General features: G+C 35.2%; 4 protein-coding genes and 1 pseudogene across 12 annotated transcripts; 3 read left to right on the top strand and 2 right to left on the bottom strand.

Moving 5' to 3' along the window:
* The first annotated feature begins 54,402 nt into the window (after positions 1–54,402).
* LOC120091268 (zinc finger CCCH domain-containing protein 48-like) lies at positions 54,403–61,872 on the top strand. 2 transcript variants are annotated; one of them, XM_039049224.2, is made up of 9 exons: positions 54,403–55,348; positions 55,479–55,574; positions 57,578–57,667; positions 57,862–57,963; positions 60,081–60,227; positions 60,319–60,438; positions 60,546–60,605; positions 61,148–61,245; positions 61,399–61,872. In XM_039049224.2, exons 1-9 carry the CDS (start codon positions 54,911–54,913, stop codon positions 61,544–61,546), a joined length of 1,299 nt encoding a protein of 432 aa, XP_038905152.1. In that variant the 5' UTR covers positions 54,403–54,910; the 3' UTR covers positions 61,547–61,872. The 2 variants fall into 2 exon arrangements, with proteins under 2 accessions (XP_038905152.1, XP_038905151.1); XM_039049223.2 differs by having other exon boundaries at positions 54,542–55,348; positions 60,036–60,227.
* Positions 61,873–63,369: 1,497 nt separating this feature from the next.
* LOC120091254 (syntaxin-132-like) lies at positions 63,370–97,523 on the top strand. Its single transcript, XM_039049203.2, has 13 exons — positions 63,370–63,623; positions 66,405–66,515; positions 66,647–66,703; positions 79,085–79,133; positions 81,884–81,972; positions 82,135–82,208; positions 95,369–95,411; positions 95,494–95,554; positions 95,644–95,669; positions 95,764–95,841; positions 96,047–96,127; positions 96,983–97,048; positions 97,165–97,523. Exons 1-13 carry the CDS (start codon positions 63,606–63,608, stop codon positions 97,336–97,338), a joined length of 927 nt encoding a protein of 308 aa, XP_038905131.1. The 5' UTR covers positions 63,370–63,605; the 3' UTR covers positions 97,339–97,523.
* Positions 73,507–75,803, bottom strand: LOC150032717 (uncharacterized; annotated as a pseudogene).
* An 8,477-nt stretch (positions 97,524–106,000) lies between the features above and the next one.
* On the top strand, positions 106,001–108,160 carry LOC120091844 (Mitochondrial transcription termination factor family protein). 5 transcript variants are annotated; one of them, XM_090307670.1, is made up of 3 exons: positions 106,027–106,151; positions 106,224–106,393; positions 106,547–108,160. In XM_090307670.1, the coding sequence occupies exon 3, from the start codon at positions 106,576–106,578 to the stop codon at positions 108,115–108,117; it is 1,542 nt and encodes a 513-aa protein (XP_090163796.1). In that variant the 5' UTR covers positions 106,027–106,151; positions 106,224–106,393; positions 106,547–106,575; the 3' UTR covers positions 108,118–108,160. The 5 variants fall into 5 exon arrangements, with proteins under 5 accessions (XP_038905920.1, XP_090163796.1, XP_038905921.1 ...); XM_039049992.2 differs by lacking the exon at positions 106,224–106,393 and having other exon boundaries at positions 106,001–106,151; XM_039049993.2 differs by having other exon boundaries at positions 106,048–106,393.
* Positions 108,161–110,087: 1,927 nt separating this feature from the next.
* Positions 110,088–124,773, bottom strand: EDA30 (O-fucosyltransferase family protein). 4 transcript variants are annotated; one of them, XM_039049392.2, is made up of 12 exons: positions 124,676–124,764; positions 124,476–124,556; positions 123,971–124,176; positions 123,799–123,883; positions 119,526–119,596; positions 119,359–119,447; positions 119,011–119,254; positions 117,363–117,475; positions 117,021–117,111; positions 116,778–116,906; positions 114,243–114,796; positions 110,088–110,806 (listed from the first exon to the last, which is right to left on the bottom strand). In XM_039049392.2, exons 3-12 carry the CDS (start codon positions 124,130–124,132, stop codon positions 110,371–110,373), a joined length of 1,974 nt encoding a protein of 657 aa, XP_038905320.1. In that variant the 5' UTR covers positions 124,133–124,176; positions 124,476–124,556; positions 124,676–124,764; the 3' UTR covers positions 110,088–110,370. The 4 variants fall into 4 exon arrangements, with proteins under 4 accessions (XP_038905320.1, XP_038905318.1, XP_038905321.1 ...); XM_039049390.2 differs by having other exon boundaries at positions 123,971–124,292; positions 124,676–124,740; XM_039049393.2 differs by lacking the exon at positions 124,476–124,556 and having other exon boundaries at positions 124,676–124,773.
* Positions 124,774–144,179: the final 19,406 nt, after the last annotated feature.

Here is a 144,179-nt window from a genome sequence, read left to right as displayed (position 1 = left end):
TAGCATAGGGGTTACAGCGTAGTGACACTGTCAAAATTCAGAGTATCGCAATGTCGCTACCTGCTTCTCTAGCATGTTGAAGCTACTATCCTTGAGCATAGCACTATGCTCGGTTGAGTGTTGCTACACTTCCTACAGGGGCATTTTCGTCATTTCAGTTTCTTTGAAGCCTAGATGCTCAATTTAGCTTCTAATTGCTCCAAATCAACCTAGAACTGTATGTAACGACCAATTCTACCTCTAAGATGCTCCATGCCTACAAAAACACTAAATAAACACATTAATCATAGTAACGACCTTAAATTAAGAAGAAGAAGATAGCACATTTTCAGTGCTATCACACTTTATCTACATTAAAGGTAATAGAATAATGTTGTTTAAGCAAACACTTTACAGAAATTAAGTTTCTCTTTAGACCAGAAACTACATAAACATTGTTCAATGACAAAAATGATTTCTATAAAATTAATCTAATGCCTTCCACTGCTATTGCTGAGACAACTTGCCCAGTTTGAACCCGCATCGTCATCTCACCAGTCCTGAGCTGTTGCTAAGAACTAATTTCCTAAAAAGAAAAACAAACATGGTTAGTGGCTCCTGAATCAATTAACCAGGTTGAAACATCATTATCCACTAAAAGGGTTTCCAAAACTAATAAAGCATGTTTACCTTGTTTGGCCTTCTTTTCTCTATCAGGTATTTGGGACAGTTCCGTTTCGAGTGTCCCTTCTGATTGTAATGGAACTTGGTTCCTTTGGCAACCTTGACCTTCCTGCCCCTCTAGGCTACAACAAGGTTAGCTTTATTCCCCTTACCTCCAACTTTCTTCTTTTACCTTTTGGTGCCATATGAAGAAGGCATACACTTAGATCTAGAGGTCGAACCTATGTAGAACTTCTTAGAGGAAGTGCCAACATTTACCTCTCCCTTCTGCTCTTTGATTTTCATCAAGGAATGATAAGCCTATAATTCATTAAGGAGGGTGGTCGGGTTGTAGTCAAGCTTGTTCATAACAATGTTGCTACGAAACTGAAGGAATCTCTCTAGCAAAGTCTCCAAAAAAAAAAAAAAAAAAACTTAAATGGTCTCATCATTGACGACCCCATTAATTTCAACCACATTAAAATGGACCATCATGTTGAGAATTTGTTCTCTAACAGATGTCCCTTCTTTCATATGGGCATTGAAAATGAATTTAAGAGTGTCATGTTTGAGATATGAGGATAGTTTTCCAAACATCTCTCGTAGTGATTCCATGATCCCGGAAAATTCCCAAGAGGTCACCCAACATAGGATTGCTCCAAGCTAAGCACACTTAACTTTGAAGTTCTTATGATTGAGCCAACGAAAAGGAAGATGCATCTTGTTGGTATAGGTAGTAACTTTCAATTCTTTTAAGCCTTTCTTACCATACTTTCATGTCCTCATGATCCCTCTCATTCAGATGTGATATCGGTTCATTCATGTCCTCTCCTAAACTCGGGTCGTTACACTTAAACCCCTAATCTAAGCAAATAAATTTGGTAACTCACCAAACCTACTTCTTATACTAACTAGTAGCATAAGTGGCAAGTCCGAGGTCTAATCTCAGCGAACCTAATGACTAATTATCTCAATTTAAGAATTCCTAGGATAAATGAGGGGTTTGTTGGTTTGTAAAGAAATTAAAAGAAAGAAATGTGCAGGATTTAATTATTGCAAGACAAACAAAATTGAGCATAAGATTAAATTTGAAATTCTCTATGTAAAATTTCTTGGGAAATAGGTTCATTAGGGTCAATTCTATCATTGAATTCAAAAAGATTATGAAAATTATATAATTTCACAACCTATTAGGCTAAAGACCTAATAGCTCAATTTGCTAACAAAAATTACAATCTTTATATGCCCTAAATTATTCAAAATCATTTCCTCAATAGCAATTTTCATGATTTATCCTAATTTGCATTAAGACCTAAGGTTTTCTTTATTGTAACATTCTTTAAGCTAGAAAGCCTAGACTTAAAGAACGATTTGTTGGATGAAACTAAATTAGATTATTCATGTAAGAATTTAGAAAAAGTCCTTATTCATTATAAGAAAACCTAATTTGTGCAACTTTATTTACCATTATGCAAAGTAGCCAAATATAATTTGCAAACAAGAAATCAATGTATTCCAGTTGTCAATTCATTTCTATCAATATCTATTAAGAATACATTCAAGAATCATCCAAGAACCATGAATTTCATAGGGAAATATTGAATTCTCAAGAAAAAAAACCCTAACTATCTATTTCCCAAGATAAGGCTTACCTTAGCCTTCTATGGTCTTGATTCTTTAATCAATAAAAGAGAGTTTACAAGAATTGAATGAAAGAATTGATAAATAGATGAAAGAATGGTGAAAATTTGACAGAGTTCTCTGAAAGTGCTCTGAAAATCTCCCTAATTTTGTCTCTCTCTCATGCAAACACTGGAAAAAATCATTTTATACTTAGGTTGCAGCGTTGCAATCTAATGATAGCATTGCAACGCTCTTTTCGCATTCAGAGCTCGAGTGTAAAGATAGGGTAGCAATGCTCTCATTAAATTGGCTTGCGATGAGGTGCCCGTACAAATTTCTTGAATTTTCGTCAATATATGTACAGTCGCAACGTTGGTATCAGCGTTGTGACGTTGTCCTGTGTTTCCAACGTTCTGCCTTCTAGCATAGCATGAGAGCATCGAGTGAAGGTCATAACACTGCTTGCATTGCCTCAAACCTTCATTTCTGCCTTAGATCATTGAGTTATGCTGCACATAGGGTTGCAACACTACTCTTGAGTGGTGTTTTCATAATTTTTGTCTTTTTCCTAATTGATGACTCTAAACTCCAATTTGATTCCTTTTTGGCTCGTTTTTTCTTCTAAATGACTCATTTTCCCTTTGGGGATGAAACTGCCTATATAATGAACATTTGATGCATAAGAATTACTAGAAAATGGTAGAATAGGGACATAAATACAACTCTTTGTTAGAGCTATTAAACACCCCCAACTTAACTTTTGAACGTCCCGGGCAAGGAAAAATAAAAGTATACATTCAAGCAAAAGGGTGTTTGTTCATTTGACCTTTTGATCAATTATCTCCACTCAATCATTTGGTTGTAATGTTGAGTCTTAACAGTCCCAGAAAGTAATGCAATCAATCACTTAGATAATAAAAAATTTGCAAACAATCAATTGAATTTTTTTTTTTTTGAAAAGGTTTTTTTTAAGTAAAATCATGGAAGAAAGAATGCAAAGCTCTTATTATTTAAGAGTATGAGACACGCCAGAATGGTTTTATCAAGCTCTCATTTTCTTTTCCCCCTACTCTGGCTCAGTCAACCCAAGACAAACCAACTTGCAAAAAAAAGAGGCAATACTAAGGCAAAGGTGCTTGAAACTCACAAACACAAAACATAAAAAGCATTTATTTTACCTAGAGGGCTAGTTTTCATACTCAATCGTAGTGAACCTATCCACTTTTTTCTTGTGGAGCCATAACTTGACACAGCGGAGGTAGCTCTTTTTACCTCTACCCATGCACACACGCACACTCTTTTTTATTGCTTTTTATTATACTTGCAAGCTTAACTTTTTTTTTTTTTTTTTTGTTATTTTAACTTATTTTTCTCGAGCAACTATTTTGCTTCTCCCTTTTTTATCACACACTAGTTTTGGTTTCCAGAAACGTGCAATAGAAGAAAACAGTGTTGGGAATGTCCTAGAACTCGCAGTTCATAAATTTTGTGTTAAACATTCTATTTATCAATAAAATATTATTGAGTATCTTATTCAATAAAGTTGTTGATTTTTCATTTTATTATGAAAATCCAATAAACATATCCATAGCTATAGTATGAATACTTTAACTTTATGGGGTAACATAAACAAGATTAAGTTAATAGTATACAGCCTAAATGGTTTATAAGTATATGGATGAAATTGGGTATCTCATCCTGGTAACATTATTGAATGCAGCCCATTTTCTATAGGTAATACAAGTGATGTGATCCACAGATCATTCATGTAGAGACATGTGAGTGAGGGCATCTTATGTAATGAGTTTGCATATAAACTGGACCACGAAATAGTCATTTTTCTTTATAACGACTGTTTATCGTTAAAACTAACTATTTCATATTATAGAAACCTAGGATAACTCGATCTTAATCCTGAGCTAGCTATGAACTTATGTTTATTCGGGATTATCCTTTGATCTACATGGGTGAGGGTAGTCCAACAGCACTGCTCAATAAGCCTTCCAATTTGGGGATAAGACCGAATGGATAGCTAAGGATAAAGCCCTACATGATGGAATTCACTCCTACCCATTTTTAAGGTTAGCAGATGGGTTGTACTCTTAAGTGTTGATTCCAGGTCTTGAACAATCGGGGCCCCATATTCTCATGATAGAAAGGGATATGATTCATAAGTGGTATTATGAGTCAAATTGTTCATTAGAGAGTCAGTGGAAAGTTAAGAAATAAGATGTATTGACAGGGGTAAAACGGTAATTTTGATCCAGTTGTAATTACGAACGACCTGTAAAGGATCAACTTACTGATTATGGTTTACATGGACAAAAATATATCTAGAGTGGGGAAAATGCAGCTATAGAGCTATAATGGTGTGTCTTGATAGTTAACGAATAATAATTAATTCGATTAAAGAGTTTAACGAATTAATTACAGATCGTTGGAGCTCATGATCAGTAGGTTCATTAGATCTCTCCACTAGCTCATAAATTGGAATAGCAAATTGAGTATTGGATAGGATGAATTTTTAATAAGGGTTATGAATTTGAAATGTTCAAATTCAATTATTAGGGTTTTCGATTTGTTGAATTTGATACAATTAGAACTGTTTAATTTAGTTAAAATTAAATGAAATTGGAGAACTAATTAATATTTAAATTATGATTTAAAAATGAAATTGAATCATATTGGTGGAATTGGTGTTTTATTAATTTAATATTAAGATATTAAATTAATTCCTTTTAATTAAAAGGTTTGATTAAAAACAAAATTAGTTTTAATTAAATTATAAAAACTAATTTTTAAATAAAATGGTTTTATTTAAAAACAATTTTAGTTTAAAATTGTATGTTCAAGTTAGTGGATTTTTCCACTAACCAAACCTATGGTGGTTTATCACCTAATTCCACCATCTTCTTCATCAATTCTCCAAGTAGGAGCTGCCCTCCATGCAACCTAGCTTTGCTGCATGATTTTAGTATTTATATACATGTTGCATGCAAAGAAATTGAAAGAGAATTTCTGGAATTCTAACAAAACTATTGAAAATTGAAAACCCTCTCAAAACCATAAAAAATAATCTAAAATTCAGCTTGATTTGAGTGTTTCCACCACACATTCCTTCTTAAGCTTTGTAGAGAAGATCTTAGTGGTGGTCTTGTTGAAGTTTCAAGCTCAATCTTGAAGTGATTCTACTGAATTCGTGGATTAAGTCTTCAAAGATAAGTTTTGCTTCAAACCCTCTTTGAACTTCTTTTGAATAGTATGTTTAAAACTCAAATTAAGAGTAGTTAGAGTGTTTATTGATTCTGATTTATTCTGTTGCATGTTAGATTACTCCTTCAAATAGGATTATTAAGCATTCTAGTTCCTTAATTTTGACATCAAAATAAGCATGTTCATAGATTCAATAACAAATTTATTGAGTCAAACTTCAATAATAACTTTATTGAATTTTAGAATAAGTTTATTGTTTACAAACTACGAGTTTTAGGACATAAAACCCAACAAACTCCCACTTAGACTAAAACTCCAGTGGATTACATATATATACAAATATGTATACAATATTGAGTAATGAGAGAATAAATACAATAAACTAGAGCATCAGATACCCAATACTTCTCCCATTTGCCCTAGTGCTATCTATTTTGCAGTCCTAATCCCATTAGGTGTCCCTCGAACACTTTAGTCGAGAGGCCATTTGTAAATGGATCAGCCAAGTTGTCTTTAGAGGCAATCTACAAGACAATCACGTCTCCTCGATGTACATACTCAGCTTCTATGGTGGAATCAATAATATAACTTTGCTTGATACTCCTCCACATTATAGCTCTTTTGTTCAGAGTGAATATTGACCCTGAAGTAGATTTTCTAGAATCTAAATCAGTCTAAAAGTCAGAATCAGTGTATTCAGTAAGGATTATATCCTTAGAATCATACACAAGCATATTGTCCCTCATTCTCTAAAGATACTTGAAGATGTTTTTAACGGCAGTCCAATGATCATATTTAGGATTGGACTGATATCTGGTGACAATTCTAATTGCAAAGCATATGTCGGGATGAGTAAACAATATGGCATACATTAATCTCCCTACTGCTGATGCGTATGAAATTCCTTTCATAACCTTACCTTCTTGAGGTATCTTAGGACTATGTTCCTTAGACAGATGAATTCCATGTCTAAAAGGCAACATTACTTTCTTGGAATTTTGCATTTTATATCTAGACAACATCTTGTCTATATAAGATGCCTGAGATAATGCTAAAACTTTGTTCTTTTGGTTCTGAACAATTTGGATCCCAAGAATATACTGCACTTCACCCAAATCTTTCATTTCTAATTGCGTAGCAAGCCATCTCTTGACATTAGCCATAAATTCTACTTCATTTCCTATTAGTAGAATATCATCAACATACAAAACCAGAAAAGCGACAGTTTTGTTAACGATTGTCTTGTAAACACAAGGTTCGTCAACATTTTGTTCAAAGCCATTAGATTTGATCGCAGTGTCAAATCTTATATTCTAGGATCGAGACGCCATTTTCAATCCATAAATGGATCGATTAAGCTTGAAAATCTTTTGCTCTTGACCCCGTTCAATAAACCCTTCTGGTTGAGACATATAGATACTCTCCTCAAGATAGCCATTTATGAAGGTTGTTTTGACATCCATTTGTCAGATTTCATAATCATAAAATGCAGTTATGGATAAGAGTATTCTAATAGACTTTATCATGGCAACTGGAAAGAAGGATTCTTCATAGTCCACCCCCTCTCTTTGGGTAAACCCTTTTGCCACAAGCCTAGCTTTGTAGATCTATACCTTTCCAACTTGGTCTTGTTTTCTCTTGTAGATCCACTTGCAACCAATGGGTTTTACCCTTTCTGGTTGATCTATAAGGTTCCAGACTAAATTGAAGTACATTGACTCCATTTCAAGGTCCATGGCTTTAATCCACTATTCTTTATCCAAATCTTCCATTGTTTGTTTGAAAGTTAATGGATCCTCTAAGCCATCATCTGATATGATGACTTAAGTTTCAATTAAACCATATACCGTTGAGGCTATTGTACAACCCTCCCACTACGTCGAGGAACTCTCAACTCTTAAGAAGGATGTGAAGTACCAGTTTCATCAACAACTCTTATTGATGGACCTGCGTGATTCACAACCTTTGTTGATTTCATCTATTACCAGCCTACTGCGAGGTTGATGATTTTAAATGTGATTTTCCTCCAGGAAAGTTATATTTGGCGATACAAATATCTTATCTTCCTGAGGATCATAAAAGAAACCACCTTTTGTCTCTATAGGTAACCTACAAATAGGCATACCTTTGAATGGCATTCCAACTTCTTAGGATTTTGCACCAACACATGTGTTGGGCATCCTAGATTTTGAAGTGACGTAAACTACCTTTACGTCCTCTCCATAGTTCGTAAGGTGTTTCAGAAAAACTTTTCGAGGGACCATGTTCAATATATATACCGCAATCTCAACTACATGTCCCCAAAAAGAATTTGGCAATTGGGCATAACTCATCATAGAATGAACCATGTCTAACAAGATTTTATTTCTCCTTTCTGACACACCATTTTGTTGAGGTGTGCCAAGTGCTGTGAATTATGACTGAATTTCATGTTCTATCAAATAGCCCTGAAATATCAAGTCCATATACTCACCACCTCGATCTGATCAAAATGTTTTGAGCTTTTTACCTAATTGGTTCTCAACCTCTACCTTATATTCCTTGAACTTTTCAAGTGTATTAGACTTATGTTGTATTAGATAAATATAGCCATAACTTGAATAATCATCAATGAATCAAATGAAATATTCATACCCTCCTCTAGCTTTAACATTCATCGAACCACAAAGGTCTGAATGTACCAGCTCCAAGGATTCTTTGGCTCTAAGATCTTTTCCAGAAAAAGATCTTTTAACCATTTGACCCTCAAGACAAGATTCACACAATGGTAATGAATTGTCTTCTAACTGATTCAGATGATCATTCTTCACCAATCTCTCAATTCTGTTGAGATTTATGTGCCCAAGTCTCAAGTGCAAAAGATAGGCATTTGGAGAAATTTTCCTTTTCTTATCTTAAGTCTTAGTTGTTTTAAACATCTATATGTTCAAACTACTTTTACCTTAGTCGGTTTTAACATGTACAAGTTATTTTCTAATTTTGAAAAAAAAATATTAATACCTTTCAAAGTAATGAACACTTCATTACTTTCAAAAGAAACTTTTTAATTTTATTCAAGCAAACATAAGACGAATATTAAATTCCTTTCCATAGAAAGAATATAATAAACATTTTCAAGTAAAATGTACCTATCTCCTATAAATAACTTCATATCTCCTACTACTTTAACTGAAACAACCTCCTTGGTCCCTACCTTGAAGGTCGCTTTGCCCTCTATAAGTTGTCTCCAAGAACTTGTTTCCTGAGAGAAAATACAGATATGATTAACGATATTCAGGTCTTTTTATCGTTTTCCACTAAGCATGTTTCGATGACTAGTAAATCGCATTTACTTTATTGTTTGAATTTTGCATTCTTATCTATATTGTTTGAATTTTGCATTCTTATCTATATTGTTTAAAACCTTAGACGAGTTGGGAGATAGAGGACAATCCTCTGTTAAAACTTGTTTTGAATCATCATTTGCTAGTAATTTGTATGTTGAATTGTTATTACCGTTAACTAAAGCAGAAGCGAGTATTTTAGAAGAATTTGACATGCTGAAATTTTAAACATGTTCTTATTAGTAAATTGTAACTAAATCCAAATCAAGTTTTAGCAAAAAGTAATAATGTACCCATAATCATTATTTATTTGCAATGATACCATAGTAAGTCAGAATAAGTGCTATCGAGGGGCAATCAAATACTCCTTCACTAAAGCAAGAAATTCTTGACTAAATAATATCTCCAGAATAACTCGTATTTCGATAGTCATTTAACTACCATTTTCGGTCAAGAACTTACTAACAATTAGTAACTCTTATAAGTATGACCCGCCATTTTCAAATATTATAGAACGGTATGAACATGCCCCGAATTGGAAGACAATGTCCAAGACGGAACTATAAGACCCTATTCATTTCTAAAGCTTGGGTTGTTCCAAATCCTATGCTACAACCCTCCAAAGGGATCGCCGCGGTTAACGACTAGCTATGCCGCCTAAAAATGAAATCAGATGCAACATAGGAATCTCACGATTCAAACAAATAGAGGAGACCGTAGGATATGTTGACACATTTCCTTTACCCACTTACTATGAATTACTTCCCTCATTCACCTTGTTATTGACCCATGTAAACACTTTTTGAATGGAGCAATCGTGGTAAAAGTGACACGAAGCCGAGCATGGATCTCACGGTGTAAACTCTTGGGGACGTGAGAGCTAAAATGATATATCGAATATATTGTTAATCTCCCACTGAAGTGTTCTAAATGTTTAGGTATTATTTTACTTAGGTTTATTCCGGCTAATTAAACAACCTAAGTCTAGGTGTTTATCCAAGTATAACGTTTATATTTGGATTTAGCCTACGATGTCTAGGTGATAAACTAGTTTTAAAACCTCACATCACTCACGTATTACTCCTCAAACTAGTTTACAACGCTCAATTATTCTGCCATAATCCCCAGGAAGGAGGTGTTCCGTAGACCATTAACTTAAATACCCTAGCCTTAGATGGGATTATTAATGGTTGAGTTTGTTACCCAAGCTTTATAAGAAAACGACCTATTTTAACTATTAAAACAAGTGGTTAATCTATATGAGCATGCAACTTATCTTTATTATGGATTTTAATGCCTAACCCAATTTTAAAACAACTTATAAAACTTTAGACATGCTTTTGCATCCATAACATACATCAGATATCTCATGATTTAATATAACACTTATATTAAAACAATTGAAACCCAAAACATGCATACTATATATTATAACATTTTACAACATATTTTCAATGCATGTAACATGCTTCATATGGTGGGATTTTAAATCTATATGGCATACTATATGCACATACAAGATTTATTTAATTATAACATACATCACATGCATAAATAATTGAATACAAACTGATATAGTTTAGTTTTGGCATTCTCAAGCAAACAAAGGTCTAATTATTACAATAATAACCAAAAATAGCTCCCAAAACACTTTTGAACTTCTCTGAAACGGTCCTGAACCTCTTGAACCGGACCTCTAGTGCTAAAAAATGGCTAAACCAGGCAAAAAACCATTGAGTACCATCTAACATGCCATCAAACATCGAGTATGCCATCGAGCATCGAGTTTGCCATCAATCACCGAGTATGCCATCGAGCATGAGCATTAAATATGCCATCAAGCATCGAGTATGCCATCGAGTATGAGCATCAAGTATGCCATCGAGCATTGAGTATGCCATCAAGTACTATCGAGCATCGAGTATTTACCAAAATACCATTGAATGCCATCAAGTATGGCATCATGCATCGAGTATGCCATCAAGCATGAGTATCAAGTATGCCCTCGAGCATCAAGTATGCCATCGAGTACTATCAAACATCGAGTATTTACCAAAATACCATTGAGTAAATGCCATAGAGTACCATCGAGTATGGCATCGTGCATCGAGTATTGGGCAGTGGCTAAAAATCCAGTTTCTGCTGCTTGACCTTCATAACTTCTTTCTTCAATTACAAACTAATTTCAACCCTAATGAATCCAATTGAATTACAGACACTTAATCACACAATAAGGCCCATCAATCAAGAGCCAATTACAAGAATTACAACATAATTAAAGAGAATTCAATGCCAAAACTTAGAAAAACCATATCAGTTCACCATTTTCATACAACTTATAAAAAACACCCACCAAGCCAAAATTAACTCGAACTGAATGCTTAAATGATGCTGTGATACCAATTGTTGGTTTATAGAAACATGCAGCGGAAGAAAACATGATCATTAAACATTCTAATTCTTTAATTTTAACATCAAAATAAGCATGTTCATAGATTCAATAACAACTTTACTAAATCAAAATTTAATAAGAACTTTATTGAATTTCATAATAAGTTTATTTTTTACAAACCACGAGTTTTAGGACATCAAACCCAATAACTAAGCCCTTTTTTTATCCACTTTGTCTAGTCTTACTTCTAAAACTAGCCAGTTACTCTAAAGGTTAAAAGTGGGTCTTCGAGGTGACAACAAAAATCAAGGGAGATAAAACTTTTCTAGAAGTCTAGGATTCAAACAAAGCATTCAATTTTTCATGAGATTGGCAAGAATTTTTATTTTAAAAAAAATGGGCTCAAAATCTTGTTTGAAAATTTTATTATATCTAAGGTCTTGAAAGTATACACCTAAAGGAGTGCATCATCAACTTTTTTATTGACAAGAAAGAAATGATTAAACAAAAACAAAATGAATTGTTATATATGTGTGTGTTCATACATTCAAATAATAAAACAATCATACACTTGAAGCAAAAATGTAAAGTTTAGAGTCACAAAATTCTCTTTCCTCATCATCAAAGTATAAAGAAGTATCAAGGATTAAAAAATTTCAAAGACACAAAATATATCACAAAAAATCAAAGCCACAAACCCAAGCTCAAATTCTTAACGATTCTAGATATGCATATATCATCATCATGAATAAAAAATATTCAGCATCATCTAAAAACATAGATAGAATTTCATGCAAAAAGAAAGTGAGAATGAATCGCACTTACCCCTAACTTTAAGAACAAATCTTGTCCTTAATGTTATAGAACAAAGAAAAGCACAAGGAAAAAATATAAAGGGGAACAGAAAAACTCCCATAATTTTTGGACGGGTTCTAGAGCTTTGAGCAAAATATTTGAGTTATCTTCAACGAGAATTTCCTGCAAATAATAAGAAATTCAAAAATTCTTTCAGTTATTTATTATTAGAAAATACTAAAAACTGAAAAATAAGAAATAAGAAATCAAAAAAGAAAAAAAATTGATGCTTTGGTGCCTCCAAGAAGCACAAATTTTTATCTTCAGTTGTTCGACGTTGGGTGATCTTGGGCTAGGTATAAGAGGAAATAGTCAAAGTAAAGCTCAAGTGAGCTTGATTGACTTGCCCTTCATAGAAAAGTTTAAACCTATGCCCATTCACCTTAAACTTCTATCCCGTTTCTAAACTTTTTATCTCAACTACACCTTATGGAAACAAATCAGCAATTTCAAAAGGTCCAAGTCATTTAGATTTTAGCTTACTAGGCATCAATTGTAATCGAGAATTGAACAGTATAACTTTTTTACCAATCTGAAAGTCCTTCATTACGAGACCCTTGTCATGAATGAGCTTAGTTTTCTCCTTGTAGATTCTAGAGTTCTCATAGGCTTCTAGTCTCAACTTCTCTAACTATTGAAGTTCAAGTAATCTTTCTTCACTGGATTTAGCTAAGCTCATGTTACATTGTTTTATAGCCTGATATGCTTTGTATTCAATCTCTACGGGAAGATGGCATGCCTTACAAAAAACGAGTCTATAAGGGATAGTTCCTATTGGTGTTTTAAATGCAGTCTGATACACCCATAAAGCATCATTGAAGTGAGTGCTCCAATCATTCCTCTTGGGGTTAATTGTTTTATCTAAAATGTTTTTCACTTCTCCATTGGATATTTGTAACGTAAAATTTGTCCATAAACTTGTAACACATAAAATTTATCTTCTTATGTCATACAACGCATGGATGATTATAATGCAAGATACAAATTGTAAGTGCTTAATGCGATGATAAAATGATATGCGGTACTACTTCTAGATGTATGCGTTATTAACGAAATGCTTGTAGTATGCTATGCATTGTCACAAGTTTCCTTGCATTGAAACTAAGTATAATTCCACTGCAAGTTTCTCGGAGTGATCCGAGGTCTAACAAAGGGATTGTTTTAGGTTAATTGTATTACGTTTGTGATATATATGACCGGGGGGTTTTCAATTTAATAAAAGTGAGGTTTGTACATGCAGTAAAGTGAAATATGCGGTAAAGTAAAATGCAATAAAATAAAGTTGCGATAATAAATTAAAATGCGATAAAAGTAAACCTAAGCTATGATGATACAAGATATAGGTTACATGATACATGATACCGAGTTTGAGACTGACTGTGAAGATCATACAAAGAATCGTGATATGCAGTGGCAAGGCTTTATGTACGAAGCATAAAGAGAAAAGATAATTAGTACAAACATCGCAAATTCATTAATTGCATTAAAGATATAACTACGGCTCCGCTTTCCCTTGACGTACACCTCTGGGTGATCAACCGTGATCCCACATCTCTGTGGTGAAAAAGGGATGAACGTAATGAATGCAATGTTGCTTCCATCTCTGGAAATACTTCTCGCTTTAGTTAACGCATTCTTCTAACCTTCTCTCGAGAGATCAGAATGGCATCTTCACTTCTCTCATAGGTGAAGATGTCGTCTAGCATGCTTTAGATAAGCATATTTATTTCTTTAGCACAAATTAATTTGCTTGTTAAATTTATTCTAATTACCAAGGGATTAAGAAAACATCGTGGAGAAAGCGATTAATGGAGGAACGGAAATAGACAGAAATATGGAGATGAAAATGATCATGACATTTAATTATAAAATCAAGCATCTGATACATGGTGTGAATGGTTTAGACTAACAATATGAGATACAATTGATGATAGAGATAGAAACAAATACAGAAGAGTGCCAACGTCTTAACACAGATCTGGATGGAGAAATCGCTTACCGGCGTATGGAGTGAATGGAAGGATGAGCGCCCCTCTCAGACTTTCTCAACCAGTACAGTTGATCTAGGTACAGAGCTTCATGGCGGGGATTTCGAATGATTCGCCCTGAGACTCACCTATCGGCCTTACCTCTTTTCTTCCCGGATCTTCTCCGATCAGCACTCAGATCAGCCTCTCTCTCAATATACAAATATCAAAATAGCCTCGTATCAAGTATATCCCACAGTGGATTCTCTAAGGGTATTTATAGATGAATGCTCTGACTCTCTGTCGTGTGATCCCCACTTTATTGTTATGAAAATTTCGAAAATGGTGGAATAAATATTCCTTTTGTTATGAAATCAACCCGTCGAAAATGCACAACGATTAGTTATACACGTGTTAAAATCCTCCGCGATTGTGTTGTTCAGTTGCATCTATCGATCGTGTCCCCGCATGCGATGTTGTTTTTTTTATTACCGCATACGGTTGAAGTTGCGTTGATCGCAAAGCTCTTGATCGATTGTCGCATGCGTCGTCATTGCGTTGATCGTCTATTCATTCCTGAATGATTTGCGCAATGCGACGTAGATGCAATAAACTTTTTTTCTTGAGCCATGAACACATACGGTGACTTGATATCTTGCAAAAAAGACTTGAAATATTCTTTTCTACCATCACAATGGTGTCAGTGGGTGTATTGACGACAATTTATAATTCTTGAATTTCTTAGCTAATTTCCATACAATTGACGCAACTTTCCTCTCTTTTAACCACAATATCTAAATACAGCAGTGTAAATAACTTGTATTTCTACAAGTTATCACACTCCCAAATTTAGATATATGCTTGTCCTCAAGCATATCTTCTACTAAGGCAACAATGCTCATGTCCTATCATAAATTTTGCATCGATTGGTTGCTCTGAATGCTCCACTTAGGCACATTACTTGACAACGCAATTTCTTTCTATCCTTGCTAATTCATATCAAAGCCCTACTTTATTCTTCTATACTACAAATTTTTGCTCAAAAATGATTTTCTAGTTTTAAAAAGAATGTTTACCTCTTCTTGTCAAAACAACTTGATGTGTCTGGATGCGGTGGTCAATCTTTGAGTCATTTATTAGAGACTGTTGGTCATGGTTACACTCTTCGTTTTGGCTTTTTCCCACGGGTGTCATGCGAACATCCAACTATGGTTGTGTGCTCACAAACGGGGGAAGTCCTTTTTATAGGTTGGGTCTTAGTGGGCCCAACGGTATTGTTGTGGTGGCAGGCCTCGAGAAACTCAAAAGGCCCCCCGTTTGAACTCCCCTCATTTATGAGGTTTCAGAGTAAACGTCCTTTCGTCTGGAAACTCATCATTTCTTTGGAATACGGAACAATTGGACTTCTCAATTTTGCAAAAAGAATTATCTTTAATGTTTTATTCGAATGGACGCAAGGTAAAGATTTAATGCAATGAATTCACTAAAGCAAATGCATCTTTGCAGAGGACGGGCAACAACGCATGCATCCTCGCAACACACCCCTTAACTAAATGCATTTCTGAAGGATCGGGCGCACGGTATTTCTACCAGCGCAACACTACCTCAACATAGTGCATTTTCACCAAGGACGGGCAAAGGACACACATGCACGCAACCCACCCCTCAGCGCAATGCATTAGGGTTGGGTGAACGCAAAGTGTATCTTGTTGGTTCAAGATGCGTCCATTATTGCCATGCATACTGAATGTGTTTTATTTAATTATATAAAAAAATTATTATTATTATTATTTTATTTATTTTTTCATCAACGCAAGTTTCTATGACTTGTAGGAATAAATTTCTTCTCATTACTCAATCATTCACCAGGTTAAAGAATAACGCATTAAATATAGAAAAGTTAAAGGAATTAAAGAAAACACAGAAATAAATGCAAGAGAGTTAATCGAAGAATGAATGCATAAAGTCATGAAACAAATTAAATGAAGTAGTAAAAAACAAAGTTCAGAAATCCATAAAGACAGAAATTAAAGAAAGCATTTAAACATAGATGTGAGATATGGATCGGAAGACGACTTTCTTTGAATGAGTGCAATCCACACCTCTGCAGGTGGTCCAGCTTGCCTGCCCAATGTCTTTAGGGATATTGCTCCTTTCCATGAGATCTGGGGACTTCAAAGTTGTTAGGCCATGTTCCAGGTGCTCTATTTCTAAGTTTAGAAGCCAGCTGCCCCACTTGAATCTCCAAATTTCGAATTGAAGACGCCTGCACCTGCATCACTATATCATTTTTATCCATGTACTGTTTGAGCAAGGCCTCCAATGAGCTTCCAGGGGTGTTTGAAGTTGAGGGTTGCTAATTGTGCGATTGCCTTTGTTGCCCTTGATTAGAATTATGGTGAAAGGGAGGAGGGTTTCCCCGATTCCCTGAATTGCCACCCTAATGGTTGCTTGGTCCTCCTTGGTTAGGATTCCCTCCCCAACCGAAGTTAGGATGGTTCCTCTAACTAGGATTATATGTGTTGCAGAAGGGGTTGTTCTGGATGGCGCATACTTTCTAGATATTTGATGGGCATATTTATGCTACATGAGCCCCTCCACAACTAACGCAACTAATTGCGGCCACTTAAGCCGATGTAGTGGGTTGCGCTGATTTTTGGGGGATGGCTCCTTAATTGATTGCCATTGATTGGAATATAGAGGTCACTGCCGCCATCTGTGCAGCCAAAGTCGTCATTGTCTCCGTAGGGACCATGGCAGATTCATTTTTTCTTCTTTCAAAGCCTCTGCCTCCATAACCATCATCGATCCAGTCATCCATGTTCCGCGAGATGCGGTCAAGGATGACCTTGGCCTTGGTATACGTATTATCCATAAAATCTCCTGTCGCGGAGGCGTCAACAACAACCTGCGTTGATCTATTCAGGCCATTATAGAATGTCTCCATCATGATGCAATCAGGTATCCTCCCGACAAAACGAGTCTTAGACATAAGGTCCCTTATAGATACATTTTGTACAAATTTAATCTTTTAATTAAGACAAATTTAATCCTATTAAACTGATTAAAAGACTAAACTTAATTTCTAATCTCATTATAAATATGAACTTAGGTCTATATGAATCATATTTTAAAACTATTTTAGAAAATGATTTTAACCTAAGATTTGCATGCAATACTGAATTATTGATTTTAATTTCTAATTTCATTTAATTATAACTTTTATAAAATAAATGAAATAAATTAAAATCATTCAATTGCATTCATTGATCCACTTAGTAAAAATATAACATTTATAAAATTACCTAAAGTAGTGTCATGCATCATGCAATTCCTTCTTCACCAGTCTCTTAAATCGCACCCAGGCAGTGCTCAGGGTCTCATTGTCCATTTGTTCAAAGTTCAGCACACCCTTCTGTCGCCTTGCGTTGATAGCTAGTGGGAAGAACTTCTTCATGAATCGCTTAACCAGCTAATCCCATAAAGTATTCTAGTTTGGCTCCAGTGAGTGAGCCCACCTCTTGGCTTCATCACTCAAGGTGTAAGGGAAGAGATATAATCTAATACCCTCAGAGGTAACGCCAAGTATTAAGAAGTTGCCACACATCTCGACAAAGCTGGTCAGGTGGGCATGTGGGTCTTCACCTTGCAGACCCCCAAATTACCCTACGTTCTGGATCATTTGGAGCATGACCAGCTTGATATTGAATCTTGCGTTCTCCCCGACCATCAACCTTGAAATCCCAGGCGAAAAATTGTACAGATTAGCCGCCGCGTAGTTCCTCATGGGAATGTTGCGGTCAACAGCAAGGAAAACTGGATCTTGCATTAGCCGTACTGCCCCTTGATTTCCTACGGGAGCCACATTATCATTATTATCTACCATATCAGCTGCTTTCTTTCGCTTTGCTCGATTTTGGTGTGCCCGTGCGCGAAATGTACCCTCGATCTCTAGGTCAACTACAAGTTATGGTTCGGTACCAGTACTCATAAACTTTCAGACTTCTCTCCATGTTGAACAGCTAGTGCAAAGAGATCTGTCCTGCAAAATACCACAAACATTCTCAAACAATAACTATTAACAAATCACCGATAATGGCGCCATAAACTTGTAACGTAAAATTTGTCCATAAACTTGTAACGCATAAAATTTATCTTCTTATGTCATACAACGCATGGATGATTATAATGCAAGATACAACGTATAAGCGCTTAATGTGATGATGTAATGATATGCGGTACTACTTCTAGATGTATGCATTATTAACGAAATGCTTGTAGTATGCTATGCGTTGTCACAAGTTTCCTTGCGTTGAAACCAAGTATATATTCCATCGCTAGTTTCTTGGAGTGATCCGAGGTCGAACACAGGGATTGTTTTAGGTTAATTATGTTACGTTTGTGATATATGCGATCGAGGGTTTTTCAATTTAATAAAAGTGAGGTTTGAAATATTCGTTTGTGATAGATGCATTAAACTTTTTCACTTGAGCCATGAATACATACGATGACTTGATATCCTGCAAAACAGACTTGAAATATTCTTTTCTACCATCACAATGGTGTCAGTGGGTGTATTGATGAAAATTTATAATTTTTGCATTTCTTAGCTAATTTCCATACAATTGAGGCAACTTTCCTCTCTTTTAACCGTAATATCTAAATACAGCAGTATAAATATCTTGTATTTCTATAAGTTATCATACCCCCAAATTTAGATATATGCTTGTCCTCAAGCATATCTTCTACTAAGGCAATAATGCTCAATTCCTATCATAAATTTTGTGTCGATTGGTTGCTCTGAATGCTCCACTTAAGCACATTACTTGACAACGCAATTTCCTTCTATCCTTGCTAATTCATATCAAAGCCCTACTTTATTCTTCTATACTACAATTTTTGCTAAAAAATGCTTTTCTAGTTTTAAAAAGAATGTTTACCTCTTCTTGTCAAAACAACTTGATGCGTCTGGATGCGGTGGTCAAACTTTGCGTCATTTATTAGAGACTGTTGGTAATGGTTACACTCTTCATTTTGGCTTGTTCCCACGGGTGTCATGCTAACATCCAACTACAGTTGTGTGCCAATTGCAACTTTAACTCATGAATTTCAGAAGAGTTGTCTTTTGCTCCTTTTATTTTTCTTTTGCATGTTTCTCTTTTCATATTGCGTTGTTCTTGGAAACCCACCTTCGTTTTGGCTTGCTCCCACGGGTGTCATGTGAACATCCAACTACAAGCAGACTTCTTTCACAACTTAACTCTTATTAGGTTGGGAATGTTTTTGGGGTTTCCCTTGCGCTGACATTGGAGTTTATATGAAAATAATTTTTTTTGTTTTTCTTTTTAGATGAAAAATGAACACATTTTTCTTAATGACCGCATATTCTTGATCTCATCTACTCAAACCTTCCCCACCCCAAAATTTAGAGATGCGCAAGGTCCTAATTGCATTGTTTGGACAGAATAGACAAACACTTAGACAAAATTTCAAAAAGAAAGTTTGAACAGAATTTTGAAGGATAAAAGGTAAAATACTACTAAGCTACGAATTAACTAAGTGTTAGTTAGAAATTACAAAGTATGGGAAATGTTTCTAAGTGAATTCATATTATACATCATGGCAGCGCAATGAATAATGAAAAAAGAAAGATTAAGAATATCGCATAGTTGACAAAGGATGATAAAGAAGAGGCACAGGCATATAGAAAGAATTGCTACTTAGTTATATTGAAAATTAACTAAGTACACAAATAATTACAAATAACGCAATACAAAAATTTTGGCCTATACAAAGAATCAAAGAATTTAGCTAAACAATGAATGAAATAAAGATAAAAGAATGGTCGCATAAAAAAATATATAAATAAATGTAAAGATTATTGTTGAGGAGCAGGAGGGTCTGGAGGAGGGTTCTGATGCGGTACGTGTGGAGTCTCTTCGAAAACCAGTCGCTGCCTGAGATGCAGAGGCACCATGGGACCATGAAGATATGCTGTTTAGAAAATTAAAGTACTCATGGTTGCGATCCGCAAACTGCCTTTGGTGGCGATAGATCGTATAAATGTTACACTGAATATTAATCAACGCCTCCCTTGACGTGGCAGCACTACTCTGTATATCGTCGACTTGCTCCATTACCACATCAAATCTCTGGTTGAAGAAGGCTTTTTGTTGAGCAAAAAGTTATTGTTGTTGGGAGAAAAGGGACTGCATTTCTGCTAACTCAGTAGGTAAAGAGGTGACAGTGGGTTGTGCCTGCGATGTCTCGCCAACAACGCTTTGGGGTTGGGCAGAGGTGCCTTCACCCAAATTGTGTGGGTCATCAACATGCAGCGGTGGAAGGGGAAGTTGCGGTGATGATGCGGAAGGTGGGGATGAGGCTACTGGATATGCGGTTGGAGAATCAGGAGGAGGGAGAAGATTGGTCAAGTGTTCGGGAAGGGAAGAAGAAGAAGGATGTGCGGGAAGGCTTGGAGGGCGAATTATTAAGGGCAAAGGATCCAACAATTTTGGTTCTTGCGTTATTTATTCTTGGATTTTCTCTTTTCTCTTATCATCTCTACGTTGTCTCTTCAGCTTGGGCTCTTGCGGCGCATTTAAATCATTGTTAGGCCTCTTCAAAGGGAGCTCAGGGCAGTGTGGGGAATTTTTTAGGAGCAACCTCAAAATCTTGACGTTTATTAGGCCGTGAACTTCTGTCATTGGCTCTTCATCAATGCCCACACCTAGTGATAGGTATAAACTTGAAACTGTCCATGGGAAGAAGTACTGCACCCTTATGTGCCCCACAAAACCTCGAATTTGACTTGCGATCAACCGGCCTACATCAATTGGAATGCCACACGCAATGCAATATGCGGCCATAACTCGATCCCTTGAAATTGTCTTGTCATGGGAAGTTGGGATCAACTGCCATTTGACCAAATAAACCCAAAGTCGTGCCTCCGGAAACAGAGTCTTGGACGTTAGAGTCTTGATGCCTTTTAAAGAAACTGACCACTTAGTGCCCAGTTACGTTAATATTTGCAACGCATCTTCCATCTGCTCTTTAGTGGGATCATCAATGATTCTGTTGCTCGGTGCATCTGGGTTATCCTTCATCTGGTATACTTCATTGATGTCCCTTGCGCTGAAAGACATCGTTTGCCCATTTATGGTCACCACATCTTTGGTGCCATGTAGCCGTCCATGATAGAAGACACGCACTACCTCTGGAATAACAATGGCTGGGCATTGGTAAAATGTGTCCCATCCATATTCTACGATCACACTTGTTATCAAATCTGGTAGTGGCGTTGGCGTAGGGAAAAATCCCATCTCCATCAACAAATCATCATTCTCTTTCTTTCTTTATGGACGCACCTTTGCCAACGCGGGCTTGCTACTCTCTGCGATTGATTTTCCCTTTCCCTTGGCCAACGCAAGGCAGGATTTTTGCCTTTGTTTTCTTTCCCGTTCCATGCGTTGTTCCTCCTTCTCTCCTTCCGCAAGTTCCTTGCCCTTCTTCTTACTTAACCGCTGCCAGTTGGCTTTGCGCTTCCTTTCCTTCTTTTCTCTCATTCTTCTTTCTTCTTCTGCCTTCTTTTTCTTTTCTTCTTCTTCCTCTTCTCTCTCTTCTTTTTCAAACTCTTCTACAAACTGCTTAGAGGCCAACAAAAGGCATTGTTCCTCTTCGAGCCACCTTATGTTTTTTCAGTCTTGAGATCTCATTATTGCAGCGAGCCTTCTCATCATGCAGTCTTCTTCCTCGATTACCTTCTGCGATGATGAGTTTCGCCCGCTCCATTTTTTCCTTCCTCTCTTCCTCTTCCTTTCTTCTTCTTTCCTCTTTTTCTAATGCGTTGATCAAAATTGAAGGGTCAATGGTAAACCCTTGCGGTGAATTCTTCTTGCGACGCTGCATCAGCGGGGGTATCTTCTCCTTCTTCGCCTTCGTTGGTCGCAACCAATTGCGTTGTTTCAGGTTGTGTCGGCTCCCTAAGTTGCGCTGGTTCCCCCCTGTCCTCCCTCACGGAGGTGGATTCACCATCCATCTCTGGGCTTGCAGCCCTCTTCTTCTTTTCTTCTTCCTTCTTCAGACGCCTTTCTTCATGCCTGCGCTTTTTCCTTTCTTCCTTCTCTTTCCTCTTCCTTAGCTTGGCCTCCTCATCTTCTTCATCCTCTTTCTTTTCTTTATTCTTTTTCTCTTTGCGATGATGGGATGGCTCACCTTCTCCAACCTTCTTTCCCTTGCTCTTCTTTTTCTTCTTTTTCTCCTCTTCCACCTCTAATTGCTTCTCTGCCGTGACTTCCTCCAACACGACTCTGATGAGTCCTTCATAGGATTCTACTTGCGTAGTTTCCCCAGGATCCCTTATGGCTAGAGTGCTTCTCCTTGTCTACTCTTCCACCACTTCCTCTGCCACCGCCACTTCCTCTGTCATCGCCACCGTCACCTCGTCCATCAGCAGTGGTTGATTTACAACCCCAGCCTCGGGCAGTCCTTCTCCTTTCTCCAGGTTACTCAGAATGTTTTTGAATACCTCCTTGTCATCTCGTCTCTTCTTTTCGCTTTCAGTGGAGACTGTTGGAGTTGGGAGTGGGGTGCTTTCAGTACTTTGCCCCCTCTTGAACTGAAGTGGTTTGATGGCTAATAGGTTTCGCTGGGGTCTTCCAGTGATTTCAACAATTCTAGGAACAGTGTGAGGTTGAGGAGCAAGACAGCGACTAGCAGCAAGGAATGCTGCCTCTCGCATGGAAAGTTAGTCTGTCGAAGGTGTTGAGGGTGAAGTGGAAGGTTAGGAAGTTTGCTTGGCCATGGATGCTAAGGTGAAAGAAAGCTGGAAAACGTTCAGGTTTCAGAGAAGAGGAAAGCTCGGTATGTAAAGGCGCTAGGGTTTCAGTTGCAAATGAGGCAAAGTGTGCTCACAGATGGGGGAAGTCCCTTTTATAGGTTGGGCCTTAGTGGGCCCAACGTTATTGTTGCGGTGGCAGGCCTCGAGACACTCAAAAGGCTCCCCATTTGAACTCCCCTCGTTTATGAGGTTTCAGAGTAAACGTCCTTTTGTCTGCAGACTCAACATTTCTTTGGAATACGGAACAATTGGACTTCTCAATTTTGCAAAAAGAATTATCTTTAATGTTTTATTCGAATGGATGCAAGGTAAAGATTTAACGCAATGAGTTCACCAACGCAAATGCATTTTTGCAGAGGACGGGCAACAACGCATGCATCCCCGCACACACCCCTTAACTAAACACATTGCTGGAGGATCGGGTGCACGGTATTGCTATCAGCACAACACTACCTCAACATAGTGCATTTTCACTAAGAACGGGCAAAGGACACACGCGCGCGCAACACACCCCTCAGCGTAATGCATTAGGGTTGGGTGAACGTAAAGTGTATCTTGTTGGTTCAAGATGTGTCCATTATCGCCATGCATACTGAATATGTTTTATTTAATTATATAAAAAAAAAATTATTTTTTTATTTTTTTATTTTTTTTTCATCAACGCAAGTTGCTATGACTTGTAGGAATAAATTTCTTCCCATTACTCAATCATTCACTAGGTTAAAGAATAACGCATTAAATATAGAAAAGTTAAAGGAATTAAAGAAAACACAGAAATAAATGCAAGAGAGTTAATGGAAGAATAAATGCATAAAGTCATGAAACAAATTAAATGAAGTAGTAAAAGACAAAGTTCAGAAATCCAAAAAGATGGAAATTAAAGAAAGCATTAAACATAGATGTGAGATATGGACCAGAAGACAACTTTCTTTGAATAAGTGCAATCCACACCTCTGCAGGTGGTCTAGCTTGCCTGCCCAATGTCTTCAGGGACATTGCTCCTTTCCATGAGATCCGGGGACTTCAAAGTTGTTGGGCCATGTTCCAGGTGCTCTATTTCTAAGTTTAGAAGCCAGCTGCCCCACTTGAATCTCCAAATTTCGAATTAAAGACGTCTGCGCCTGCATCACTGCGTCATTTTTATCCATGTACTATTTGAGCAGGGCCTCCAATGAGCTTTCAGAGGTGTTTGAAGTTGAGGGTTGCTGATTGTGCGATTACCTTTATTGCCCTTGATTAGAATTATGGTGAAAGGGAGGAGGGTTTCCCCGATTCCCTGAATTTCCACCCTAATGGTTGATTGGCCCTCCTTGGTTAGGATTCCCTCCCCAACCGAAGTTAGGATGGTTCCTCCAACCAGGATTATATGTCTTGTTGAAGGGGTTGTTCTGGATGGCGCATACTTGCTGGATATTCGATAGGCACATTTATGCTACATGAGCCCCTCCACAATTAACGCAATTGATTGCGGCCACTTGAGTCGGTGCAGTGGGTTGTGCTGATTGTTGGGGGATGGCTCCTTGATTGATTGCCATTGATTGGAATATAGAGGTCACTGCCACCATCTATGCGGCCAAAGTCGTCATTGTCTCCGCAGGGACAATGGCAGATTCAATCTTTCTTCTTTCGAAGCCTCTACCTTCATAACCATCATCGATCCAGTCATCCATGTTCCATGAGATGCGGTCAAGGATGACCTTGGCCTTGGTATACGTCTTATCCATAAAACCTCCTACCGCGGAGGCGTCAGCAACAGCCTACGTTGATTTGTTCAGGCCATTATAGAATGTCTCCATCAAGACGTAATCGGGTATCCCGATATGCAGGCAGTTCTTCACTAGTCTCCTAAATCGCACCCAGGTGGTGCTTAGGGTATCATTGTTCATTTGTTCAAAGTTCAGCACATCTTTTCATCGCCTTGCATTGATAACCGGTGGGAAGAACTTCTTCATAAACCGCTCAACCAGCTGATCCCATGAAGTAATCTAGTTTGGCTCCCGTGAGTGAGCCCACCTTTTGGCTTCATCCCTCAAGGTGTAAGGGAAGAGATATAATCTAATACCCTCAGGGGTAACGCCAGGTCTTGAGAAGTTTCCGCATATCTCGACAAAGCTGGTCAGGTGGGCATGTGGGTCTTCACCTTGCAGACCCCCAAATTGCCCTGCGTTCTAGATCATTTGGAACATGACCAGCTTGATCTCGAATCTTGCGTTCTCCTCGACCATCGACCTTGAAATCCCAGGCAAAAAATTATATAGATTGGGCACCGTGTAGTTCCTCATGGGAATGTTGCGGTCAGCAGCAAGGAAAACTGGATCTTGCGTTGGCTGTATTGCCCCTTGATTTCCTGCAGGAGCCATATTATCATTATTATCTGCCATATCAGTTGTTTTCTTTCGCCTTGCTCGGTTCTGGAGTGCCCGTGCGTGAAATGTACGCTCGATCTCTAGGTTAGTTACGAATTCTGGTTCGATACCAGTACTCATAAACTATCATACTGCTCTCCACGTTGAATAGCCAGTACAAAGAGATCTGTCCTGCAAAATACCACAAACATTCTCAAACAATAACCGTTAACCAATCCCCAGTAACGGCGCCATAAACTTGTAACGTAAAATTTGTTCATAAACTTGTAACGCATAAAATTTATCTTCTAATGTCATATAACGCATGGATGATTATAATGTGAGATACAACTTGCAAGCGCTTAATGCGATGATGCAATGATATGCGGTACTACTTCTAGATGTATGTGTTATTAATGAAATGCTTGTAGTATGCTATGTGTTGTCACAAGTTTCCTTGCGTTGAAACCAAGTATATATTCCACCGTAAGTTTCTCGGAGTGATCTGAGGTCGAACATAAGGATTCTTTTAGGTTAATTGTGTTACGTTTGTGATATATGCGACCGGGGGTTTTTCAATTTAATAAAAGTGAGATTTGTACATGGAATTCCACGGAAGAGCAAGCTCGTCCCCTGGAAGAAGGTGAAAGGCGGAGGCGCCCCTACTATCAATGAAATTAGTAAGGAAAATCAGAGGACAGATCCCTGTGTACTGATTTAGATCTACGCGTCTTCCCTTCTTCTAAAGTGGCGTAAAGAGATGATGGGAGTCTTTCTTCTTCTGATGACCCAATGCATGAGATGATAGGATAGATAAAAGGTCCGGGATTGCTTTCTTGCACGTATTTCGAAGACAGCCGAGACAGACTAGCCCTTTGATGCGTCCCATTGGTTATCAACCCTTAGAACTACAACTCGATCAAAGGCATAAATTGTCACTCGCTCACTTACGCTGTCCCCCCTCAGCTTACCCTAGCCCCGGGCCTTTTGCTCTTCTAACGTAAGCTCCAAGGCTTCACACCAAGTCTTCACTGACATAATATGCATGCTTAAGTAAAGTAAAATGCGATAAAATAAAGTTGCGATAATAGAGTAAAATGCGATAAAAGTAAACCTAAGCTATGATGATACAAGATATAGGTTACATGATACATGATACCGAGTTTGAGACTGACTGTGAAGATTATACAAAGAATCATGTTATGCAGTGGCAAGGCTTTATGTACGAAGCAGAAAGAGAAAAGATAATTAGTACAAACATCGCAAGTTCATTAATTACGTTAAAGATATAACTACCGCTCCACTTTCCCTTGATGTACACCTCTCGATGATCGGTCGTATTCCCACATCTCTGTGGTGAAACAGGGATGAACGTAATGAACGCAAGGTTGCTTCCATCTCTGGAATTACTTCTCGTTTTAGTTAATGCATTCTTCTAACCTTCTCGAGAGAGATCAGAATGGCATCTTCATTTCTGCTCTCATAGGTGAAGATATCGTCTAGCATGCTTTAGCTAAACATATTTATTTCTTTAGCACAAATTAATTTGCTTGTTAAATTTATTCTAATTACCAAGGGATTAAGAAAACATTGTGGAGAAAGCGATTAATGGAGGAACGGAAATAGACATAAATATGGAGATGAAAATGATCATGACATTTAATTATAGAATCAAGTGTCTGATACATGGTGTGAATGGTTTAGACTAAGAAGATGAGATACAATTGATGATAGAGATAGAAATAAATATAGAAGAGTGCCAACGTCTTGACACAAATCTGGATGGACAAATCGCTTGCTGGCATATGGAGTGAATGGAAGGATGAGCGTCCCTCCCAGGCTTGCTCAACTGGTAGAGTTGATCTAGGTACAGAGCTTCACGGTCGGGATTTGGAATGATTCGCCTTGAGACTCACCTCTCGGCCTTGCTTCTTTTCTTCCCAGATCTTCTCTGATCAGCACTCAGATCAACCTCTCTCTCAATATACAAATATCAAAATAGCCTCGTATCAAGTATATCCCTCAGTGAATTCTCTGAGGGTATTTATAGATGAATGCTCTGACTCTCTACCGTGTGGTCCCCGCTTTATTGTTATAGAAATTTCGAAAATGGTGGAATAAATATTCCTTCTGTTATGAAATCAATCCGTCGAAAATGCACAACGGTTAGTTGTACACGTGTCAAAATCCTTCGTGATTGCGTTGCTCATTTGCATCTTTCAATCGTGTCCCCGCATGCGGTGTTGTTTTTTTATTACCGCATGCGGTTGAAGTTGCGTTGATCGTAAAGCTCTTGATCGATTGTCGCATGCGCCGTCATTGCGTTGATCATCTATTCATTCCTGAATGATTGGCGCAATGCGACGTAGATGCGTTAAACTTTTTCTCTTGAGCCATTAACACATACGGTGACTTGATATCCTACAAAACAGACTTGAAATATTCTTTTCTACCATCGCAATGGTGTGAGTGGGTGTATTGACGACAATTTATAATTCTTGCATTTCTTAGCTAATTTTCATACAATTGACGCAACTTTCCTCTCTTTTAACCGCAATATCTAAATACAGCAGTATAAATAACTTCTATTTCTACAAGTTATCAATATCTATACTTGATCGTTCCTTTGAGGGTGGTACGGTGTAACCACACGATGATGAACTCTGTACTTTCTTAAAAGTGCTTCAATGGTCTGGTTGCAAAAGTGGGTTCCTTGTACACTTATTATGGCTTGAGGTATCCCAAATCTACAAAAAAAAAAAAAATGTTATTTTTAAGAAACTCTGAAACGGTAGCAGAATTATTAGATCTAGTAGGGATAGCTTCAACCCATTTTGTACATAGTCAACTGGTAATAAAATGTAAAGATATCCAACGGAAGAAGAAAAATGGCTCATAAAGTCCATGCCCTATATATTAAACATTTCACATACAAGAATTGAATTTAATGGCATTTTATTTTTGTTAGACAATGACCCTGACCTTTGACATTTTTCACACGACTTACAAAAGGCATATGCATCGGCAAACAAAGAATTCCAAAATAACCCACAATATAAGACTTTCCTATCTATTCTCTTTGAGCTAAAATGACCACCATATTCGTATTCATGGCAAAAAGTTAGCATATGTTCAAATTACTCTTCGAGGACACACCTCCTAGTGACTTGATCATAACAAAGTTTCCAAAGATGGGAGGGTCCCACACAAAGTATTTTGAATCACTCTTAAGCTTAGACTTCTTATATGAATGCATGTTAAAAGGAAACTTATCGGTCATATGGTAATTCACCATGTCAGCAAAACATGGAATGAAAGTGGAAACCTTGAATAAATGCTCATCAGGGAAGTCTTCTCTGATTGGAATTGGTTCTTCTTTTTGCACAATTCAGCTCAAGTGGTCGGCTATTGAGTTTTCTTATCCTTTCCTATCTTTGATTGTTAAGTTAAAGTCTTGCAGAAGAAAGATCCACATCACAAGCCTAGGCTTGAACTTTTTTTTGTCGTTATTAAACACCTATGGGCGGCATGATCAGTATAAACAATATTTGGAAAACAAAGAATATATGATCGAAATTTATCTAGCAAAAATAATAGAAAGAAACTCCTATTTCAGTTGTGGTGTAATTGATTTCAGTTGGATTGAGAGTCCTCAATGCAAAGCAAATGACATGGTTCTTTTTTTCTACTCTTTGCCCCAAAACCACTCCCACTACTAGATTACTAGCATCACACATAATCTCAAACGGTACGTCCCATCGTGGAGGTTGAAGAATTGGGGCAGAGGTCAACTTCTTCTTCAGAGTGTCAAAGGCTTTTTGGCATTCTTTGTCAAAATTGAATTGGGCATCTTTTTGAAGTAGAGAGGATAAGGGGAGTGCTATCTTCGAGAGATCTTTGATAAAATGCCTGTAAAACCCTGCATTTCCAAGAAAAGAGCGGAATTTCCCAATATTTGTAGGATATGGAAGGTTAGCAATAATATCAATTTTGGCTTTATCTACTTCTATGCCCCTAGAGGATACAAGATGTCCTAGGACTATGCCATGAGAAGCCATAAAATTAGACTCATCATAATTAAGAACAAAATTAGTTTCAATGCATCTTTTCATTATACGGCTAAGGGTGTTTAAACAATCTTCAAATGAATCCCCATAAAGAATAAAATCGTCCATAAAAACTTTTACGCATTTTACGATATAATCGGAAAAATACTTATAATACATCGTTGGAACGTACTTGGGGCATTGCATATCCCAAATGGCATCCTTTTGAAAGCATATGTCCCATGAGTGCAAATGAAGGTCATCTTCTCTTGGTCTTCTTGGGTAATTGGAATTTGATAGAAACTTGAAAAACCATCTAGAAAAAAGAAAAATGGCTTTCCGGCAAGCCGTTTTACCATTTGGTCAAGAAAAGGATTGGAAAGTGGTTTTTCTTTACCTCATTGAGTTTCCTAAAATCAATGCACATCCTCCAACCATTTTGAACTCTCATTGGTATAATTTCTCCTTTGTCATTTTCAACTATGGTCATACCGATCTTCTTTGACACAATATATATTGGACTTATCCGTTCGCTATCCGGAATGGGGTAAATGATACCGGCCTCATTAAAATTGATAATTTCCTTGAGAACTACCTCCTTCATAGTGGAGTTGAGTCTTCTTTGTGGTTGCACCATAGCCTTTACTTCATCTTCTAGAATTATCCTATGCATGAAAAGGGATGGGCTTATCCCTTTAATGTCTTCTAAGGTCCAACTGATTGCCTTTTTATACAACTTCAAAGTTTCAACCAAGGTGTTTTACTGAGAAGGTGTTAACTCTCTAAAAATGATCATAGAAAAGGTGGTTTCTTCCCCTAGGTACCATACTTGAGATGAGAAGGGAGAGCCTTAAGCTCGACCTCTTGTACTTGAGGATCAACTAAAACATCATTAGAAGGTTTATCATTTTCACAAAAGTCATTAGAAGAAAGTAGAGTCATTTGAAGAGTCATCTTTATCGAAGTCAATAGAAGGGGTCACCAAACCATCACACTTGTCCTCAACAATAGAATACAATTCACTAACAACATCAAAAATATCTATCCAACATAAAGATAAATACTCTTCTAGAAATTTCATGGCATCGTAGATGTTGAATGAAACTACATCACCATCAAATTCTACAGATAGAGAACCTTTATCAACATCTATTTTAGTCTTTGCAGTTTTCATAAAGGGACTACCAAGCAAAATAGTAGAAGACAATGTCGAACATACTTCATCCATTTTAAGAATGTAAAAGTCCACAAGAAAGATTAAGTCTTTAACTCTGAGCAAAATATCTTTAACAATGCCTAGGGATTGAATATATGATCTATCTGCTAATTGTATGCATACATTTGTTCTTTGCCAATCATTTAGCTTAAGGTCCTCGTAGACATGATAATGCATCACATTTATCGAGGCACCTAAGTCTAACATAGCTTGTGAGTTAATCCTATCCCCTATAATACATGGCAAAGTGAACATACCTAGATGCCTACACTTCTCTGGCATGTTCTTTTTCAATAAAGAAAAAACGTTTTGACTAACTGTCACCCTTTCTTTTTTCCTTACCCTTACTCTTCTTTGTGCACAAATCATTTAAAAATTTTGCATACCTCAAAACTTGTTGAATTGTGTTAAGTAGAGGAATATATATCTAGACTTTCTGAAATATTTTCATAAGCTCCTCGTTTTTATTCTCTTCCTTCAGTCTAGCTAAACTACTAAGAAAAGGTGCCTTAAGAATATAGGGCTCAATAATAAATGGAGTATAGATACATGCCTTGGGAAAAATAGGTGATTCTTTTTAGTCTTTTGCTTTACCTTTTTTTTCTTCCTTTACCTTTTCTTGTGTTTTCTTACGAGGTTGAATGAGAGGATCGACCGTGGTGAAGGGTGAGATGGGGATCTCCTTCCCACTCCTCAAAGTAATGGCACTTACATTAACATGGTCTGGTTGAGCTAGTAACCTGCCGGATGCTTTGCTTTCTAATCTACTCATTACTGTCATCAATTGGGTGATTTGAGTTCCCAAATTGGACAAGCTCGTTCTTGTTTATTGTTGAAGAGACTTTATTTCTTGTTGCAAAGACTTGGTTTCTTGTGAAAGTTGAATTGAATCCTTTTGTAATTGATGGATGTCCATTTGGAATTTAAGAGAGTGGTCAGCAAGAGTTTTAACTATATACTCTAGTGACATACTTGAGGATGAGGAAGATGATAATTGATTCCTATTATCAAATTGCCCTTATGTTCCCCACTTAAAATTAGGGTGATCCCACCATTCTTTGTTGTAAGTTTAACCATGAGGGTCATATTTTCTTTGAAAACCATCAACCGCATCGACTTGAGCTTGGGAATAAGCATCAGATGAGTGTCCAATCGCACTACAAGCTTCGCATGTCTTTATTTGAAGAACTCCACCTTGGGCAAGCTATGTAAAACGAAAGACGAGGTTAAAAACTTGAGATTGTAATTCACTTACTTCTTTAGAATTTGAAGATTTAGAGTCAAGAGTTCTAGATCCAAAGTTTTGGGAGTTTTCCGCCATGGTCGAAATCAACTAGCTTACCTCGGTGGGTGTTTTGTCGACCAATGCACCTCCCACTACTGCATCTATATTGCTTTTATCAAAAGGAAGCAAACCTAAGCAAAAGTATTAAATCAAATATTGATCACTAATTTGGTGATGCAAGAAAGAAGCACAAAGTTGTTTACAACGCTCTCAGTATTTGTATAAAGACTCATACAATTTGTTTAATCTCATAAATTTCTTTCATAATATTATGAGCTCTAGAAGCCGAAAAAAAATTCTCTAGAAACTTTTTCTTCAAACCGTTCCACGTGGTTATCGAACTAGCGGGCAAGTAATAGAGTCAATCCTTAGCCATATCATTCAAAAAGAAAGGAAATACTCTAAGGTTAAGTTGCTCTTGGGTGGCTCTGTGGGGGCCCATCTCATCGCATACAATGGAAATCTTTGATATGCTTGTGGGGATCCTCATTAGGGTTGCCCTTAAAAATAAGTAACAAATGTATTAGCCTGGGTTTTAATTTGAAAGGCACGGTTATATTCGGATATATAATACAAAATCGGTTATTGGGTATAATTCGGCTCCCGCTAACTCTTTAAGAGTACGTTCCCTACCTTCTTCACCCATATTAGCTTCTTGTGCTAGGACTTCCTCTTCTTCTTGTTAATTATCTTGCTCTTGTTGATTCTCCTCTTCTTGAACTTGCTCCTCAAACTCTTCCTCTCCTTGTCTTCTTCTTCTCTCCCTTCAAAGTCACCGTTCTTCACGATCGATATCTACAACAAAGTAAAGCAAGCAACACCTGGAGGAGCGGGTCATATGACAGAGGAATTAAATCACAAATGATCTTTTTTTTTGTAACATCCCAAGTTTTAGGAAATTTTAAGTTAATTATCGCAAATTATTGAGTTAAAGATTTTCTCTAATCTTTGGAATTTGGGATCAAACTGTTATAATTGAAGAAGCTTAATTGGTTAATGTGGATTCTTATGTGTAGAGATTTAAATTAATTGGAAGGGATAATTGAATTATTTGGATAAGAAATTTTGATTTTTGAGGAATTTGGAGTTTTTTTAGGGAATTGAAATTTAAGAGGGAAAAAGGGAAATTGTAGTTTTAAAATTTTACTCTCTTTAATTTTGGAGTTTGGATCCAAAATTTAATTAAAGAATTAGGAGAAGATAATTGGTTATTTAGATCAAGTATCTAAAAAAATCTGTTAATTTGAATTTAAGTTAATTTGGAAAGTTTGAATTTAATTTTTGGGATTTAGAATTTTTGGAAATAAGTGATTTAAAGTTGATGAATTTATTTTGAGGTTTATTTAATTAATTGGAGAAGAGGGGAAAGATTTGAATTTGATGTGATATATTTATCAAGGAAAGAATATATATGCGTTTTGAAATTTAAGAAAAGAAAAGGAAAGTTTTTTGGTGGGTTATGGAGGAAAGGAAAATAAATATATCTATATATATATGGAATTGGAGTTGGCTAAAGGGTTAAAGAAAGAGAAAAGAAGAATATATATATATATATATATTAAAGATCTTTGGAAAGCATGCATTGAAACCCTCTCACCCCCATTTTCTTCGCGCATAAAGACCCCTCAGACCAATCGGACACTAGTTTGAGAGATTGAAGGTAGTTTTGGAACAAACTATACTTTGGGCTTGATTCAAGATTCATCTAAGCTAAGAGAAAGATAAAGCCACTTAGGTGTAGTTTGAGGTAAGTAATCTTACTATTGGAACTGCCTTTGTGTCGGGCGATAAACTTAAGATTTATTTTGAAGATTTTAAGGCTGTTTATAGAGATAATTTTGATTGTTCTGAGATTGAATGGACTACCTAGAAAAGATATATGAGCATGTGATAATATGTCTGAAGCATGTTAATGTATGAGCATGATATAGAACTTTATGAGACATATTAAAAGGATGATTGAGCATGACCCTAAATTATGAGTTAAGCGACAGTACTACCGGAATGTCTTGAAGCTAGGCGAAAGTTGGAGCATTTGTTTATGTACATATTTATGTGATTTATTATGTATGCTATATGATGTATTATGAAATTCCGAACGTGTGATTGCTTACATGATTTAGTGCATGAGAGTGATGTGTTACAGTTGATCCATTTAAAACTAGATTTAATATGTATGTTGAGGTTAATTAACATGAGGTTGATGAGGAGATTTTAGAGGACTCGGGATTAAGTGAATGTTATATGTAATATGAAGTTAGATGCAATCTCCTTTCCTTTCCAGACTATGTGACCGCATAAAAGTGATGCATGCCTGAGGGCGTACATGAAAGAGATGTTCTAGGGCTGGTATGTATGAAAGTGATACATACCTAGAGGGTACTGGAGGTGTACATAAGAGGTGCATGCTCAGTGGGTTATGTGTATAGGAAAGAGGTGTATACATAACCATGTGTACAAAAGAGGTATGCATCCCTACATTCATAGAGATGATATGGGGTGTACGAAAGAGGTACACACTCAGTGGATTATGTGTATACGGAAAAGGTGTATACATAACCATGTATACAAAAGAGGTACACACTCAGTGGGTTATGTGTATACGAAAGAGGTGTATACATAATCATGTGTACAAAAGAGGTACACATTAAGTGGGTTATGTGAATACGAAAGAGGTGTATGCATGACCATGTGTACGAAAGAGGTATACGTCCCTACAATCATAGAAAGGACCTGGGGTGTACATAAGAGGTGCACTCTAGAGGGAAAAAAAAAAGAGTAACCCATGTAAGGGAAATCTTGAGGTCCCACTAGTAGAGAGTTTCAGTTATGTTGCATTTATTGGACATAAATGCTTAGCCTAATCCCGGTAGTGGGGTTACTTACTGAGTATTTTATACTCACCCTTTCTCATGTTTATGTTTTAGGTAAGAGTAGGGACGTGCCGGCGAATGACAAGCGGAATCCGTGATCGAGTCACTGGGACCAGTTTTATGCTTCCGCTCATGATGTTTAGATTTTTTTCATGTTTTTCCACTTTCAGTCTTCATGTTTGAAACTTACTGATTAGTATTCGTTTCCAAACTTTTACAGTTTTCTAGACTCATTAAATTTCTAATTATGATTTATGGGTACCCTTTCATTTGACTTTTATTTAGTTTTAATGAAAATCTTTTATTTGACTTTATTTATTTAGCATTTATTTCGCTATAAAAATGCATCATTTTAAATTTCATGCATGCATGTGTATAGTAACGGCCTAGCTCGAGTCCTAGGGAGTCGGGTCGTTACATTTTTTTTCTTAGATTTTTTTTAAAAAAATTGAAATTTTACTAATTAGTTGCGTTGGTTCCTCGACAACGTCAATTTGTTAGGCGAAATTTAATGTCACTCTTAAACCCCTAACGTAAGCAAATAAAATTTGTAATTCACTGGACCTACTTCTTATACTAACTAGTAGCATAAACGATAAGTTTGGGGTCTAACCTCAGAGAACCTAATGACTAATTATCTCAATTTAAGAATTCCTTGGATAAAAGAGGTTTTTTGGTTTGTAAAGAAATTAAAAGAAAGAAAGATGCAAGATTTGATTATCGTGAGACATAAAATTGAGCACAAGATTAAATTTAAAATTCTCTATGTAAAAGTTCTTGGGAAATAGGTTCATTAGGGTCAATTCTATCATTGAATTCAAAAAGATTATGAAAATTACATAATTCCACAACCTATTAGGCTAAAGATTTAATAGCCCAATTTGCCAACAGAAATTACGATCTTTATTAACCGTAAATTATTCAAAATCACTTCCTTGACAGCAGTTTTCATGATTTATCCTAAGCATTAATCTAGACTTTTCTTTATTATGACATTCTTTAAATCAGAAAGCCTAGACTTAAAGAACAATTTGTTGGATGAAACTAAATTAGATTACTCATGCAAGAATTTAGAAAAAGTCTTTATTCATTACAAGAAAACCTAATTTGTGTAACTTTATCTACCATTATGCAAAGTAGCCAAGTAGAATTTGCAATTAAGAATACATTCAAGAATCATCTAAGAATCATCCAAGAATCATGAATTTCATAAGGAAAAATACAAAATTCTTAAGAAAAAACCCTAACTTTCTAATTTCCAAGATATGGCTTACCTTAGCCTTCCATGGTCTTGATTATTCAATCAATCAAAGAGAATTTATAAGAATTGAATGAAAGTATTGAAAAATAGATGAAAAAATAGTGAAAATTTGACAAAGTTCTCTTAAGGTGCTATGAAAATCTCCCTAATTTCGTCTCTCTCTCGTGCAAAAACTAGAAAAATCTACGCAGCGTCACGACTCTAATGATAGCGTTGCAATGCTCTTGCCACATTCAAAACTCGAGCATAAGGTAGGGTAGCAATGCTCTCATTACGTTGGCTTGCGATAAAGCCCCTGTGTATATTTCTTGAATTTCTATCAATATATGTAGCATCGCGACACTGGGTCTTATTTTATATCTCCACATAAAGTTCAAGTACTCATACAACAGTCATGGGTCTTATTTTATTAGATTTAGACTATCATACAATTTATGAGATCAATAAAAAGTATATTGATAATAGAAAATATTTATCATTTTACAAACTGTGAGTTTTTAGGACATAAAACCCAACAATACTCCCACTTGGACTAAAACTCCAATGGATCAATATATATAAATATATACAATGTTGAGTTTACATGGAGAGAATAAAATGTACAAATACAATAAACTAGGGCATCACAATACCCATCAATTCTCCCACATGCCCTAGTGATACAAAACTCGTAGACCTAGTCCTACTAGGTGACCCTCGAACACTTTTGCCGAGAGGGCCTTCGTAAATAGATCAGCTAAGTTATCTTGGGAAGCAATTTGAGTGATAATGACGTCTCCTCTGTGTACAATCTCCCTGATGAGATGGTACTTCCGTTCGATATGCTTCCCCACTGTGTACTTCTGTTCGATATCGTGGTTCCTTTGAATTTGCAACTGCTCCACTATTGTCACAATAGAGAATGACAGGTAGGTGCATGTTAGGAACTACTTCCAGATCTGTCAGGAACTTTCTGAGCCATACTGCTTCTTTTGCTGCTTCGCTTGCAGCTACATACTCAGCTTCCATTGTGGAGTCCACAATACAACTTTGCTTGATGTTCCTCCACACAACTGCTCCTTCGTTAAAAGTGAATACTGACCTCGAAGTTGATTTCCTCGAATCAATATCGGTCTAAAAGTCAGAATTAGTGTATCCAGTACGGATCAGATCCTTAGGACCATACATGAGCATATAATCTCTCGTTCTCCGAAGATACTTGAGAATATTTTTAACAGCAGTCCAATGGTCATGACCAGGATTGGACAGAAATCTGCTGACAATTCCTACGACATAGCATATGTCGGAATGAGTACACAATATTGCATACATCAAACTCCCAACTGCAGATGCATATGGAACTCGATTCATCTCCTCAACTTCTTGAGGTGTCTTAGGACTCTGCTCCTTAGACAAGTGAATTCCATGCCTAAAAGGTAAAGATCCTTTCTTGGAATTTTGCATTTTATACCTAGACAACATCTTTTTCTATATAAGATGCTTGAGATAATGCCAATGTTCTGTTCTTGTGATTCCGAACTATTTGGATTCCAAGAATATACTATGCTTCTCCCAAATCTTTCATTTGGAATTGTGAAGCCAGCCATCTCTTAACGTCAGCTAGATATTCTACCTCATTCCAATGAGTAGAATATCATCAACATACAACACCAGAAAAGCGACAGTTTTGTTGATGATCTTCTTATATACACAAGGTTCGTCAACATTTTGTTCAAAGCCATAAGATTTGATCGTAGCGTCAAATATCATATTCCAGGATCTAGAAGCTTATTTTAATCCATAAATGGATCGATTAAGCTTGAAAACTTTCTGCTCTTGACCCTACAGTATAAACCCTTCTGGTTGAGACATATAGATACTCTCTTCAAGATAGCCATTCAGAAAAGCTGTCTTGACATCTATTTGCCATATTTCATAATCATAAAATGTGGCTATGGACAAGAGTATTCTAATAGATTTTATCATGGCAACTGGAGAGAAGGTTTCTTCAAAATCTAACCCCTCTCTTTAAGTAAACCCTTTTGCCACTAGTCTAGCTTTGTAGGTCTGTACCTTACCAGCTTGGTTTCGTTTTCTCTTGTAGATCCACTTGCAACCGATGGGTTTTACCCCTTCCGGTTGATCTACAAGATCCCAAACAAAATTGAAATACATAGATTCCATTTCAAGGTCCATAGCTTTAATCCATTGGTCTTTGTTCACATCGTTCATTGCTTGATTAAAAGACAATGGATCCTCTAGACCATCATCTGGTATGATGACTTGAGTTTCAGTTAAACCCATGTACCGGTCAGGCTGTTGCACAACTCTCCCACTACGACGAGGCATTCTCAACTCTTGAGAAGGATGTGAAGTATCAGTTTCATCAACAACTCTTGTTGACAGACCTACTCGATCAACAGCTCTTATTGATACATTTTTTGTTTCTCTGGACGTTTCTTCTATTACTAGCTTATTGCAAGGTTGATGGTTCTTTATATAATCTTCCTCTAGGAAGGTTGCATTTGTCGATATAAATACTTTATCTTCCTGAGGATCATAAAAGAGATCACCTTTTGTTTCTTTTGGGTAGCCTACAAATAGGCATACTTTTGAACGGTGTTCCAGCTTTTTAGGATTCTACACCAACACATGTGTTGGACAACCCCAAATCCTAAAGTGACATAGATTTTCTTTACGTCCCATCAAGAGCTCGTAAGGTGTTTCAGAAACGCTTTTCGAGGGAACTATGTTCACAATATACACCACAGTCTCATCTGTGTGTCTCCAAAAAGAATTTGGTAACTGAGCGTAACTCATCATGGAACGAACCATGTCCAACAAGGTTCTGTTTTTCCACTCTGCCACACCATTCTGCTGGGGTGTGCTAGGGGCTGTGAGTTGAGACTGAATTCCATGTTCTATTAAATACTTCTGGAATTGTGTGTTCATATACTCACAACCTCGATCCGATCAAAGTACTTTAATCTTTTTGCCTAATTAGTTCTGAACCTCAGCTTTATACTCTTTGAACTTTTCAAAAGTTTCATACTTTTGGTGCATTAGGTAAATATGCCCATACCTTGAATAATCATCTATAAAACAGATGAAATATTCAAGCCCTCCTCTTGCTCTAACATTTAGAGGCCCACAAAGGTTTGAGTGAATCAGCTCTAGGGGTTCTTTGGCTCTAAGACCTTCTCTAGAAAAAAGATCTTTTTGACATTTTACCCGGACTCACATGGTGTTAATGAATTGTCTTCCAACGTGTTTAAAAGACCGTTCTTAACCAATCTCTCAATCCTGTTGAGATTTATGGGTCCTAGTCTCAAGTGCCAAAGATAGGCATTTGGGGAAATCTTCCTCTTCTTATGAATCCCAGCCGTTTAAAACATCTCTATGTTCAAAACAGCTTTGACCTTAGTTGGTTTTAACATGTACAAGTTATTTTCTAATTTTGCAGAGCAAATTTGTTTATTTCCCATTTTGATGAACACTTCACCATTTTCGAAATAAACTTTATAATTTTGTTCTAGCAAACAAGAGACAGAAGTTAGATTCCTTTTCATAGAAGGAATATAATATATATTTTTCAAATAAATGTACTTATCTCCTATAAATAACTTCATATCTCCTACTGCTTTGGCTGAAACAATCCCCGGTCCCTACCTTAAAGATTGTTTCACCTTCTATCAACTGTTTCCAAGAACATGTTTCCTATGAGATAGTAAATACATGATTAGCGGCACCTAAATCAATTATCCAGATTTTATCGTTTTCGACTAAACATGCTTCAATAACAAGTAAATCATATTTATCTTGCTATTCGAATTCAGCATTCTCATCTACATAATTCATAATTTCATATGAGTTAGGAGATAGAGGACAATCCTCTATTTAAACTCTTTTGGTATAATCAACCGCTAGTAATTTGTTTGTTGATTTGATTTTACTGTTATGTACATCGGAAGCGAGTATTACAGAATTCGACATGCTGATAAAATTCAAACAAATTCTAATTAGCAAATTGTAACTAAATCCAAAGTCAAGTTTTAGCAAAAATTAATAGCGTACCCATAACCATTATTTATTTGCAATGATATTTTAGTGAGTCAGAATATGTGCTACTGTGGGGGAGTCGAATACTCCTTCACTAAAACAAACAATTTTGACCAAACACAATCCGGAATAACTCTTATTCCTATTGTCTCCGGAATAACTCTTATTCCTATTGTCTCCGGAATAACTCTTATTCCTACAGTCGTTTAGTTATCGTTTTCAGTCAAGATCTTTATTAACAACTTAGTAATTCTTGTAAGTGTGACCCGCCATTTTCAGATCCTATAAAACACTATGAATTTGCCTTCGAAATAGAAGATAACATCCAAGATGGAACTATAAGACCCTATTCATTTTACTAAAGTTTGGGTTGTTCTGAATCCTATGTTACAACCCTCCGTGGGGATAGCCGTCGCTAAATGACTAGTAAAGGGCCGCTTAAAGCTAACCAGCAGGCGCAACATAGGAATCTCACGGTTCAAACTAATGGAGGAGACCACGGGATATATTGACACATATCCTTCACTCACTTACTATGAACTACTTCCTCTGTTTACCTTGATATTGACTCATACAAAACACTTTCCGTAGGGAGGTCACTCCCAGGGTGACACGAAGCATCATATGAATCTCACGATGTAAACTATATGGGGATGTGGCAGCTGAAATCTATTAATCGTATAATAGACTTATATTTGAACAACTTCCTCTTATTCACCAAAATCTAGATTTAAGCTAAAAAAAACTCTCCGTAGGGAGGTCACTCCCAGGGTGACACGAAGTACCACTTAAATCTGGATTGTGAACTCTTAGAGATGTGAGAGTTAAAAATAACGTATCGTATATGTTATTAATCTCCCACTGAAGTTTTCGAATAACTCTATCATATAGAAGTTATTAAACTGCCACTGAAGTGTTCTATTTTGGGTAGATTTATACTTAGATTCTTTTCGGCTAATAAAACAACCCTAAGTCTATGTGGTTTATCCTAGTATAACTCTTATAATTGGATTTTAACCTACGATGTCTAGGTGATAAACCATTTTATTACCTCACATCACTCACGTATGCTCATAAAATTGATTACCAACGCTCAATAATTCAGCCATAATCCCCAGGTAGGAGGTGTTCCGTAAACCGTCAACTTAAGAACCCCTAGACTTAGACGGGATTATATACCGGTTAAGTTGGTAAACTTGGTTTTATAAGTTTTAACAATTAAAACAGGTGGTCAACCTACGTGAGCATGCAGCTGTTATTTATGGATTTTAAATGTCTAACCCAATTTTATAACAACTTATAAAACTTTAGACATGCTAAACATCCACAACATACATGAGGCATTCAATATTTAATATAACATTTATATTAAATACGAGAAACCCTAACATGCATACTATATATTATAACAATTATAACATACTTTCAATGCATGTTACATGCTTCCTATGGTGGGATTTTAAATCAAAATGGCATACTATATGCACATACAAGATTTATTAAATTATAACATACATCAAATGCATAAATAATTAAACACCGACTGATATGGTTTTAGTTTTGACAAAAAAACAAGCAAACAGAATCCTAACTATTACAAAACAGCTCCCGGACTGCTCGAACTGCTCCAAAACGAACTCAGGTAGCTTGAACCGGACCTGACTGTCTGAACCGGACCAGCCAAGTCTGAACCAGACCAACCAAGAACCATTCAAAGCTGAACCGGACCAGACCACAAGAGAACCGGTCGAACCGGCAGCCCTTGCACATGTTCAACATCTTGCTAAGTCTCATCGTTTAGAAATGACGACTATCGTCTAGCATTTTTCCAGATCGTTTAGTAAATGCTTGATCGTTTAGCGCGCGTAAAAAGGTAAACGATCGTTTAATGTCATCGTATAGCATTCAATGCATCGCCCAGCTACCGCACAAAGGTATGCGATCGCATAGCAACTCAACACATCGCTTAGTTGCTGCATAGAAGTAAACGATCGCATAGTGCTATCGCATAGCAATTCAATGCATCGTTTATCTCCCAATCAAATATAAATGATCGCAGTAAGCGATCGCTCAGGGCTATCGTATAGCTCTTCATAACTATCGCTTAGTTATATCGTATAGAACCAAACGATCGCTTAACACCATCATCTAGCGGTACATGTCATCATTCAATATCCGTTGTGTAGCTAAACGATCACTTAGCTCCATCGTATAGAACATCATCGCGTCGTTCAACATCGTAGGTAAGCAATTTGTTTAGTTTCATCGCATAGAAACTTCAACGCATCGTTTAGCACTTCGTCTACACAATCGCTTAGCTCCGCATCTAAACGATTGCTCAGTACAATCACGTAGCACTTCATCGCATTTTTTAGCACGCATCATTGCTAAACGATCGATAGTACTATCATATAGTAAATTCAACGTATCGTATAGCAAATTGAATGCATCGTTTAGCTCCCGCAGGTACACGATCGTCTAGCGTTTAACATCACAACGACCAGCGTCCATTGCTATACATTCGTCTAGAATTTCTTTACATCGTGTAGCGTCTGAAGCTAGACAATCGTTTAGCAACTGGAACCTCAGCGAAGACAAGAACAGAGGCTGATTTTTTGGAGCTGCAACTCGGCCCCTTCGCTTGTTTCTTCGATTTACAGCTTAATTTCAATTCTAATGACTCCAAATAAATTACAGACTCTTGGGAACACATTAAACCTCATCAAGCAAGAGCCAATTACAAATTTAAATGAGAAATTAAAGAGAATTAAACAGCCAAAACTCATAAAACTATATCAGTGTATCAGTTTCATATTTCTCATATAAAACACCCACCAAACCAAAATTAAACTGAATTGAATGCTTATTTGATGCTCTGATACCAATTGTAAGATTGTATCAATTGTAGCGGAAGCTCAAGGATCATCTAAGCATTCAAATTCACTAATTTTGATAAAATATAAAACATGCTTTTACAGAAAAATGGGTTTCAAGACATACCTCTTGTAGAACTTCTTCAAAGCTCCATCTCCAGCTGCTATCTTCTCCATATCTTGTTGTAGACCACCTCAAGATCTTCCCCACTATTCTCTTGGTACTCTAGATTGAGTTGTGGGACTCAAAACAAGCTTGAATCAAAGGATGAAAGAGAAAAGCTCATTGCAGCAACCTTTGTTGAAGAACCTTTCTTCAAACCGAATTTTCTCTCAAAATTCTGTAGATTGCATGCCCGATTTTTACTCCAATCTCTTCAATATATTGCAGATCAACATGCAAAGAGAAGAGCTGCATGAGTTACAGCTCATGCTTGGAGAAGATAAGGCAAATATGTTACTTCATGAGTGAGCTAGTTCAAAGATGGATAATGGAAAAAACCATTTTTTCATTTAAGTGTTTTAGTTTTCCAATTTTTCAATTTTATCTAAAAATCAAAATTTGATTTAAAAAATCTATTTGATTTTTAAAATGAAAAATTAATTAATTTCATAAATTAATTATAAAATAAAACTTAATTCATTTAATATCAAATATTAAATTAATTTTAACACATATCCATTTTTATATATTTAAATCATATTTAAATATATAAATTCTCCTATTCTATTTAATTCTAAAATTAAACATAATTATATCTCATATAATTACTAATTTCCTTAATTCTAATTTGAACGTTTCAAATTAACTTATCACGCTATTCTAGAGCTAGTCCATTACGAGCTAGTAGAGGGACCTCGGGGACCTACAAATCATGGGCTCCAACGATCCGAGATTAATTGGCTAAACTCATTAGACCAAATGAATCGCCATTCATTAATTAATGGGTCATTCCACTAAAACCCATAATTGCACTCCCTTCACTATAGATATATTATGTCCACATGATTTAACCATAATTAGCAAGTCGACCCTTCGCAGGTTGCTTGTAATAACGGCTAGATCAAATATCTATTTTACCCCCGAGATTACGTCTTTTTCCTCAAGTCCCTACTGATCCTCTAATGAATAACTGGTTTGTGATCCAATCACCAAATCAAACTCTCTCAACCCAGTGAAAGGGTGAGGCCCCTTGTTCAAGATATGGATTTAGTACTTGAGAGAATAACCTTTCTCCTATCCCTAAATCGGGTAGGTGTGAACTTCTTCTTGCACCCTATGTCCCCAGCTATCTATCCGGTCTTACCCCTGAAATAAGAGTCTTATTGAGTCGGCGTTGTTGAGCCAACCCTCAACTATACAAATCTAAGAGCAATCCCGAATAAACAGGAGTTCATAGTTAGCACAGGATTAAGATCGAGTTACCTAGGTCATCTAGGTGAAATAGTCAGTCTTAAATAGTAAACAACGTTATAAAGTAAGAGTGACTTATTTCTTGGTCCTGATCTTATGCAAACTCATTGCATAGGATGCCCCCACTCCTCATGTCATAACATGTACGAATTAGGATCACATCGTATGTAGAACTTTACAACTATTTGTAACAACTACAGAGTAGGCCGCATCCAATGGTGTTACCAGAATAAGGTACCCAACCTCATTCATGTACCATAGATCATTTTGACTATTTACTCGAACCCGATCCACTCTTATGTCTCCACATAAAGTTCAAGTACTCATACAATAGTCATGGGTCTTAGTTTATTGGATTTAGACTTTCATACAATTTATGAGATCAATAACAAGTATATTGATAATAGAAAATGTTTATCATTTTACAAACTGTGAGTTTTTAGGATATAAAACCCAACACTTACTATAAACACTTTCTCCATTCACCTTGATATTGACCTATTCAAACACATTCTTTAGGGGAGCACAAGCAAACGGTACCATGAGGCCGAACATAGATCTCACGGTGTGAATTATTAGAGAGTATGTAAAAAGAAATTAGCATATCATATATATCATTTTCTTCCCAATGAGTGTTTTAAACTTAGGTGTTCGTTACTTAGGATATTTTGGCTAACAATTTATCTAAGTTTGTTGTTAAATTGGCCTAATATAACTTTTGGATAGTTTAACGACATATGATTTTTATTTATTAAACACTTTAATAAACTAAACTATTTATTGCATGCTTATAAAATACTTGTCTAATTCACTTTCCAGGTCGGTTTCAAGTAGAGGTGTTCCGTTTTCGTCAGCTTAAATATCCCAGCCTTAAACAGAACCTTCCTTAGACAAAGGTCCCTTATAGACAATTATTTTATAAATGTTAATCTTTTATTATTTCCAATTTAACCCTATTAAAAAGAAAATAAAAGATTAACATATCTCTAATCACATTAGAAATATTTTAACATAGGTCTAGATGGATTAATTTTAAACCATTTAAAATTAACTTTAAACCTAACTCTTGATTATAGATTTTAATTCTAATCATTAAACTTATAACACTTATAAAATTAATGAAATAATTAAAACCTATAATCATGCTTCTACTAACATTAATTAAATATAACACTTATATTTACTAGGTAATGTCATACTCAATGCAATTCCATTTTCATTATATAATATAACACTTATATTATAAACTAATGAAAATAAACACATCCATCATACAAACCATATAATATAACTTTTACACTATAGTATGACGCATGGACATGTTAAGTATACATGCAATCATATAATATAACATTTATATTCAATGTGATGCATGAACATGCTTAGGATATATCATGCAACTATATAATATAACAATTATATTAAATATAATGCATGATATAAAATGTTTATTCTATGGTGGGATTTTAAACTATATGACATACATTATGCTATATAATAAAAATAATCTTACATCAACAAGTAAAATCAATTAAACAACAAAATTGGACAAAAAATTGGCACTCCTAAGAATTAATTAAATTAATAAATAATTCTATTAATTTAATTAATTAAAAATAATTAAATTACATAAAATAAAGAAAAACAAGTAAAAAAAAACTTCTCTGCTCCACGTCGACCTCAAATCCACAACCTCTAGAAGGTTGGGTGCACGCGCATAAACACCTCTCTCTGGCCTTTGTTTCCGGAGCGCAGCAGTGCTACGATAAGAATGCAGCGGTGCTCGGTGGAAACCCATGCAGTGTCGCTGTGCTCTATGACAAGCATCATGACGTTCTACACGATTTTTCCCAAGCGTCGTTGCGCTTTGGGCCAGAATGCTACTGATTTGCTTTGTTTTTCACCAATTTTGCTTCGTATTGAAGTCTCCTTCATGGTAACTCTTCACTACGAATGACACGGACTTACAAACTTGATAGTAATAATTTAAACACCCAAAACAACGAGCCCTTACATCTTTAAATGGATTAAAGCAGTAAAACTAAGTGTCAATTTTTTAAAACATCCAACTTGCAAACCACATCCACAATGTAGTGCAAAAATCCCACCATCTCTATAATTTTAATTTCCAAAAAAAAAAAAATCAGAGACATGATTTGGCTTTGATACCAATTGAAGGAATTTAATTCCCACAGCGAAAGCGGGTGATTTCTTTGTGTCAATGAATTCATTTTTTGGAACTATTTAAAATATAGAGAAGAAACAGTGCAGAGGACAAACAGTAAACTAAGCATGCTTTCTTAATTCACATAGAGGAAAGGGAAAGAGAGAACACTTACCCTTGAAGAAAATATTCTTCACATTTTTCCTCTCACTAGAAGATCACGAACTTCTCTACCAAAACTCATGAGCACAGCAAGCACGAACACAGTAGAGTCTCCAAAGATGAACACCACCACAAGAGACTTCCTCAATGTTCTCAAGGTGAGAAATCAAGGCAAAGGTGTGGGCTTGCCTTCTTAATTTTGATGAGGGGAAAAATGGGATTTCTTAGATAAATCTTACCGAGAGGAAGAAAATGGAATTATGCAAAGAGAACTCAATTGTGTTTCATGTAATCAACTACTTCCAATTCCTTCTTCTTTTTCCTGTATATGAGAGATTAGGGGAGTTATAAAATAACTCCCTTCACAACGTGAAATAACTTCCAAGGGAATTATTTTACAATTTAATTATATTACATTAATATAATTAATAAAACTATATATTATATCATATATAATACATAATCTATAGTTTATATTATATTATATATAATATAAACTAACTTTGTATTCTTTCTTATAACCTATAGTTTTGATATGAATCATATTCACATTAATGTTAACCTATAGTTTTTTATGAATCTTATTCATATAATTAATATTTGAATCATATTCAAATATTTATCTCTCTCGTTAAATTTTATATTATAATATATCCAAATACATTATATTAATTGTATCTCATACAATTAATTTCTTTTAATTAATTTAAACAATTAAAATTAATCCAAAATTAATTGATTCTCATTAACCCTTATTGAGCTAGCAAAGGGACCTTATGGACCTACAATTGATCACTTCACTAAAGACCAACAGTTGCACTCTTCACTAAAGACCAACAGTTGCACTCTTCCCGCTGTAGATATATTTCTATGTCCATTGGATATAACCAATCAACAGTAAATCGACCATTCACAAATTGCTCATAACTAAAGCTAAATCAAATTTATCCATTTACTACAGACATTTCAAGCTGTCATCGTATGTGCCCAGTACCCCGCCAGTTCCGAAAGGTTAAAGATGACGTGCTTGATTGACGACATGACCAGATGCCAAAATTCATTAGTCAAAACCAAATTGTCTTGCAAGGGGGATTTTACGGTTCTTCCGGAAGCACGTACGTTGCCCGTAACATCAGAATGTCACATCGCATGGGGATCAGATCAGACACTATCTTTGATGCTATGAACCCTGAATCCCAATTTTACACTTAAGTATGTTTTCTTATTTAAATTGTCTTAATTTTCACTTAATTGTGTGTCTTTATTTAAATTTGTATAAATAAATTGAGTAGGTTGATGAGAAAGTTAGTGTGGAATGGTGAAGAAGGAATGGGGATTTGAAAAAGAGAAATATGGAAATAAAGTTTGGGAAATTTGGGAAATTTGGTAAAAATTGGCTAAGTATGGAAATTTTGTGTGAAATGTGTGTTGTGCACAAAACACTGGAAGGCAAGTGACTGGTGGCACAATCGTGTAGAAATTACACGGAGACAAACAATGTTCGCAGTAGCTAAGAGCGAGATCGTTGAGAATGAGATCAGCGAGATCGTTGAGAGCGAGATCATTGAGATCGAGACCAGCGAGATTGGAGAAGAAATGGGAGAGAGCAAGATTGGATAGAAGATGAGAGAGAGCGAGACCAGCGAGAAAGCTGGAGAGAGCGAGAGTGGAGAGAAAAGTTGGAGAGAAAGCTGGAGAGAGCGAGAGTGAAGAGAGCGAGATTTTGAGCGAGAAAGGGGGAAAGAGCGAGAGTGGAGAGAGTGAGACTAGCGAGAAAGTGGGAGAGAGTGACACTGCTAAGAGTGGAGAGAGTGACACTGCCGAGAGCGGAAAGAGCGAGAGCGCCTATGCGTTAGCCTTGTTTCGTCCGATTCGAACGTCACGCCCACGCCTCGCCTATGCATTGAACGGCCAAGCAAGCTTCTGGACGATATATTTAGACACGTTGGGGTGGATTATGCATGTAAAAACCCTAATTTGAATACAAACAAAGCTTGAAGACGTAAGGGCAAATGTCAATTAAAATTTAAGTCTCCGATTAAGAGAAATTCTTAAACCCTAAGAAATTGTGTTGGATGCGTTTGGGAAGAACACATTGAACCAAGGTGAAGTCAGCTTACGTTGATAAAGGAAGGATTAAACATTTGGCTATGCAGCCAAGTAGGTGCTGTCAAATCCTTTAAAGACAGCTCAGTATCTGCTCTGCCACTCAAGGACCAAAAGACTTGTAACCGTTTGCTATGTGGTTACTGTTAATATTGTACACATGTTACTATTGTTCATATAGAGACTAGGGTTTGTGGGTTTTGGGACTTGTAAATCTAATGTTGTAAATACTCTAAACATATTAAGTTTCTAAGTTAATAAATTGTGGGCCTACAGCCGTCTTGTTGCATATAATTTGTATTTGGTATTAGAGTTATTCCGCAAGAGTTTTTAGGTAGTAAGTGTCAGCCTAAGGGTTGATAACTGCTGCAGTCACGCCCTTCTCTAAGCTAAGAGGGTGATCTGGGGCGGGGTGTGACAGATGCATTTTCACAACAACAATAAGTAGCAAGGGCCCTTTTCATCGACCTTGTCGACCAATCATACAAGATTTAGGGCATCTCTTAAATACCATGCTTGTAGGGCTGCCACATTTCAAACATGATCTACTTATATGTCACCACATACATGTTTGAACTACATTAAATAATCTAGGATCTTAGTTTATTGATTTTGGGTTAACCAACTAAGTGTCAAATAAAATAACACTTTATTTTATTAAATAAATAATTTGTTCATACAAATAATTTACAAACTACGAAACCACGAGATTTAAAGCATCAACCAAATGAGTTGTAAGGGTTCAAGGATTAGAGGAACTTTCGTTATTGACACAAGAGTTGATATTTCTAATATAAAAAACTTTTAAGTTTTCTAAAAAAAGGAATTTAGTATAAAAAAAAACTAGTTTTCTATAAATAAAAAAAAGACAATAATAAAAAACAAATTTAGGTTTTCGTAAAAAACAACTCTTAACATAAATTTTCTAGTCGTCGCCTCAATAAAAAAAATTAAAAAATCAACAACATTTTCTTTTGATAATTGATATTTTTTCAACCTAAATTTTCATTCTCAAATCTCAATAACATTCTATTGAAAAGATGTTAACTTTTATTTTTTAACCTAATTTTTTATTTGTATTATTTAGTATATATTTATTTTAATTAATTTCAAAGTTAAAGCTACAAGATAATATTCATACCATTCACAAGTAAGTTTCAATTTTTCTCAATCTTTTTAATTTCATACTTTTAAATCTATCTAAATCAAAATAATTTTATTTGATAATACTTTTGTAGGGTTAACTTTATATCAATATGAAGAGATATTTTAAAAGAAAAATAACAATAGAAATTATAGAACCATCATCTTAAAAAAGAAAGCATACCTTTGATTATGATATATCTTATATAGTTCAAGTTCATAGGGCATATTTACAACAATGTCCTTATCACCTCATAATCATGTTTTTCAATTCAAGAAATTTGGATCGATTTCAAAACATGAAAACTCATATAGGATAATTGTAATATGTATTAAAATTAGTTCATCTACGGAGCTATGAATGTTTTTTTACATTTTTTTTATGGTTTTTAATTACATAGTGCCCCCTATAAAAAATTCCTGGCTCCAATACTCTACTCGATCTTCTCACAACATATGCAATAATAAGTCTAGTATAGTTCATAAAAAACATATACTTCCTATAATCTTTGCATATTCAGATCGAGAAACACTATCGTCCTTATTCTTAAGACTCATACTAGTATCATAAGATGTTCTTACAACAGCGTCAACAAGCTATCAAACCTCTTTAACAATTTTCAATGTGTGATCGATATAAAGAAAATTCATTCTCAGTAACATAAGCATCACATTAGTCTCACATAATTCTTTCATTTCAAATTATACGGACATAAATAACTTAGTATCATTAATTACATTTATGTTACCAAAGATCAAATCAACATACAAAAAAAATCACACAATCTACTCAAATAAATTTGAGTAAACACGTGTATCAAAGGATATTTACTAATGTACTGTTAAGATTCTCACACTATTATTTGGTAGCTCGTCCATTTGAAGTATTATTCAAATGCTATTAAAATATTTTATTGTAGTTATTTTAAATATTTAGTCATATGAAAATATGCATCAAAATATTTGAAGATCCATTAAAATCTAACCAGTTTATTTCCTTTAACAAATTCTACTAAATCCATAAAGATCAATTTTCAAGATCCTAGATAGGCTCAATAAAATAAAGACTTTATACTTTCAATCAATTAAAATTATATATATATACCTATGTACCCATTATCACTTCCTTATTTTAACCAATGTGGAACTTTGGTCACATTTCTAACAATCCTCCCTTTGAACAAAGAACCAATTGAGCCTCCCTTAATGTAGCCACTATTCCATAGAGTTTAGCCATGGATCACACTATGACTACTTAGAAGCTTCCATTACATCTTTGTTCGATACCTGAGGATTATATCAACATGGCTAAACTAGGGACACGACTCTGATACTATTTATTAGGGACAACAACTCTCCAAATATCTTCAAAATAGTATGTTATTGTATCTACTTTGGACATAAGCCCTCATGTCTTATAAAATATCACATATTTTATAGGTCATGCAATATTTCAAATTACTATCAAATTCTACAAGCTCCCTAAATAATGAATTTTCATATTTTCATGTTACGAACAAATAATGTTACATGGCCAAACTAAATTATAAGTAATTATAATACTTTTCAGCTTCAAGGAAATTAATGACCAAACATAATATTTTTTTAACATGAATCATGCATAAACTTTGTAAAAATAACACATGTAGCTAGCATTATTTAGACTTGATCACAATACCATTAACTATAAACCAATATGTTTGCAAATGAAATATTCAAATATATACTTATCAAATATATATTGAATGTCATGCTCAAATATAGCAATGAAATAGATTACTAAATTCTTATGTCATATATTTTAAGATTGAGATATCTTTAAGCTTAAAAAGAAAATAAAACGTCTCTCTATTACAAACACATATGAAAATCACCATAAATTAGTCCACTAAAAGTGAAAATTCAATATGTTGAGTTCTCCCCAAAATTCTCAAACCATGTCTTCAATTGGACGATTTAGTCGACACACCATAAAAAAAGTTCAAAATAAAATTCATTCACGAGGATCAATGAAAGTATTATCACATTCTGGTTTCTGGGAGATTCATTATAAAAATCTCTTGTTCAAGCTAAATTGGAGACAAAATCATCTAGAGAAAATTTAATAGTTTTACGTTACACTTATGTAAAAAATTACCAACCAAAATATTTTTAATACATTTGAAAATTTTATTTGATTCAAATTTGAATCAAATCAAGAAAACCAAAAGACCCTCATATACAACAATTTATTTGGGTTATTATTTCCTTAATTTATTCTACCAAAAATTTCTTTCCTAAACATAACTAAATTTGAAAACAATAATCTTCAAATGCGTAGAAAACTCACAGATAAACAATAACAATCATAATTTCTATTTGCAAAAATTATTTCCAAATTAATACCGACAAAAATCCATGTCATTTAGTTGATTCCCAGAAGTATTTGTGTAAATGAATTCTGCTCAATTATGTTTTTGAGCTACATGTATCTTAATAAATTGTAAAAGAAAATTAAATTAGTACCTTGTCAACACTAGTATCCATGGTGAGAGGTCTAGAAAGAAACCATCTCCAACACCTTTGGTCAATCATGGAATGCAAAGATATAATGGTCAGCCCCATTTATTTTATTCCAAAGATTCATCAAGGTTTAAGTCTCAACATCGAATTGGAAATCAAATTTCCAATCGGAATTATTAAAATAAATTTAATTTTCAGAACAGAAGAAGTTCACAAATGATAAACCAAGTAGACCCACAACAAATTTGAAAATTGCCCATGAGTATATCTGAACAAAGTATCACCTTCATAAGTAGGAATTCATAACTTACTTAAGAGTCAAGTCATGTCACCTATGATCACTTATTTTGGATAGTTAAACAATTTTTTTTATTAATGTTCATTAAATATTCTAATAAACTTTAATCAATAATTGTATACTTGTAGCAAATCTATCTAATTCACCTTCTGAGTCAATTTTTAGGTAGGGGTGTTCTGTTTCCATCAGCTTAAATACCCTAACCTAGACAGAAGTAGCCTTAGACAAAGGCTCCTTATTGATACATTTATTACAATTTTAATCTTTTGTTAAAACCAATTTAATCCTATTAAATTGATTAAAATGATTAAATTAATTTCTAATCATATTAGAAATATTATGAACTTAGGTCTATGTGAATCACATTTTAAACTATTTAAAAAATGATTTTAACCTAAGTTTGCATGCAATCCATTGATTTTAATTTCTAATTTCATTTAATTATAACAATTATAAAGTCAAATGAAATAAATTAAAACCATACATTGCATAAAATGACGTACTTAGTAAAATTATAACATTTATAAAATTACTTGAAGTATTGTCATGCTTCATGCAATCTCAATTTTAAATTTCATTACTTAATCATACATAACGATTATATACGAAAGTAATGAAATTATTAATAACATACATACATTCATATATCAAAACTATATATTATAACTCTTATAATATAAATGATGCATAACTATGTTGTTAATACATGCAAATATATATTATAACATTTATAAGATTTGATGCATGGGCATGAAATTAAATCATGCAAAATATATTATAATATTTATAATATTTATGGTGTATGAAATAATGCATTACCTATGGTTGGATTTTTCTATATGACATATTATGACATATATAACAAAAATAAATCATACATCCAATACATAATTTAAAATTAAATAAACAACACATTAATGGATCGAGATTGACTTTCAACAAAGTTAATTAAATTAATATAACTTTTATATTAATTTAATTAATTAAACCTAAAAAATTACATTAAAAAATGAAAAAAATTGCAAAAACCGTCGGGACCGGACCAAATCTCCCACTAAAAAATTGTTTGCTCCGAAAATGGCCTGTCTCTTCCAGATCGCAAGTTTTATAATATGCCTAAAAACAACGGGCCCTAACAAAACAATTTGTAAAATATAAAGCGGTAAACAGAAATCAATCCCGAAAACATTCAATATGTGCAAAAACCACATTCATTAACATAAATTCAGAATTTAAACCGTACACACCATAAACTATGTTATTTCATTCCGAAAAATTGAAAAGTTGGGAACAAAAAAACCTGAATCTGATACCAATTGAAGGACTGTGAAGTTTTAAGTGGAAGCCGGAATCGGTCCCAATTCAAAATTTTATATAGTGTCTCTACATGCAGGTTTAAGTTCTTGGATGTTTGTTTATTGATTTTGTAGGTAAATGCTACTAAATGTCGAATAAAATACCTTAGATTTTATTAAAAAAAATAAATTGTTTGTACAATACAATTACAAACGACAAGATTCATGAGATTTAGGGCATCCCAACCGTTTGTGTCGTGGATAAACCCACTATCAAATTTAAATCTTTCAAGATGGGACAACTTCTACCTCTTTCTCTCAAACTATTTTTTCCTTTTGGTATAGCTAAAAATCCAAAGTCATTTCCAATATGAAGTCATTGAAAATATTGGAAGAAGGAATAATTGATTATTTTAACTACAAATTGCAAATAATGATACTTAAGCAAAATGAAAGGCTTAAATAATGACCCTAATTCCCCATTTGCTTAACACACTCCCAAACTGGCCATTAAACTTATTCTAAATTAGAACTCTAAACACCCTACCTTTAAAAAAACTAAAATTAGATATAAATAAAGTGAAAATACATATAATTTTGTTCCCTTTAAATGACAAATATAACCTTATCGTACATCTTACGCATTCTTCTTATACACCGCGTCATCTCAGCTTCAATGTCCATCTCCATCTCCATCTCCATCTCCATCTCCATTAAACCCCCACTGTACTTCCCAATTTCAATCTCTGCTCCAATTTCTATTCTAGGGTTTCTCTGACACTTCCAAATTTATCCCTCCCCTCTTTCCATCTCAATCTCCCAATTCCTCTCTTGATTTTCCCCAAATCCCCAACTTCATGATCGTACTCGACATTCTCTCTTCTCTGCCTTGCCAGCGCCTGCTACGTCCTTGAAGTCGAAGATTCCTCTTCTTTGATCCCTACTGTTCCAGATTGTTTCACGTCCGATTGGTACTTCGAGTTTTGGAGGATACCCATTTTTGTGATCTGGGCTGACTGGGGTTTTCGATTTTGAGGTATGGATGTCGATGGAGGCGGTAAGCGCGTTTTTCAGAGGCTGGGCGCACCTTCCGGAGATTCTAGGAATCAGAAGGTCTGTTACCATTGGAGGGCGGGTAAATGTAATCGCTATCCATGTCCTTTTCTTCACCGAGAGTTAAATGGCCCTCCACATGCGGCTTCGAATGGAGCTGCTAATGCTGCCCCGAAGAGGGGTCATGGATTCGCCTCTGATGATTCGAGTTTTTCTGTTCCCCGACGGAGTCCCAATTTTAGCGGCGGCTCGACGTGGGGACGAGTTCATGGTGGTGGCAATAAAATAGTTAGAAAGACAGAGAAGCTTTGTAATTTTTGGGTTCAGGGGAACTGTGGTTATGGTGATAAGTGTAGATACTTGCATTCTTGGAGTTTGGGGGAAAGTTTTTCGCATCTAACGCAGCTCGATGGGCATCAGAAGGCAAGTGATATGTGTCGAAAACAAACTTGAATTCCCATTTATGCGGAGAATTGTGATTGTCTTGTCCTAGATTTCTTTTATTGACTGCAAGTATGGGACTTAATATTTCCTTCACTTATACTTTTTATAGGTTATAACTGGGATTGCTTTTCCATCTGGTTCTGATAAGCTTTATACTGGTAGTAAAGATGAGACCGTCAGGGTCTGGGACTGCCAGTCCGGGCAGGTTCGTTGCCGACCTACACTTAAGTTGTCCCTGTTCTTATATCCTCCTCCCTCTCTCACACACACGTCTTTATTAGAAATATTATATCACTTAGAGTACTGTTTACTGTGAACATTGATGTACGCTAGTTCTGTTTCTATTCAGATCCGAGAGCAATTTTATTGATGAGAGATTACATGAACATTAACGTGATAATACTATATTTGGAAAGCTAAATCGCAATAAGCTTCTTAGGAACTACTGAAGGCTTAGTTCTTGATGTTTGTTAATTGGATGTCAGAGGTAGGCTGTGAGCTAAGAGTGACTAGATAGGTCATGTAAATTGACCCTTTCTCTGCATGCATTTTTATCATACTTTTTTTTAGTAGATTACTTGGTTGGGGAGTAGACAAGTAACTTGGTGGAAGGGTTTGGAGTGGGAAGGTAAATATCCACGTTTACTCATCAGTTTCACCATTATATTTTGCTAGTAAATAGGAGTCTTTCATTAATACTAATAGAACTCTTTCCAATTTTTAGGAGTCCTTTTGGGGCGTTGGCTCCTGTCTTGCCCTATTACCATTTTTCTCACGACTGATTTGGCTTTATCTTTAACATTAAATTTTTGGCATGTGTTTTTCTACACTTGGGCATTGAAAAGATTAATAAGTGCATGTTTGTGAATGATTTTAAAATCATTAAAATCACTTTTGCCATTTTTAAAATCACTCTAGAGTACACTTTTAATTACTAAAGTTAATTTAATATATTGAATTTTACACTTTTAAATGCAATTTTTATATCATCAAAATTAGTTTTGAAGAATTAAAAACATGTTTCATAGTCATTTTGAAAATGACAAAAGTGATTTTAACTATTTTTAAATTACTCCCGTACGTACCCTAAGTGGGTGTCTCATGAGAAACAAGAGGTTCTTTATTCAATGATGAAAGTGGCATACCTAACCTTTTTAATATATCATTGCACCGCCCCTTTGTTTTGTCCATGTTTAGAATGCTGGTTGTTTTAAAAAATATCACGAGGCTCATAAGAAGCTCCATGTAAGAGGGTTTCCAATGACATTCATTTGAGGATTTGTTTCCCATTTTGCAAATCCATCAAAGTGATTTCGCTAAAACCATCTAGGGTTTCATGTTGTCTTCAACTATCGTTGTTGTGAATTGTCTCTTTGGAGACATCTGATAAAATTGGAATTATTGTCTCATGATTTGCCAGAGGAAATGCTCTAGTTCTTGTTTTGTGAGGAAAGAAAGTAGTGTCATATTATTTGTTATATTATATATTTAGGTTTTTTTATCAAAATAATATTATAATCATTTTATCTTTTCCTATATAGAAGATTTATGTATATATTTCTTTGTTCTGTGTATACAAAAAATTATTGCCAATTTTTGTGCCTTGTGTTTAAGCCTCAAGGAACTACTGCACTTCAGTGTATTGTGAGCTTTAGAAAACACCGAAAGGGAGAATTCTTTGCCTAGGCAGTGCTAAGGCAAATGTACCCTAAGGAATTTTTATTATTGTTAAAGTATAGTGGATTGCTTTATCAAGAACTTTGAGGTTGGGGTTAGCACACGTAAGACGTAACTCTGGGTCTCAGTTACTGTTGTTCTTCATTTTTGATTTGGGGCAATTGTGCCTTACATTTAGATGTTCCATCTAGTTTTTTTGTCTTTATTTTTCCATCCAAATTCATGTCTTTTAGAATGTGGAGTAAGACATTATATAATAAAATTTGACGTGGAATTTTAGTTTTGAAACAAAAATGCAAATACTAGAAATTTGAACTTCCAACACCAGTTACCATTATCACCAATTATAAGGCTTCAAGTCAAGTTGGTGATGCTTTTATTTTTTTATTTTTAATTTTTTATTTACAGTTGAGTAGATTACTTCATTAGTAACTTTAGGGCTGGCAAACGCTACTTTTCTGTTGATCACTAATTTTCTGACGTGTTAGTATTTGACTTGTGTTTTCTGAAATATTTTGCATTTCTTTGCAGTGCATGGCCGTTATTAATCTTGGCGGAGAAGTTGGTTCCATGATTGCTGAAGGCCCTTGGGTATTTGTAGGCATACCTAATTTTGTTAAAGTGAGTTGGAATGAATCTGATATGAAATTTTATTTTCTGCTGTGCTGTTACTGTGTTATTTTACACAACTGATGAAGTGTATGTCTGTAACTGTGTTTTAGCCTATTGGATGTACATATCTTGCTCATTCAGGATATCCTTTAATACCAATGTATGGTGACGTGAACTAACTCGGAATTTTATATGATTTGAAGGCATGGAACATTCAGACTTCAGCTGATCTGAGTCTTAGTGGACCCGTTGGCCTAGTTTATGCCCTTGTTGTGGGCAATGATTTACTCTTTGCTGGTACACAGGTATTCTCATTACTTTTGAATTGCATCTGTGAGAATTTTAGCGATGAGCTCTCTTGTTTATTAACTCATCCCCAGACTGTAACAATGAGACAGCTGTCTCTTACTACCCTGACCATATGATACAGCTGTCTTTTGCTACCCTGAGTAATGATATTGATCGATAAGTTTGTTGTTTTTTATCTGCGGTAATCCTGTTTGAGGAAGAAAGTAAATTCTGTGGTTTGATGCTATTAAAGCTCATATTCGGGATGGGAATTGTGAATGAAAAGAAATAGAAGAACATTTCAGGATTCTTTTGTAGATGATAGTGTCCTATGCGGAGGGTCAATATTGTTTCAAAATGGAGCTTCATTTATAATTTTTTCCCCAAAAAATTTTCCTCCTTTTTAAAATTGTGCTTATTAGAATAGTTTTATGAAAAACTCCTTGATTTCTTTGAGGATGTTATAAAGTTATATAAACAAGGGAGACAATCAATTTATACCTCTAAACTTAGGGGTTGTATGATGTCAGTGAATCAATGTAGACCCTCCGTGATTAGTTTATAACTATTTAAGTTGATTTTATCTAAAATCAACGAAATCACCTAAATAAAATTATTCTTCCTGAATCCTACCAAAGTAATAAAAATTAGGGAAAATATCAAATTATACTCCTCAACTTTGGGGTTGTATCAATTAAAACCCCAAACTAATAATTGTATCAACTTAAACTCTAAACTTTCATACGTGAATCAATTTAGACTCTTTGGTCGTGATTTGTAGCAATTTTTGTTTGGTTCTATCCAAATTCAGCTCATAATCACCTAAATAAAATTATTCTTCTCCAAAATTTCCATCAAAGTAGTAAGAAAAATTATCACGTAATTCTTTCAAAATAAGTGAAGAAAAATAGAGGAAGATGAGTAAATGACAAATCACTTAAATATGATGAAAAACTGCTAATATTTATTTGATTCTTGCATTTCTTTCTAATTTACATTAACTATTTCGTGTAAAGAAGTCTTATACCCTTGTAAAGTTTATGTATTAATGGGCATGAATCAGAATTCTAATGGAGGGTCTAAGTTTATCCACTTTATGAAAGTTTAGAGTTTAAATTGACCATTTACTTTGGGTCTGTGCGTTTGTTGCCTCCCATGTGGAACAGGTTCTTTAGGATCTTTGGGATTGCGTTTGCTCATTATAGAGATTGTTGTTCGATGTTTGAGGATGTGCTTTTGAATCCTCCCTTTCTTGACAAAGGAACGGTTCTTTGGCAGTCGTCTCTTTTTTTTTTTTTTTTACTATGTGTGGGGCATTTGGCTGGAGAGGAATAATATAAATTTTTGGGAGGTCAAGCACTCTGGAGAGGACCTTTGGAATGTGATTAGGTTTAACTTATCCCTGGGAGTCTGTTAATATGCTTTTTTGTAATTAATTAGCATAGTATTGTTAATATTTTCTTTGGATTGGAGACCTTTCTTGTAACTGGGTGTGTCGGTTGTTTTGTTTTTTGGGCTTGTTTTTGTTTGCCCTTGTATGTTGTTTCATCCATCTCATTGAAGGTTAGTTTCTTATGGAAAAAAAATTGATACAATTCTTAGTTTGGAGTTTTAATTAATGCAACCCTTTAAGGTATAAAATTGATTTTTTTGCTAAAAAATATCAAAGGAAGACAGAGAAGATAGAAAAAACCACTAATATCCTTTTGGTTTTAGTTGTTCTCTTTAAAAATATGTTAGTCCCTTCATTTGAAAAAGTATACAAGTGTGAAAATTATGTATTAGCGGCTTTGAAATAGACTTCTGATTAGGGTCAAAATTGATTCATTTGTAAGCAATCAATGTTCTAATTGATACAATCAATAGTTTGAGGTGTTAATTGATACTATCTCCAATGTTTAGAAGGTATAAATTGAAATTTTCTCAAAATAATATAAAAATGTCATGAACTTGTGGCTTTTGAATTTTGGTGGCTATGCTTGCTTTGAAGATTGTACCATTTCTTATTTTCTCATGCGTCTCATTTTTGTATGGAAATGATTCCTTCTGATTGTTGTACATCCATGGATTTCACCTGGATATTTTTTAGGTTAAGTCTTCCAAGTTTAATCATAATGCTTACCCTTCCACACAGGATGGGTCCATATTGGCATGGAAATTTAATGTAGCAACCAACTGCTTTGAGCCAGCTGCATCACTCAATGGCCACACCCTTCCTGTTGTTTCTTTAGTCGTGGGAGCTAATAGGCTCTACTCTGGTTCCATGGACCATTCTATTAAAGTGAGTTGAATTCGAGTATGTCATCTTTTCTCTAGTTACAGTTTGTTTTCCTCTATCAATTTGATTCTTATTCTTATTCTTTTTCTTTTAGGTATGGAGTTTGGAATCTTTACAATGTCTACAGACACTGTCAGATCATACATCAGTTGTAATGTCTGTACTTTGCTGGGAGCAATTTCTTTTGTCGTGTTCACTAGATAAAACTATAAAGGTTTGTCTCATTTACATGCTGAGTTTCTAATACATGAGGTGGTAGCACTGTTCATGTTCAGCTACGACTAGAAAATAATGTAATGGTTCAACTTGTCTTACCCGCAGGTTTGGGCTGCTACAGAAAGTGGAAACTTGGAAGTAACTTACACGCAAAAAGAAGACCATGTACGTGTGGTTTTCTGTTTTCTTCGCTGTTATCAAAATTATTATTATTATTATTATTATTATTATTATTTTTGGATAATACACAACTTTATTAAAGAAAGTGTATAAAGGATGAGAATAAGTTACGCTTAGATGCTTTATTATTGCTGCCATTGCATATTTATTTGATCTAAAAAAGGCTGTCATCATTGGTGTGCACGTCACTGCCAGGATTGTCCTCAAATTCAGATGCATCTTCTTGGAATTAGATGGTGATCTAATTATATGAGTGCTTTTTTAGAACCAGTGTAAGGCATAGGATCAACTGATAGTATGGATCTGAAATGGCTCCTACTGAAACTGAGAAATGAATGACTCCTTTATCCTCTTTCCTTCATTAAAGGGGAAACTTTTTGCATTTTTAGAAATTTTGGCTTCATTAGTGATTATAGTTCCAACTCAGTTTATTTTGGTGTCTGGGACAGCCATTTGGAAACAGTGGGATGATACCCTCATTCAACATGTTCAATTCACTTACATGACGTGATGATGATCTTTTTCAGGGCCTGCTTACTCTCTGTGGGATGCATGATTTAGATGGGAAGCCTATTTTGTTATGTTCGAGCAACGACAACTCTGTTCGCCTTTATGATCTGCCATCGTGAGCATCTTTACCCATGTTTATTATGTTTCTTGTTTTGATTCTAGGGTCTTGATTTTCTCTCTGTTTTTTGTTCTTTTTTTTTCAAATGTATATTGAAAACAGTGTTTTGTTAAAATCCATACCAATTAGCGCCTGTCTTCTTGGTGATAGGTTCTCTGAGAGGGGTAAAATATATTCCAAGGAAGAAATTAGATCAATTCAAGCTGGTCCAGGAGGCATCTTCTTTACCGGTGATGGGACCGGGCAAGTGAAAGTATGGACGTGGTTGGCTGAACAAGCTGCGGCAGCGAGCATGTAACATGTTATGAGCAAAACATAACATAGTGTAATGTAATTTGGTCTTGGTCTTCATCAGCTTGGTCCGATAAGTTTATACCTTTTTTTTGGGGAGGGGATAGTTCTTTTCTAGTGTACAAGTTGCAGAGGCAGTTGAGGTTGAGAATGCAATTTTTTATTTGTTAGTTTTAAGTGAGAAGCAGCAGACCATTAAGAGGAAATTGCTACACAATGATCGAAGTGTCTGTATTTGCAGAGTGATGAAAAGTTGTATGTGGCGCATCAAGAAATATAGCGCTGAATAAGTTCCACAGCTTGCTTGCTAAAGAAAATTATTCCCCAATTCAATCCCTGCCTTTTTGTTTTGTTTTTATGTTGTCTTTGGGCTGGGGCATGGCTTGTCAAATATCAAGTGAAGGTAGAAAGAGGTTGAACAATTTTGGCCTTTTGCCATCTTTTTTAGGTTAGTTGCAAGCAATTAGGTCCCCATATAACACAATTTAAAAGAATAGATTTAGGGGATGTCATTCACAAAACCCTCAGATCTGGATTTTAATAGAAAAAGGGGTAATAAGTAGGGGGCAAAAATATTCTTAAATTTGCAAATTTTGCAAATTTGAGCAAAAAAAAAAAAAAAAAAAAAAAGGTTCATTTGTGTATTTTTTATTATTCCAATTTTGTCCCGATTAGTGAATCAGCATGTAATCTGTAATAAACCTGTTATATGTGTACTTGACATGTCTTATGTATATTTTTAAGGTGTTAGGTGCTGTACTTTATGGAATTTTAATGCTGATTTTAGATTCCGTTTGCTATCTGATGGTGTGCTGCAACACACTACAGTAAGAGATAACCTGGAATACATTCCTAAAAGAGCTTTTATAATTTCCAAACTCCAGTTCTTAAGTAGGATCTAACATATGTTTATGAAAGTTTGAAGCATGTAATTAGCTCAAAATTTCCATGTTTAACTATAAGTCAAAAAGCTAAAAAGAGCATTATTCGACTGGTATAGTATTTGTATTATCAATCTTGAAGTCAGATATTTTATTCTTTTACCCCATATATTGTCCAAAAAAATGTCAAAAGCAAGCCAAAAGTGTAGGTATACACTCTTGTCCTTAAGATATGAGGTTACCTATTTCTATCATCTTTTTAGAACCAAAACTGATAACCCTCCTGAGGAGAGGCTTATTGTCTAGAAAGTTGAAGAATTTAACTATGGGGAATCTGACCCCTTTTTTCGCATTAAATAAAGTCTCTACTCTTACTTGTGTTTATTGCAATGAAGATCATCTCTTCAAAAATTATCCTTACAATCTGGCTTTATAATTTATGAGGAGATACAACAACAAGAGAGAGAAAAAAAGGAAAATATTTTCCATGTCACTTTGTCATATTAATAATTTAACATCCACGATTTTATTCAATATTAAATTTAAAAGTTTTTTTTAAGGGGAATAAACTGATTCTCAATAATTCAAGATCAAAAGAGTCAATATATTGACTAAATGTACCTATTCTTTAAAACTGAGGATACAAAGGATGTTTTTTTTCCTACATTTTAATTAAAGGCATTATAAGAAAGAAGAGACTAAGAGTCCCAATTGGAACTCCCCCATTAAATTTAATTTCGGTAAAAGCGAAAACAGCGGGAAGGTTACTTTAGTCAATTCAGTTACCAAAAAACATAGTTTAATTAATACGTAAAGATGACTTACTTGATAAGAAAATCGTATATTGATTATTGACTTCCTTGAGCTTGAACCATTTTTCACTATTATCCGATTTTTATAATATTCAATTATTATAATCATATAATAAAATATCTATATTTATAATTTCATTTGTAAAGAAGAAAAAAAGAATGTATATTAAAAGGGGAAGGACCTTCGCTTCCGCTCTGTCTCTGATCTGTCGCTCTCTCTCTCTCTCTGTTGCTGTTCCAAGTTTTGAACCTCTACGTCGGATTCTCTCTGTTTCAGGAGCATTGAAAGCTCTGTTCCTGTAGCCATTTCTTTCCCTCTTGGAGCTTTCATTCTCACACATTTCTCCGCCTGACTTCCGAGCTCGCTTTCATAATGAACGATCTTCTTTCGGTAATTTCTCCCCTGCCCAATTTTTCAATTTCTTTTTCTTTGTATTGAATTTTGTTGTTTTACAGATTGTTTTCTTTTTGCTCGATGATTTTGGAAGGTTTGATTTGTGGGTTTCGTCTTGAATTTGATCCAAGCTTCGTTTCGCTTTTCCGATTTGTTCGATCCACTTTGCTTTTCTTTACAAGATAAAGGAATTAGACGTGTTTTTGGTTGAATTTCGCTTGTGGTTGCTAAGTATAGTTTAGAGCTTGTGGAGCTTATGGGCGAGTTCAATTTGTGTATTCTAGACACTGCTCGAGGGCTTGGCAAAACATAATTCTATCTCTGGCGACCAACTACCCTGTTATCTTTTGTTTATCTACTGGTTAGGGAAAGGAGACGATGACATCGTAGCTCTTTAGTTCGCTACTTAATTTCCAATTTCTCTGTTGCTAGAAGTGATTTTTGACTTGTTACTATGTGTTTGTTGACTCCTCACTTCTCCTTTCACAAAAAAATTTCGTATTGTTCGTACACTGATTTATTTGGACGATTCTGTATGATAAAAATTAGATGGCTAGGTCAGGACATATAATTGAGAGCTTTTGGACTGAACCAAAGGGCGCAGAAAATGATTGGATGTTTTTGGTGTGACATTATCCTTTATCCAGTGTGTCCAATGTAGCCGTTGGTTCTGCTGGTTAACCACATTATGTGGTCATCAGGAGTGTCAGTATTTTGATTCTCAAAAGTTTATCAAGAATTGCCCGTTGATTTTAGTTTAGAATTGAGTAAAAGGAATTCTTCCATAAGATACCCATTTTCAGTTCGGGGCAAGAGCTTAGAATAGCATGGTCGCATGAGTGGATCGTTTAATACCTTGCATCATCATGGAAACTTTCTATAATGAACTTGCTTGATTAATTATTGTCTCCATTTCCAATTCTTTGTCTGTTGTTGTCTATATGGGGATGGTGAAGGAGAAAAATCTGAAAGTCTAAGTGCTAATGGTTGCTTCTTGGTTCTAGTTACCATTATCTCAGCTTTTTGTTCCCAGCCAAGCAAGAGTGAAGAAACAGGTTCAGGATACAATGCTTAGCTCCTTTCAAAATCTGATTTCAGGATGGAACTTTTTTTCTTTTTTTCCCTCCCTGCGGGGGTTCGGTTTCAAACTGATCTTGAGAACTCACACCTCCAGAGAAGGTGATTTAGGTTTTCCTCTGCCTTCCAACAAAGAATACAACAGAAAGTCCCACTAACAGAAGCAACATCCTCGTAAGCAGATCCAATGTGTTTAGGCGGCCAAGTAAGACTTGCCAAACAAAGAGCTTGACAAGGTGTTGTTAGAAGTTGGGAACTTGAAGGCTCATAACAAGGTGGTGTTAGCTAAATGGCTTTGGCGTTTCTCCCTTAAATCAGCTCTCTATGGCATAGGATCATTGTTAGCAAATTTGGTTGAGTTAGGTTCTTAGCTCTATTTGAAACTTAGAAGGCAATTTCTAAGAGCTTCCTTCGTTTGCTCATTTGGTTCATTGTGTAGGGTACATATGTACTTTTGGGAAGATCACTAGGTGGGAAATAGACCTCTTTGCTCTTTATTTCCTTGTCTTTACCACTTGTATTCCTTTAAAAATCATTTGGCTTCTGAGATTGTTGTTTGGTCAGGAAGCTCCCATTCTTTCTCTTTTAGGTTTCGTCGCCCTTTATCCGAGTGGGTTGTTCAAAGTGGGTAGTTTGAAACAAAGAGGAATTATTTGCTCTTTCGGGCTTGAGATTTCTCTTTGGCTTACTTATTTTGGTTTTCCATGTCCATCTAGTTTTCTTTAAATCAATGAAAAGTGTTACTCATTTCTTGGGGAAAAACAGATCTGGAGGTGGGAAGGGGTGTAGGATTTAACTAAATGTTTAGTTCCTAGTTGGTGCATCCTTTTTGAGGATTTTGGTTCTTTAATTCTTTTATTATTTATTTCAATTGGAGCACTTTCTTGTTTGCTTCATTGGTCTCTGATGCATCATTGTGCTGAATCAATTATGGGAAAGTTCAGTATAAAATGAAAGTTAACTGAAGACTTAAGTAAAAGGATATGTTTGAGCTTCACAGTGGAATTTTTATTTTGCTATGATATTTTATCCTTCATTGATGATTTGATATTGTATCTCAACATTTATTTCATTTTAGGATGTATTTACCTTATCCTTCTCATTTTAGGATGAATCAATTATGGGAAAGTTCAGTATAAAATGAAAGTTAGCTGAAGACTTAAGTACGAGGATGTGTTTGAGCTTCCCAGTGGAATTTTTATTTTGCTATGATATTTTATCCTTCACTGATGCTTTCATATTGTATCTCAACATTTATTTCATTTTAGGATGTATTTACTTTATCGTTTTCATTTTAGGATGAATCAATTATGGGAAAGTTCAGTATAAAATGAAAGTTAACTGAGGACTTAAGTACGAGGATGTGTTTGAGCTTCCCAGTGGAATTTTTATTTTACTATGATATTTTATCCTTCACTGATGCTTTGATATTGTATCTCATCATTTATTTCATTTTAGGATGTATTTACTTTATCATTTTCATTTTAGGATATATTTACTTTATCCTCTAATCAGATGTACCTGTTAAATCAAAGTTATAACTTTTTGCGGTTTTGGGAGAGATTTTGAATTAATTTATAAATGACCAAAATACAAACAAGGAAATTAGCTATTAAAATCTAAACTGAACAAAGATAAAATATTTTGCAAAGAAGGAATGAATCTACACTTTCATTAACTGAACTTGATAATGTTTTGCAGGATTCCTTTGAGATCCCTCGGGGTCGTCAACCTTCTAGAGGTGGAGACATTGAGCTAGGGTCAAATGTTCCGGCAAGTGGAGGGGATGGCTTGGAGGATTTCTTTAAAAAGGTATTTGAATAATCTCTTTTGCCTCTTATTGTTGAGCAAATAGTAATTTTGATGTTGCTATATAAGAATGTTTTCAATAACTCAACAGTTAAAGTGGATATGTTGTACTTGTGTTCTTTCATCTTTTCCAGGTCCAAGAAATTGAAAAACAGAATGAGAAGCTGGATAGGCTATTGAGAAAGCTCCAGGTATGAATGTCTATTATTCTACCTTTTGGCAATATTTGTTGTTGTTATTAGTATTATTATTATTATGAAAAAACCATTTTCATTAAGAAAAAAATGAAAGAATACAAAAGCAACAAAAAACCAGTCCATGAAAAGGTGGGAAACCCTCCACAAAAGGGACTCCAACTATGCAAAATAATACATATAGAATAATTACAAAAAGTCTTCGAATTAGAAGCCCACAAAGAAACATGATAATGTACAAGGGACCAAATCTTACAAGGATACCTCTCCGGACCTCTAAAAACCCTATTGTTCTGCACACCCCCACTGCCCACAAAATAGCACACACCCTTGCAAGCCAAAGAAATCGACCCTTCTCCCCTCCGAGCAGGTTGAGAAGGGACTCCTCAAGCAACGCTCCCACTTCTCTGTGTCGAGCCCCCGAAACTCCAAACGTTTGAAACAGAGTCCCAAACTGATCTAAAGCTAAATTTTTGTAGTATTTAGCGGGACTCGGTCAAACCACAGGGAGCCTAGTGATAGTTTCTTGCGAGCTAATTTTCGAGTGCCTAGTGATAGTTTGTCGCAAGCTAATTTTCAGGTTAAAGAGGTGGGGGGGGGGAGTGGTTTGGAAATGAAATAGAAGACTGTAGGATAAAGGCAAGAAAAGTAAAGAATAAAAGAGCGATCTCACTAAATGCTCTAGAAGAATAGATTAATCCAATTGTAATTTGATCATAGGAACTCAAAATAAAGCTATTTGAAATGCAAGCACACGAACGACATACTCAACTAAGGCAACTTATTCGAAAAGTCAACTTATTGGAAAAGCTAAACGATTGACCAATTATTAATTAAGACTAGTGCCTCAATTAAACTAAATGCCGACCTACTGGGCACGATGGTGTTCCATGTAAATCTAACATTTGCATTACGCTCAAAGGGTACTATACCATGACAATTTTTTTTTATGAGAAATATGAATCATAATTTTGTTGATAGTATGAAATTACAAAAGGGCAAAAGATGCCGTGAAGAGTTACATAATGCTATTCGAATGTGTAATGGAAGATGTAAGGTCGTAATCACAAAAGAAAGGAGTGAATTTACACCAAGTTGAAGATGTATACAAAAGGAGATCCAAGAATTGTGGAAAACCCTTCATTTTTTTTTGTTCGAATATGCGATGGTTACATTCATTCCAAACAAGCCAAAAGAAGACTTTGATGATGAAGGTCCATAGAGTTGCTTTCTCATTCTTGAAAGGATGACCAATGAGCGTCATATTCAAGAGAGTGGTTAGGTTGTTGGGAAACACCATAGGATAATTGAAGTATGTAAGGATTTTTCCCCAAAAATCGCTAGCAAAATCACAATACACCAGCTTGTGCATAATGGTTTCATAGCTACGGTGGCAAAGAACACACCAATTAGGAGCAAACATGATCCATGGGGCCGTTTTGATGAGGATGGCAGCTGTATTGATGCTTCCATGGCCGACTTCCCATAAAAAGAACTGGATTTTTTTTGGAATAGGGCCTTTCCAAATATTTTTATAAAGTGCAGCATTCGTACATTACCATTTGATGCAAGATGAATTGAGGGAGATTTTGTGGTGAACTTGGCAGATTTATCAAGGATCCATCTCCACGAATCCTTTACTGTATGGCTGTTGGGTGGCACAAGATGAGTGGATAAGACAGACCATTCAATAATCTCACTATCAATGAGGTTTCTTCTAAGACCAAGGTCCCACGCTTCATAGCTATTGTTCCAACATTGGGCTATGGTAGCTTCTTTTTTCATTGAGAGAGCATGAAGTCTAGGAAAGGCGTCCTTGAGTGGTGTGGAGCCAACCCAAGTGACATTAAAAAAGATGTACATTCATCGTTGCTAACAATGTGATTTGTATTATTGTGAATGAGGTCGCTCTGCCTAGCAATGTACTTCCATGAACTTTTAGCCAATCGAAACCGACTGCTGTGGTTAGAGAGAGACCATTTTTAATATCAATTAGGATTCTCCAAAGGGCATCTTCCTCAATATGATGTCTCCAAATCCACTTGGCTAAGAGACTCTTGTTTCTCTTTTTCAGTTCAATCAAATTGAGGCCTCCTTCAGCAGTAAGGAGCTGTACCTTTTGCCAATTAATTGAGTGAACACCTCCCTTGTCTTCGTGCCAATTCTAAAGGAAATTCCTGTGCATACATAGAGCAGTCCTTGTCACCAATCCTTCCACATGCCCATGAAATCTACAATCAATCGAGACAGGGAAAGAACCCTATCGAATCGACATCTATTTAGTTCTCTTTCCACATCGTGAGAATTCCACCAGCCGAGCAAATTGCATCTAAAGCTAGCCAATCCATCTGTCTTGAAATCGAAATTTCACCAACCTCTAATCAAGATAGTCAATCCTTATTTCCTACAAAATGACTATGCCCAAATTAGCTTTACTCAGAAGATCTTTAACAAGAGCTCTTTTATAGGCAATCCCTGAAGCCCCTCACCTTCCAAAGATGATCTTTATACTATGCCATGACAATCAATCAATTGGATAGCTGAATTTAATTAATGACTTCTTTTTATTCCTAAATTGGTCATGCAAATATGAATCCTGGAGTAACCAGCAAAGGCACATACATGATTCAATTCTAGCTACTTGGCAATCACAATATGAAATTGCAGATTATGCAACGGTTTTTAGCTATTAGACATGCATTTATGACTAGCGTCAATGCATTTATCCTCCTTAGAACGTGGGAAAATGAAACAGAGGAAGAAAATGCGGAAATGGAGTTAAAGGGCAACATTGGAGTAAAGGGTAGTGATGAAAGGGCCAATGAGATGACGTTACAAAGATCATCTCTGGAAGGTGAGGGGCTTGAGGGATTGCCTATAAAAGAGCTCTTGTTAAAGATTGATGATGGGAAATTAGATGTCAATTACTCAACAACTAAAATTCCGTGGACGCAATATGCGATGCATGTCCTTAATGTATGTGTTGATTATCATGCATCGTGGTCATGCATTTGAATGACTTTGGGTTAACAAATGTATGCGATGACCATGCGTCCTGTCACAAGTTTTCTTACGCTCACATCAAGTATAACGCGAACGCAAGTTTTTCGGGTGATCCGAGGTCGAACTCAGGGACTTGTAGCTAGATGAATGTGGTAATGTGCATGCGACGGTTGAATAAAAGAATGATGGAGGGGTTGCTAAGCTAACACTACTCCTACTCCTAACTAACAGACAATGCAATGAGAATATGAATGAGAGGTAGAAACACGACAACTCTTGACATGAAACAAATGAATGGGAAAACAGATAAAATGTGAGGACGTATTCATCGCAACCCTAAGCTTGACCTCAAGGGCAACCTCAGCCAACACAAGCTATGCGATCATGCTACACACACTTGAGCCTAATTCTAGGACGTATGCGATGTATATACGATAGTGTCGATAAGCCTATGCCAGCCTAAACCCCTATAACCCGCTCACGTGCTCTCGCCGCATGAGCATGATGGCCGCATGTCTCCACCATATCCTACTTCCTGGACGCATGCAATATCCTATCCGTAGGGTGCATACACTGTGTGATGGCAAACAGAGTTTATTCCTAAGTCTCCATTCTTGCTTATGCAAATCTAATCTAGCTCTTCCGAGCATCAATTCTAATCTAGCTCTCTTGAGTCTTAGGTTCTTTCTTTAGACTCTCCCGAGTAGCTCTAAAGGTACAGTGGACGCATACATAAGACAAGTTAACCACAAAAACTTGGCTGATGCAAGATTATTCCTATCTCTAGTGAACACTAACTTACATTACTTAATGCGACCAACCACTTACCCTCCCGGGTAGTTAGTTGTTGCGGACTTTACTCATAGACAAGCGCTGTGTTAGCTTCACACTAAGCAAATAAGGTTTTCTCACACACTCACTCAATGCACACCTCTCGGTGGTTTGCTACATGCTTCATATCTCTAATCCACATGACTAAGTGTGCGATACTCTAGCAATCTCACTAAGTGATGCAATGAAAGTTAAGAGTTGCTAAGTAAAGAAGATGGAGATGGAATCGAAGGAAACACAGAAATGCATTGAACATATAATGTATTAATTCCTTAATCACAAAATGTAATACAAGTCAAGGCTGCCGGTGGTGCTATGGATGGGCGGTGGAGCTGACTCTCCCGAGATCTAGCTCCGATCGAAGGCTCCGGTCGTCACTCGGAATGGAGGAAGGAGATGAAGGACTCTCAAGCTTTCTTCTCACGCATTAATCTGGATCGCAGGGGAAAACCCTGGATGAGTTGAAATTCTACTCATCGGCTTCTTTATATAGAGCTTGGATCGCCGACAGCATTAATGGACTGCTCTGATTCTGACATTCACGGCGCATTAGTCCTTTCTGAATCTCTGCGGCTAACGGCGTGGTAGGTGAAATGTCAACATCAGCTTTTGATTTTTCCAAGATGTACGTTGATGCGTTCATTCCACCAACCTTGTGTTAATTCCTCTATTATGCGTTATCGTGTAGCTACAATCGTTTAGTGACCGTATTCGCTTAATATCGCAACTTCGCCACGATGACCGCAATCGCTTGACGAGCGCAACTCCCATGTGATGGACGCATACGGCTGATTACTGCAACACCCATGCGTTGATCGAACGCGTTCGCCTTTGCGATGGAGAGTTTTTCCGCATGCGGTTGTCTATGCGATAGTCCGGTTTCCGCGTTTGCGTCCACTTCCTGCGTTAGCTACAAAAATAGACCATTGAACGCATAATGATGCATAATAGTGGGTTAGCCGAGATTCATCATGCTGATCAACGCAAACTCATTTTCTCATGAATTCCTAACATAATTGCCGCATATTTTGCTTAACAGCCTTTATAATTCTAAATAAAAGGCCTAAGATAACATGCGTTTCTGCATGTCATCAAAGATCTTCCGAGTAAAGCTAATTTGGGCATAGTCACTTTGTAGGAAATGAGGACTGACTACCTTGATTAGAGGTTGGTGAAATTTCGATCTCAAGACAGATGGGTTGGCTAGCTTTAGATGCAATTTGCTCGGCTGGTGGAATTCTCATGATATGGATAGAGAACTGTATAGATGTTGTTGATTAGACAGGGTTCTTTCTTTGATTGTAGATTTCATGGGCATGTGGAAGGATGGGTGGCAGGGGTTTATGAATCGAGCTCTATGTATGGTAGAAAGGACTTTTGGTGGGAACTTAATGACTTGGCGTGGCTATGTCAAGGCTGATTGTGCTTGGCAAGTGATTTCAACATGGTTAGATAGATAAGAGGCTAAATGATACCAGAACCAATAGATGTTTGAAAAAGTTCAATCATTATACTTTAGAGAATAACCTGATGGCCCCTTCTACCAAAGCGAACATAGCTTAACTAGCTTAACCAGCATACAAATGTGTTAGTGACCAATGGGTTTGTGATTCGAATCCCTGTTCCCCAATTGTACTAAAAAAAACTTGATTGACCGTCCCATGGTTAATGTTGCCTTTCCCTAGGCTAGAATGGGTGAACGAGTGGCGGCTTTGAGGATGGATAGATTCTTACTTTCAAGGAATTTGGTTGCGACCTTTAAGGATTATAGATTGGAAAGACTACACCAAACCCAGATCACTTTTTGTTAGCTTTATATATGGGGTGTTTAGATGGTCCCTGTCCCTTTAGATTTGAAAACATCTAGTTGGAGGATCCAAATTTTAGGGAAAAATAGAGGAGTGGTGGGCCGAACAAATTCTGAATGGATGGACAGGCTTTCGGTTCATGAAATAGCTCAAAATCTTGAAACAAAGTGTACGGAGATGGAATAAAGGAACTTTTGGGAATGTCTTTGATAGAGAACAAATCTCATCCATCAAATTGAGCAAATTGATTTAACAGGAACCATCCAGATGCATCTTAGGAGTGACTGAAAGCTTATATTCTTGAGTTAACTTTGAGTGAATGGAGATTGATGAGCCAAAAAGACAAAATCAAGTGGTTAAAGTGGGCCTCGGCCATGAAAAATAGAGCATGCATACTCTTGTAAGTGAGGTTGAAATACTCCTATTGACGGAGGAAGAAATTATAGAAGAGATTCTACACTTCTGTAAGAAAGTTTACATGATTGATGAGGGCTCTCAGTTTATAATTAATGGGATTGACTGGGTTCGGATCGACTCAGGGAAGATCGAGATTAGAAAGACCTTTTAGTGAGGAGGCAATCTTCAAAGCCATCCACAAGATTGGCAGGCTTGAATCCCCATGCCTCAATAGTATGACAGGGGAATTCTATAGAAAATGTTGGAACTTCTTGAAGCTCGGTATTGTAGAAGTATTGTTTGATTCCTAAAAAGAAGAAAGCCTCCAAAGTTGGAGACTTTAGGCCCATAAGTCTGATTTCCTCTCTTTAGAAGGTGATTGCAAAGGTCCTTGTGAAAAATTGAAAGAAGTGCTTCCCTACACCATTTGTGACTTGTCAATCCCTAAGAAGCATAGACACCAATACGGATACGATCAGATACGACAATTCGTTAATTTCTAAAAAACTAAGATATGGATACGTCTAAGGATACGTCATTTTTATTTTTATTTTTTCATATATATAAATTTAACCATAAAGAAAGATACTAAAATGTAGTCCAAAACATAAGATATCAAATTAATAACATAAAAGTTCTTAGTACAAAGACAAACTAAAGAAACTTGAAATATTATCACTTTGTCCTACCACAAAGTTCTTAGTATAAACCAAATTAGTAACATAAAGACTAGAAAATAGAAAAACTTGAAACACTCAAATCTTAAATCACCATAACATCATCATCATCAACATCATTATCACTTTCACCAACACCATGATCTCCCAAAACATCAGCCTCTAACTCTGGTTCATCTAAAGATAAATTGGCTACTTCCAACATACCAACATCTTCAAAAGAATCAAAACTATCTCCAGCAATGTCCCATGCTTTAGTCTCTCCTCTTGAATATTCTGGAGTACCCCTTGACAAAAGGCATAGATTGCTGTGAATATATACCAAATCTTCTGCACGTTGAGGTGTCAACTTGTTCCTTTTGAGAGAGAGAATAAAAGAGTATGTGCTCCAATTTCTCTCACAACAGGAAGAGGAAGAAGGTTGCCTGAGTACTTTCAATGCAATTGGTTGAAGCATTGGGGCATAGACACCATGAGTGGCCCACCAACTTATAGGATCAATTATACATCTTTGAGATATGGAATCAGGGTCACTGAAATCTTTAGATTTGGTAGAAAAGTTTGCAAACTCTATGTTCACTTTTGCACGATCCTCAAGGTCACTAAAATATTTCTTAAAATACTTCATCCTCTCTCGAGATAGTTCGATATCTTGGTGTGGGGCCACTCGATTAGGGGACTCTAAAAGCCATTCTTCACTATAGTACCTAAAATAGATTCAGGTTAGAATATAATATAGATAATATATATATATATATAAAGAAAAGATAAACAAGATAGTGTAATTAAGTACCTCAGATTCAAGGAGTGTGCTAAACAATGAAGTGGAGTATTGTTTTTATTCTAGCAATCAATGAGAATATTATAAACCACGTCATAAAAAGAGGAAAAGTCACTAGGTTCAGATCCTTCATGCTTATAAATAGTTGCCTTCACCTTTACAATCATTTCATCCCACATATCATACACCAAATGTAGACAAGGTGCATCTGTATCACAAGCTCTAATCATGTCATAGATAGGTATAGTGAAGGCAAGAATATAATCAATTTTGTCCCACCATAAGTCGTTAAGCACCAAATCCTTCACACGCCTTGCCTTTACCACATCATCTTCCCTATAATTTGCCCATTTATCACTGATGACCATGGCTTGTAAACCACTTGTAATAAGTTTAAACCTCTTAAGCATGATGATACTAAATGCAAAGCGTGTTTCAGCCACAGAAAGAAATTTCAGATATACAAATTCATTAAACATGGCAAGCTGCATCGAATGATTCATAATAAAATTTTTCACAAACATGACTTCACTAGCATTATCAGAGATCCAACTGCACTCCTTATACACAAGTTGGTTGTTTTCAACATTTTTAGCAGCACATATATTCTTCAAAGCAAGGTTCAAGGTATGCACTACACATGGTGTCCATACAATCATGGGAAATTGTGATTCGATAATTTGTCTTGCAGCTTTGTAATTAGGAGCATTGTCAGTTATCACTTGAATCACTTACTCATGCCCAACTTCATTAATAACTTCTTTAATCAAATTTGCAATGAAATACTTGTCTTTCCAGAACAATCCATTGACTTTAGAAACATAGGTTGTCGTTCTGAAATTGCCATAAAATTGATCAAAGGCCTCCTTTGTGAGTCACTCCATCCATCACTCACAATACTCACCCCTTTAGTACGCCATCCATCTCGAATTGAAATTAATAACCGCTCAATATTTGTCTTTTCTCCTTGAAGAAGAGTCGTCCTCAACATATTATTATATCCAGGAGGCAAATATCCTGACAACAAATGATTTGCTGCATAAGAAAATGCTCCTCTAAAGTGTGGATTTCTCGCTAAATGAAATGGCAAATCAACGGAATAAAACATTCTGGCAATTATGAATGTAATTGGTCTCGTGATGCATTGTTGAATGATTTTTCAATTGCACTTGCATCACTACTACTATACTTTCTCTTCTTCTCAAAGTCCAATTTGCTTGTAATAGGAGAATTACTAACATTAACACCACTAATTGTTATGACTGGAGGTGGTAAGGGAACATTCTTTGGACCTTTTTTTTCTAGCCGAGTCTTTACTTCTTCCAATTTTTGCATTTCACTCAAAATGGAAGAAGTGACTTTGAAACAAGGTCCAATTCCTTGACCACTTATCTTCAATAAATGAGCTCTAACCCGTGTATAAGAGCTCCTCTTTGAAATATTACAAAGGTTACATTGCCAAAAGAAATTTCCACCCCTTCGCCTAATTTTTGAATTTTGGTCACATATTTCCAAAGAGGTTTTGTATCATCTTCAACAATGGAAGAGGATGAGTTTATGGAAGGATTTGATGATTGACTTTGGCTTGATGAAGATGCCATTTAAACAAGAATAGTGCCAGTATAAACAAGAACTGAGAAGAAATGGAAATGGAAAATTAAATTTTAACTTACTACTGTTAAAAATTAAAATTAAACACCTAAAAATTAAAATCAAAGATTCAGATTTCAGACCAAAGGAAACTTACTACTGTTAAAAATTAAAATTAAACACCTAAAATCAAAGATTCAATCCAAAAGAAATGGAAATTTCAGAGATTGAAAATGAAAAGTTGAAAACTTAAAAAAGAAATGGAAATCAAAACATGAACAGAAGGATTAAGGAAGAACGAACGTTTATGGTATCCATAGTGAGTTGATGATGCACTAAACGAACGAGATGAAGTCGTTGTCGTCTGGGCTGACCTGAGACGAATCTGGACTCTGCTGGCTGGAGCGGTCGAAGTCGTCGTCGGTGGTTGGGTTGATGAAGAAGAACTGAAGAAGAAGAAGTGAACTGGACCAACTGGTGAAGTGAAGAGGAAGAGTCGAAGACGAAGGGAAGAAGAAGAATTGGACTGGAAGGAACTTGAGTGCCGACTGCTGTTGCCCGTCAAACAACAGATGAGATGAGAATTTGAGAGTTTAAGTTTACAGTTGACTCTTAGTTTTAGCTTTTAGGGTTTTTTTTTTTTACTTTTTTTTTTTAGTTTTAGTTTTAACTTTTACTTTTGTTTTAGGAATTTGATTTTAGACTTTTGTTTTTAATAATTATATTAATAAAAATAGAAAACTAAGTAGTAAGTGGATTATTTCTGGGTTAATGGGATATTGGGCTAAAGAGGAAAAATTAACAAATTTTAGCTTGCCGTATCCCCTTCACGTATCTTGAAGGGGATACGCGTATCCGAAATTAAGAAAAAAAAAAAAAATCAGATACTCCATTTCACGTATCTGACACGTATCTGGACGTATCAGTATCAGATACGTATCTGATACCGATTCTCTGCACCTTAGGTCAATCCGCTTTTATTCAAGGAGGTCAAACTCTAGATGCCATCCTTGTTGCCTTGAAAACAATCGAAGATTGAAAAGCTCTTCTAAAGAACAGGGCTTTTGTTGAGACTTGATTTAGAGAAGGCTATGACAAAGTAAAGTGAGAATTCCTAAACAAGATTCTTTGGTTAATGGTAGACCTAGAGGTAAATCCATAGTAGTAAGAGGCTTAAAGCAAGATGATTCCTTGTCCTCTTTCCTATTCGTGATTGTGGATGATGCCTTTAGCCACATTGTTCATTTCTGCCTGGATAAGAAAGTTCTGGAAGGTTTATGTGGTAGGAATGATAAGGATGAAGTTTCTATGTTGCAATATGCCGATGACACGATAGTTTTTTGCCCCAATGAAGCCCCCGTCCTAAAGAAGTGGTGGGATAAATTGAATCTCTTTATGGAAGGCTTGGGCTTATCACTAAATCGTTAAAGACCTCGCTGATTAGGATTGACACGGCCAATGAGGAAGTTAGGGCTTGGGCGGATAATTTCAATTGCCAAGTAGAAGTGCTGCCTTTAAACTACCTTCATTTTGGGACCCATTGATTGAGAAAATTAACACTAAGCTAGATATTTGGAGATGCCTCCTCCTCTCCAAAGGTGGGAGGGTGACTCTTGCCTAATCCATCCTCAATATTTAGCCCGTTTATTAACTTTTGCTCTTAAAGGCTCCTAAGTTAGTGATAAAAAAGAGGGAGAAAATCGTTAAGGAATTCATTCAGAGTGGAGGTTCTTATAAACCTGGTTGCAACTCAGTCAAATGGAAGTGGATTGCTCTTCCTATTTCCATTGGCGGTCTTGAAGTGGGTTAATTATCCCATCGGAATACGTTCTTACTAAATGGCTATGGAGATTTGCACAAGAAGACAAGCCTTTTTGGAAGAAAGTCATTATTAGCATCAATGGTGTCTCCCCATTTGGGTGGAAGACAAATAAGCTGAAGAAGAAACAAGGAAATAGGATGTGGGTTGATATCTCAAAAAAATTACCCTTTCTTTGAGAAGTTTACACAAGGTTCAAAACCAGCTGTGGAAGGAAGGTGAGATTCTTGGAGGATGTGTAGACCCCCTTGAAGGCTGTCCAAATCACCCAGCTGGACTCTCAAAGGATTTACCCAGCTGGTGCTTATGGAAGAGGAGGTTGAAGCAACTTCCTAGACCTTTTTGCTACTTGAAACAAAAAGGAAGATTCTATTCATGATTGTTGGAATTATGAAAACCAATCTTGGAATCTTGGCTTCAGAAGCTGCCTTTTGACAAAGAATTCAAGAATTGGGTGGTGTTAGTGGAGAAATTAGGCTCAGTCCAAATCAGAAATGACCTTGACAAGATCCGTTGGAATTTAGAAGGTTCGAGGAACTATTCCAGCAGGCCAACCTTCCAAAAGCTCTCCTTTCGCTCGACCAAGATTGTTATGGACTTAACTAGCTTGATTTGGAAGCATCACAGCCCAAGAAAGTTAAAGATGATCCTCTGGTATTTGGTGTTTTGAAGTCTAAATACTGATGATAGACTGCAAAGAAATTCAAAAGATTGGACACTCTCACTCTCTGGTTGCAGACTCTGCTTAAGGGAGGGTGACTCTCTTGATCACCTCTTTCTTCGTTATAATTTTGACTCTCATGCTTGGGATTACTTTGCTGGTTTGCTGGGCATCTCTTTTTCTCACCCTAAAAGGTGGAGGACTGGCTTTTAGAAGGACTATATGGTTGGAATTTGACAAAACGAGGGTGATTAATAGTTGCATCTTCAGGGCTCTTTCTTCATTGTGATTTTGCCTCTGTGCTTGAAATTACTTTGCTGTTTGCTGGGATTTTTTTTGTCTCCCTAAAAAGGTGGACTGGCTTTTAGAAGGGCTTTATGGTTGGAATTTGAATAGTAAAGTAAGGATTATTAGTAGTTGCGTGTTCAGGGCTCTTGATGGATTGCCTTCTGGGCTTGCATTTTATGTGAATTTTGATTTATTTTTTAATAACTGCAACAGTGGGCATACTCAAGTATTTATTTTGAGCACTTCTCTCTCTTGTATGTGGTAGGGGCAGGGGCATCATTTGTATACAATTCTGTAGTTTTTATATAAAAATGGAATATTTTGGGGATATTATGATGCTACTCAATGCAATGTATAAAGAGAGCCTTGAGGTATAAATTTCTATCATGATGTTAGTTTATTTCCAAACTGCATGAAACCTTAGCATAAGAACAGATGAAAAATGTAACGTTTTGGTTTTTAGTATTCATCATAATATCGTGAATACTCCTTTATTGGCATGTTGTCCCAAAACTTGGTTCCAGGATTCACACGAGAAGTCAAAAGCTGTGACTAAAGCTCCAGCAATGAAAGGTAATCTTTATAACCACTCATAATTCATGTATCCTACTTTTTCTTTAAAACTTATGTTTGATTGTGATCTCTGGAAACTTATTTGCATTACCTTGTTTTTGGTTTCTGTTGCATATACCCAATGGTCTCGCATATTGACGGTTCACAAAACTATGCAATAATTTGTGTGGTGGATGAATAAGGTGAAATGGAGGTTAAGAAATGACTGAATTTTCGCTAACACACAAAGCTTTATCACCAAACGTACCTTGCCCAAGTATAAGTAGATGCGTCAGCAAATAGTATTGGTTTCTATTTGAGGCTCGAGTCCTTAGGGAATTCTATCCTCAAGATGTGTTTGATGAAATAAACCATGCAATGCTCACACAAGGCAAGTAGGTAACCAATTTTTCAAAATAGTTGAGGTGATTATGCAATAAAAATTAAAAGAATGCAAGAATCACATGCAGCTATATATGGATGCAGTTGACTATACGGTGGTGATACAAGACTGGACTCCTAGGCTACCTTATGTTACTTGTATCCCTAACACTTTTTCATTGACTTCACTTTCTTTCATCTTTGTGATTTTATGCTGAGGGAGTCTACTGTGCTACCTTTCCAGTGCAACACCTTGCAGACACAACTAGTTATATTTCTATGTGTTAGCCATGTTTCTTAAGCAATGCCCTCTGTGCACTTGCAAATGGTTTAATTATCCTTAAAACAACCTAGTGAAATTATGCTGATTCTTCCTCTACTTGAGTTTGCCTTTCCGGAACCTAGATATGATAATACTTCTGTTGGTTGGCCAAATGGACGAAAACAACTTAAATGAGATCTCTCAAATAGAAGAACATTAAGATGATCCAAGGAAGTCTTTGAATTAACTTTAAAGAGAGAGTTACAAACATAAAGGCCGTGGGCCCATGAGTCAAGCCTTGAATGAGAGTCAGTTCATGCTTTTTATCAAAAAAAAGTCAAAAGGAAAAAGAAAAGTAGTAGTAGTTCATGCTAGTAAAAAGGAACGATAGAAAATAGAAAATGTAAGCCATAATAGCAATAGAAAGGAATGAAGTTGCGTTGGGAAGTTGAGAGGACTTAGTACTGTGTTGGTGAAGCTTGGAGGGAATGACAATGGTGGAGTCGTCACTTCCACCTTGAGAGATTTGTCTTTGAAGTTCCTTCCTAGGCTTTGTTTCCCTGTTTCTTCTCTTCCCTATCAAATTTTGTCTGGTTCTCCAAATGGAGGGAGAGGCTTGATTTTATATCAAATGGAAATGTTTCACGCGGCTGGAGGGGACAGAGGTACAGCAGCAAGCCTGCTAGGCAGGTGCGTGCAGGTTGTATAGTTGGGCATGGCCGGAGGTGGTCCCTTGTCCTTTTTGTTGGCCACCTTGTTTTCAGAAGACTTTCATTGGCATGTTGGTGTTTCTTTCTGTTCAAGCAGATTGCCCTCGAATGCTTCATAGATAACAACACGATAGTCTCAGTGTACAGCCTGTCATATTACCTTGATGCAACAATCATGCGTTAGTAAGGGGCAAGTTTTCTTAAATAACAAATGAGTTTCATTCTAAACATGTTAAATAGCATCATTCATGCATTTTTGGAAATATAACATGGAAGTGATCATCTTTTTATAAAAGAGGGGTCAAATAAGGGGGTTAACTAACTTGTTATCACATATAGTTGTTTCTTCTCATGGGATTTACATGCAAAAGAGACTTATTAACTTTAGAGATTGTTTTTCTCTTTCCTTTTCTTTGGGGCAAGAAATTGAGCTCTCATCGAGAAAATGAATGAATACAAAGGTATACAGAAAGCAAGCTCGAATAATAGTAGCCTAAAACAACTTATATAAATTGACTAATGCAAAAGTACAAGGCCAAGATCATAGTTATATAAAGGTCAAGTGACCAAGGCCCAAAGAGATCCTAAACCTTCTCACCCGATCTCTTGACCTCTCTATTATTCATTATCAACTACATACCCCTCAGAAAACAGCAAAAAACTAGCTTTCCACCGGACTTTGCCCCCTTCTAAGGAAGAGGGATTTGAAAGCACCTCCTCCAATTCTATCATTCCTTTGCATAATATTGTCGTTTCTATTGCATGTACCCAACTGCCTGGAATATTGACTTGTCTTGTCATGGGATGCAATATTGCTAGAGCAATACGTCAATTATACCACTTTTTTAGTGTAGCATGATGGCTTAGTAAGATACATAGAGGAGCGACATTTAAAAGATTCTTCTATTTGGCATTTAAGAGGCTCTTCAAAATTTGTAATGGTTTAAACCTTGGAGGACACTTCTTTTGTTCATTTTTCTCTTTTATTTCTTCCTCTGGTTTTTTAATATGTATGCATATGTACAATTCTTTAGCTGGAGAAAGGCTAGTTGAAGTAGTTCTACTCAAGCTTTCAAGAAATGTTATGTACTGTCTTTCGAATTATGGTAGTGGATTGTGCATGTTGAGATCACGGCCATGCATATCAACTAATAAAAATGCTCAAGAATTTCATTATATGTTGCATAAATATATGGGTGCATGTCATTCTATTAAAATTCTTTATCAGTTTCGGAGGCTAGTATAATTTGGTTTCATTTTCAAAGGTCAATATTATCTGATTCTTTTAGCTAAAGCAAGATTTTTTCTTTTAATCTAAATTTTAGTTTATGCTTAGCAGCTGCATGGCCAGTTTATGCGTTATATATGTAGTTTCTAATGACTATTCATCTAAGTTACCAATGTGTCTTGTACTCCAGCAATCAAGCAGCGGATGGAAAAAGATGTTGATGAAGTTGGGAAAGTTGCACGTTTTGTGAAGACCAAAGTCGAAGAACTCGACAGAGAGGTGAGTCCTTTTGCTGCATCACCTGATCTTGAATGTTCCAATAATCTATTGTGTCACTCTTTCTGTCTAGTAGTAATTTCTAAATGACCATGTTTTCGAAGAAAGGATTGCTAAGGCACCCTTCCTCCCATATTTATCAATTTTGGGGTATTGTTGTTACAGAATCTGGCAAATAGGCAGAGGCTCGGGTGTGGAAAAGGATCAGGTGTAGATAGATCAAGAACAGCAACTACTCTGTATGTTACATCCCAACTCTGAAGAGTTCTTTTTCTTTTTTATGATTGTTCCCTACGTTCATTGAGTAATTGTATCATAATTAAAGGGAAATTTACGAGCTACTAAGTTTAAGGTGTGTTTGTTTTTACTATTACCATATGGGCCAAGTTTTGTAGGTGAGATAAAACTAATAGGTGCATTCAACTGCTAAATAGGAATATTTTAGACTCCATTTGATAATCATTTGGCTTTTGCCTTTGATTTTTATTTTTGAAAATTAAGACTATTAACATTACTTCCAAAAGCACAAATATCTTGTTATTGGCAAAGTGTCTGTGTTAGGCACGAATACATTTGGACATGTTCTGGACACGTCCGAGAAACTAAAAATTGTGTAAAAAATATATATACTTTTTTTAATTTCGAAGATAGCTTGGACATGATTTAGACACGACTCTAGAAAATATTTAACTTAAAAATTAGGAAAATCCTCTTATAGATTGAATCCTTATATATGGATCAATCCTAAACTATTAGGACAACATCTTCATCCAGTAGTCATAGTCAACTAAATTTTTTTAATATCCTTTAAAGATTTCAATTATCGTTAATTTACTTAACTTTGTAGGTATTTAGTGATTTTTTTTTTTTAGATTAAACTTACATGTTTTATCTATAAAGAAGTATAACTATATCAATATTGAGACATATATTTTATATAAAAAATGTGTCCCCAGTGTGTCCATATCCTACTTTCTAAGAAATTGACGTGTCGCCATGTCCGTATCGTGCTTTTTAGCTTCCACCTATGAGTTTCGTTGTTTTGTTAATTTTTAGGGATGTTTCAAAATCCAAGCTAAGTTTTGAAAACTAAAAAATGTATTATTTTAAGAAAGTTTTTGTTTTTGAAATTTAACTATGAGATGAAAATCATTTTAAAGAAATTGTGAGAACACAATCACAATTTTCAAAAGCCAAAAACTAAAAACCAATTGATTATCAAATGAGCTTTATCTGTCTTTGAGATGTGAATACCAGGCTAGATATTTGACCTTGAGTATTAGACCTATTAAAGGTGTCCTTTCAGAAAATGGACCAAAAATAATTTCCTTTAAGCAATTCCAATATGGTCTGGTTAGAGAGGAGGTTATAAAGCAATAGACAGATGGTTTTCCCAGTCTTTTCTTCTCCTTTTTTCTCCTTTTGTTTTCTACAGAATTGTTGGGATAATATGGAAGGATGGACTAATAATCTGGATTTGACAGAGATGTGACAAAATTGTGTCTAGGAGAGCATGATGCCTCTTGTTTTGTATGAATTCGAGTTGTGTTTTACGCGAGCTTGTTAGGGTGGAGAGTAAATTATTATTTATTATTTTGTTTTCTGCATGCCTATGTCATTACTTAAAAATTTTATGAGAAAATGTTGAGCAAAATGTTTTAAGTGCAAGACGCACTCTAAGGTGACTAGTCTCTTCATTGCCTTAGGGCAAGAGGCGACAAAATTACATTGCCTAAATGAATAAAATAAATTAATAATAAATTAAAATCTTTAGTAACATTTTTATGTAAAATATACTCAACCTAAAAATATCAATAAAACTATTTAATTTAAAAAATAATAATAATAAATAATAAAGAAAAATATAATTGTAATTTTTTTTAAAATTTTTCTTTTAACAAAATTTCTTTTTCGTTACGAAACTGATAAGAGACTAATACTCAAGGATACAAAACTTCAAAAGAAGTAAAAAGTAACTATACGAGACAACAAAATACGACCTCTAATAGAGAACAGATCAGAAACATAAAGAAAAAAATAATGGAGGACAAATAGAAGAACATAACTGAGAAAACTAGTCCAAACACTAAATAGGAAAAATAAGCATTTTAGATTTTGTAGATATCCTGAATGGAGAGTTCAACAAAGTTCTTCGATAATGAGCACTAAGAAGAAGATTTTAATAAAGCTGCATCAAAGCTAGCATACCTCGATGGACATTTTGAAAAGTAAGTTGATTTCTTTCCCGCCACAATTTAGAAAGAAGGGATTTAACTGCATTAATCCAAAAAAACACCGGTAAAACAGTGGCATCACAGCAATAAGGAAGAATTAAAACAGAAAGAGGAGAGGCTGCTAGCAGAAATAAAAAATTGGGATACATTTGCTGAGAATTCCCCACTTTCCAGCACTGATTATGCAGCTTGGTCTTCTTCAAAATCAGAACTAATGGCCTTATATAGGTTGGAAGAAATTAACCTATTGCAGAAGAGTAAACTAAACTGGCTCAAGCAGGGAGATGAGAATACAAACTTTTTTCACAGATTCTTAGCAGCAAAAAAGAGGAGAAATTTTATAAACGAGTTAGTTGATGAGCAAGGGGTCCCAACAAAGTCGAGTGCAGAAATTGAAACCCTAATACTCAACTTTTACAGCAGCCTTTATCTAAAATCTCCAGGGCAGAGGCATCTCCCTTTAAATTTAGACTGGCCTTGTGTGAACCCGAATCAGAATCTTCTCCTGTAAAATAATTTTTCAGCCACAGAAATCCTCTCAGCCATAAAAACCCTTGGCAAAAGTAAAGCCCCAGGCCCCGATGGCTTCACCACAAAATTTTTGCTGAAATTTTGGTCTATTCTCAAGGCAAGCTTCCAAGATACCCTTAATGACTTCTACAAGAATGGCAAGATCCATGCGTGTATAAAAGAGAATTTCATTTGCTTAATTCAAAAGAAGAAAGTAGCAATCAAGGTAAGTGATTACAGACCCATTAGCTTAACCTCATTAATCTACAAAGTCATTGCTAAGGTGTTAGCCGAGAGATTGAAAGGGGTAATGTCCGACATCATTGCTCCCTCCCAATGTGCTTTCATAGAAGGAAGGCAAATTTTGGATCCCATACTTATAGCCAAGGAAGCGGTGGAAGAGTATAGAGCAAAAAAGAAGAAGGATTGGATCCTTAAACTTGATATCGTGAAAGCCTTCGACCGAGTTGATTGGGATTTTCTAGAAAAAGTGCCTCGGGCCAAGAACTTCAATTAGAAATGGATAGAATGGATCTTGGGATGTGTCAAAAACCCACTTTACTCGGTCTTCATTAACGGGAGACCAAGGGGAAGAGTGGCCGCTTCAAGAGGGCTAAGACAAGGTGATCCTCTCTCCCCTTTTCTTTATCTTTTAGGTAGCAAAGTTTTGAGTGTATTAATTTCCAAACTCAACCAATCCGGCATCATTGAAGGTTTTTTAGTAGGCAAAGAGCAAGTTCAAGTCTCTATACTCCAATTTGCGGATGAAACCTTATTGTTTTGCAAATATGACAGAACTATGTTGTCAAAACTTAAGCATATAGTGGAGCTTTTTGAATGGTGTTCAGGGTAGAAGGTAAATTGGGATAAATCAGCACTCTATGGCATTAATGTGGATGATAGTGAACTTTATACTACTGCAGCTTCATTGAATGTTTCGGCTGATCACCTCTCTTTCTATTATCTAGGGTTGCCTTTAGGGGGCTACCCGAAAAGAGCCTCCTTTTGGCAGTCGGTCCTAGATAAAGTACATGGTAAACTCGACAAATGGAGAAGATTCAATCTATCTAGGGGTGGAAGAGCCACTCTTTGCACCTCAGTCCTTTCAAACCTTCCAACCCATTACTTGGCCATCTTCCTTATGCCCGAAGGGGTAGCAACTAAAATGGAAAGGTTAATATGAAGCTTCTTTTGGGAAGGCAATAAGGGCAGCAAGCAAAATCACTTAGTTAAATGGGAATTGGTTCAAACACCAATAGCAGATGGTGGTCTAGGTCTTGGAGGGCTCAAAGCTATGAACATTGCACTCTTTGCTAAATGGGGTTGGAGGTTCTTCAATGAGGAAAACTCTCTTTGGGGCAAAGTTGTTAGAAGTATTCATGGTAAGGATGCTTTTGATTGGCACACGGCAGGGAAAGGCGGTAGAAGTTTGAAAAGTCCATGGATTAGCATCTCAAAGACATGACTTAAGGTAGAATCCTTGGCCACTTTCAAACTTGGTAATGACAGTCAAATTGCCTTCTGGTTAGACACTTAGGAAGGACCCTTCCCCTTTAGTATCCTTTTTCCTAGCTTATTCATAATCACCATGCTCCCCAATGGCTCAATTGTCGATCATTGGGACAATAGTATAGTTTCGTGGTCCATTACTTTCCGAAGATCGCTCAAAGATGAAGAAGTGTTGGCCTTCCAAGACTTGTTGAGGAAAATTGTAAGTAGAAGCCCTTCTCTCTTTTGATAAAAGAGTGTGGTCCATCTCAACCACTGGCCAGTACACCGTTAAATCCCTCAAAAGCCACCTAACACCATTCTCCCCCTTGGAAAAGCCCATCTTCTCGGCTATTTGGAAAACAAAAAGTCCAAGAAGAGTCAACATCCTTATTTGGATTATGCTTTTCGATCAGCTGAATGTAGCTGAAGTCCTCCAGAGAAAGCAACCAGTATCCTCCCTTTCCCCCACAATTTGCCCATTCTGCCTACATCATAGTGAGGACTCCCTTCACCTTTTCTTCACATGCCCTTATTCAAATTGGTGTTGGAAAAAGCTGCTGTGTTTTTTCAATCTTTCATGTATCTTGTGCAATGATTTCAAAAGTAACGTGTTTCAGCTCCTTGCCGGCCCCATTTCCCACAAATCTATCCGTTTGTTATGGTGTAATACTGTAAAAGCCTTATTGGCAGACCTTTGGTTTGAAAGAAATCAAAGGATTTTCCATAACAAAGCCACTAGATGCCAAGACCGCTTTGAAGCCGCCCGTCGTCAAGCCTCCTCTTGGTGCCTCCTTTTCGATCCTTTCCGTGCCTATAGCCTTTCAGATTTCAACCTCAATTGGGGGGCCTTTATCTCAACCCCTCCCATCGGACAACACTAAACATTTCCAGATTTCCAGATTTCAGCACCACTTATTGAACTTTTTATATATTTCCATAAGTTTCAGGCCACTGTTTTGGCTTTATCTTTAGTTTTTCACTTTTGATGTTTCTTTAGGCTTTGTCCTCATTTTGTAATCTTGTTATTATATCTCCCAGTTATGGGTTAGTATTGGAGATGATGAGGGTGCTAAGGGAGTGTCAACCTAGTTGAGACGTCCGGGTGCATCTCCTGATCCTTTTACAAGCACTTGTATTTTCTCTTTGCTCTTTGTATAACTCTCTTGTACTTAGAGCCTTCGCTCCTCTCTATTTATTAATAAAATGAATCGTTTCCTTTTAAAAAAAAAAACTGCATTATTCCAAAGCAATGGTGACGAGCCTTCAAGTAGGAGGTGGATGGCATTATCCTTTGGCTTGAATGAGAAAACCCATCGAGGATTGAAAATAGCTAATAATTGGGCCCAACACATTTGTGAATATGGACATTAAAAAAGAATGTGATCAAGAGAATCCCCCGCCTGTGGACAAAGAATACAAATTGAAGGCAAGGATAGTGGCAAAGGAAGCTTTTTCTGCAGTACATCAGAGGAATCGAGACTGCTGTCGATCATTATCCACATAAGGATATTAGTTTTCTTTTCTTAGGCCTTTTTGACTCCCAGATTGCAGCAAACAAATCTTTGTCCATATTGATTTATGAAGCCAAGTGGTTAAACTAGGATTTGGCTGAAAATGAGCCTGAAGATTCAGTCGTGAGTCTTCCAAAGATGTAAGTTTTACCGACAAAAGACCCGACAAATGATTTTGAAATCAACTCTCTTCATCTTTAAAAAATCTTCTAAAAACAATATTCTGTGATGACACTGAGGAATCCCAAAAAGATGAAACTGTGCCTTCTGGAACTGAGACAACTGCAAATAAGCAAGGAAACTGATCCCTCAAAGTAGAACTGTTAAGCCAAGGATCGTAGCAAAATTGAGTTCTTCTCTCATTTCTCACATTGAGGTGCAATAAGGATTCATTTTTCTTCTACATCTTAGAAATACTTACCCAGGGGCCACGGAGACTTGAATGTCCCTTGCCTTTTATATGCCAATTGAAATTGTCTGATCCATTACCTTTTTCCACAATGCATTAGATTCTTAAGTAAACCTCCAACCCCATTTTACAATGAGAGACACATCTCTGTGATTTAAAGCTCCAATATCAATACCACCATAAGCTTTAGACATGGAAGCTAAATTCCATCTTACCAAGTTGTTCAACTCACTGCCATTCTTGCCTTCTCAAGATCACAAAGACGTGTTTCCAAACTAACTGATAAAGGCATTAGAAAAATGGATATGTAGTACAAAGGTACATGATGGCTTAGCAAAAAGCAGTGTAGTAGCCAGGAGTAGTGCAGAAGCAGAATTTAGAGTATTGGCTCTTGGAATTTGTGAAGGTATGTGGGTCAATATGATATATGAACTAAAATTGTCACAAAAGGTGCATATACGGTCTATTCTGATTACAAGACTGCTGTTGCTATAACTCATTATCCAACTGTACATGATAGGACAAAACATTATTGAAGTTGGAAGCATTTCATAAAGGAGAAGATTGGGAGTTTGGGGTTTATCATAAAGTTCATGAGCCAATTGTGACTTCCCCTCAGGTGACTGCCCCTTTTCCAATCAGCAACCATACACTTCACAACATAAAGTTCATGAGCCAATTGTGACTTCTCCTCTCTCCTCTCTCCTCTCTCCACACCTTCTCGTTTTACGACCATAGCTCCGGTGACTGCCCCTTTTCCAATCAGCAACCATACACTTCACAACATCTTCGACTCTTCCATATTTAATCTTCCCAAATACCACGTTCGTTTTATCAATTATGGAAATCAAAAGTTGCAATATCAGCAACTGGTACTTCTGTGTTTGGCTCGAAGATTCAGGTTTTTGGTAGAGGACTTGGAAAGAAAGCAAATTGTTACAATTTCTTCTCAGATGATGGATTGGCTCTTAGAAGGTTGGAGCACCATGCTTAAGGATCAGATGCAAGTTTTTCTTCTTAGAAAAATAACAGAATCGATCGAGGTATCACTCAACTTGCCAAATTTCGATTTGAGGAAGGTTGGTTCGTGGAATATGCTTTTTGGCATTCTTTGGGAGGAAGAACGAATATTCATATTCCAGCTGGGAGGAATAATAACAAGGTTGTCATTCGTTCTTTTCAATGCTCAAGGAATGTATGATGCTACACATGCAGATTCCTCAAGTTTACAATGAAGACCTGGCTGGGGAATTGAAGAACGGTGACTTTACAAATTCCTTTGCAGAAACCGTTCGATCAGAATTTGGAAAAAAAAAAAAAAAAACAATCAAGACAGAATGGAAAGCTTGAAGAAAAACTAGGTCCATTCCACACCTCCTCTGTCTGGGTCAAAAAAGAAAAAGATATGTCAAATATGGACTTTAATTCTTTGCTCGTGGTGACAAAATTAATGGAGTTCTACTCTTTGAGTGATATTAAATCCCTGCTTGAGGATTTCTTTCAAGCTTCCACCTCAATTAATCCCTTTTTAGCAGGTAAGTCCTTGATCAAGATTGACAAGGAGATTGATTCAGATTTTTTGGAAGGCAAATGGCTCGAGTATGGTAGATTCTACCTCAAGATAGAGCGCTGGTCAGAAATGAATCATAGTCTGCCAGAAGTTATCAAATGCTATGGGGGGCTGGATTTCTATTAAGAATGACTTTGCCTTTTTCGAAAAAATCAATTTTTGAAACTATTGGTGATCACGAGGGTGGATTGGTGGAAATTTCTTCACAAACTTCAAATTTTTTGGACTGTTCTTCAGCATATATTAAAGTTCAAAATAATTTATATGGATTCATCCCAGCATCCTTATCTATTGAGGACTTAAATTTGGGGAAGTTTTTTATACAATTTGAAGGTAGGGATCCCATGGATGATCAGAGCAATCATCTCCTCAACAAAAATAGTTCTATGGAAAATGACTTTTCAAATATTTTGGATATTATCTGAATTAAAGAAACTATGTTAGGTGAAGGATTCACAGTGGATATGTTTGAAGAAGCTGAAAAGGCACCCCTAGTGGTGTAATATCAAAAGACTAATTTTGAATGAAATGATTTTCTCTTTCTAAATGAGGAAGGAGGTATTTATTTATAGGGAAAAGTGAATACAAGATGCTAACAGAATAACAACTACTAACTAACTCCTTTGTTAGTTTTACAAAAAGGCCCCTTGGCACACCATATTCCATCCCCCTAAAATCAAACTCGTCCTCGACGATGACAATTAGGACACCAAACGGAAGTCATCAGAAGCAACATAAGGTTTGAGATTAGCCATTGAATATTGGATTAATATGTGGGTCACAAGGCAACTCAATGCGATAACTTGGTTTGGCTATCGATCTGTGAATGAGAAGTAGGGCTTAAATGCAGTCCTCCATTCATCCCTCAGCCTTATTTGAATTTGGTGGTATTCACTCTTCAAGTCCACTTTTGAGAATATTAACGCTCCTCCAAGTTGATCAAGTAAATCATCTATTCTAGGATTAGGAAGTTATACTTCACTATAATCCAGTTGATAGCTCTACTATCAAAGTACATCCTCCAACTGCCATCTTTTTTAGGCGTGAGAGTAGGGCTAGCACCGCACATAGGCTAAGTCAATATGGTGTTGGATGTTTTGCAGGGGAGGTAGCCTCTTGGGTTCCTCTTTAAGTTGAGGGAATTAATCAAATAACTTTTGCACCTCCGGAGGAACTCCAACTTCTTGTATATCTTTGGACTGACAAGTCTTAAAATTTCAGCTTCCCTTTCCTTCATCAATGTTTTGCCACTTATTGTAATAAACAAGTACCTGCTGTCTTTTTTCTTCATCTTTACTCCCTCATCATTCTTCTTGTTCAATGGGAGTAATGCAATCTTCTTGTCCATCCATTGGAACTTGTATGTATTTTCTCTCCCCCTGTGCAAGGCTCGAGTGTCAAATTACCACGGTCTCCCCAAGAGGATATGGCATACATCCATCTCCAATACGTCACGTATAATTTGATCTTTTGCATCCACTGCCAATTGAGAGGGGAACTGTACAAATTTCATTGACTTCAACCTCTCCACCTTTCTTCACCCAACCAATCTTGTATGCATTTAGGTGAGGTTTCACCTTGAGGTTCAATGCTGTCATAAGCTTCTTGGACACGAAGTTCTCGCTACTTCCACTGTCTATAATCACGTTGCACATCTTCCCATTGATCGTGCATCTTGTCTTAAAGAGACAATGTCGTTGAGGGTTGGATTCTCATTTAGGAGTAATTAGTACCTTTGGAGAACACAAGATGCTCTTTCTCCTTTATACGGCTCAATCAATTCAGCTTTCTCTTCATGTTTTTCACTGTTTTCAGTCAACATTTCTTCTTCTTCTTCCATATAAGCTACTGCTTTTCGTTGAGGACACGCATTGGATAGGTGGCCAGCTTGGCCACATCGAAAACACTTGTCCAATGAGGGCCAATTGTAGGTGTTTTGAGTTCTTTTCTCGAAAACTGCCTCTGTTTTTTTTTTTTTTTTTTTTGGTCGGCCCCTTCTTGAATTTCTTTCTTTTTTCCTTTGGTTGAAGATGATGGGTGTGGCTGGTCAGATTCTTATTAACAAGTCTTGTTTTCTTACTTGTGGATGCTTCCCATGCGGCTGTTCTTGATGAATTCTTAGAGCGAATTTCATTCAATTCCTCCACGGTTTTTAGCAAAAGAAATGGCCTCGGATAATAAGTGAAAAGGTTGTACTTTTACCTTATCTTTGATGTCCATGTGTAGCATCCCACAAATCTTGCTATTAAATGTTGCTTATTTTCCATCAAGTTCGTTCTTGCTCCTAGCCTGTGGAGTTCTTCAATATAATCAGCCACCGACTGTGCCCCTTGCCTACAATTTTGATATTGATTGTACAATGTTTGTTCATAGTTGGGAGGAAGAAACCGTTCTCTCATAAATCTTTTCATCTTTTCCCACGAGTGAAACGATTGCTTGCGATTCCTTCTCCTATTGATTTCAAGTTGATCCCACCAAGCCAAGGCACTGACTTTTAGCTTCGAGGCTACTAAATGCACCTTCTTGTGATAAGGAGTATTCATGTAGGTAAAGAAATTCTTCTTATTCTTGATCCAATCAAGGAATGATTCAATATCACGCTTCCCATTGAAAGTCGACAAGTCTTCATTTTGTAATCATGCGAGTCACTCCATATCTCTCTTCTCGTTGCCTTCTTGGAGCATAGAACTCCACTTCTTGATCATATTCACTTGATGAGTACCAATCTTGGTCTTCTTGAAGCCTTTCTTGAACAGTTGGTTGTCTACTTGGGTTTTCTTGGAGCTGTCTTTGAAATCTTGGAGTCTTTCTTGATGAATTTCTTTCTGATTTTGGACAAACCTCGGTTGCCCCGCTCCACGCCTTCCTCTCCTTCCCAAATGTTGATTGAAAACCAGGTCATCTTTATTATTTTGAGGAGGGTCTGCTAGCCGATCCACCCTCCTAGTAAGTGCTTCTATTGATTCTTGAATGCTACTGAAAGTTCCATGAATTCCCTCCAAAGAATCTTCAATGGATAGCAAGCATATCGTTGTAGTTCTTGGAGAGAAGACGGGTGTGTCTTCCGCCTCTTGTTCTTGCTTAGGCCGCTCATCCGTGTTCGGGTTGGCAGCTCGTTGGTTGGCCATCAGTCCAAGGATCTCTTGGAATGCTCTGATACCAACATTTGGTATAACACCAAAAAACTAACTTTGAATGAAATGGTTATCTCCATATAAATGAGGGAGGAGGTCATTATTTATAGGGAAAAGTGATTACAAGATCCAAACAAAATAATAACTACTAACTAACTCACTCCTTGGTTAGTTTTACAAAAATGCCCCTTGCTACACCACTCAGACATGCATACGACTTTCTCAAAAGACTTTACACTGGAAAATGGAATTTGCGGCTTGGAAAAGGAAAAGGCAGCTCATACCTCGGACATTGAAAGGGCTGATGTAATGACATCTGGTGCATTTATTAAGTTACCTTCTCTCTCTGCAGATTTATTGAGGATCCACAGGATGCATCATTTAAGGAAGAAGGACTAACTAAATTACTATGGGAAAGTTTAAAAGACACATCGTTTCGACCAACATTTGAAGAAGAATAAAAAACTGAAAAGTCTCCATCTCAACCATGCCCGGATCAGGCTACTTCTTCAAAGTCACATTTGAAAAACATACTTTCAGAGGGGGAAGGGTCAGCTCAAGATTATCAAAAGGACCTTAATGAGATTTTGAGTCCTCAAGTTTTCACAGATTCGCCCACGAATTCCAAAGATCAAAAGCTAAAGTCATCGGTTGATTCACTGTTAAATCATTCAACCCATCCAGATTCTTTGGAGGACATTTGTGTTCGTGCTCTGATCCCTCAAAGCAAAAGTTCCCCAGGGAAAATACATTCTTCAGCAACTAATGTACAATCCAATTTCATTGTTCCAGGCTCAAAAGTGTCTTTTGTCCAAGAAACTTTTTCTCAAGACTAAAAGAAGCAAGTGATCCATGACTCTGATGATGAGTCTAATGTTAGTGTGAAGAGTGAAGACCTTGATGAAGACTCTCCAGTAGTTCAAGCTGAGGAAGAATCCACACCGTATCATTTGGGGGAAGCTTACAGATCTCTATTCCTACAACAACCACCTTCTGTAAGAGCTCCACATTTATCTCCTTCTCAAATCCCCTCTAAATATTCATCTTTAGTTGCTGCTTGTTGTTTTCAACCATTGGAAATTGCATCTCCATAAGAGATGTTTCGAGTATGAAGATCATTTCTTGGAACATCAGGACAATGTGAAAAGAGAAGGGGGTCATCTAGGAAGACCTTTCAATAGTACAGGCCATTGTTTTTTCTTTTTCCCTCCTTCCTTGGCAAATAATTTTGGTAGTTGCTCTCTAAACAGGGAAGTGGAGAAGTTAGGTATTTCTTGAAGATGGAAGAGGAATGATCGGTCTTAAGCCTTGGTTGAAGGGGAAGCAGACTTCAATTTCCAAACTCCCAATTAAAATCTTGAGAAAAATTCATCTCCAATTTTTACTAAGCTCTAGAAGGTTATCCATGACGTAGTGAAATTGGTTGTGTGAATCGGTTGCTATTATCATAGCTCAAGGATGGGTTGGTTTTATTATTGTTGCTAAACTTAAAAGGATGCAAGATGAAGTCTCGGTTTGCTGTTTTTGAGAATGAAAGGAAGTGAACAGTGGGAAGAAGTCTTTGAAATTTTTGGATAATATCTATCATGCTTGGTTCAAGTTGAAATTTAGCTTCTTATAATCTTGATCGAGACTTTTAAGTGTTGAAGGTCTGAAAGGATTCAATGCATTTTTTAGACGCGTCACTTCATTGGCTGTTTTGAGATGACTCCAGTCAATTCCTTCCCTTGGTGCTCTCTTTCAATCTTTTATAGACTATTCAATTCAAGTCATTGTTAAAGATGTAGTGCTTTGTTTGTTCTTCTTTAGTTAGCCTCTACTCTATTGCTAAGTGTTTGCATTGTACTTGATTTCGTTTCTTGTTGGTTATTTCTCTTTCGTCTCCATTATTGTATTTTAAACATTAGTCTCATTTCATTACTTCAATGAAGAGGCTCGTTTCTGTTTCCATAAAGGAGAAGATTGGTGTGGTAGTCAATTGTAAATTGTAATTTGTATATATCTTATATTCCGACTACCGATGAAACATCTAATATGCTAATTAAAGGCCTTTCGAAAAGACACTTGGATAAACTTCTTAACAAACTGGATATGGAAGACATCTAAGAACCAGCTTGGAGAGTGTTGGATTTTTGGATGTCTTTTTATATCTCTGTGATTTTAGATGTGTACTACGGGTAAATTTATACTTTATTTCTACAAGAGTCTTTCCTTAATGGTAGATGGGCTTTCTTCTAACATAGAAGGCCTTGCATTTTCTCACAAATATAGAGAAAAAAATATAATAATATTTCCATCCCAAATTCAAGTAAAATGGTGTTTTCTTGGATCTTGTTGTAGTTTGGCTATAATGTCAATTGTCTAGTTAAAGTTCAGTTTTTCCTTTTTATTTCTTTTCCCTCTTTTCTTTCAAATTTGTTATAATTCATATAGCTTCCTGAGTTTATAAATTTCATGATGTCTTGATAAATGTATTTTTTATGAATGGAATGTTTCACTCATTATTATTTTTTTTTTTTTTAAAAAAAAAAAAAAATTAGTTCCTTAAAAAAGAAGTTAAAAGACAAGATGACTGAATTCCAGGTAAATTTTATGATCTCTTTGTTGGATTAGAGTCATTATTGCCTAAGATCATGGGTTGAATGGATTGCAATATTAATTGTAGATTTTACGGGAAAAAATCCATCAAGAATACCGGGAGGTTGTTGAGAGACGGGTTTTCACAGGTTTGATCCCTCAGCCATAAAAATTATGGTGCTCAAACTGTTATTATTTTGGAGTTATAGTTTTTACTGTTGGCTTCTATGATTTTCAGTCACAGGCGCTAGGGCTGACGAAGAGGTAGTACTTCCACTATTCTTAGAATTCTTGTGGATCCCATTGATAATGTTTTAACGTGCGGTGGCCGTGTTTCCATCATCATATGAACATGCAGACCATCGAGAAGTTAATTGAAACTGGGGATAGTGAACAAATTTTTCAGAAGGCAATTCAAGAACAAGGGCGAGGACAGGTATATTTGCTTCTACCTTATCATCACTTCCCCTTCTTCCTTTCCCCAGCCGTGTTATTTGCATTGAAGTTTTAGCTTTGAAAGTTTATGCTTTCGAGTCTTTACTGGTGTACATGGACTGCGTTATTATTATCTCAGTACACTTTTTGTGCCTTGATTTATGTATGTTATATTTTTCTTTCCATATGTTTATAATACTTCGTAGGTAATGGACACACTAGCTGAAATTCAAGAGCGTCATAGTGCAGTTAGAGAACTGGAGAGGAAGTTACTCGAGCTACAGCAGGTACATTATTAGATTTTATGCATACAGTATCTTCATTCCCTAGAAGTGATAGTTATGTAAAGTCAAAAATTAAGAAGAAAAGTTTTCTATTGTCGGCAGTATAATGGAAATTGTGTTTGGTCATGCTGGCATACATTATTCTTTCACTCTTAGCTTTTGCCTATAGTTGAATATCCAACTTAGGACCTGTTTGGATTGACCGACCAGAGAAAAAAGTTTTTTTAAAAAGTCATTTTTATTTAAATTCTTTTGATAAAAACTATTTAAAATAAACTTTGAAAGCATTCCAAAAGCTATTTTTAGTGATTGCTAGATACTTTAATTTTTTCTAAAATGATTTATTTTCTAAATTAAACATTTGAAAAGTTAAACCAAACACACCGTTAATTTGATTTCCTTTATGCAACTGCCAAGTCAATCGGGAGGTTTGGATATTTAGTCAGAAGTTGGTTTAAGATTTGTTTTTGTGGCTGCTAAAGAGAATAAATCCAATCATTTTTATTCGACTGGTTAAGGAAAGCATTGGATGGAACAAAAATAAGCAGTTTTAATTACTGTCTATTTCAAACATTTAAAATTTTGAATGACATTTTATCTACGAATTGGTCATAAATCCTTGGGGAACTTATGAAGTACATTAATTTAAACTTTTGCATTTCTTGTTAGAGCTCTTCTGAGAGTGGTATCTTAGGAAAATTTGCATGGAATTAGAATAGTTGTTCAGCTTGAATGTTCAGACGGCAATCGGGAGAGTCCCTCCGTTTCATCTTTCCTTTATTTTGGGTGTCTCTCTGACTCTCTTATAATGACTACATAACAAAACATAACATCTACCAAGTACCTTTAACTTTGCAGGTATTTCTCGACATGGCAGTATTGGTGGAGGCACAAGGGGATATGCTCGACAATATTGAATCACATGTAATATTTATAGTTTGATCTTGAAATATCTTCATTTTGGAGTTGTAGGTGTGAAGTGTAACTAAATGTAAAATGAATTTGTAACTGAGGTATTCATTCTGCTGTGCTCCTTCCAGGTTACAAGTGCAGTAGATCATGTGCAACAAGGGAATACTGCTCTTCAAAAGGCAAAGAAGCTGCAAAAGAATTCTAGGAAATGGATGTGCATTGCCATCATAATCCTTCTAATCATTGTTGTGGTCATAGTAGTGGGAGTCCTTAAGCCATGGAATAATGGTAAGGGTGCCTAAGTGCCCATCATCTGTCTGTATAAATATCACTTTAAAGGATTTGTACCTCTGCCTGGACCTACAATTTGTGTTGATTTTTTGATCCATTTTTGGAACAAAGAAAGATGCTAGGTATGTGTCATATTGCTTTCAAGATGAAGTATATATAAATATATATGAGTATATTCTTTATATCTTCAACAAAATGCCCATCTGCTTGAGCATTCTGTGAAATTAAACACTTCTTCTCCCAATCAAGAGGTCTCAGCTTGAGCTGTTTGTGAAATAACTGTACCTTCATGGTTATGCAGCATGTGGTGGCAATATTATGATGCATTTTAACTTTTATGACATCTCTGGGAGTGATTTTAAAATTGTTAAAATCATTTTTATTGCTTTCAAAATTAATCCAAAAATATTTTTAATCATTCAAAATCAATTAGTAGTTTAAAATTTGCGTTTACAAATTGGTTTAGAAATATAACCTAATAATAATAATAATGTATTTGTTATGACGGTTTGGTCTTTACTTTAGCCTAGCTAGATTGATCCTACGTCCATGTTATAAGTATTTTGAGAAGTTGATAAAGAGCTTGAATGAAAATGAAAAGTTCGATAGCAACTTTAATGGAAAAGGACGAAATTTTAAATTTGCCCGATTCTCATATTTTGAAAAATAATCAATATTTTCATTTCTATAATATTATATTGCAAACGAAGAAGTGGATTTGAAGGAAGTTTGGCCATTTTTAACCCAGAAGCTAAAACTAATCATGAACTTGCCATATCTGCTCTAAAATAAAAGGTGTTAGCTTTAAATAATCGACATTTTTTTTGTTTAAAAAAAAAAGAGATTTTTTTTTTTTAAATGGGTGGGAATCAGTCGTGTTTGTAAATATACCAGGAGGATTATGAATTGACAAATAGAACTACTTTCTTTTTAATAAAATTTTCGAACAACTTTAGATAATTTTACATAATTCCTTTCACCTGTGTATAAACAATGATAAACATCATCCTTGATACTTGATAGAGGTTTGTAACCAACAGACAGTTGATAGATTAATAGACACATACCATAAAAGATAGATGTTGATAGATATAATAGACATAATTGAAAGACGTATAAAACTTTAGATATACCAAGAAAAATTTGTTTGGTGGTAAGATTCTCATGGGATACTCCATTAATTTTGTAGTAATGTGAAATATGAAGTATCTGACCATCTTGAGATGTCCGGGTATCCTAGAATGCAAATATAGGAGACAATTATTTAATTTTAGATCCCCTCTTACAATTTGGATTTTTAAGATGTCTATGACGACGACATTCTCCAATGACATCTTTGTTTTTCACAGTTTTCTTTGTTTTATATTTTTTAAATTTACAATTCAAAATAAAACAATGTATTTTTTAATATAATCAATTTTGAATTCATGTACTAACAAAGTCAAGTCCTCATTCTTCAAAAGTATTTGAAATGGGAGATTTATTTTCTAGGTATTTAGGATCAACAAGATCAAGTCCTCATTCTTCAAAAGACCATGGAGCTACGATTGGGTGGAGGGGCTTTGATGGCTAATGAATAAAGTTTGTATGGAATTGACAACCTTCATACTTCTTTGCATACTCCATTCAATTTTGGATCATCTTGGGCTAATAGTAACTCATCCTCTTTAGTTGAAACTAAAGTTTTGGTCCAAACTGATGTGCACCACAAATACCTGAAAGTGTCACTGATCTTCTAATGAACAATTTGTTCATGATATAATCATAAACTAAATCTCTATTGAGCTAGTGAGAGAGTGGAGCTTGATTTTTTAAATCCTGAAATTAACACTTAAGGGAATTATTACTAATCTGGTTTCCTTATATGTGAAAGATTGAATTGTATGTTATGAAACTTATGATCGAGCTTCGTATTTCGTCAAGTGCTCCAAAATAGTAGGCTTATCAAAGTGACAACAAAGGCAGGAGTTCATGCAAATCAAAGGAAAAACATTCACAGGACAGAAGTTCATAAATCACTCAGGATTAAGATAAAGTCATGACCATCGTGTGAAATATTAATTTTCTCAGTTAACACATTTATAAAGAGATATTTAATTTTTGGTGATCTAGTCTTATACAAATTCATTGTATAGGAAACTCCTACTTACGTGTTTCTACATGAAAGAATTAGATCTAATCATTTGTAGTAATTACAAAGTGACTTGTAACCATAGTGTTATCAAGATAAGACACCTTTTTCGTATACTATAGATCTTTTAGGTTATTTCTTGAATATGATCCTATTGTATGTCAACTACATATTGTATAAGATTATAATGATGATATTGGACATTAACATGTAATGGATAATATAATGTTGTAAAAATAATTAAATAGTCATTTGTAAATACTTGAAAGATTAATTATGAGGCTTGAAGCCATAAAATCATAATAGATCTTGCCTCGAGGCGATTTATCATATGTTTACATATTCTCTTAGTGAAGATAGGAATTTGTTCTTGCTCCTGTGAGCTCTCTTTTGAGCAACTGCATGTAACAAAATCCCATGGAAGGAGTCGTTTGCAACGGTAGTTTTAGATGCAATCTCCTTTGCCATTATTATTTACCTTGAATTAGAGAGATGAAAGGTAGAAAGTTTCATTTGGCGTGCCGATTTGTTCAAACGAGATTTCTTGAGAAACATAGTTTATAAATTGAACTTGAGTTTATATAGATTTCTGAAGTGTGGTTCAATCTCTAACACTTGATCTTATGATTCTCTCTCTTAGAAGTACGTTTTACTCTAGATAAGTACGACAATGTTCTTGAAATGGAAAACATAGAAGAATGTTTACTATTTTCGAAAACATTAGTCTTCAAAGATCGTTTAGTTTTCAAGATCTTAGGAGATCTTTTGATAGTTGATGATTCCTTTTTAAGTTCTTCCTAAAACTTTACTTTCTGAACCCCAAAATGAATGACTCATTTATTTATAGAATACTCATAAGACAATATGGATTTGAGGCTTGGATGATCGCCCAATCAATTAAATTTTGGGATCGATTGACCTTTGAATCAAAAGAACCTATTTTTGGTCTTGACTTGACTCAAATTCAAATGTTATGATCCAATTGGACCAAACTAGACTATGCAATTAAAAATCATGATGATGTTGCTTGGCATTATCAAGTTTTATCACTTTTATGTCTTCAGTTTTAATTTGGGACACATATCAATATGTAATTAGTTCCAAATTCAGTAATTGATATTTTTGTCACTAATTTGAGAAATAACATGACAACTTGAGAAACTTCTTACTAATTATTCACAGTTTAAATAATATAAATTTAACATTTTTTTGCCATAATATAATCAATAAATAATCAAATGATCATGTTGCTTTTCTAATTAGTCAACCAATTGTTTCTTAAAAAAGTTATGTTATTTTCATAGTTTAAATTTTTCATCAAAATCTCGAAATTTTGAGATTTTGAAGGGCTCGAAATTTTGATTGAAGAAAACTTTTTTTCCCCTAATTTCGACGAAATTTCGAGATTTCTTGGAATTTGAAATTTCGAGAATATTCCGATTCTTCCCGAAGAAATATAGAGATTTCTAGAAAATTTTGAGAAATTTTGATATTTCGAGGAAATTTCAATATTTCGAGATAATTTTGACTTCTTTTTTAATTAACTACGTGAGCCCGATACAAGTTTTTCAATTTTGTGATCCTAATTACACACAATTTTATAGTTTCACAATTTTCAACAAAGGATTTAAATTGATGTTAGTTTTTTTTTTTTTTACCATCCAAAACTTTCATAATTTTCTCATAAAATTTTCATAATTTTCACCATCATTTCAGCACCTTGGTTATCGAGAAATTTCACAAAATGATTCAAATACCAAAACATTTCTACCCAATGACTACTTCCTAAAAGCTTTTCTACCACTTACCTTTTGTCCATGCAAAATTCCAAAATTACCCTTAGATTTAAAAAGCCTTCAGACCAAAGCCATCCATCTTCTTCCTTCAACGATTCAATGTGTATGCAATACAACACCAACATTCCACCAAAGCATTTATTTCCAACTAATATTCTACCAATAACATTGAATAACATTGGTATGAACAAAATGGAAGGTCATTCTCTGTATTCACTTTTTGTTGAACTCCCCACGAAATTCTCCCATTGTTCTTTCAGAGTTTCAGTCCAATATCTTTGTTGATCGCTGCATCGTCAGATTCAGAAACAGAGAGAATGTAAGTGATATTCTATAATATTTCTTATCCTAGATCGCTTTCATAATAAGTGTTGTTTAGCATTAAATGAACGATTGTATAGTAATATATACATAATAATTCATTACAATATAAACGGTCGGTCATAAATTACTAGACGATCGTATACTAAGTTATAAACAATCGTGTAGTAATTTATAAACGATCGTGTAGTAATTTATAAAGGATCGTATACTTAGTATTGTATATGCGATTGTATATAAATTTCTGAACGATCGTTTATACTATACTACACGATCGTGTAGTATTGTATAAATGATCGTTCAAAACCTTATATGTGTTTGCATATACAATACTAAGCGAGCACTTATAAATAGTTGGACGTTTACTTATCAATTACTGTGCGATTTCTTAAACTTTTATGGGACATTGCTTAAGATTTTCTTATCCCATTGTAGATTAATGATGCTACTTCACATCTTTGTACGATTTGGTGGGGATTGAGATAAGTCCGGAAGAAATTATGTTGGAGGTCATAAGAAAGGTCTGAAAGTCAGAAATGATATAACAATCAGTGAATTAATGAGTATGATGCACCAACGACTGAATATCGATCCGGATATGTTTGATATACACATCAAATGTTGTTACAATATATTAGTCCCAGCTCCCCCGATCAACATAATCGACGATGAAGACCTTAGCTTGGTTTGGTCACAACAATGAACCTAGATGTACTTCACAGTTCGATACTGAACATGGATATGAGCAATCTTCAGGACCATAATCTTCTCCAACACCTTACATCAATGTTTCCAACTTTACTTGCTTTTGTCCCACCAATTGTGATGCCTTTGGTCCAAATACATTTCACCATTCCAACCTAACCATTTATAGATATACCCAGACCATCAGAGGGTCCATCGTATGACGACCTCATCACAATACCTCATGTTTGTTTGAATGACGAGGATATAAAGGTCAGACAAATTTTCTTTTCGAAATATAATTTGTTAATTAAATTATTGATGCTTGCAATAAGAAAGAACTTTGACTACCGTGTAAAAAAAGTCAATAAAGAGCTTGCTAACTATCCGATGTTCGGTGGAACAATGCATGTGGAGGGTCCATGAGAAAAAAATGAAAGAAAGTGATTCCTTCAAAGTGACGAAATATCCAAACGAACAAGTTGGTCGAACATACCGCCCGAGGGATATAATTAAGGACGTCCAACGAGATTATGGAATGAACATAAGTTACGGGTGGTTTACCGTGCTAGAGAGTACGGATTGGTATTTGCACGAGGGTCGCTGGAAGGATCATATGCTATTGTTAGGGCATATGACGAGGCACTTAAGTTTGCAAATCCAAGTACGATATTTGAGGTTGAAGTAGAGGACAGGCAATACTTTAAGCATGTCTTCATGGCACTTGGTCCCTGTATCAGGGGTGTACCTCAACTTCAGTAGCATCCTTCTGAGTTGATGTCCCCACAATCTTTGTTGAATCCGCAATGAAATGACCCCTAAGACTGAACGCTTAAGTGGAGAGTTCATTGACTTCATTGATCATCCCAATTGGCTGTTTATTGACTAGTCGTTCACTGACATGTTCATTGACATGTTTTTTCTACATCAGTCTGAAGGGGATCTTCTACACTGTAGGTTTCTTGATGGGTACGAGGGGATCTTCTGCATCGGTCTGAGGGGGGTCATCATTATTATGAGGTCCCTTATTATTGTTACCATCACCATTATTATCATCACGGGGCCCCTCATTATTGTACCTCTCATCATGATGAGTCCTTGTATTATTACTATCCTAAACAAATCAAACGAACTATTCTGTCAAGGGAGGTAATTGATCGTTTAAGAATATGTAAATGGTCCTTTAGAAAATCTAAATGACCGTCTAGAAAATTTAAACCATCGTTTAAGATTTTCTAAACGATCGTCTATTTGAGAATATTTAAATGACTGTACAAAAATGCATACCTTATTTAGATGATGGACCATCATCTTTATTTTGTTCAATTATTGGCCTATCAGATGATGTTGGACAGTAATGTATCTCCCATCTGACGGACCATGGTAGTCAAGTTCATCAAATCTTTGCAAATTTCTTTAATTTCCTCCCTGAGAATCTTGTATGATTTGAAATGACGGTGTCGTGAGGACTTCTGTTGCCTACATGGTTCTGGCTCTATTGGGTTAGTCTGAACCAACATACATGGTTTCGGCTCTATTGGGTTAGCCTGAATCGACATACGTGGTTCTGGCTCTATACCTTGCACATTTACAGAGTTTTCTACATAGGGTTCATGCTCTTCGTACCCACCAAAGGACTCGTGAGAATCGATGGAGTGTTCACCCTTTCAATCCTTCTTTCTCCAATAATAGGAACCACATTAAGTCCTTCCAGTCGGTCCTCCTTGTATCTTATCTCCTCTGTGCTAGGTACAAACCTTGACACAACAATAGTCTGTACATAAACAAATGAGCAAGTCATAATGCATGAAACTATAAACAAATGAACTAGTCAAAAGTGATCTGTTACTTGCTTTTTTTGGGTGGAAAACTTTATTGCTCAATAATTTATAAGATAGAGCACAAGAACAAGTCCATTTAAGAATTCTAGGAATTTCAACCTTGCTGACTTTGGTGGGTATGGACTTACTTGATGTGGATAAAATTTCATAAGCCCAAATATACGATATGGAAACTTTGTTACACGTACATAACACACAGGTTCAATGTTTATTAAAATGAATCAGAAACAAAAGTACATACCTGGAAAGAAAGTATGAATCCCTTTATACAGTAATGTAAGACATGGTGATCACGTTCTGCTTTCTTTGAATCATATCCCTTTATACAGTAATGTACATCGATAAAAGAGAGAAGACCAGTCGTAATGTACAAAGACGTCGTGGTCATCGACAATCCCAAATATATTAACATTGAACTAGATTTTTTTGTCTCTTCCAATCATCACCGTTTTAATAAATAGTGCTAATGCAACCTTGACAACATCTTTGTCATTAGTAAAACTGAACTTCTCGAATGTGGTCTCCACATCCTTGTAAGAACTATCCTTTTCATTTGGGTCCTTCGGTCCAAGAATGAGTTTTTGCAGCCTTTCACCACTTGTTTCTCTTTCTATTGTTTCCCTGGTTGGCCACAACCCAGTTATCAAGTTAAAATCCTCTTGGGAGAATGTTACCTTCTTCCCTAGAATATTGAATGTTATAACGTCTGGGTTCGCATCTGCTACCTCCCTTAACAGAAAGTGGTGCAAAAGTTGTCCATTAAAAACAATATTTATATCCAACAGTGGACCAAAGAACGTTTTCCTATACAACCTCATCTGTTCTTCTGTCAACTTATTCTTAATCACAAGGGCAATTTTGTGGACTTGGCAAGCAACTGTAGCACGGAAATATTTCTTAGCAGGGACGACCATCTTACCAATCTGACAATCATGTACATTACAAGAAAATCTAAAAGATCGTCTAGAAAATCTAAACGATCGTCTAAAATATCTAAATGATCGTCTATAAAACTTAAATGATCGCATAACAAAAACTAAACGATCGCATAATGAAAACTAAATGATCGCATAACAAAAACTAACCGATTGCATAACAGATATCTAAACGATCGTGTAACAGTTAGCTAAACGATCGCATAACAGATATCTAAATGATCGCGTAACAATTAGCTAAACAATCGCACGATATAAACCTAAACGATCATACTATAAAAATCTAAACGATCGCATAACAGTTAGCTAAACTATTGCACGATATAAACCTAAGCAATCACATAAGAAATATCTAAACGACCGCTTAACAGTTAGCTAAACGATTACACGATATAAACCTAAATGATCACACGATATAAACCTAAATTATCACACAATAAATATCTAAATGGTCGCTTAGTATTCTCTATTCGATCACTTAGTAATCTCTATCCAAGCACTTGGTAATATCTAAATGCTTGCTTAGTATTCTCTAAACGCTCGCTTAGTATTCTCTATTTGATCGCTTAGTATTCTCTCAACGATCGATTATGAACGAATATGCGATTAAACCCTAAAAGATAATTAACCCTCGAATATCAACATGCATTCTTCAAGGAGAAGAGTCTCATACCTTTCAAATCACAATGACAAGTGCATAGAGACGATCGACGAGAAACCTACGAGGAGTTCTTGACTGAAGTTCAGAGAGAAAATGGGAGCAAATTTGAGAGAATTTTTCAAAGAAAAATGCTTTGAGAAGGAAATGAAGGGTCCTATTGTTGTAAAGTATTCGTAGGGAGCGCAGATACCAAACCATCTGAAGGCTTTTAAAATTGAAGTAATTTTAGAATTTTGTATGGGCAAAAGGTCAATAGTAAAAAGGTTTCTTGTCACGAGTAGAGAAGTTTTTTTTTTTTTTTTTTTTTTTTCATTTGGTGAAATTTTCATTGTTAATTCATTCAAAGCGAGAGTCGCCCCCTGCTATCCCTCTCCTTCCCCTGTTTCTCCCAAAGTCCAAATCCCATCGCCCGCCGCCGTTCACAGCTCGCCGTTCCTCCACCTGAAAGGATACCGGTATGTCTCTCTCCATCTCTCAACCCAACTCACTAGCTTGTACTCACACTTCATATCTTGATTCTCGTCCAGTTTAGGTTTCCATTGTTACACTCTCATCGTCGTCCACTTTGGGTTTTTGATACTTTCCGTTTCCACTGCGATTGCATTCATGAGAACTGGACTGAACTCTAACCTTCAATGACCACCTGTAAACATTGATCTTACAAACTAACCCCTTTTAAGATTGGGAATATTATTATGTAAGTGAATTCCGTTTTAGGGTTTATTATCTTCCTTGCCCTTACAGCTTTCTAATAGGAGATTGGGAGGATTCTATGGAGTTAGATGCTGTTTTTTCTGTTTCTGTTTCAGTTACTCTGTCTGATTGGCGCTGCTTGTTCTCTCTTTGGCAGTTTTGATTCAAATTACTGCATTATCATTTATGAGGCCAAGAAAATCTGCTAAGTTCTCCCTGGTTTTGGGCATTGCCCATCAAATTTACGAGAAATTTGGCTTATTCTGCCCCAAGATTACCAAATCCTACCTGAATCCATGTGCCCACCAATCGCATATTCAAAGCTTTTGGAGGGTTTTTCCATTAGGTGTACTGTATTCGACTCAATCCTCAAAACTTCCTGAATATGAAATGCCTACGGTCACCTGGGGAGCTGTTCAAGGGCGCAAAGAAAAACTTGTTTCCCGAGTCATAATCTGTGACTACTTAAAGAGTTTGGGGATTGTTCCTGATGAATTAGAACACTTGGAGCTGCCTTCTACGGTTGAAGTCATGAGAGAGCGTGTCGAGTTTCTTCAGAAGTTAGGATTGACGATCGATGACATTAACGAGTTCCCATTAATGCTAGGTTGTAGTGTTCGCAAAAATATAATACCTGTTCTAGGTTACTTGGAGAAAATTGGGATTCCAAGGCCAAAACTTGGAGAATTTATTAAGAATTATCCACAGGTCTTGCATGCCAGTGTCATTGTTGAGCTTGCTCCCGTCATTAAGCTTCTTCGTGGGCTCGATGTGGAGAAAGAAGATATTGGATATGTCCTCCAGAAATACCCTGAGCTTCTGGGTTTCAAGCTTGAGGGGACAATGAGTACATCTGTTGCATATCTTGTGAGTATAGGTGTTAATCCAAGAGATATTGGACCAATGGTCACACAATACCCGTACTTTTTGGGGATGAGAGTTGGAACCATGATCAAGCCCCTCGTTGAGTTTATTGTTTCTTTAGGTTTGCCAAAGAAGATAGTAGCAAGAATGCTCGAGAAGCGAGCATACATACTTGGTTATGATCTTGAAGAGACCGTGAAGCCCAATATAGATTGCTTGCTAAGCTTCGGGATTAGGAAGGAGCTGCTTCCTTCGGTGATTGCACAATATCCACAAATTCTTGGGCTGCCTCTGAAAGCGAAGTTGTCTTCTCAGCAATTTTTCTTTGACCTAAAGCTCAAGATTGATCCTGCAGGGTTTGCACAAGTGATAGAAAAAATGCCACAGATAGTCAGCCTTCACCAACACGTGATAATTAAACCGGCAGAGTTCTTTCTTGGACGCGGTATTCCGTCCTCTGATGTAGCTAAGATGATCATTAAATGTCCTCAGCTGGTCGCCTGTCGTGTAGAACTCATGAAAAACAGTTACTACTTCTTCAAGTCTGAGATGGGCAGGCCAATTAAAGAACTTGTCAACTTCCCCGAATATTTTACGTACAGTTTGGAATCGAGGATAAAACCAAGGTATGAGAGGCTGCAGAGCAAGGGAATCAGATGTTCATTAAATTGGTTTCTCAACTGCAGTGATCAAAGGTTTGAGGAGAGATTGAAGGGTGAATTCATTGAAACAGAGAGTTTGAGGCCATCATTTTGTATGGGAGGGAGATTAGAACTACCAGGGAATGAGATTATTGTGTCAGATGATGAGGTTGAGGAGGATGAGTGTGATGAAAAACTTCACAGACGTATTGTTTCTCTTTAGAAAGTTCCCCCTTTTATTTATTCAAATTTTCTTTTGCTCTGTCTGTTTGGTCTGTGAGCTATTTTTGGTTTGATATTTTTTAGAACCTAAAAGACGAAAAAAAATGGTGAAAATACACATTGTATACTTATTCTGAAAAAAGGATTTTCAAAAAAACTCTTAAAATAGTGTACTTTGATACACTTGCAAAACTTTTCGTTAATGGGACTTTTGTTTAAAACCGTAGACGGATTTTCACAAAGATATAACAAGCACATGGAACCATCTCTTTTTCTTTCTGTCAAGAAAAAATATGGTAGACTAACTTACTTATACTTATATTTATAGCTGTTAATGAAAGAGCCCAATGCAAAACATTATTTTCTCATTTCCAAGAGAGAGAATCCTATAGGGTAGTGCGTGTCAATGAAATTATTCCACCCAAGATCTACATGCAGAAAAATTATTTTAACATTCAACTGCTCCAATTGAAGATTATAAGCAGCTGTCAATGAAATGATCAGAACTCTGATTTGGGGTGTCTTAACTGGAAGGAAGATCCGAGTGTACCCCTTTGGAGGTTGGAACTAGTCTCGCGTTATTCCGACTATGATGTCCATGCTTTCCTTAAGTTTTATAGATTCACTTGCAGCCTAACCAACTTTTGGTTAATGTTCGATGCACTCGATCCCAAAGTTTCATTGATATTATTATTTTGTCAACATGAGCATATCTAAATGCCATGAAATATGTGCCATAACTAAGAAGTCAAAGGTAAACTCGTCATTTTTTAATCAAAGAGGTGATCTACCTATTTAGTTTGCTTTTTTTTTTTTTTAAATAAAGAGGCGATCTACCTACTTAGGTTACTTTTTTTGAGAGAATAGTGCAATACACAAAATCTGTATTTGCATACTTGGAAGGGAGGTTATATTTCTCTCCTTTCACAATCATTTGCTAGTTGATAGTTTTGGGAAAAAAAAATAAAAAATAAAAAAAATAAAACCTCCTTGGTGTTGGGATGAACCTTCCTGATTAAGTAGCTGATGTCCCTATTTTTGTTGTAGAATATTAACAACTTCATCGACTGATTGAGCCTCCACCTTGAATGATAGCTTTGTTTTGTGTTTCAGTCTCAACAAACTAGTTTGTTTTGTAGTTGACATGATCCACTCGTGTTTGGCTCATCCTGATGTTTATTTTATCAAATGTTGTTACATCTTCTAATTAGGTAACTTGTATAATTCAACTCCTAGAGAATATCTGAAAAATAAATATTTTTGATTCCGTGGATGTGAAATCTAGCTATGTAAGGAAATGTTTGTATTTGTTGAGTTCATGAATAAAATTAATTTTTTTTTTTTGGCTGATGGAGTCTATTTATACTCTGGTTATTAAATTCACTTTCTCAAATTTGACATCCAAATTTGTCTATGGAGTCCATGTTAGTAGAAACTCTCTATTTCATCTAGAGAAATTACATTTTCAGGTAGTTTTTGAGAGTCGATGAAATCAATCAAAGTAAAAACATATTTTCAATGGCTTTTGTATGAACGTTTGAGTGGAAGCAATCGTTTGAACACCTTGTGAGGGAGTAGACCAATTTGTTAAATGAAAGCTAAGTTTCTGATGTGTCGGCAGTAACTGTCGGCTTAATGTTTGAATTCTTTTTTTCATTTTAGTCCCTACTGTATTAAATTGTTAATTGTCCTTCTATGTATTAACATTTTTCCAATTTATACTTCAGTGTTGATAGATGTTAAAATTGGTTGGTGAATTAGTAAAATTTAAAAGAGAGAAAAAAAACAGAAATTGTTAATACCAAAGGACTAAATAGAAAACTTTTAAACAATAAAGACTGAATCATAATTTTTTTTAAGACATATCTGGAGTAAACACATTTATTTAGCCCAAGAAGTAAATTACAATAAAGAGGAAAGAAATCAACTAAGCAGTATCATTTTTGGCCAAGTTCAAAAGAAAAAAAAATGTTAGATGAGAAACACCATCCCAATCAAGTTTTTCTATTATTTAAACGTCAAAAAATTTAAAGAATTATATACTATCTGTATATGATGTTTTTTATAACATACTACAACTCACTTTTAAATTTCTTCTGAGGAAAAAATGATACAACTATACTTTTCTTGATTTCAATGTTTGAGAAAAATGTTTATGAATCGCATGCACTATATTTCCTATAAAGCTATCCTCTACACAAAAGAGAAAAAAAATCTTCATTCCGAAGCCAATATCATGTCTACTTACCCAATTTTAGTCGTTGGGATCCATTTCCTCATCCTGATCAATGAGATTATCCAAATAGCTTTTCCCACTGTTGTAATTAGACTCTGCTTGTTCTGATGATTCAATATCTTCATCCCATTTACTATCCCCTTCCTCGGCCGAGTCCAACGATTCGATTTGTTGACCATTTGACATCCAGTCAGGGCATTTCTCTTCGTCTCCATAAACAGTTTTGCCATTCTCCTTCACAAGATGAACAGGTGCTTCACCAGAAGATATTCTACAGAAGCATTCAGGAAGTGGATGCGACAGAAACGACGTAGGCTTCGAGAAGATGGCCTGTTTTATCAGGCCTTCCTCACCCAAGCTCTTGTTGAGATGCTCCTGCACTTTAAGTGTCCAGTTGTGCATTGGATGATACAAATTTTCACGGGTAATATTCAAAAGATTTGCCAGGAACTTCCTGTTAAGGAAAAGGAAACTGTAAGAAAAGGAAAAAAAGAAAAAGTAATCGCATATCTGCTCCAACAATACGTTCAACAATAACAAGAGAATAATCCTAAATTTTCTTACCACGAGATTTAATGGATGGGGAAAAAACTGTAGTGCATATTGATTAACCAATAATTAAATTCAATCATTCAGTACACAAACATCAATACACAATGCATCTTATTCTCGTTTGTTGGAGTGTAAACTCCTTGAACATAGCCAACTAGAGCTAGCTCAATTGGATAACCATCGATTAAGAGGCCAAAGGTTCCATAGGTTCCGTCTACAACCCCATGTTGTTGAACTAAAAAGGAACTAAAAAGAATGGACTCCTTGAACGTACAATAGCAAGCAAACATTCACTCATACCAATAGATTAAATTCCAGAGAGAATCCACAACCCATATAACACTGGACATAGGACTGTTGGCTTTTGGAACATCCAAACATAGGAATCAAACACTCCACATCCAAATATGGTGCCTTAATGTACCAAAAATATATCATTTTCATTGATTCCTCTGAGCTGGATGTTTTTCTTCTTCCTTTTTTTTAAAAATAAACTTTCATAAAACTAACTTGCTCAAATAATGATTTCTTTCGTAAAATAAAGAGTTAAGTTAATAATGTATCCTTTGTGTTTTCAACATAGTACTTTTGCTTGTTTTTGTATCTTTGTATTTTGAGCATTAGTCTCTTTCCATTATTCAATGAAAAGTTTTGTATCCTTCTTAAAAATAATTGATAATAATTAAGAGTTAATTTATGTATATATAGGATTTATAAAAATGAGGAATTATTCGTCAACTGTGCAAGACCAATTATAAATTTAAGAGCAAATATCAAATATCCATGAACTTTGGGGATTGTATCAATTTAAACCTTAAACTAATAATTGTATCAACTTAAATCTTGAATTTTAGTGCTTGTATCAATTTAAACCCTAAACTAGTAATTGTATCAATTTAAACCCTGGATTTTTATAAGTGTTTTAATTTAAACTTTAACTTTCATAATTATATCAATTTAAACCCTCCATTATGTTGTATTTGGATACACTTATGAAAGTTCGAGATTCAAATTGATATAGTTATGAAAGTTTATGGTTTAAATTGATACACTTATGAAATTCTGGGTTCTAAATTAATACAATTATTAATTTGAGGTTTAAATACAAACCCCAAAGTTCGTGGGTATAAAGTGATATGATGTGGTAGGATTAGAGTAAATTAGGATATCTTGGTTAAATCCTTAATTGGTTAGGATTAGGATTAGTTTTCTTGATTGATTAGGATTATGATTAGTTCCCTTAGTTTATTAGGATTAGGATTAGTTTCTTTAATAAATTAGGATTCAGATTAGTTTGTTTTCAAATTCTCTATAAATAGAGAGATTATCTTCTTGTATGGGCAACTTTTGATTCATAATAAAGATTTTGATTTTATTATTAGAGATTTCTCTCCTTTTATCTTTTAAGTTACATCAGTCTGGTATCAGAGCAATCGTCTGGGCCAAAGTTGACTGCCACCGGTGGAAAACCAGGAAACTCTTAGTGACGCCGATCGCAAGAGAGAACTTCGTGAGTTATGCTCGTTGTTGAACAGTCCACATCTATATAAAGGGAACCTTCAAATTATAGGAAAGAAAGAACATACTGGTTTTTTTTTCCAAAATTTTGCAAGAATGAACTATTACCAATCAAGAAAATGCTGAAGAAAAAACATGGCAGTTGACATAGGCAAGAAAATCAAATTTACTCCCAAAAGCAATGCTGGAATTCTGACTCAAGTGATTCAGAAAAAGAATTCCAATATAATAACTTCGCCCGTACTCAATTTTTTGAAAGAACCTATCATTACCCACATTTGAAATTTGATTATAGTGATTCTAGCGATTTTGATGAAGATTCTAATGGTGTTTGGAACAAAATAACAAGGCGACATTATCAACAAAGAGCCAAACGATCCAATCGAACTGGTTTCTCAAGAAATCGATGTAAGAATTGGGAGTTAGATGATTCAGAAAATGATTCAAAGTGTGAAATAAATTATTATGACCAACATCAAAGAACATTGATAAATCATTCCAACACCAATACGGAGGTCGAAACATTTTCAAGAAAATAGAAATATTCAAATAAGAGCATCTATCAAGGGAATGGATGAAATTTGGGGTCTTTAGAAATAAATTCAAGGCATAATTATAATCTTCAAGATTTTTCAAGAAACCATCAAAAATTACATTTAATTACTCAAGAAGAACAAGAACTCATCCAAATGTGCTGTGAAATTGAGCAAAAAAATGAACGGAATAGAAGAATAAAAAATCAATTGAAGACGAGTCAAATAAGGTAGAGGTAGAAAGAATGAAGAGGAGCTAGCGTTGGAAGAAGAAAAAAATCAATAGAACTAACACGGAGGTTGCTCAATTCGAACCAGATGATGAAGAACAATTAATCGATGAAATCAACAATGAAGGTGTAAAAGAAGATGAAGCCACGGCAAAGAATGTGTCCATTTTAGATCAATTAACTGAGGCACACAACCAACCACAACTACCTCCACCGCGAGAGAATAGAGCAAAACTAGCCTTGGCCACCAAGAAAGACAAGAATCAACAACACTAATGGTATGCAAGAAATATCCAAGATCTACCAAAAATCGTTCAAGAACAACCAAGATCAAGGTAATATTTGAGGAAATATTGGGAGTGAATTCTTCAAGTGTGGAAGAAAAAGATACTCACAGACAACCTAATTCGAAGATAATTGAAAATCTTTTTCCTCAATTCTTTGAAGAGTCTGCATACATTTTAGCAGCAAAGGATTTTTTCAACAACTTAATTCTTGGGTTCATCGTTGATAATATTGGTGGAAGTAATCTTCCCTTTCAAGAATCAAATATCCAATATATTGGTGTGGCAAGTGAAAATTAGTTGTTACTGATGCTTGATGTTCAGAGATGTGTCTGTTCGAGTGTCTTACATTTTTATTTTTATCTTGATTTTCGTTTTAAAACTCCAGGACAGTTTTTTTAGGAGGGATAGAATGATGTGGTAGGATTAGAGTAAATTAGGATATCTTGGTTAAATCCTTAATTGGTTAGGATCAGGATTAGTTTTCTTGATTGATTAGGATTATGATCAGTTCCCTTAGTTTATTAGGATTAGGATTAGTTTCTTTAATTGATTAGGATTAGTTTCTTTAATTAATTAGGATTGGGATTAGTTTGCTTTCTAATTCTCTATAAATAGAGAGATTATCTTCTTGTATGGGCAACTTTTGATTCATATTAAAGACTTTGATTTTATTATTGGAGATTTCTCTCCTTTTATCTCTTAGGCTCCATCATGATTTTGCCCTAAATTTAAACTAATAACTAATGAGTGGTGGTTCATCATTAATATACCTGTCAGGCCGATATGTCCTAGATGAAGAACTCTCATATAGTCGTTGTCCCATGACCAAGCTTGAAAAATCTGGCCAACTGCTACCATCATTGTTAAAACCCGGAAAGAATGCATCAGCTTCAAGACAAACCATGTAATCAAGAGCATCCAAAAGTAACCGATGGGCTTGTAACCTCATATCCATTGGTGAAGGGTCAGGTTCTTTATCTGTTTCTGTAATCCAACCATACCAACCTTCTTTCTCATGACGATAGATAGGTCTATCTGGAGGTGGAGGAAGAGGTCTTGGCCGAGGACCAGCCTTGTTCCACTCATCTTTCAGTTGTTGCTCACTTCTAGAAGGAGGCGGTTGGTAAAGATCAAGAGGAAGAGCGGATTCGGGTCCAAATAAGGAATCTAACTCCTCCTTGCTGCAAAAAGAAGTGCGATCAACCAAATTGTTAAATATTGCACGCAGAGGGATCAGCATGCGCTGGCCACCAAAATTTTCAGACCCTGCTACATAAACAATTGTTTTAGGAGGATATCCCGTTGCCTGAAGGAGAACCCCAACCTGCAAAAATTTTAACAGAAATAAGTCGTCAAAATGTACCTCTTTTCCTGCTCTTTGCAGTTTGAAAAATTTAGTGTAATCACTAAGGAAAAAATTACAGAGGCAAACATAAATCAACGTTGTGGCCTCTAAACCACTATTTCTTTAGCACAGGCCAGGGGACCATTCAAATGTTTTGTAGATTTGAGGAACGGGAATCTACAGTGAAATAACAGAGATGCAATCAGTATTCCCCTACAAACAGACTAAGACTAAACTTCACAAATTAGATCAATAGAGAATCACAATCATTTCTTCAATGAAAAAGCAAAACTTCCATTAAAATAGATAAAAGTATGAAGTAGGGTGAAACCAAAGATGGAGCGCAATGGGGAAAAGCACCCACCCTCAAAGCCAAACAGAAAATCTACATGCCCCTAGTTATGTGAATCCACATTCTAACATATTGTTTTTAGTATAACAACACGCAATGAGGGATTTGAATCTCTAACCTCAACCTCAATTGAGTTGTCCTCATGTTGGCTATCCCTTTCATAGATTACAACGTACAAATTCTTACACAATTGTCTCAATTTCTAAAAGTACACTAAAGTGCTACACATAGTGTGCTAGAAGTACAAATTTCATGGATAATATTGTATAATAAGAAACATTAGAAGCATCAAATACAATGAATCGCCTATAGCAATTTAAAGTGCATGCTAACCTTTATGTCTACACTTAAATGCTCGAGCTAAATCCTAGTTGAATGCATCACTAAAGGATGTTACTGCTGTGGCAAGCGAACAAAATTCCTAATGGCTATACAATTAAAAATAAAAATACCAACTCTAAGAATGAAAACGGAATAAATGCAGCCAATCATAAAATAGCACACTTTCTTTATGCTAGAACTATATTTTAAAATACAAAAATTTAATCTGACACCACATCAAGATCCAAATGTGATACTACCATCAGAAAGCTTAAGCACATAACTTCAAGAAGCATCCATGTTAATTCTTAAGAAAAATGAAAAGCCTATTATGTGGATAAGAAGATCCTTTCACTTATTTATATCCCAAATAACTAGGTGAAATGATATCAATCCTTTATCTTATCATTCTTCAGGTATTATATTTATACCTACCCCTTCACCCCAAAACAATGTTTCTAGAAACTGTTCATCAGTTAAATTTAGGAAACACAAAAATTTAAACTAGAAAAAATTCATAACCAATTGGAAGTTTGAACTTCCAATCACATGTTAAAGCAGCTAAATTTAGAAGTTATGACATTCTAGACCTAAAATATCCTTTCTTCAGGTATTATATTTATATTTATACCTACCCCTTCACTCCAAAACATTGTTTCTAGAAATGTTCATCATTTAAATGTAGGACACACAAAAATTTAAACTAGAAGAGATCCATAACCATTTGAAAGTTTGAAGTTCTCATAAGTCATAACAAGTTAAAGCAGATAATCTAAAACCCATGACATACTAGAGACAAATTAGAACTAAAACACCCAGCCTTCATAATCATGTGTATCCGATTTGTTTCTACACAGTTTACTTATCCCATGGTCAATTATCTATACTTATAAAATTTAGCATAAAAAGATTTATGATATTAAGATATTTAGCATCTTCAGTAAGTAATAATCATAATTTGAACCAATTATTTCAAAGACTTCAACATTAACTACTTAGCCCATTCAACTACCGAACTAACTCGAGGTGGTCATGATCATTCAAATATCAGATTACAATCTTTATTTGGAAGCCTAGGATTTCTCTAGCTGGTTTATCCCTTATTTGGTAATCAGAGTATCAGTCAGCAATTAGAGAGGATACTTAACTACAATAGTAGGCTGTGCTGAAAAAGTGAGTGCTTTCATGAACAGAAAGAACTAGATGTACAAAAAGAAAAGTTCAGATAAATAACACATCATAGAAGATTTGCATACAGTTAATAAAAGTGATCAATCAAGCTCAAACCTCTTCAGGCATTAGAGGGCAGGCACCGTTATCTCTCCGTTTGCGGGAATCTACACTAAGTTCTTCCCTGATAATCCCTTTTTTTATCATCTGCTCCCTTCGATACTGTATGAGTTCAGTGTGCACATCCTAAAAAAATACAATAGACCTCAACAAAAATGATAAATAGCACAAAACTCATTGAGAATCAAATGCTATTTCCATTGTTAAATATTATGCAGAAAAACAGCCTCAAACAGCTACCTGAAAGAGTTCAGCACACCCATGGTATGCTAGAATTTCTCTGACTAATCCAGGATGAAAAGCAAGGAAAGGTTGGCCCCAAGCTCGTAACCTGTAAATTGTAGAAGAAAATGTCAAGGTTCATCAGGTGCATGCACAGATCAGGACTCAGTACATGCACAGTTCAGGACTCCAGTATACACGTCTATGATATTAGATCATAATCCACACAGCATTGTGGAGCCATATATATGCAGAGATTATCTTCTCTGTTTTTTCTTTGCCGTCAACCATAAGCATACTTATAGTGCAAATAATAATAATAATAATAAATCAAATTCCAGAGCACTAGTCAGAAAATACCTCTGCACTATTTTCTTTCCAAGCATCTGAACTTCTGGCCGGAAATTGAGTGCATGGAAGGCGACCCTGCATCTGAGTCTTTGTAGTTCGGACATGCCAGAAGGAAGGACCGACTGGAGACAGAAAATATGAACAATGAAATTCCTCAATCCATAAGTATATTGTCAACATCCAAAGAAAATGTAAAGCAACAAAATGAGTGAAACATGCAGGGAATTTGCACCAGTAAGGAAAGCTCACGAAACTTCAGTCCGCCGGATGGATGACCCAAAAATTAGGCAAAAAATGTGAAGTGACCCGGTTTTTTTGAAAAAAATGCTGAATGATCCTTTGCTCACGTTAAATTTGGGTAAAATTACCAAAATATACTCACTCGCACGCGGAAAAATAGTCTCGCTCTCATTCTCGCTCGTCTTGTTCTCTCTTCTTTTTTCACTCACAAATTACTATGTCTCTCGTTCTCGCTCGTCTCGCGCTCTTTTCTTTTTTTCACTTACAAATCACTATGTTTCTTGCTCTAGCTCGTCTCGCTCTCTCTTCGTTTCCTCACTCACAAAATCACTTCTCTCTCTCATCTCTTGCTCACCAAAGTTGGTTGCATTAGAGCTACTCATGTGGACTCATTGTGCCAGAGAAGAAGAAGAAGACGACATACAGATAAGAAGCCAAAGAAGAAGAAGAAGATAACATGCAGAGGAAGATTTCTCACACCAGAGAAGAAGAAGAAAAAGAAAAAAGAAGGGCAATACCATAACTTTACGTGATCATGACATCAGCAAATGGGCATTTGACATTTTTTCAAAAACTGAGTCATTTGCTATTTTGGACCTTTAAAATGGGTCTTTTGGGCAAATCTCTGAAACTTCCCCTAAAAAATTATCAGATCACAATAAAAATAAGAAAGCGCTCTTAGTTCAGTTTGGTAGAACGTGGGTCTCCAAAAGCCGATGGGTGGCAGGTTTCGAACCTATGGCCGGCCCACCCCTAACCAATGGGGTTGGGTAGGCAGAGTTGATCCCGCAACTAAGATAGTTGCGCCAGAGGTCGTGCAGCACGATCTATGCCAGAATTGATTAAAAAAAACCACTTTCCAACTCTTTTGACGGGACGAGTAGGACCTTCCATATAGGTTACCCGATCCCTAACTCAAAAAGTGGGGGTCGAAGAAAATGCGTATCATATAGAAAGAAAGATGATTCACTTTTCTTTTATCTTCCTTTAGCCTTTTCATGTGTTTGGTCTATTGGCTTAATTAAGGTGGATATCTTATTTTAACCAACCCAAGAACCGAAGTTTATAATAGGAATCATACATATCCTGAAGTTCCCTAGAATTCTGTAAGGGAATTAATAGGGGTTTATGGGTAGGAGTCCTATGGTATTAGTAAGGGCATAAGGGTAGTTAGTTAATTCAAGCCCTACATCACTCAACAACACTCTACCTTCTCTTTATTTATAACCAAATATACTAACTCCCTAACTAATTAACCTTATGGCCTTACTACTTATTAGCTCGCTTACAATTTCCACCCTTGGTAGACAAGTTGAACATCAAAGAGGCAGAAAATAATGCAGACAAATTTAAACCATTTTGTTATCTTAATATCAACACAGAAACTTGGAAGCTTAGAAGTTAGAAGTAAAGCTACCTGCAGACATCCGCCATCATTCAGAACCAAGCCAATGACCTTGGCATTCTTCAAGCTTGGAAGAACTTTTTGAAGATAATAGCTAGGAGATGCTGAACTTTTGGGTTTAAATGTAGGTAACTCATTTCTTTTCCTTGAAGCCTTCAAATTATCGGGCAAACTTCTCACGACAAGTACATCATTTTTGAGATAAGATATGAACTGTTCTTCGTTGTAAAGATAAGAAAAGCTCTTGAATCTGTCGCTGAACAGTTATTAGCAAGTGTAAGCAGTAAGATGTAGATCACTCCCATATGGAGCCTAAAAAGGAAAAGACAAGTAATGACTAGCATATTAATTAATATACACCTGATGCCTTTTGCGCGAGTACTTTCTTGAATCTCAGGGAGGACAAGAGTTGCATTCAGTAGCCTGGATATAGCGACCAGATCACAGATCTAGAAAATTAAAAGAAATATTATATTAATAATTAAAAATTGAAGTAAAAAAAGGCATATTTTTCACATATATCTTACCGAAGATCTTATATTTGCGAAACCACCAAATATTTTTGCATAAATGAAACCATTACTCTGTTCACTTGGGGCTGCAAGGAAAAGAGATGATTAGTAATTCTCTAAATCTACTCATGCTTGCAGCAGTTCAACGAGAAAAGAAAAAGGCAGAAAAGGTTAAAACTAAAGGAAACAAAGAAGAAGAAATTTAAGTTCAAAATAGAAAGTCTCGATCACATAGTGGGAAGTATATGATGTGCACACATGTATAGAGGAAAAGATGCCACCATATCTATCAAAACAACTATGTCAATGATAACTCAATTACACAGAATTATTTTTTTAGGAAAATCATACGATACTTTTTATAAAGAAGATGAAAAGAGTCTAATGCTAGAAGATACAAGAGGACAAAAAGAAACAATTACAAAGAATTATTAATTTATTCTGTAATGCAAATGATTAAAAGAAGCAAGATTTTGGTATAGCACGACAGAATTTTCTAGAATTCTTTTTGAAAAGGATATGAATATTTTCATTAAGAAAATGAAAAGAGATTAATCCCCAAGAATACAACAAGAGACTATAAATTGAAACATAGAAACTGCATAGAAGGAATCATAAAATAACTAAGATATGTCTAGGCTAAGGATTAATAGGAGTAAATGTCTTGTGATGGGGATAAATTGCGAGCTTGAGAAGTTGGAGAGGTGGGTGACATGGCGGGGTGTGAAGTGGGAAGCCTTCCCTCTTCTTACCTTGGCCTTCCCCTCGGAAGTAACCCCAAATCCTGTTCTTTTTGGAGTCCTGTGGTGGATAAAGTTGGGAAAAGGCTTGCTTCTTGGTAAAAAGGTTTCTTTTCTAAAGCTAGTAGACTAACCTCAATCCAGTCTGTTCTGAGTGGCATACTCATTATTTTTCCCTTTTTTAGAGCTCCAAGGGAGGTTTTAAGAGCTTAGAAAAGCTTATGCGTAACTTCCTTTGGGAAGGGATGGGCAAGAGGAGAGGAAAAGGTGTGCATCTGGTTAAATGGGAGATTCTTGAGAGGCCTATTAATTCGAGGGGTCAGAAATTGGGAATTTAAAGGCTTGTAACCAGGCGTTGTTAGCTAAATAGCTTTGGCATTTCCCCCTTGAATCCAACTCTCTTTGGCATAGGATCATTGTTAGCAAGTTTGGTCCTCATCCTTATGAGTGGCTGTTGAGTAGGGTTTGTGGCTCTATTTGGTAAGGAGATTCCTTCGTTTGCTCATTTGGTTCAGTGTGTGGAGGGTGACGGGTGGAGTACGTATCTTTGGGAAGATCAATGGGTGGGGGTAGACCCAGTTGCTCTTTATTTTCTTGTCTTTAGCACTTGTCTTCCTTTAAAAATCGTTGTTTCTGAATTTGTTGTTTGGTGAAGAAGCTCCTATTCTTTCTCTTTTGGGTTTCGCCGCTCTTTATTTGATAGGGGAGCAGTGGACATGGCCTCTCTTTTGTCGTTGCACGAAGGACACAATTTTAGGCTTGGGAGGAGGGACCTAAGAATGTGGAATCCCTATCCGGAGTGGAATTTTCATGTAATTCCTTCTTTCATTGTCTGATTGACCCTTCTCCCATAGACGATTTGGTCTTCTCGATACTCTGGAGGATCAAGATTCCAAGGAAAGTGAAGTTTTACATGACAAGTTCTACATGGGCGTGCTAACACAATGAATCGGCTTATGAGGAAGTTGCCCTTGTTAGTTAGGCCTTTTTGTTGCATACTTTGTTAGAAGGCAAGGAAAAACTTGGACCATATTCTCTAGGGTTGCTAGTTCGTGAGATCCATTTGGGATTTCTTCTTTAAGTCGTTATGATTTTTCACATGCTCGTCACAAGGATTGTAGTGATATGATTGTGGAGGTCCTGCTCCATCTGCTCTTGCAAGAGAGGGGCTGTTTTTTATGGCTTGTTGGGGTGTGCGCTTTATTGTGGATGATTTAGGGGGAGTGGAATGGTAAGGTGTTTAAAAGGGTGGATAGGGATCCAAGTGATTTTTGATTCCTTGTTGGATTTCATGTTTCCCTTTAGACTTTGATTTCGAAAACCTTTTTGTAATTATTTTTTAGGCATGTATAGTTGGAGTTAAGTCCCTTTCATTTGTAGAAAGAAATAACTTCTTGTCCTAGAAAGAAATACCTCTAACACAAGCAATAGTATGTTCTTGTTGATGTTTTCCAAAGAGATAAAACATTAATTATGAGGAAACAGACTCATTTACTTCCTTGATTGACGATTAGCAAACTATGGATAGGGCACTAGACTTGGAGCATTGATAACTTAAAGGCCTTCTTTATCTATTTCTTGCTCAACTATATTAATGATAGATTGCAAGCTTTTCCCGATTCCCGAAATAATTTTATAATTTACTTGAATGTAGAAGTTTCTGATGAAGAGTTTCTTTTTTCATTTTCTCTTTCTTTTGGGACTTCTACGTAATAACATCAAATACTTTGGCTAGAATTCAGAGAAAGTATGCAAACTTAGAAAGGAGAATCCAAGATTCTTTGTAGGAAGGTGGTGATAGAAGTAATGCGAGTAATCCTGTTAGACAGGCGTTAGGGTCTTTTTAGGGGGAAGATGGAAGCTGGAAAAGAAAGAATTGGCAAAATGATTGGAGATTTCGCTTGGAAACTTTGAAGTTGAGGAGAATTGTAATCAAAAGTATCTCTAGAAAGGATAAGCCGGTAATTTTCAAAATTACTTAAATATTGGAGAGGTAAAAGCCTGTGGACCCACATTGCAACATTAGATCATTTTTGGAAACCATATGAACTTCATATTGTCATCTGTTCAAGGATTCTTTCTCATATTTTGATAGTTTCTTTTATACAGTTTTGTCTACCGCTTTCTATTGGTGCGATAAGAACCCTTTTAACCATTTCAGTTTATCTTACCTAGTCTCCAATTGGACATATTTCTTATAATTGCCTTTTGGCTTTTAGGGTTTCCACTATTTCATTAATCAATGAAATGTTTCTCATAAAAAAAAAAAAAAAAAAAAAAAAAAAAAAAAAAAAAAACATATGAACTTCAAAGTGGGCTCAAGCGAAAATGATAAAACGAGGATAAGACGAGCCCTTAAATTTCCTAATAATTAAAGGTCTTGCCAAAGTAACCCTCCAATTGCTACTAGAGTGATTTGAACAGTCATAGGCCTTTTTTTATATTGTCTCTCTTTTATTTTTAATTGTTTTTATTCACTCCCTTGTGGAGTTTGAATCTTTTGAGCATTAGTTGGAGAAACGGTTCCATTCTCCCAATAGTTCCACAGGAGAATGGAGCCAAAAGCTTGTGTTGAATTGAACCCATTGCCAAGACACTCTTAAAAAGTTTTCCTGATCAACCATATTCAAATAAAGGCGATTTGAGATTTGCTGATTGTTCATAAACCAGCCTCCTTTATTCTCCCCGTGAGGATTTAGAATAACTACATATCAAACCTCCGCACCCATTGTGAGATCAAAGCAGAACCTCACTGACCTGAACATCCCACCCCCTCTTATGACAAGAGACTATTTTCCCAACCAGATAAATGACTACTCAAATCAATACTCTCACAGGTCCAAAGAAATTCTTTTTCTTTCAAGAATTTTAGAAACCTTAGTTGGGTTCTTGAACGAATAAAGAAAACTTTTGGTTAGGATTCATTAAACCTTTGTTCTCAAAGTTCAACTGTTGGTTGATGCAATCCCTCGTTGATGTGCAATTTGTTCATGAAAGCAAATTTTGAATTATGTTTCATCGATGAAAAGGGATATTTTTAGGAGGTGTTGGTGGCAGCTGTTTTTTCACCATTGGGTTGGAAAGGAATCGCCAGATTTTGAGACACCTTCTTAGACACTATCCACTGTTGACATTACAACCCCTTTGGCTAGTTTCGGAAGTTTCCTCTTCCTCACTGTTTATCTTTTGAAAACATTTTTTATTAGAATTAACACCTTTGTTTCTCTACCCACAAGCACACACACTCAAAATTAAATGCTTAAGCTCTAATCCAGTAATCAAATTTTTGCCTTTTGAACTCTAAATAAAAGGACAATTTACAATCTAAACTGGCTTTTTGGATGAAATTATGTGAAACAAGCTTGAAATAGACATACTGAAACTCAGTGAAACTTATAAAAATAGTAGAGTGATTGATAAGATCTAGTAAAAAGGCTAAATTCTCTAACCATTTCACAGTAAGATCTTTTTTTATCAAACCTTAACAATATAACTCGGTAGATCCAATCACAAAAACAATACATATAAAGACATCAAAATTCCATTACCATGATAGCTACTTCTGGAGTTGGTATAGGGTTGCAACGAAGCTAATGGTCTTACAGCTCCCCACAACTTCTTGCTCCTATAACCCTGCGGTAATTGAGGCATATTAAACTTAGCACGTGGTCACAAAAAACACTCAGAGAATAATAACTGAAGTAAGCCGTTGATATATACCTGCCCACCAATAATTGAAGTATTCAGCATACTAGCCATCTGCGTGTAATATACCAAACTTACGCTCGACGATTTAGCGATAGAGAGATGAAGCAGCAGAGATGCCAAAGACAAGACAAGAACGAAAAGAGCAATCCATTTGATCTTTGATCTGAACACCATCTTTGTTCATCAAGGACCAATAGCGGTTACAGTTCCATTATATCCTAATACCACATGCAACGCAATAATAATTGCAATTCAAATCCAAATCCAAGATCCATTTGCCGTACTCATTAAGAAGTAAGAATCAACGCAAATGCGAGCGTCCAATGTATAATCCCTAAGGAATAAAAAGTAAAATCCACAAGCATTTTCAGTTGGGGTACCGTGAAACATACAGAAAACCAAACCGACAGCAAAACTGATGCAGAGCAACAGCAGTTACATCAGAAAGAGAATACAAAATTCCACGATCTGGAAATGTAAGCATGGATTTGAAGAAAGAAAAGGGTATGAAACTAACCGTGAAATCAGTGAGAATGGATTCAAGCACAAACAATCAAATCGGAAACCAAGCAGGAAATGAAAGAAGAAACGCGTATTGCTGAAGTAACGGAGAGAATGGAAGAAGTAAAAGAAATTACAGAATAATAAAGAGTGATCAGATGAAGAAGAGAAATGGAGAATCGAGAATCTGTGGCGAAAAGGGGAAGATTGGATTACCTAAAATTGAAGAAAGAAACAAAGAAATGGGAGTTTTTCAAATCAGTATCGTTAGCAAACTGTAAGACATGTCCGTTCTATTATTCTCTAAGCCATATAATGCCTACTGTTCACTATTTACACTAACTCCACTGATTTTTTTTTTTTCCCTTTTTCTTTTTCTTTTTTCCATTTTCTTCAATAGAAAAAATACAATAAATTATGAACTTACTTATTTGAAAATGGAAGGTCTGTTAAGACATATATTATGTTCTCGAATCAATGGTTAAATTTTCATTTCTTATATTGTTGAGCTTTGACGGTCAACCTGAATTAATTTGTAGAAAGTCAAGCATAATGTGCATCTCGGAGCATTATGGAAAATTCAAGGTTAATTCAAAGCTTTTGGAAGCTTATTTGAGCAATTCAGGCTTTCAGATTGCAAAATGACCAAAATATCCCTAAGAGTAATATTGTAATGATAGACGGTGCTACAACTCAACACTTGAAAACAGAAACACAGTATTGGGATGCTGCTAGTGTCGAGAAAACAAGATGTATAACATGGGTCGATACTGTAAGGCACTAGGACATTTCCTAACAACATCACAATGTTGTCTAGTAGTCTCGTGACGGTCTTGCGATTCTTAGCTTCTTTCATCTTTTAGGGTTGGTGTGGAGCGTTTAGAGTTCTTTGGGTATAGTTTTGACCATTTTGGCCAAAAGCCTTGAGATTTTCATGTATTTGCCTGTAATTGACTATTTTGCCATCAAAGATCGAGGTTCGGTGTCGGGCTACACCAAACTCAAATTTAGAGGTTGTTTGGACTTGTACATATGGTTTTATGAGATTTTGAATGGAATGTTGGTGGGTTTCATTGATTTAATTTATAGAGCAATCATGCTAGTAGATTAAATTGACACCTCAATCGCACCTTGTATGATTTGTTCATCTATGCTACACATGCGGGGATTACCAATAATTGGAAGACATGCTTCATTTTTGGATAATCGATAAGTATGGAATGCTATCTTCCTATCTAGCTTGTTGGTTAGTTTAGAATTAATTAAGTTGTCTATGTCTAATTAATTGGATTAGGGGAATCTGTCCGATGTCTTTGGATCAATCAATTGGGTTGTAAATTAATTATCCTTATTCCTATGATTAGTCAATGAAATAAACCATAGGCTGACCATCTTCAAATTGGTAACCATTTGTTATCTTTCTTTTTCTCACTGTTATCTTACTTTTTTCGTATCTTAGTTTACCTATCAATTCAATCCCTTAATCCTTCCTTCTTTGCTGCTTTTCATAAATAAATTTACCTTAGAAAAGTTAAATGTCGACTTTTTATGGTTTGACCTGGTCTTCTGCTAATACTACCTAGTAGTAGCTTTAGATCGGTATATTCTAAATATATTTGATCCATTGAAGGTTTCGACAACCTTTTGACCCATCAACAGCACAACATGAGAAGAATTTCATACTACTTATTAATTGCATTAAGTTTGAGGGGATTGGTATGGTTAAAACATCCTAATTGATTCAGTCAGAGCATTCTTCTAATTTTTAGGCTTATCATGCAACCAAGAAAAAGCCTAAACAACACATACGTGAGTCAACCTAATGCTACTTGTTGGGAATGTCCTAAACTCACAGTTCATAAATATTGTTAACATATACTATTTATCAATAAAAGTATTATTGAGTAATTATTCAATAAATTATTGTTGATGTTGCATTCTTTTATGAAAATCCAATAAACAAATTCATGGCTATAATATGAATACTTTAACTTTATGTGGCGACATAAAAGAGGATCAAGTTTTAGTATATAGCCAAAATGGTCTGTAAGTATACAATTCACTTAGGATTTAGGTCATATCACCTATTGTCATCCTCGTAAAATGTAAGTCTCTATTATTAACGGCGTTATATAATTAGACTAGTCATTTCGTGGTGAGGTCTTATACAAACACCTTGTATAGGATACCCCCCACTCACATGTCTTGATATGAATGATCAGGATTAGATCATTTGTAGCACTTTACAACACTTGTAATATCTAGTGTCACAAGGATAAAGTACCTAGTTTTATCCATCTACTATAGACCAGGTTATCATTTAAACATGATCCACCTGTATGTCTCTACATACATGTTTAAATTACATAAAATAACCTAGGATCTTAGTTTATTGGATTTAGTGTATGCTCATAAAATAAAAATTATTTTAGTAATAACAATTTATTTATACAGATTTACAAACTACAAGAATACAGGAGAGATTTAGGACTTCAATCCCAATATGGGCATCCCTAAATCCTAAAGTGACGTAAACTATCTTTACGTCCTCTCCATAAGTCATAAGGTGTTTCAGAAATACTTTTTGTGGAAACCATGTTCAAAATATAAACAGCAGTCTTTACTGCATGTCCCTAAAATGAATTAAACAATTGAGCATAACTCATCATCGAACAAACCATGTCCAATAGGGTTCTATTTCTCCTTTCTGTTACACCATTCTATTGAGGTGTACTGGGTGTTGTGAGTTGAGACTGAATTCTATGTTCTATCAAATAGTCCTGGAATCTCAAGTCTATATACTCTCCACCTTGATCTGATCAAAGTATTTTAATCTTTTTACCTAACTGGTTCTCAACCTCTGCCTTATACTCCTTGAACTTTTCAAGAGTTTCAAACTTATGATGCATTAGGTAAATATAGCCAAATCTAGAATAATCATCAACAAAACTGATGAAATATTCATAACCTCCTCGTGCTTGACATTCATCGGACCATAGAGATCTGAATGCACAAGCTCTAAGAATTCTTTTCTCGTAAAAGATCTTTTGGTTATCTTCCCTCAAGACAAGACTCACTGGAGGTAAAGCGTTGCCTTCAAACTAATTTATGAGTCCACTCTTAACCAATCTCCTAATCCTATTCAGATTTATGTGGTCAAGTCTTAAGTGCCAAAGATAGGTATTAGGAGAAATTTTTCGCCTCTTATTTTGAGTTTCAGTTGTTTTAAACATCTCTATGTTTAAAACAGTTTTTGCCTCAGTTGGTTTTAATGCATATAAGTTGTTTTATGGTTTTTCATAACATATTTTAATAACTTTTGAAATAATGAACACATCATTAATTTCAAAAGAAAATTTATACTTTTGTTCTAGAAAACATGAGATAGATATTAAATTTCTCCTTATAGTAGGAACATAAAATACATTTTTAAGCAAAATGAATCTATCTTCAACAAACAACTTCATATCTCCCACTACTTAGCTGAGACAACCTTTTCGGTCCCAACCTTAAAGGTTGTCTCACCTTCTGTACGCTGTCTCCAGGAACTAGTTTCCTGAGTGAAAACACAAATATGATTAGTGGCCCCTAATCTAATATCCAGGCTATTTTATCATTTTCCATTAAACATGTTTCAACAATGAGTAAATCATATTTACTTTGTTTTGTTCTTTCAACTTTCTCATCTATGATAGTATTGTTTACTTTCAACATATCTAGAACATGTTTTCTAATAGAGGTTTTATCCTTTATGTTGTAGTCATAAACATTATTGAGAATATCGTTCCTAATAGATTGACCAAACAACGTCTGTAACAAATCCATGATCTCTTTAGCTGAAACCTTGTTCTCAAATTTCTTAGCTAGTATATTGGACATGCTTGCTAAGATATGGATTCGAGCCTTATCATTTGCCTCAATCCATTTGTCATAAGAATTCCAAACATTTTGGTTTGCATATGAGTTGAGAGTTAGAGGACATTCCTCTGATAAAACAAACCTAAGATCATTATCCACTCGTATTGTGTTTATGTTGAATAATTTTTACCGTTAAATTTATTGGAAGTTAGTATTTGAAAAGATGAATTCGATATTTTGATCTATAAATAATTTCTATTAGTAAATTATTTTTAAACCCAATCAAAATTTTAGCAAAAGTAATAATGTACCCAATTTTCATTATTTATTTGCAACAATACTTTAATGAGTCAAAATAGATACTATCGAGGGATAGTCAAATACTCATTCACTGAAGCAAGACATTCTTGACTAAATACTAGTGCTAGAATAATTCTTTATTCCTATAGTCATTTAGTTACCTTCGATCGAGAACTTACTAACACTTAGTAACTCTTGTAAGTGTAACCCTCAATTTTCAGATCCCAGAGATCAATATCACAAGCTCTCGAATTGGAAGACAATTGTTGATAATATACCTAAAAGTCCTTATTCATTTCTGAATTTTGTTGTGTTTCGATCCCCATGAAATAACCCTCCAAATGGGTGGTCGCTCCAAGGATGACCCGCAGGCAAAATATGAGAATCTCACGGTGCAACCTAGTGGAAGAGACCATTGGATACATTGACACGCATCCTTCATCCATTTACTATGAACTACTTCCCCTATTCACCTTACTATTGACCCATGTAAACATTTTTCGAATGGAGGTCACTTCCAAGGTTACTCAAAGTTGAGCATGAATCTCATGGTGTGAACTCTTAGGAACGTGAGAGCTAAAAATAATATATCGTATATCTCCCACTAAAATGTTCTATTTGTTTTGAGTGAATATTTATTTAGGTATAATCTGGCTAATAAATACAACCTAAGTCTAGATGTTTATCCAAGTATAACGTTTATATTTGGATTTAACCTATGTTGTCTAAGTGATAAACCAATTTATTACCTTATATCACTCACACATGCTTATAAAACTGGGTTAACAACACTAAAAAACCGGCTAAAATCTCCAGGCAGTTTTCGTACCTCTAGACAGGATTTAGCCCGAATGAGTTTGTAATCAAAGTTTTACAAGATAACGACCTATTTTAACTACTTAAAACAAGTTGCCATTTGTTACCCCTAGGTGAGCATGCATGTTATCTTTGTTATATATTTTTTAAAAATCTAATTGATTTTATAACTTTTATAACTTAGACATTCATCCATAACATATATCATGCATTTCAAAATTTAATATAATAACTTATATTGAGACTCGTGAAATTCTAAGCATGCAAATTATATTATAACACTTATAACATACAACATACATTTCATATATTAATACTCATGAAATTCTAAGCATACAAATTATAATACAACACTTATAACATACTTTTTAATGCATGCAACATGTTATCCTATGGTGGGGTTTTAAATTTACATGGCATACTTTATCCACAATCAAGATTATTATAATTAATACATACATTCATAATTCATAATTAATAAAACACACTAAAGTAGACCGGTTTTGGCATCTTTGGCAAACAAACAACTAAATTGTTACAATAATATTTCAAAAACAGCTTCGAACCAATCCCGAGCACTTCGAACTGGCTTGAACCAGCTTAAAACTTGAACCAAATCCTCCAAAGATTAACAATCAGGCTGAATCGGCTAGAAAAATCAAACTGACCCAAACCGGTCTGCACAATCCAAAAAATTGCTTCAAACAATAGCTTGCGCCTTGCTCCGATTTCTTCAAATTACAACCTAATATCAACTCTAATGGCTATAGAAAAATTATAGACTCTTCACACACTAAAACTCGTAAACAACGGGAAAATTACAATAGTTACAAACAAATCAAAGCTTAAAAAAAATGCAAAATCGTAATATATCCACTTTAGCTACCACACTTTCATCTCATGAAATAACACCCACCAAGCTAAAATTAATGTAAATTGAGTGCTTAAAACATGCTCTGATACCATTTGTAAGAATAAACAACGTGCATGCAGAAACAATTTAGAACTTAAGCACTCTAAATTTCATTAATCTTAAAGATCAAATATGCATGCAAATAACTTTGAAATTAGGGTTTCAGTTACAACCTTTGTAGCTGCAATTGACCACCAATTTCGTTCCAATCTTTTCATGAACCGACTGTGAACCACCACAAGGGTCTTTCCAACTATTCTCCAACCATAGAACGGGATGGTGGGATCCAATGAGTGACTAAATTAAAGATAAATTTAGAATAGAAGTTGAGAGAGAATTGAGGACTTAATCTAAAACTCTTTTATAATCCCTGAGTTGTTGAGAAGAATTTTGTTTTTCAACTAACTTGAAAATCACTAAATCACCAAGATATTTAATCTTTTATCAAATCATCCTATTTATAGAGCAATTACATGCAATTCATGTTGAGTTAACCAAATTTTGATACTTCAAAATGCACTCAATTTAGTGGGATAAGTGGCATTTTGTGGAATCAACACTTTGCCAAATGAATTAACTAAAAGTTGGATTTTTCCATTAAAATTCATTTTTGGATCTTTCCACTAAGTGAAGTCAACATTTTGACTTTTGATTATTTTGAATTTAAGATATGACTTTAGTCAAATTTTAATTAAATACAATTTTGATTCAAAATTAATTCAAAACTAATTTTGGAATTTCCCACTTAGTGAAGTCAACTTTTGACCTTTGCCCTTCAAAGCTTGGTGAAGTCAACATTTGACTTTGACCAACTTTGATTTCTTCCATTTAATTCAAAAAATTAATTCTAAATTAAATTAATATTAAATAATTAATTCTAAATTAAATTTATTTTAAATGATTAATTAAATAATTTAATTAATTTAATTTAATATTCAATTATTAAATCCAACACTAATCCTGATGAATCCTTATTCATAGTTTTGATATTTAAATCTTAGTTAAATATCTTCAACTCTCTCTTTATCATTCAATTCCCAATTGAATGATACATCATTAAATATATTGCATACATTTAACACTTATTCCCTAAGTCGAATATGAACACTTAAAACTCACTCGTCACACTGGTCTAAGATTTAGTTCGATATGAGCTAGCAGAGAGACCTAATGGATCTACAAATCATGAGCACCAACGATCTGAGATTAATTGGCTAAACTCTTTTAACCGAATTAACCAACATTCGTTAACTACCGGGACACTCCGCTAAAGCCCAGTAGTTACATTCTCCTCACTGTAGATATATTTCTGTCTACTTGATTTAACCATGATCAGTTGTCGATCTTTAACATGTTGTTCATATTTACATCTAAGTTAAAATTACCGTTTTATCCCTATAATACATCTTGCTCCTTAAGTCTCCACTGATCCACTAATGAACAATTGGTTTATGGTTCTACCAATAAACCGAGTCCCTCTCAGTCATAGAGAAGGTGGGGCCCCATGTTCAGGACTAGAAGTTAGTACTTAAGGGAACAACCTATTTACTAACTCTGAAATCGGGTAAGAGTGAATTTCATCTCACAGGACTATATTCCCAGCTATTTACTTAGTCTTACCCTTAAAATGGGAGGCTTATTTAGCGGTGATTTTGAGCCACTCTCACCCATGCTGATTAAAGGATAATCCCAAATAAACAAGAGTTCATAGTTAGCTCAGGATTAAGATCGAGTTACCTTAGATCATCAAAATGAAATAGTCGGTTTTAACAGTAAACAACGTCATAAAGAAAAGTGACTATTTCATGATCCGGTCTTATGCAAACATCTTTTGCATAGGATGCCTCCACTCACATGTCTCTACATGAACGATTTTAGGATCACATCGTTTGTATCATATACAAAGTGGGTCGCATCCATAGTGTCCCCAGGATAAGGTACCTATACCTATCCATACACTTGTAGACCGTTTTTACTATATACTCGAACTTGATCCACTTTTATATCTCTAAATAAAGTTCAAGTATTCATGCTATAGCCAGGGGTTCGTTAGTTTATTAGATTTAGGCTTTTAACAAGTGCAATTCTCACATTCAATAATAACTTTATTAAATAAACCTCAATAACATCTTTATTGCAAATAGAATATGTTTAATGTTTACAAACTGTGAGTTTTAGAACATATAACCCAATAGATTAGAAGCTTGTTTCAGTCCATAAATGGACCGATTAAGCTTGTAAACCTTTTACTCTTGACTTTGGGTTATGAATCCCTCTGACTACTATATATAAATGGTCTTCTCAAGATTAACAATAATAAAAAAAAAAGCAGTCTTAATGTCCATTTGCCAGATCTCATAGTCATAATATGCAGCAATAGATAGGAGTATCAGATAGATTTTAACATGGCAACAGGTGAGAAAGTCTCCCTCAACTTGGATATAATCTTTTGCCACTAGTTTAGCCTTGAAAGTTTGCACCTTACCATCTGTACCCCTTTTTATCTTGTATATCCATTCGCAACCTAGAGGTTTTACCCCCAACAAGTTGATCTACAAGATCCCGAACTGAATTGAAGTACATAGGCTCCATTTCGAGAATCATAGCTTTGATCCATTCATCATTGACAACACCCTCAATCGCTTTCTTATACGACAATGGATCCTCAACTTCACCATCAGATATGACGACTAGAGCTTTTGTTAAACCTATATAACGAACAGGTGGGTTCGCAACCCTCTCACTACATCGAGGTTTCCACAACGTTTGAGGTGGATGTGACTTTCTAGATGAACTGACATCAACAACTCTTGTTGATGTACTTGCCTCTTCAACAACTCTTTTTGAAGGTTCAGTAATTTCGTTGGAAAGTTCATTCAATACTATTTTACTGCGTGGTTTGTGCTCCCTTATGTGTTCCTCTTCTAAGAATGTAGTATTTGTCGACATAAACACTTTATTATCTTTTGGTTCGTAGAAGTAACTACCTCCCATTCCTTTGGGATAGCCTATAAATAGACATAATTTTGAAGAGATTCCAATTTCTTAGGATTAACCTCAAGCACGTGTGATGGGCAACCCCAGATTATGAAATAGCATAAACTACCTTTGTGGTCATTCCATAATTCCAAAGGTGTTTCAGAAAAACTCTTGAATGAAACACAATTCAAAATATAAGTTGCAGTCTATACTGCATATCCTCAGAATGAGTCAGGTAAGGAAGCGTAACTCATCATGGACTGAACCATGTCCAACAAGTTTCGGTTTCTCCTTTTTGCTACACCATTTTGCTGAGGTGTATCAGATGCTAAAAGTTGGGATACAATTCCATGTTCCATCAAATAGTTCTGGAATTTTAAATCCATATACTCTCTGCCTCGATCAGATTGAAGTGTTTTTATTGTTTTACTTAGTGCATTTTCAACTTCAGCCTTGTACTTTTTGAACTTTTCAAAAGCTTCAGACTTATGTTGCAATAAATAAGCATACTCATACCTTTAATAATCATCTGTAAGGATGATGATAAATTCAACCCTCCTCTTGCTTTAACATTCATAGAACCACAGAGATTCGAATGTACAAGCTCTAAGGGTTTTATGGCTTTATGACCTTTTCCAGTAAAAGATCTCTTAGTCATTTTGCCTTCAAGGCATGACTCACATACTGGTATTAAATCATTTTCTAACTCACTTAGAAGTCCATTCTTAACCAATCTCTCAATCCTGTTGAGATTAATGTAACCTAATCTTAAATGCAAAAGATGGTTATTTTCTTTAGGAGATTTTTTTTTCTTTTGTTTTGAGTTATCGCAGTTCTAAATAATTTAGTATTAAGGAGGGACTTTGCTGCTAACGGCCTTAGCACATAAAGATTACTCTCTAACTTTGCAGAACAAATCACAATACTATTTTTGTAAATAAATACTTTTTCACATTAAAATTTAGAGTGTATGACTGTTATAATAAGCATTTTACAGAAATTAAGTTTCTTTTTAAGTCAAGAACTATATAAATGTTTTCTAATAAAAGGTAAGATTTCTGTAAACAAAGTCGAAGTCCTCCCATTGCCACAACTGAGACGACGTGTCCAGTTCCAACCCGCATCGTCATTTCACCAGTTTTCAGCTGCTGCCATAAACTAATTTCCTAAAATGAAGAAAAAAAACATGGTTAGTGGCGCTTGAATCAATTATCCAAGCATCATTATCATTCTCACTAAACAAGTTTTCAACACTAGTAAATCACATTTACCTTGTTTGGCTTTCTTCTTTTTTGCCAAATATTTGGGACAATTCCTGCTCCAGTGATCCTTTTCATTGCAATGGAAAGAAATAGATTCCCTTTGCAGCTTTGGTCTTCCTCCCTTTTTGCGCAGCAGAGGGGTAGCTTTCCACTACTCCCCTTTTTCTTCTTCCACTTTCTGGTGTTGAAAGAAGAAGGTGCAGACTTTGTTCTAGAAATTGAACCTCTATAGAACTTTTTGGAGGACGAGGTTGTTGAGGATAATGCCTTGAATCTCATAGGATCCTATAATTTGTAATTGTATTGTACAAATAATTTATTTATATAATAAAATATGAGATGTTTTATTTGACATTTAGTAGCATTAAACCTACAAACCAATAAACTAACATCCAAGATTATCATTTGTAGCTTAAACATGTATGTAGAGACATACAGGTGGATCATGTTTAAGTGATAACCTAAATGGTATGTAGTAGATGGATAAGGTTGGATATCTTATCTTGGTGATACTACGAATACAACCTGCTTTGTAGATGTTACATTATTGTAAAGTGCTACAAATGATCTGATCATGATCATTCATGTGGAGACATGTGAGCGGGAGTATTCTATACAAAGGAGTTTGTATAAGACCAGACCACGAAATGACTAGTCTCATTGTATAACGTCGTTCATAATAGAGACTTACATTTCACTAGGATGACCATAAGTGACATGATCTGAATCCTAAGTGAGTTGTGAACTACTGCTTATGAAGGCGGTCCTTTGATTTATATGGGTGAGAGTGACCAGATCACCAACTCAATAAGTCTACCATTTTGTGGATTCATCTAATTTGGGAGCTGAACACACAACTATACAAGACAGAATTCACTCATTCCCTGAGGTCGGGGTAAGTAGATAAATTGCTCCCTTAAGGACTGATTTCGGAGCTTGAAAAATGTGGTGCCACACCCTTTCTTTGCTCGAGAGGGGTTTGGTCATAGTTGGATTATGACTTATTGTTCATTAGAGGGATTAGTGGTACTTAAAGAGTTAGATGTAATTACAAAGGCAAAACGATAATTTTGGTCCAGCTGTACTTATGAGCAATTTGTGAAGGGTCATCGTATTGTTCACTGGTTATATCCAATGGACATAGAAATATATCTGTAGTGCAAAGAGTATAGTTGTCGGTCTTTAATGGAGTGTCCAACAGTTAATGGATGTTAACTAATAATTAAAAAAGTTTAATTAATTATTGAAGTACCATTGGAGCTTTAAACTATAGGTCCATGAGGTCCCTTCTATAGCGGGATTTAATGAGAATCAATTTTGGATTAATTTGAATTGTTTAAGTTAATTGAGGGAATTAATTATATGTGATATAATTAATTTAATTTATGTATATATGATATAATTACTATAATATATTTGATACATTGTAATATAAAGTTTATTTGAGAGGAAACAAATATTTAGATATGATTCAAATATTAATTATATGAATTTGATTCATATAAGTAAATTTGATATAAATGAAATTTATATGAAATGCCAGTGATGAGAGAAGTAAAACTATAAATTATATTATATGTGATACAATATTAAACCATAGGTTATGATAGGGTTAGCAAGCAATTAGCAGAAGAATTTTGGATCATTAAGCACTCTAATTCATCAATTTTAGCATCAAAGTAAGCATGTTCATATTAGAAAAGAGGGTTTCATATTGAAGACTTAGAACTTCAAATCCAGCTTCAATCTCCTCTGCAGCAAGTTATAGACCACTAATAGATCTTTTCTACTATTCTTTTTGGACCTTAGATTGAGTTGTGGGACTCAAAATGAATTGAATTGAGGGAATTTTGAAACGAGAAGCTCACTGGTTTTCCTCTTAATTGTTAGCATTAAAGCTTGAATCTTGTACACACACCTCATGCAATCTAATTGCATCTCAAATAGACAGCTCTACTTGAATTGTGAGCGGGATTTTGGAGTTCAAGCAAGTGGAAAAATCCTACTTTTAGTAGATTTCTCCAAAATCCATTTTTCTATTAATTTTGAATTTCTTTTTCAAAATTAACATCAAATTTTAGTTTTTAATTCTTTAGTTAAATTGAAATTTCATAAATTAATTCAATAATTAATTTTTCAAATAAAATTAATAATTAATTAAATAATTTAATTAATTCTATTAATTTAATATCAAATATTAAATTAACTAAACACCAATTTCACAACCATGAATCTCCATTCACGTGATTAATATTTAAACCATATTTAAATATTATCCGATTCTACAATCTCATTTAATTCAATAATTAAACGTGTAATTATATCGTATATAATTACTAATTCTCTTAAATCGAATTTGAACGTTTCAAATTAAACTCATCACTCTATTCTAAGGTTTATTCCGTTTGTGAACTAGTAGGGGACTGAATGGACTTATAGATCATGGACTCCAACAATCCGAGATTAATCGGCTAAACTCTTTCAATTGAACTAATCAACATTCTTAACTATTGGATCACTCCACTAAAACTCAATAACCGCGCTCGCACAAAAAAAGGATCTAATTTTTACTACATTTCCATTTAAAGTTTTACCTTTTTTTTTTATTTTTTTTATTAAAACGTTTATATATAATTCAGATCTATATTTATTGAATCTAATTAGTTCTTTTTTCCTATTTTACATCCGTTGGAATTCTTCCCATTGCCCTAGCCGCCGCTTTTTCTTCTTCATCATCATCTTCATATACAGTGAGTTTTACAGGAAAAATATAAATACATTTTTCTACCTGATTTCTTCTTTCACATGTATCTGAGCATAAGTTTCCAATAATTATATACCTTCCTCCAACAAGTTCATGCTTGAGTTAGGAAGATGTGTTAACCTTGGAAAGCAACTGCATTCGCGATTTAACGCCGTAGTCACGTCAAATTTTGCTTTCAAGGTAGTGGTTCTTCCATGGCACAACAACGTTCGGCATTTAGTTGCAACAGTCATGAGTTAGTTAATTACTAATTTATATGTGCTTTATTAGGCCAATCAAATGAAGTGCTAAGATCACAAAGATTTTCTATCGTCATTTTTTTCACTCTCAACCAAAAGAAGCAAGTACAAGATATATCAATGTGGTTTGTACTTTTGTCTTCTTTTCTCTCTTTTTGTTGTTTAGCATGAAAATTGTGATCAAATGATAGTGTGAACTTCTAGTGATAGAGTGAGTCCCAATTACCTTTTAGCTAAGTCCACTTTTTTAGAGTACAATTCACATAATTACAATTCTAATCCTTTGATAGTGTGGTAAGATAATTAGATTTAAGAAAAATTAGTAATATTGCATTTAGATAGTACTTCACATCCTTAAAAAAATGTCTTTTGTTGTTCATTATTAACTTAACATGTAAAGTCAATCATGTATCTTCTAAAATTTAACTTGCCTACTAAACAATTATTATAGCTTTAACAAGATAAGAAGCAGGCTATGAACAAACTTTCAACAATTGTTTTTAAATAATTTTCTCAATTTATATTTATTTATTTATTATTATTATTTGAATAGAAGATTGTTGATTTGGTTGAACGACATCAGTAGTTTTGTTTCATTCCTTGTTATACGATATTAGTGGATTTGCTTGGTTTTTCTTTTTATTGTTTCTCTCTTTCCCTTCTCTTTGTCCGAAATACTTTTCTTAACCATTTATTTAAAATATTTTTTTCTCCAGTTCTTTTTATCTTTTTTCCTTCTCATAATTTAAATTCATTTCATACACACTAAAACTAGATGCATAATTATGCATTTCAGTAGTAAGAAAAACTGAATTATTTGTCCCAGTGTTGTTATAAATTCTTGTAATTATATGACATGCACTAGCAACCCACGTGTAATAATTAGTATTCATTAGCAATATCTTCCTAATTTAAACATTCTTCCCATTGAGATGTTAGCAAGTAGTTTTTGGAAACTAAATTAACAAGATCAATTTAGAATTTTAATGGCATATTTAACACCATGTCGTTTTCGAGTTGTTGCGAAGACACACTATAAATAAGTTCTCCTCGAATTTATCTAGACTCATCTTTCTCAATTGATAATCTCTTAGAAGCAAAATGATTAAGATCTAACAGACATGACAAATTAGAAACTTTTAATAGTTTCCATTTTTATCTTGATGATCTTCCCATGTTTTGTTTTATCAAATATGCTCTTATCTTGTAACCCTTCTAATCTCATAATTTTATGTTCTTTCGGGTAAAAAATATTATTAATAATCTTGATATTTTGTCACATGGCAGCAAAAGGAGATTTGATAAATATGAATTGTATAGAGCCATGTTCAGACCAAAACGATGGTGTTTCATGTAATAACGAATGCCTCAAACAGAACAAATCTGGTGGGCTTTGCTATCCCAAGATGCCTGGGCTTTCGAATGAAAAAGATTGTTGTTGTTATACTTGATCATGGAAATGAAAATAAAAGAGTATCTCAATAGCATTATATAACCTTAATTTCCAAGTTTTAAACAATGATATACCAAAATATTTAATTTTATTTTGTCAACTTCCATACTTTTCTGTCTTTTTTAAAAACATTGATTATTACATGTAAGAAATTTCTTGTCATTATATAAAAAAGATGTATGCATTTGTTTAGTAAGTTACAATAATGTTGTAATGAATAGTTGTAATGGCACAATGATACAGTAATTATAATGTAGAACTTCCTTGATAAAATTGTATGAATAAAATATTACATTATAACTCAATAATTTTAAAAACTTATGTGGACAAAAGTTCACTACGAAAGAATAGATATGTGTAGGTTAGCCAAGAAAATTAATTCGATTTGCGGTATGCTTTGAAAATAGAGATAAAAATGCGACATAACAGAAGAAAACAATAGAGGGAATTCTTTGTCAAGCATAGGAAAATGTGAGCTGGGAATCATTTCATACCCATTAAAGTTGAATGCATACCTATCCATTCCAGTAGTTTAAAAAAGTGAATCATTTTTTGCGGTGTTGTTTCAAATTCTCATAATTATATATGTAATCGTTTACTAATCTCTTTCTATTATTAACATCCTTTCTATAGAGAAGTTAGTTTTTGGAAACTAAATTAACAAGATCAATTTAGGATTTTAATGGCATGTTTAACACCATGTCGTTTTCGAGTTGTTGCGAAGACACACTATAAATAAGTTCTCCTCGAATTTGTCTAGACTCATCTTTCTCAATTGATAATCTCTTAGAAGCAAAATCATTAAGATGTAACAGGCATGACAAATCAGAAACTTTCTACAATGTCCATTTTTGTCTTGGTGATCTTCACATGTTTTGTTTTATCAAATATGCTCTTATCTTGTAATCCTTCTAATCTCATAATTTTATGTTCTTTCGGGAAAAAATATTATTAATAATCTTGATATTTTATCACATGGCAGCAAAAGGAGATTTGATAAATATTAATTGTATAAGGCCATGTTCAGACCCAGACGATGGTGTTTCATGTAATAACGAATGCCTCAAACAGAATAAACCTAGTGGGCTTTGCTATCCTAAGTTGCCTCAACTTTTGAACGAAAAAGATTGTTGTTGTTATACTTGATCATGGAAATGAAAATAAAAGAGTATCTCAATAACATTACATAACACCTTAATTTCAATGTTTTAAACAATGGTATGCCAAATTATTTGTTTTTATTTTCTCATCTTCCATACTTTTCTGTATTTGTTAAAAATTGATTATTACATGTATAAATTTTTTTTTTTATTCATTTGTTTAGTAAGTTACAATAATGTTGTAATGAATAGTTGTAATGGCACAACGATACAGTAATTATAATGTAGAACTTCCTTGATAAAATTATATCAATAGAATATTACATTATAACTCGATAATTTTAATAACTTATATGTACAAATATTCACTACGGAAGCATAAGTAATTGTAGGTTAGCCAAGAAAATTGATTTAATTTGTGGTATGCTTTGAAAATAGATAAAAAAAAAAAAAAGAAAGAAAAGAAAACATAATATAACAGTAAGAAAATAATAGAGGGAATTGTGCTGCAAAAATACATAAAAGAAAGATGGGATTCAAAAGAAAATTTTCTACCAATAGAGTGGATCGCCAATTACTTCACTCAACTAGATTCAAACACAACCTAACATGAAACCCAATTGTGCCCACATCTTTGGTCTTTCAAGCCAACAAGGGTTAAGTCATAAGCAATTAGATTGCTCTCACAATGGACCCTAATCGACACTTAGCTACACGAATCGACTTTAACTCATATTTAGCTCCCCTAGAGAATCTCCTTTAGAAGAAAAACAATTGAACACTTATTTCTATTACTATTCTAACTTAGATAGCTAAGCATGCAGTTCAATGAAAGTATTAGCATTAACCTATTTCTAGAGTGTCAAACGAAATTTTATCATAAGCGTTTCTCCTAAATTGTTTATGTGAAAATGGATTTATTTTCTAACTCTTTTTATATTAGAACCAAGATTATAGGTCAACCTATGTGATCAATCGAAATTAACCATATGCATATAATCAAGAAGAAGACAAAAACTAAATATTGAGCAAGATATAATGGGACACATATGGAGCGTTTACTTAATCATTAGGGTATCCACATCTTCGAATCCAAAAAGGATTTTTCGCTCATGATGAAAATTGAGGAGCACAAAGAATAAATAATTGAAGAACTCATATTATTCGTGGATAGAAACGAATGTAAAACTTGTTCAATGTAAGGAACGAAAAATAGTAGCTACATAATTGAATACTAAATTACTGCAAATAAACTTAAAGATACAATAAGATGGAAAGGAGGGACTAGTATTGTCCTCAACTTGCCTCTCAATCTAGCTAAGTCCTCTGTTTCCAGATGAACAATAGAACTTGTGTTTGTTCTTTCATAGAAAGCACCGAGAAGAAAATTACAAGGATGAAGAGGATTAAAACAACAACCTTTATCGATATGTTTGCAGTAAAATCAAAACAGAAAAGCAGTAGAGTTTCTTGTTAGCTTGAGCTTGTTGTTCGATGCTTTGGAAAGTAAAAGCAGCATCTTTAATTATAGACTTCCAAATGGATAAGGTTTCCTTAGAACACATGCAGCTCTTTCCTAATGAACATGGGTTGAATAAATACAGATTGGATATGATTTGGATTGAACTTGAGAAGAAACAATAAATCTCGAAAAATATGGAACTTTTTGTTTTTGCAAGTTGCAAAAGTAATTCAAACGCAACTTTGATAGTTTTGTGCATATGACATCAAAACACAAGAAGTATGCAAAGTTTGATTGTTTTTGTACAAAATTTATGTCACATCCCCTCCCACATCTCCCCCTCCCAGATTACCTATTTAACCTAAGAGGAGATGTGAAGACAGTAGATGCCAACCCGCTTATGACATCTTCTACCAGCTAAACCTGTAAAACATCATAACCATTATAGAACTCAACATGTTATTTTCACATCTTTACTTAAGAGGTATTTCATTATAGTCCAAATTATTAGTCTAACTATGTAGAGCCGAACTAATTATTGTCTACTTCCAGATACACAACTGACTATCAAATTTTTTTTACAACGGGGGCAGACTGAACCATCTTTGTCAAGCAACCTACAACCCTAAAATCCTGGAACTCTTCTGCTACCTGGGGGGAAAACAAAAACATGAGAAAATGTGAGCTAGGAAGGGTTGTGACACTTTACATTATTTCGCTAATCAAGGCTCAAACACATGCATGACTTATTTTTGTATCAAATTACTTATAAAGTCATCAAATGTGAAGTGACATACATGATTTTTCCACAATAACTTACGCCTTTTAAGGCTTAATCACTCACATTAGGGGGAGTTATAAATGACATTTTTTATTTAGTTTTGATAGTTTATTATACAACATTAGTGGGTTTGTCTCATTTTTCTCTTTTTTTTCCCTTGTTCCCTTCTCTTTGCCCAAAATATTTTTTTCACTCCATTTATTCTTTTTCCTTTTTCCTCTTCACAATTTACATTCATTTCATACACATTAAAAGTGAATGCATACCTATCCATTCCAGTAGTTTGAAAAAATGAATTGTTTTTTGCGGTGTTGTTTCAAATTCTCATAACTATATGTAATCATTTCAAGATTTTATCAATATAGTATCAGTTACCAATCTCTTTGTATTATTAACATTCTTCCTATAGAGAAGTTAGTTTTTGGAAACTAAATTAACAAGATAAATTTAAGATTTTAATGGCATGTTTAACACCATGTTGTTTTCGAGTTGTTGTGAAGACACACTATAAATAAGTTCTCCTCGAATTTGTCTAGACTCATTTTTTAGAATTGATAATCTCTTAGAAGCAAAATCATTAAGATCTAACAGTCATTGCAAATCAGAAACTTTCTATAGTGTCCATTTTTATCTTAGTGATCTTTGCATGTTTTGTTTTATCAATATGCTCTTCTCTTGTAACCCTTCTAATCTCATAATGTTATGTTCTTTTAGGTAAGAAAACATTATTAACAATGTCGATATTTTGTCACATGGCAGCAAAAGGAGATTTGATAACTATAAATTGTATAGAGCCATATTTAAACCCAAACGATGATGTTTCATGTAATAACGAATGCCTCAAACAGAACAAACCCGATGGATTTTGCTATCCCAAGTTGTCTGAGCTTTCAAACGAAAAAGATCGTTGTTGTTATACTTGATCATGGAAATGAAAATAAAAAAGTATCTCAATAATATTATATAACCTTAGTTTCAAAGATTTAAACAATGGTATACCAAAATATTTGTTTTTATTTTCTCATCTTCCATACTTTTCTGTCTTTGTTAAAAAAATTGATTATTACATGTAAGAAATTTCTTGTCATTGTATAAAAAAGATATTATGCAGTTGTTTAGAAAGTTACAGGAATGTTGTAATGAATAGTTGTAATGGCACAATGATACAGTAATTATAATGTAGAACTTCCTTGATAAAGTTTTATCAATAGAGTATTACATTATAACTCGATAATTTTAAAACTTATATGTAACAAAATTTACTACGGAAGCATATGTAATTGTAGGTTAGCAAAGAAAATTGATTTGAGTTGTGGTAGGCTTTGAAAATAGACATAAAAAATGTAAACCCCGAACTTAGGTTCCTTAGATAAGCATATTTAGCTAAAGGGATGTTATATTACATATTTATTAAGTAGAAATTCATGTTGTTTATAGGGATTATGAAGGAAGGGAAGGAAAATATATTTAATGAAGAAACTCAATCATTAGTCTGGTTGGAGGCACTAAGTGAGGGGTGATGTGACAATCTACTCCTTAAATTCAGGAAGCGATAGAAAGATTAAAAGAGGAAGTGAAACTTCAAAAGCATGGTTTCAGTAATTGACAAGAGAAGATCTAGCAAATTCGATGCCATTTAAAAGCTGGGAGAATCTAGTTTTCAAAGTTGTCCTGCTGGAGAAAGATTACAAGAGGAGAAGAACAAAAGTGGATAATTTGCAGAAGAGGTAAAACCACAGATTAATCAGGGCCTGGGGTGAAATTTGGAAGTTCCAAGAGAAACTATAAGGAAT

This window comes from Benincasa hispida, chromosome 11, assembly GCF_027475165.1.
Source record: "Benincasa hispida cultivar pf3 chromosome 11, pf3_genome.v1.1, whole genome shotgun sequence".
Lineage (NCBI taxonomy): Eukaryota > Viridiplantae > Streptophyta > Magnoliopsida > Cucurbitales > Cucurbitaceae > Benincasa > Benincasa hispida.
Note: the sequence above shows the minus strand (reverse complement) of the source record. Positions and strands in the feature narration are given on the sequence as shown.

Excerpts from the sequence above, each read along its gene's own strand:
- LOC120091268 (XM_039049223.2), top strand. The coding sequence starts at position 54,911 with ATGGATGTCGATGGAGGCGGTAAGCGCGTTTTTCAGAGGCTGGGCGCA. Across the intron at positions 55,575-57,577 it reads GGGACTGCCAGTCCGGGCAG|TGCATGGCCGTTATTAATCT; the intron begins GTTCGTTGCCGA and ends ATTTCTTTGCAG. Across the intron at positions 61,246-61,398 it reads CGCCTTTATGATCTGCCATC|GTTCTCTGAGAGGGGTAAAA; the intron begins GTGAGCATCTTT and ends TCTTGGTGATAG.
- LOC120091254 (XM_039049203.2), top strand. Across the intron at positions 66,516-66,646 it reads TGGAGGATTTCTTTAAAAAG|GTCCAAGAAATTGAAAAACA; the intron begins GTATTTGAATAA and ends CATCTTTTCCAG. Across the intron at positions 81,973-82,134 it reads TCGAAGAACTCGACAGAGAG|AATCTGGCAAATAGGCAGAG; the intron begins GTGAGTCCTTTT and ends TTGTTGTTACAG.
- LOC120091844 (XM_039049992.2), top strand. The coding sequence starts at position 106,576 with ATGAGGCCAAGAAAATCTGCTAAGTTCTCCCTGGTTTTGGGCATTGCC.
- EDA30 (XM_039049393.2), bottom strand. The coding sequence starts at position 124,132 with ATGGTGTTCAGATCAAAGATCAAATGGATTGCTCTTTTCGTTCTTGTC. Across the intron at positions 117,476-119,010 it reads ATGATGGCGGATGTCTGCAG|TCGGTCCTTCCTTCTGGCAT; the intron begins GTAGCTTTACTT and ends TTCTGTCTCCAG. Across the intron at positions 114,797-116,777 it reads GCCCTCTAATGCCTGAAGAG|GTTGGGGTTCTCCTTCAGGC; the intron begins GTTTGAGCTTGA and ends AAATTTTTGCAG.